This window comes from Balaenoptera acutorostrata, chromosome 5 (assembly GCF_949987535.1).
Source record: "Balaenoptera acutorostrata chromosome 5, mBalAcu1.1, whole genome shotgun sequence".
Classification (NCBI taxonomy): Eukaryota; Metazoa; Chordata; class Mammalia; order Artiodactyla; family Balaenopteridae; genus Balaenoptera; species Balaenoptera acutorostrata.
This window is the reverse complement of record NC_080068.1, coordinates 103,631,181-103,775,359: the sequence shown is the minus strand read 5'-3', so window position 1 is coordinate 103,775,359 and position 144,179 is coordinate 103,631,181.

The following is a 144,179-nucleotide window of genomic DNA, read 5'->3' as shown; positions in this document are numbered from 1 at the left end:
GTCTCAGCCGAGCCATCCTTTATATTTTGCACTTGGTGAAACTAATATTGTGAGTGATGATGATGGTGACTTTATTTGCAGTTGCTGATGAATTTGGCTTTTAGGAATGTAAATATAACTAAAAGGAATATCAAAACAAAATGGCAGGGCTTCCCTGGTGGCACAGTGGTTAAGAATCTGCCTGCCAATGCAGGGGACACAGTTCGAGCCCTGGTCTGGGAAGATGCCACATGCTGTGGAGCAACTAAGCACATGCACCACAACTACTGAGCCTGTGTACTACAACTACTGAAGCCCGCGAGCCTAGAGCCTGTGCTCCACAACAAAGGGAAGCCACCACAATGAGAAGTCTGCAGGCTGCAACGAAGAGTAGCCCCCGCTCTCCGCACTAGAGAAAGCCTGCATGCAGCAACAAAGACCCAACAGAGCCAAAAAATAAATAAATGAAAAAATATATATAAATAAATAAATTTTAAAAAAATGGCATAGTTATAAAAAAGATGTCTGCTAAACACAGAATGGACTTTCACCAGAGGAAAGGCAATCAGTGAAGCATTCTCTCCTTTTTATATAATTTGGAATAAAGAAAATAAATTCAAAATTCAATCAGCAAGAACAGGTGCCCCACTCCCCACCTTCCACCTTCTAGAAATAGATTGAAAAATACCCAAAGCTTTGAACTTTAAATCATCTACTTGTTTTATGAAAAGAAATATGACGTATGGAGAAGGGAATGGAACTGTTCATCATGTATCCTGATCTGGAGTCTTCTTGGATGCTCTGTATCTCGAGGTAAATTACTTAACCTCTTTAACCCTCAATTTCTTAAGTATTTTAATCACTGCTTCAAGAATCAAATAACATACAAACCTAAAAATATTTTAAAATATAAAGAGCTCTTCAAATATAATCACTCATTATATTCCCTAGAGAAAAAGAGTTTTCATAGTACTAAAATAAAGTTAAAATTAAAATCATGTATTATTCATGTATATAAGCTATAAAACTATATAAACACAAATGCACTAATATAGTTTATAGAGTAAAAAACCTACATATAAATTACTAGATATATGAAATTAATTAACAGCAATTGTATATCTTCACGTATCACCATTATAAGCAATATGCTCTAACTAACAACTGCAATTTGAGGTATTCAACAACAGCATAAAATTCATCCTCACATTTTCCATCCTGCTGTGTTTCTGTGATGCTTCCAGCAGCTTTTCTGGCATTCTCACCTACAAGCCACTTTAAGTTGAAGATTCTCTATCTCCCCCAGATATGACCACATCAGTCTTAAAGTGATCTCAGTACCTTTTTCAACAGAGAAGAACAAGAACTTTTTGATTAGAATCTAAGCCTTCCAAGCTTACAGAAGGGCATGTGTTCCCAGGGAGGTGGATGGGGAAGATGGCACATTAAAAACCTTATGAAAGGGAAAATATAGTCATAGGCCATAGTGTGCAAATGGGGAATGTTGGAGGACCAGCTAGACTAGAGTGGATGGTTGATATAAGTATCATGGGAGATAATGCTGGGACGGGTATGAGGTCAGACCAGAGCAAGAGGATACTGAACACTATGCTGAGGAACTTACACTATCCTCTTAGTAGTGGAGACATTTTAGAGCAAGGTAGTGAGCTCACACTTTTGCTTCAGGAAGTTGACTCAGGCCTGAGGGGCAAGTTAGAATGAAGCAAGGAGAAACACAAAGCGAAAACAGGAAAAAAAAAGCTATGTAAGAAAGCATGTTGTTCTGTAATACCTTCTTGGTTTACTTGCTGGTTCCCTTTACCTATATCCTTTAGCTGAGTAATATAACCTCTTCTTTCCTGCTTCCCCGTGCTGAGAGTCTCCTATTAAGTCCCATGGTCTAAAAGAAGAAACTTGATTTTTAGGACCTGATAAAATCATGTGCAAATCCCAGCTCTACAGAATACTATCTGTGCAAACCTAGAAATATTCCTATTTTTTCTGAGCCTGTCTCTTGTCTTATAAAAAAGGAATAACAATAGCTATTCTGCATGGGCTGTTGTGAGAATTAAAGGCAAAATAGGAAACTTGCATGGAACTTAGTAGGCTCTCAGAAAATGTTAGTTCCTATCGTTTTTATTTCTTTACCTTAATTTAGGGTGGTCTTTTGCTACAGATGTGGAAATAGATCCATTGAAGGAAAGTGGCTTGCCCTAGATGCCTTAATGAGTTAAGGAAGTAGAATCCATAGTTTCCAAATTAGGCTGAGGCTGCCATCTTTATGCTTCATAACCTCTCTCCTTTCTTCTCAATATGTTACACTATCGTTCTGATATGAAAATGTCCAGGTAAGCCACTCTCTGGTGCTTCTCTTCTGCCAGCACTGCCAACAAAACCTTCAGGCCATATGTCTTTACCCTAAACATCATCATGACTTGTATCAGCCATGTTTATATGTGTGGATAATTTATTTATATGTCACTAACTTCATATTACATATTAAATCTTATTTTCTGTTTCAATTACTTAACTTTGAAGCAAAACTACATTTAAATTCTATTTCAAAGTATTTATGAACATCATTTTAATACTGAAATGTGTCTCATCATATATATGATTCATTCTAATGTTGCTCATTTGGATTGTTATTTACTATGTAATTTTATAAATAACACAGTGATAAATAATATTTGGGTATAGACATTTTAATAGGTATAGTAAGATTTTCTTAGTGTAGATTTTCTAAATGATAATGGCAATAATAAAAACAGCCAGTATTAATTGGGTTTTTATTCTAAGTCTGTACTGAGCACTTCACATGCATTATTTGACTGAATACATGTGGCAATCCTGTGAGATTATATTAATATTGTCATTTTTTTATTGAAGTATAGTTGCTTTACCATGTTGTGTTAGTTTCAGGTGCACAGCAAAGTGATTCAGTTATAACAAACACACACACATATATATAATATATATATATTCTTTTTCAGATTAATTTCCAATATAGGTTATTTCAAAATATTGAGTATAGTTCCCTGTGCTATACAGTAGATCCTTTTTGTTTATTTTATATATAGTAGTATGGATATGTCACTCCCAAACTCCTAACTTATCTCTCCCCCAGCCTTTCCCCTTTAGTAACCATATTTGTTTTCTATGTCTGTGAGTCTGTTTCTGTTTTGTAAATAATTTCATTTGTATCATTTTTTTAGATTCCATATACAAGTGATATCATATGATATTTGTCTTTCCCTGTCTGACTTACTTCATTTAGTATGATTATCTTTAGGTCCATCCATGTTGCTGCAAATGGCATTATTTCATTCCTTTTTATGGCTGTATAACATTCCACTCATCTTCTTTATCCATTCATCTGTCAATGGACATTTAGGTTGCTTCCATGTCTTGACTATTGTAAATAGTGCTACAATGAACATTGGAGTGCATGTATCTTTTCGAGTAATGGTTTTCTCCAGATATATGCCCAAGAGTGGGATTGCAGGATCATATGGTGGCTCTAATTTTAGTGTTTTAAGGAACCTCCATATTGTTCTCTATAGTGGCTGTACCCATTTACATTCCCACCAACAGTGTGGGAGAGTTCCCTTTTCTCCACACCCTCTCCAGCATTTATTATTTGTAGACATGTTGATGATGGCCATTCTGATTGATGAGGTGATACCTCATTGTACCTCTGATTTGCATTTCTCTAATAATTAATGATGCTGAGCATCGTTTCATGTGCCTTTTGGCCATCTGTATGTCTTCTCTGGAGAAATGTCTATTTAGGTTTTCTGCCCATTTTTTGATTGGGTTGTTTGGTTTTTTTGATATTGAGCTGTATGTGCTGTTTGTATATTTTGGAGATTAATCTCTTGTTGTTTGCATTGCATGCAAATATTTTCCCCCACTCTGTAGGTTGTGTTTTTGTTTTGTTTATGGCTTCTTTTAAGCTTTTCAGATTAGAAAAATGATTCTCAGAGAGGCCAACTGTCCCATTAGCCAGTAAATGGAAGAGCCAGAATTGAGCTCAGCTCTGCCAGAGTTCAGAGTGCATGTATAAATAGTATCACAAACGTGCCTCCTGCATGCATATCAAAAGCAAGAAAATACAACCATCCTCAGAAAAATAGAAAAAAGGTTTAAAGTTTATATGAAACTTGCCCTTGTTGTTATCATGATAGTCTCAATGGCATTCCCTCCCAGAACTCTTGCTATGTGGAAGGGACCTCCTAGGTTTAATTTTTAACTGGACGTATATAATAATGAGGATACAAAGCTCTGTGGCAAAACACTAGGGTGAAATTCTTAGAAATGTAAAAATTTTGCCACCTCCCTAGCAGTGATTAGATGTTTAAATAAACCACTGTATGGGTGTCACCAGCTGGAGGAGAGTTCTAGTGAGACCTGTAAGTACTCTGGGGACAAAAACAGATTTCACAAAAATCACAAGTTAACAGATGACAGAAAAATTGAACAATGCAGCTGGAACCATTTACCCAAGTGCTGCTGACAAAGACAGTTGGCTTAATAGGAGACTAATAACATTTTTGCTTGAAAATTCACTTTATAAATGGAAGTCATATACAAGTGCTTATATTTGGTCAGTGAAGATAATATCTAGGGCTTAAAAAGACAAAATCCCTGGCCATCCAGAGGAAGAGACAGGAATCACACCTATAAAGCAACAATAAATGATTGAATAAAATATAGAATTAAGTATGTAGAGTAATAACCCATGTGCTGAACCATCAGTGAAGGCTCAGTAGAGGGGAAATTTTATAGAAGAAGCAGAAATTAGTCACAGTATTTTGCAGAATGGAAATGCAAGAAATGTGAATTGGATTCACCTAGTCTAGTCCACTCCCTGGACCTGTGGCATCAGTAGGTGCTTCCGTGCTTAGAGAATAGTGGATAGGCAATTGCTACACACATAGCCTGAGAAGGCAAAGCACCCAAAGACTCAGGGATTCAGGAATGAGGGTCTGGCTTACTCTACCTGACAAGCGACCCAGACCACCTGAAGTGCTGAGCAAGGGGAGACAATTCAATAAATGGATAGTGGAGGAATATGAAAATTTATTTTTTAAGGAAATTATAGAAAATAATACAGAATAGAAAGAACATAATGGATCATTTTACCTGTGAATAAATTGACTAGAGGAGAGTAAGTTGGCATTAGAGAGAAGGGAAAGTCCATATATTTGAACAGGATAGAAGAATGAGAATAAAAGTACAGATGCAAGCAGGCCAGAATCTTAGTGATGGGAAGATAAAATCATACTTAAATGACTGGCTTCATGCAATATTAGCTACGGTCATTGGTTACACTTGCATGTGGGCACAGTGAATGCTGACATTTTTAGGAGAGAGACAAATATGTGAAATAGTTTTCTCAGAAAGGAGAAAATAGGCTTATTTAGAAAGTGTGGGCCTTACTTAGAAAAAAAATTGTTGTTACAGATTGGGACACTTAAAATAGATATCTTAGAGGTTGAGCAGTCATGGATGAGACAAGATCTAGAGTAAGTCTATGGGAGTGGGAACTAGAAATGGGAGCAGGAAATGACAAGGTCATTGGAGCTGGAATGTCAAGAACATGGCAGTCCAAGCTATTGGATATTATCATCACAGTAGCCGTGAAGACCATAAATGATGTTAATAGGAGTTAGTGATAAAGAAAAAGACTGTAAGCCAGATGGTAAAGACATCAATGTACAAGGGTTACTAACTGGTGAGTAGTTGATGACAGCAATAAAGAAGGGAGTAGTGGGTGATAAAATTTAATGACACATACTTAAAAGAAGCTTTTTTATATAGCTAGTGGAATACATAGTTTGGAAATTGCAATGAGGAGCAAGCAGAAATCTTGTCCCACTGCAAGAGCTAACTAAAGCTGATGGCAAATAAAAGAGTATTTTTTTCTGTCTCTCACAAACCACATACACATGCATGTGTTTGTTCATGTGTATATTTTAATATACGTTACAGATATTTACTCTAATACACATTAAACAAATACATATACCCTCACACAAGTAAATAGATTTATATAATTTCAACAGTTCTTTGTAAAGTATTTCTTCTGTAATATGAGATGTTCATTTACCACATCTAGTATGTAAAAGTATATGATTTCAATATTTATATTGAATAAGTAAATTGTTTATACATGCTTAATTAATACATGCATCTATACACATCTATATGCATTGGATGTGTGCATCTGTTCACATATATGTTGAATTTGCTCTGCTGATTTATTCTTTTCCAAAACTATGTTTGGATAGTTCAAGCAGATGTGTTGTGACTCTATTAAAACTTTGCTTTTAGCAATGGACTGGCAATGACCTGGAGAAGATGGGTAGAAGGATGGACTGGGAGACCAGTGGGCATGAGAGAGTACTGCTGACACCATTGACTGCCTTCTCCACACACCTCCTTTCCTTTTACTTAGTCCCAGTGTTCAAATATCAGAAAGGTTTGGCTTCAGGGGAGTTTGGTCTGCTAGCCATACCGATCTTGTGTGAATCCTGACTGGGTTAGAATAATCTTGATATTTCCCCACCAAAGCCATTGACTAGTGTCACACGACTTTGGCATGCAAAAACACAAGAGAAATACTGCTGAGAACACTTTTGAGAAACATTCTCTCTCTTGAAAATAGTGACCCATTTGAGAGGATGCAGATGTTACTATACTGTCCAGTTTTTGCTTTTGGATGTGATGACTGGAAGCATGATAGCCACATTGGAACCATGGATGGATTCTGCCTGAGGGAATAAGCAACAATATAAAGATTAAAGACAGAGGACTGAGTTATGACGTCAAAATGAGGTTCAAACATGGAATAATAACAACCAAAAAAAACCCCAAACTTTTAAGTACCATATTTATCACAATTATTTCCAATTGGTTGGACTTTCTCTTCTCTCAAATGCCAGAAGGTAATGTCTATTATCTATTAGTACTGGACACAATAAGTTGTCCATAATTAAGAGGTAATATTTTTTGTAGCAAACAGACATCTTTAGGCTGGATATCAGGTTGGTGATAGTATTTAATTAAAACCCATCATTTTCCAAGAGAGTAAACTTAGGGGTGAAATGGCAATCTCAAACATTTACACTAGTTATGGCAAATAAAAACAGAAACAAACAAAATCAAACCACCCAGAATAATAAGGATGCCTGATGTGTAGACAGCATTTTCCACTCATGAAGCACTTGTCCTTAAATCATTTCCTTTAACCTAGAAACCAGTCTTCTATCTTCTTATCTAGTGTTCCTTCTACTACTGCCTTCTGTCCTCGCAAATCTCACCATCTCAGGAGACAGAAAGATTGATAGAGCATGCAAATTTTTGTTATCCTTCTGTTTGACTACAAACCATTTTCTTTTTTCAGAAGCAGGTGGGAAGAAAATAAATGTAAATAATAGCAATGCTTTCATTCTGTGAAACCAGTGAGGATTGTTAATCTGTCTCCAGGAGACGATGAAGGATGAAACAGTGATATAGAATACAGGGTCTTGGCAAAGAGTCTCATCTGTTGCCTTTTAGACAGGTAACACATCATCTCTGGATTTAGGACAATGGCTGATGTGCCAGATCAAATTTACATTGACAGTGGCTTCAGAGTAGTGCAAAAAAAGAGAAGGAGGGAAGGAGGGGGGGAGGAAGAAAGGATTTTTTTTTTTTAATTAAAGCTTACCACATGCCAGGCAATACACTGTTAAATATAAACACTAACATATTAATTACATATATAATTCCAATTAATATCTTTCATGTTATATCTTAAACTCAACATCATTAGTGTTGGTCCAGAAGACTAACAGAGAGATCCAGAGAGATATTTCTTGAAATAATGAGTGAACATTAGATTTGCAAAGTGCTTTAAAGACCATTAAACCACCTACTTCACAGATGAAAATTTAAGAGGTATGTATATATTGTCACTTGCCCAGAGTGACATAGTAGCAGAGTTGGGGCTAGAATCACACAGAGTTCAGAACATAAGCTGAAAATGTAAACCTTCATTCAATTTGTTCATATTTACTAAGGTTCTTCTATACTCAGATGTGCCAGATCTCTAACAATGGTCACATGTAAACATAGTGCAGAATGTAAGAGACTCAGGAGTCTGAAGAAAAAAAAATTGACAGATGAAATTTAAGTTATAAGGTCATAAAATTTTCATGAAACTTTGGCTCCTTGTGTTGGTTTTTTGGAAGGTTTCAGGTAGGCAGAGAGAGTGGAGAGTCTTCCTATATATGGGAAGTGATATGGACAAATGAATGCCAGTTTAAGTGGAACAGGGCCAATTTCCCAACTATCTGATGAACATCTTATTCTCCTTTCCTCTTTCCTCACCTGTTCTCTGAATCTTTACCAAAAACAGTTAAAAATGTTCTTTGGAGTCACAAAGACTTGAATTTAAGTCTCGGTTCCTGTTCTCTTGTGAAATGTGGGAAAATGCTATCAAGTTTCTGGCCTTCAATTTCCTCCTCAAAATTGTCAATTGCACAGATCATGAGATGGCTGTGTGTTAAATGGGATCAACTATAAAGACACTAAAACCTTAGTCTAGTTCATGGAACATAAAAAATATTCAAAAATGTCACTTTTCTCACTTTCCTTTTCCCTACTCCTCATTTTTGTGTCGTTTATTATTGCTGTCTTTATCTTGTAGTTGTTTTGGTGACATTATGTTACCATCTTACATTAGAAACTCCTTAAAGGTAGGAATCAAATTATATAGACCATTGTGTCATCAGCCATTTTAAGAAAAAAATCAAATCCTCTGTGTTTGGGGGCTGTTCAAGTCTGAAATCCATAGGGCAAGCCATTAGGGAATTCTCCAGTGCTAGCTGAAACTATAGTCCATAGGTGGAATTTCTTATTAAGGCCTTTCAACTGATTGAATCAGGCACACAGAATATCAAGAATAATATTTACTTAATGTTTACTGATTATAGATTTTAATCACATCTACAAAATATCTTCACAGCACACCTAGATAAGTGTTTGATTGAATAACTGGGGACTATACCCTAGCCATGTTGACACATACAAATGACCATCACAAAAACCTTATCTTAATAGCGGATATCTTGATCACCTAACAATAATTCATTTTTGTGTTGCATTATATAATGTTCAAAGAGCTTTCAATGCATTATCTCATTGAATGCAAAGAAAATATAGCTGTTCCCATTTACTAAAGAGAATACTGGAGCTAATGACACCCAAATAGTGCTCAAATCCCACTGTTGTTAAGTGGGATTTGAGTACATAACCCAGTTCCTTAAACTCTGATCAATGAAAGGATGCCACCAAGCTTCATACAAAGCACCTTTCATTTGCGGTAGCATTCGATTTCTAATGGAAAAAGTTGTTCTGACTCTCTTCTTTACGTCCAGAATAGAGTCCACATGTTGAGATAATAGAGTTATAATACAGAAAGAGTCTGGGTCAATGAGTCACCTGGAATTTCAATAAGTAAGAAGTTGAGTCCTCAAGAAGTTAATTTATTTCATTAAGCCACTGACTTTTGGAGGTTGTTGGTTAGCAGAGCATAACCTAGTTTATGTCAAATAATTAACTCCATTAACTTCTTAGGGAGTTGATTTAAGGATTTTATTGGATAAAAGATGTGAAAATGTTGGAAAAGGCTAAGCATTACTGTGTTTTTAATCCTGCAGCTATGTTTCAATTAAGTCACTGTCTGATGTAAACAAGCCTAGACATCATGGCTGACTTCTCTCAGTGGATAGTATTTATTCCTCCAAGAAGTTTTACCAGCTGAATATGTCAAATTGCTGTCTCAATTTTAATTAGTCAGAAAAGTCAAGATCTCACACCAGAGAAACACAGCTGAGATGGGATTTTCAGGCAGTAAATTAAGCTTTTAAACATTTTTTGTCCTCTCTACCCCATTGTCCAGCCCAGGGTCAGACACAAGATGACCATCAATGTATTTTTGTTTCTAAGATGACAAACTGTTCTTTGTTCATGTCCTAAACATCATATTAAAATTAGTCATACATACCAATGTGTCCTAAACTGCATACAGTGGGCTTAAAACAGTTAAAAATTTTTTCCAGCTCAGGTAGAAAGTTGTAAAAAAAACCTTTTTTTTAGCCAAGGCTACCCATATTCAACACGATAATTTGAACTAGTTGAACTAGTGATGTCCACTGGGGTGGTGGGTAGTGTCTTCAAAAAGTATTTGGTTTGTCTAAAGTTCAAAAGGACTATATGTTTTTCCACATCCACCATTATAGAAAGTATTCTGTTCAGAGCACATGGATATCAGAATAATCCAAATTGAGTCTGTACAACTTTGAAGAGAACAAAATCGATCAAAATTTCATGTTAAAAAGTGATAACTAAAATTAAAAGAAACAGGTAACTCAGACTAGATCAGAATAGATAAAATCTAAGAACTATTATGTGCAGTTCTTATCAATAAATGATGAGATAATCTTGGCATTTAACATCAAAATTATTGTATTTTTTACCAATATATTTTTGTAAATAATTGAATAATAATAATGATGATATAAAACTTCATTTTTGAGATCCTACTATCATTCAGAAAATGTGCAGGGAAAGTTTCATATATTGTTCCACTTAATTTTCACAATAACTATGCGAGATAAGCAAATATCTTTATCCCTATTTTATAAACAGGGACACTGAGATTCCCAATAGCTGTATGACTTGCTTAAGGTCTCCTAACTACTAAGGCTTTGTAAAGGAAAATATATTTCCAGTTCTTTCCATTTTCTATGAGAAGTCAGAAGTCCAAAATTTATATGCGATCACAATTTCTAACTTTCAGAAGCTAATTTAAAACAAATGTTTAAAATATATATGCAGGTCAGTTTTTTCCCAGAGGCTGTCAGATTATGGTCTTTATTCTGTATGAGGATAGGTAACTGTTATCTAAGGCCACTTTAGAAGTGGTTGGGAAGATTTTATAACCTGTGCCCTACCTCCTTGTTCACTGATGATTCTAAATCTATCACCATTGTGTATTTCCTTACTCAACCCAGAAAGAATTAAAGTTTCAGAATGCCTATCCATTTGGTGGTACTCCTCTATCTAACCCCCACACAGAGAAATATTCTATTCGAGGTTAGATAAGATGTAAATGACTACTCTTGGACACCAAGACAAGGGTATGAAGAAAGGAACAGTGAGTGTGGAAGAAGCTCCAGAAGTGCTGGAGGAATAATGCTGGGAAGATCAACAGAATTCTAGCTTCTTCCTGTTTATAACTCTAATTGACCCTTATTATCAGGTAGAAGAACTAAAGAATATTTTTATTTCAGTGTGTGTCCACCACACTGGACTCTGTCTGAGTCCAGGCTTATGATTTTCCTGTAATACCACATGGGATTTCAGATATGACCTAATGGTTTGTTGACATTTAAAAGGAGCAAAATAAAGTACTGGTTTTCATTCCTATGTGTCCAGAAGTAATTAAAATATACAGAGTGAAATCATTAAGATAAAAATCAAAATACTGATTTTATTGCTGGTATATACAAATTTGGATTTGTAACTTAGATCTGTGTCTAAAATAGACTTTTAAATATTTTGCTCCTGGACTTTAACATAGAGCCATTCAATCCTTCCTTCACATTCATGTGAGGAGCTTCTGAAAATACTAATGCTCAGGTCCCACCCAACAGATTCTGATTTAATTGGTCTTGGATGGAAACTGGGCTTTAATTTACCTTGTAAAACTTCCTCATACGATTTTATCATACAGTCAGGATGGAGAAAGATACACTGACCTGCATGAGTGCTTCTCAAAAACTTTAATGTGCATGTGTATCACATGAGAACTTTGTGAAAATGAACATTCTGATTCACTGGTCCTGGGGTGGTTCCAGAAGAATCTGCATTTCTGGTCTCTGGTTGAAATTTTGAGTGGCAGGATCTAAACCACCAAGATGCTCTGCCTTAAGGAGAGAATGACTAACAGACCATATCCTGCTCAGCTGCTCCAAGGGAATTTGCTACCTCCTAGCTGAGGCCAGTGAGATACAGACCTCCATACATGTTTTTAAAGATGAACTTGACCTTGACACTAGTATGCTTTTGATGTGGAACCAGAGACAAAGCATAACCACTTCGTTCTATAAGCAGAAAGATCCATAAGAGGCTAAGAAAGACTTACACTACAGAGGAGCAGCAGTTCTTTCTTCCAATTGTGCTAATCCTGTAAGTCACAACTTTGTGACATGGTTAAGGAAGCAGGGGGAAGGGCAGAAGCCATGTCACCAATGTTTCAAGAGGTTTGGCCTGGGGAAGAGTGTGGAGAGGAGATAAGAATGTCTCCTCCTAACTGAGCTCATTATAAATTGTTTGATGTTAACCTTGTCTTTGATGAAAAGGTGGTATCCTGGTCCTTCAATCTCTGAATCCCAAAATTAGCTCTCAGTACTACAGGTCCCCAAAGAAGACTTGTGGAGGTGTCATTCTATGTTAATGTATAAATTGTAATAAGCTTTATAATATGACTAGACTTTATTTTGTCTTCTGCCATTCTGTTCTAGGTTAATTCACACTGAGTCTCAATGTGGATTCCATCTAGCCTAAGAACTCAGCTAACTTCCGATCAAATAGCAGAATCTTTGGGGTTCCTGGGCATTGAGGTTTTAAGAAAACTCTCCTAGATGGCCTTAATGTGACACCAAAGTTGAGAGTCATGGATCTTTAAGACTTTGCAAGTAAAATGTTAAAACACTTATTTGGCCACAGATCTAAGTGATATGTCTTAATTCAGGTAGAGTAGCCTTCTTGGCTTATTTTTAGTTCTGACTGTGAGTGTAGATGTCAGTGTTCTGAAGACAGAGGGAAGGACAATGCTCCTTACTCAGTGTACAAATGGTCTAAACAGCCTCTTTCCCCTGGGCTGCCCCTTCAGGGTACCCCATGTAGTAGGCAACTTTGGGCTTGACTTGGTTCACCAGTTCCATAGGGCATGAAATATTGAGAAATCTCCAAAGCACCATAGACCAAGAGAGACAATTCAAGGAGGAAAAAAACACACAGTCACCAAAAGAGGTCCTAACATATTTCATAGATTTGCTAACCAAACTGGAACTTTATTCTCTGATGACTTGGAATAGTAATGTCCTCAAGAGAGAGGAGGGTGTTTTGATCTTCTTGTAGAAGTTTAAACATCCCACTAGCACTATGATTATAGACAGTGAGATATCTCTTCCAAGTAATGTTCCCATTCAAAGCCATACCTTTATTTTTGGGATAAACTGTTTCACCACTTCTAAAGGTACTTGCATTTTTGGTTTGCCATATGCAGATTTGGTTATTTTGGGAAATGCATGCTTAAAATCATTTTTAATTATTCACCCTAACTATATCACTAGCTCTAAATCTGTTTCTTTATATATAGAGTAAGTTAGTAATTTGTGTATACCACACAAGTATTTTTGCAAACTATAAAATATAGTTTACATTGTCATGTATGTTATAAATTTGCATTTGCACCCTTATCATGAATGGCACAAATATAAACATATATCAAATGAATTTACTTATAGCATTAATTGATAAAAAATAATGTTCAGTTAAATTCTGCATTATGGGTAAGAAGGGAATTAAAAGTATCATCTGGTAAAAAAGTATTTTATATGCTATACCAATGTTTCAAATTACCAGTGGGGAGAGAAGAGTATTTGTGTGTTTGGATTTCAGATGAAAGGATTTGCACAGGAATGAGGAAAAGAAATGATGGGCCATGAATCTTGTCCTATAAGCATTCTTCCTTGCCTTCCCCGATGAAACCAGCAGTTGTCAATCCCCCGGTTTGTTTGAATACTTTTTTTTTAATACACACTAATTGATAGCAAAAAAGAAAGTAAAAAAATATTAGAAGGAAATAAAAGCCTGAATTCTGCAAACAGTTCTCACAGTTCATTGATTTGTATTATAATCTGAAGTCTGCCTCTTACATCAGAGGAGTAATCTTTCCACTTCAGGCCTCAGTTTCCTCAAATCTAAACAAAGGACGGTATCATCCAGTTCTAGAATCCTACTCTTTGGCGGAAAAAAAAAAAAGCCCTGAAGTGGTTAACAGATACTCAGAGTCTGGGAAAATGCAAGGAGAAGCTGTCACTGCTGGAGCTTAGCTGGCAGCCCTCTTACCCAATTCTCTGTCTCCCCTCCAGTCCCATCCTCACCCTGCTAACCTACCCCAGATGAGTTACAGATAGACCTGTCAAACTGGCCTCTACATGAAGTATCACCAAAAATGTAATCCTTTATTTCTTCCCCTAAAAATATCTGTTTTCAATCACCTTGTAAAATCAGGACAGCTTCTGGGTGTCTGGACTTGTTTGGAAATTTCACTTTAACACTTGAGTGCCAGACCCAACAGACACAGCTTTGACATCAATTAACAGCACGACAAATTGACAGCAGCCATTTCTGGAAACAGCTTCTACACTGACAGTGAAGCATGACGGTTGAGAAACAGTCCCTCCAGTAACATTTTGTCATTATCCGACATTGCCGCCAGACCCCATACCTTCCCCGAGACTTACACAACACAAACATGCTTGCACGTGTTCTTACAAATATGAATATACAGCTGGGCTTGCACATGCAGGCTTACATAGGAATCAAGGAGCTTTAACATAGGGGTACTCATATTCCACTCCACAAAGGTGTTCACACATACACACACCCTTAAGCATTTAAATTTGCTCACACATGCAACCCTTCACAATTGCATGCACATAGACACACACATCCACAAACAAACACACAGGATCAGTCACCTATGCATGTACACAAATCCAAGTGTGTCCCTCTGATTATCCACAGGATCATACATGTGCCTGCAAACCCAGCACTCACAAAAACATGCACACAGAGAACAGAGAGACATAATTTCTCAGATGCTGTATCATTCGAATACATGAACTCACACAAATACAGGCACATATAAATACCCACCCAGTGCAAGAGACCAAAGACCAGTTTCTGAAGTAAAGTTGGAAAATGCAGCTGTTTTGGCTCTGAACAAAGACTATAAAATCCAGAGTAAACAAAGGAATGCTCTTCATACATTCTGGTTTTAATATATTTAGCTATGAACAGCTTTATCTGCCACATGTCTCTCTCTCTCGCTCTCTCTCTTTTTTTTTTTTTGCCATTCAGAGTGTTGGAGTTATGTTTACATAACAAGGTCTTGGAACGTTTGGTCAAATTAATATTTCTTTTATGTGAAAAGATACTGCCTTCAATGGCTGGTTTTAGCTGTTGTTTAGCACCGTTTACTTGATGGAGAAACTCTTCATGGTTGTTCAGTCTTGACATGTTTTGTCACAAATTGCTCCTATTTACGTCTTCCAGCACCTACAATCACCTTTAAGAGTTTTCAGATCACTGGCTAGAAAAGAAGAAAGGCTGTTCTTTCAAGTCTTCATATTTTTTAATGCCTTTCAGATGTTTAGAAAACTAAACAGCTTTATTAATTAACACTTACTTTGGGACATGTGAGCAGAAAAAAAAGGGAAGAAGAAGAGTGCTGTTGTCCTCACCATAAGTGAGAACAGCTGGAGCTGGAGAACAGAAACAGAACAACAGAGTGTCTTTATTTATGGAGGATAAAGCCACAGTCCTGGAATCTCGATGGGCAATAATTTAGCAGGCAATTGAGTGAGGTGCAGCAGGTTACAGAAGCCTGGGCCAGAACTTAGGTCCCTCCTCTGGGCACCTGTGTGACTCAGGGCAAAGTATTTTAAGCTCTGAGATTTGGGTACCTTCAATGTACAATGAGGATGATAGTCCCTTGTTGAATTTTTGTAACAGAGAGTGGTCAGTATAGTCTTTTTGGTACTCAAAAATCATGATATGCTTTTATCTTTCCTTCAATTATTGTCTGCAACATGATCTATTTAGTCTTTGTACTAAACCCTAGACCAGTGATTCTTAACCTATAAAATATTCTTATGGTTTGCTGTCTCAAAAAAGGATCATCTTATATTTGTAAGTGCTTTTATTTCCCCCTAGAGGAGTTTTGTGGGTTCCTGGACTCAATGCCAGCATATGTGAGGGAGGCTTCCCAACACCCATAAGCAATTCTCTGACACCAACTGGGTGCCTACAATTCAACTCTATTCTGACACTATCTACTCAGAGACAGCAACAGATTTCACAAGATTAAAGTCCAGTCCTCCAAGGCTGCCCACCTCCCATTTTAGATGCCAGTTGTAAGCCCTGGTGATCAGCTGTGCTTCTCACCAACCAGCTATGGATTAGAGGTTCCAACAATCCCCTCCTTGGACTTCAGACTCCAGGTTGTTATCTGTTCTTCTCACCCAATGGCTATAAATCAGAGGTTCCCACAACCTCCTTATCAGGTTCAGTTAATTTGCTAGAGATGCTCACAGAAGTCAGAGAAACATTTTACTTACTAGATCACTGGTTTACTTTAAAAGTTATATCTCAGGAGCTGCCAGATGGAAGAGATGCATAGGACAAGTTGTGTGGGAAGGGACACGAGCTCCCATGCCCTCTCCAGGCTCTTCACTCTCCCCAAATTACCATGTGCTTACCAACTCAAAAGCTTTCTGAACCCTGTCCTTTCGAGTTTTATAGAGGCTCCATTACATAGACATAGTTGATTAAATCACTGACCATTGGCAACTGATTCAACTTGCAGCCTCTCACTTCTCCCCAGAGGTTGGGGGCGGTGGGACTGAAAGTTTCAACCCTCCATGGTTGGCTCCACTGGCAACCAGCCCCCATGCTTAGGTGCTTTACAGAAGTAGCCTCATTAACATAAGAGGCATCTTTAAACTTTTATCACTTAGGAAATTCCATTGAGAGCTGTGAGCCAGGAATTATGGAGGAAAACCAAATATATATGAGAAATATGAATCTGATCGTCTGAATGACCAAATTCACTGTTGTATCTCCAGTGCCCAAATAAGTGTCTGGCACCTAATAGATTCTCAATAGTATTTGCTGAAATGACAAATAAGGTTCTCAGCTATTCCCATTTGGGTCCCCTATCCCAAGCCAAAAAAAAAAAAAAAAAAAAGAATATTCACTCTATTCTTTCCATGAAGAATCATAATTGCCATGGGCTGAATGTGTCCCCCCAAAATTTATATGTTGAACTCCTAGCCCCCAATGAGATGGTATCAGATGATGAGTCCTTTGGAAGGTGACTAGGTCATGGAGGGTGGAGCCCTCATGAATGAGATTAGTGTCCTTATAAAAGATACCTCAGAGAATTCTCTTGCCCTCCTACTGCCATGTGAGGGGACAGAAAGAACCAGGAAGCATAACACCAAATCTGTCACACACAAAAGACACCAAATCTGCCAGCACCTTGGACTTGGACATGCCAACCTCCAGAACTGTGAGAAATAAATGTTTGTTTATTTAAGTCATGCAGTCTATGGGATTCCTGTTATAGCATTATGAACTGATTAAGACAATAATCAAAGACTACGGCTCCCCATCACTCTGTTCCCAGGACCTGTAATGATATATAAAAGAGGCTTAATAAGTGTGTGTTACATGAATCAATAAAATAACAGTAAGAATTTTTTGTAGGAACAACAACGGAAATATAATACCATTAAAATATCATCATTAAAATAATCCAGTTCCACATTTCTTGCAGAGAAGCAAAGTTCTTCTTGTCCTTCACTTATTCTTACTTATCTGCTTCCAAATGGGGCTCCTCTCCTTAGACCCAGAGCATACAAATTATGCTGATATACCACCCTCTGTTTTTCTGATAATACATAATTTATCTCAATAATTTCATCTATACTTTTTTCTAATTGCCATATACATTAGAAAATTCCCATCTCAAACTCATCCTCTTCATAAACTTTACCTATCAATATTCAGTGAGCTGGAGCACTCTATCAGGAGAGCCTGCAAATGCCTTAAACCAAAATGATCACCAGCATTCACCCAGTAGACCTCCTGAGTCCCCCTCTACCTGTCTGCCCCCTGTTGGGTCTCCTTTTCATCCTCTCAACACTTTTTCTCCTCCTGCATTAACTATTGTTGCAGTTTAAGTATCCATGTCTTGCTCCCTTTTCTTCCTGCACAAATCTGTGCACAAAAAGTCTCTGAGAGGCAGTGTGATGCAGCAAAAGTTCACAGGACTTAAATTTACCTTTAAAAGACTTAAAGATACTTATGACCTTAAATAACAGTAGAGGAGAAAGAACTGCCAAATGCAGTGAAAAGCAGAGACACTTGTTGAAAAAGGCAAATCTATAAAATAAAGTTAGCAAAAATAGCTCCCAAAAGGAAGTGCAATACATAAAGAGCAAACCAACACTCATTTCTTTGAGCAACTAGAATAGGGTATGCAGACTAGCATCCTTGACACTCCTTCCACAACGCTGAGATGTAAGCAAAGTAAGTGGTTTCAGGAAAGCTTGAAGCAGTTTCCCAGGAAGGAGGAACCTTGACTTGGGACCAACCTGGCTGCAATTGATCTCTGCTTTCTGGGAAGAAGCAAAGGCACAAAAATTCACAGTCATATAACCCTGCCAAATAAGTAACCCTATGCTGTTACATGGGAAAACTTGTTGATACAGAAACCCATTCTGGCCCCAGCTTAACCCAAATTCTCCTGAAAATAGCTGTCCTGTAAGAACCCACCCCACTCAAAGATGAGAAACCATTAAAAAGGAAGCAGTAAAGGATCTCTACAAAGATACTACAAGAAATAAGAATAAAAGGAACAGCAAAATGTGAAGGATGACTAAGCCTCACCAGAAAAATATTGCCGTAGAACAGATGTAATGTATGAGCAAACACAGAATCATAAATAAAATTTTAAAAATACCTTTTAAAAAACTGTACTAGTAAGATGCAACAAGTTAACCAAAAGAGATGAAACATGAGCTGACAGAATGTGGGAGATAAGTGGAAAGGAAAAATATCATCTACAAAACATGTCTGCATTGGAAAGAGCACAGAGGAAAATTGAAACTGCTCAAAGTGCAGTAAGGCCATGAAAGACAGAAAGAGAAAAAATGAGAGAAAAATGACAAAGAATTTTAAACGATTGCAGATGGCAGATATGAAACAAAGGAAAGAAAAAAATGACTTCACACATGCACTGTGAAAGGTAGCTTCAAAAATTGAATAAATATGTTTTTAAAGCTATGATTTAGTAAATATTTTCAGATGTAAAAGAAGACCTAACTATATATGTTGAAAGGGAACCCTATAATGTAAGACTTTTTGAAAAGAGAAATATTCAAGTTACTGGTCTTCTAAGATGGAGAAAGAATACTTTGGACATCTAGGCATAATGATTAGATCATCTACATGAGAAAATAATTAGGCTAGATTCAAAATGATTCATAGCAACATTTACTGTTAGAAGACTGAGGAACATGTTGTTCCAACATCCTCAGGGAAACAAGAATTTTAGCCCGAAGAAATTTGGTCTAATTATAAAGTCAACATTCATTCCTTTGTTCTGAAATATTTATTGAGCACCTATTATTGTCAAACATTCTAGGTACAAGGAATACAATATCAGCAATAATAATAACTAGCAGATAAAAATCCCTCTCTTATAAAGCTTACATTCCAATTGGAGGTAAAAATTGAGCAATATATGTGTAATGGGAGGAGGTGATAAGTGATAAATGCTCAATAAATAAATAAATAAGCATAGAAAGTAAATAAAGATTATCAAAAGCACTGCATTTAAGTGATAAATGCTCAATAAATAAAATAAATAAATAAATAAATAAGCATAGAAAGTAAATAGAGATTATCAAAATCACTGCTGTTTTAGAGAGGGTGCCCAGGAAAGCCTTAATGAGACATGACATATGAGCAAAAATAGGAATGAGTAAAGGAGTAAGCCTTGCATATATCCAGGGAAAGAACATTCTAAGCAAAGAGAATAGCTACTACCAAGGCGCTAAAGCATAAGTGTGCCTGGAATGTTTAGGAAACAAGAAGAAGGTCAGTATGGATGGAACAGAGTGAGGAGGAGGCAGTAGGAAGATGAGGTCAGGAAGGTAGTGTGGAAAGGCTATTTTTATGTTGGCTATTTTAAGGCTTTGAGATTTTACTCTGAGATGGGAAGTCATTGGAGAGTTTTAAGATGAGTGACATGATCTCTTGCATATTTTAATTCCCTTGTTCTATCTTCTGTATTACAAAATGACCAAAGGCAAATATAAGGAGTCTATTTAGGAGGCTATTAAATAATATGTTAAAGTTGATGGTGGCTTGACCCTAAGTGGTAGTCATGTAAGCAGTGAAAACCAAAAATATTTGTTTATGAATTGACTGTAGGATTCAAAAATAAGAGAGAAGCTCTAATTCATTGTTGGTGGAATACAAAATGATACACCCACTTTGGAAGCTGTTTGGTAGTTTCTTACAAAACTAAATATACTCTTACCATAAGATGCAGCAATTGTGCTCTGATATTTGCCTAAAGGTATTAAAAACTTATGTCCACACAAAAACTTGCAGATGGGTGTTTAGAACAGTTTTATTCACAATTGCCAAAACCTGGAAGCAACCAAGATGTCCTTCAGTAGGTGAATGGATAAATAAACTGTGGTGCGTACAGACAATGGAATATTATTTAGAGCCAAAAAAATGAGCTTCCAAGCCATGAAAAGACATGTGGAAACCTTAAATGTATATTACATAGTGAAAGAAGCCAATCTGAATAGGCTACATACTGTGTGATTTCAATTATATGACATTCTGTAAAAGGCAAAACTATTGAATAGTTAAAAAAATCAATGACTGTCAAAGATTAAGGGAGAGAGAGGGATGAATAGGCAGAGCATAGAGGAGTTTTAGGGCAGACAAACTACTCTGTATGATGTTATAATGGTGGATACATGGCAATATGCATTTACCCAAACTCACTGAATATACACCACCAATAGTGAGCCCTAATGTAAACTACAGGCTTTGAGTGATAATGTTGTGCCAATGTAGGTTCATCAGTTATAACAAATACACCATTCTGGTGGGGGATGTTGATATTGGGGGAGGCTATGCATGACTGGAGGCAGGGATATCTATGTACGTTCTGCTCAATTACGCTTTGAATCTAAAACTACTCTAAAAAATAAATTCTATTTAAAAAGTAAATAAAAAGAGAAGAGTTAAAAATGACTCCATGTGTTTTTGTTCTAAACCACTGGGTAAAAAATGGACTTGCCATTTACTGGGAAAATTATGGGAGGAATATATTTGGGATTTGGTAGGGGGGAAGATTAGAAGGCCACTTTTGAAACTGTAACATTGGCAGTCCAAGTAGGGAAGCTGAATAGGTAGTTAGATTTATAACAAAATATTTTTGAGCATACAAGAAATCACAAATTTTGAATAAGCCTTTTTTAAGTATTAGAAGACAAACTTTAGCAAAACTTAAGATCAATAGAAAATCATTGGGAAAGGAGCCCATGGTGGACTTTGAACTCATACATCTATAGGGCTAAGATTAAGAAACCAGTATTACTAAATAATTAATGAAAAGAATAAAAATGTTATAAACCTAGAAAGAGAGAAATGGCAAATAACAAATGAAAAAGTAAAGGGAAAAAGAGTGTGAGAGCATTTAAGAAGACATGTCCTCATCTCTTATAATGAAGCTCTCAAAATTATATAATTTAAAGTGGGTAAATCAAGTTACAAGGATGCAAGTACATTTAAATGTAAAAAGTTAAATAGGAGAATAATAAGAAAAAGCAATCATTTTATTAAGAAAAAATAATTAATTACAGCAGACACTTCAACCTCCCACCTACTTCCCTTCTTTCTTACTACTTCAATGGTCAGCAGAAATTACAATTACCAGCATCTGTTTTTTGTTTTCTTTTGTTTTTGCTTGAGGACTTGGCTTTCTATTGCAAGGAAAACATTTTGCCCATCCAAGTGGCATCAAGAAGTGCCAGGAAATTAACACACCTTTAGATCAGCCCTCAACCAAGACTCTTTGCATCAGGTGAATAACCCTGAAATACAAACGCATGTTCTACCCTGGCTGCTCAAGATTTTTCACTCATAGCAATAGTAGGCCCTTTTGAGGTCTGCCTTCCTTTCCTAGCTATATCCCTACTTTTTCTTCTCAGAAAAATCCTTGAATCTGGTCCTGATTCTGATGGAAAACAAACTAAGACAGTTGGTATGAGAAATGGTTCTACAAAGCAGATAATCAGGATGGATTCTGAAATCGGATCACTTACCAACCGGAAGACAATAATGATGCTACTTTTGGGGTAAGAGGTGCTAATACTTGGTGTGTTTTAACTAGCATGGGTCTCACGATTTCACTCACCTGTGGTGCACTCACCTGTGGATGTGATACAAATAGAGGGGAATGCCCCAACTAATGCAGTATTTCTATCATTTGAGAGATAAAATACGGTGGTTCCTAGAAATACTGTGGAATTGGTTACTGTTAAGTGCAATGGAAACACTAAGGAAGAAATAATAGCACACATCAGCTAATTAACAAATGAGGGCATGATTTAAAAGCCAATATATATATGTAGAAATATCAGCTCCTCCTTAAGGTCACCTACTTTCCCTTTCAGTCAATGGTTTATTTTCTGGATATTCCAGAACATCATGCTGATCCATTGTATTGAAGAATCATGGTAAACAGACTTGAAGAGCAGGAAATGGCAAGTGCACTGGATGTTCTGGTTGAATATATGCATACTAGACGGTGTGTGATAAATCCTATAATGAATGATTTATGTACCAGCTCCACTGATAAAATTTGTAGGTGCCCATTGATCTGGGGAATGCTAGAACATCATTTTCAAGGAAAAAGGACAAGCGATTATATACCTCCTACCACTAAAAAGGAGAAACAGTACCTGATAGGTTCTTCACATTTTGAAGACAGGATACCACGCTTGGGAATCCTGGTGTGGCTTGTATATTGGGTGACAAAGAAAGCTGTCAGACTGTGGTACAAAAGTCTTCCCAAGTGGCCTATATGGCAGGTACAAGTGTCTGTCCTAGATATAAAAACTGTGTGAAGTCTGGCAAACCTTAATAGAGTCAGAGCACAAATCTCTAAGGTTCTGAAACAAAGGCATACTCTCTGCAACACAGAACTTCACTATTTTTAAAGCAATGCCTGACATGTTGTTGGGCCCTGGTAAAACTGAGTTCATGATTATAGGACACCAAGTTATTATACAAAATTGGCCAGAGCTACTATTGTCAGACTCACCAAGTCAGAGTCAGGTGGGCACAGCAACAATTCATTGTGACCCATTTATATCCAGAGGGCACAGGCCATTTATATAAACAGGTGGCATAGACTTATATGTCACCTATTTTTGTCATAATTACCTCTTCCACTAAGCTCACTCTTATGGCCTTGCGGGAGTCACCCGCTTACTCTATGAATGAGCTATCTTGATATGTACATATAAGCTCAGAATGGACCTCTGTTGCACTACAGCTTCATTCAAAAGTGGCTTTGAAAGATACCGATGAGTAAAATCCTCCTACATGGCAGAGCTATAAACATTAAACCTCTATTCATCAACTTGATGTATAGAGAGAAGTGGCATGGGTGAAGAATATATATGGACTTATAGACAGTGATCAATGTCTTGTTTTGTTGGCCAGTGTCCTTAAAGGAGCAAGATTAAAAGATGGAAGAAAAAGATTTTAGAGCAAGAGGCATATGGATGGTACTTCAAGGGTGAATGCTAAGTGTGCAGATCTTTATGCCCTCCAACCTGAGAGGTCACAGCAATGGAGGCACTGAATAACCAGGGAGACAGCTGGCCTCATCTGTCATCTGTGAGGATTAGCCAGCCTCTCTCCTCAGCTACCCCTTGCACGGAGAAGCTATGGTGGCATGGGTGGAGATAGTGCATGGATTAAACAGCTGATTTAGTTACTGCCACTACTAAATGCCCAACTCATCAGCAGCAGAGACAAACACTGACGCTGTTATATGGTATTATCTTTTCCAGAAGACTAACTAACCAGCCACTGAGCAGCAAGTTGATTTCACTGGATGCTTTTTGCCTGTAGGGAGTCTATTTCATAATTACTGAGATTGACAACTATTCTGAGAATGGATTTTTACTCCTTATTCTGAATGCTTTGACCAGCATCAGTATGTGAAAGGTCACTAGGTTATTGTCACGGGATTTTGCATAACACTATCTCAGACCGAGGGACTGACTTAAAGCAACAAGGAAGGGTAACACTTGGCACATGAGCACAGGATCCACCGGTTCTTCCATTCACTCTATCACCAGCATGCTGCCATCCATCGGGAACACTGGGATAGACTCTTCAGGATATAACTAAGATGCCAGCTCAGGTATGGTACCCTATGGGTCTGAAGTGATGCCCTTCAATATTTGATGTATATTTTAACCAACAGCATGATATGATGTTGGTCCTGCAGTAGGTAAGTAAGGTCTGGAATCCAAGAGGTAGATGGTAGGAGTGACCTCACACGTCATCACTCTCAGTGACCTTCTTGGGGAATGTGTGCTTTCTGTGCCTACTACTTCCAGTTTTAGGTTTTGCTGGACTTTAGAGGTCTAGTTTCACAGGCAGTAGGATGCTTTTTTCCAGAGGTACAGTGAGAATTCTACTATGTCTCTCACCATGTGATCTTCATGCTAGTAGACTAACAGGCAAAAAAAAAAAAAAAGAGGAGTTATTATAACTGGTAAAGTTAATTGACCTCAATAATCATGAGAAGATAATGTTGCTGTTATATAGGGTTATAGGGATCAGTAAGTATGGGATTCAAGGAATTGCTGTGGGCACCTCTTGATGCCTCCATGTTCTGTCCTGTGATAGTAGTAAAGGAGCAGTTGTAGCAACCACAACCTAATAAGGTCATCAAAGCCAGAGAGGAGTAGAAATGCCGATAAAGGAAATCTAGGACAGGTGGTAGAGGCAGGAGGAGATGTACAACAATCAAGGCTCTAGCACCAGCTTTTAGCAGTTGGGACTAGAGCTTGTCCTATCAAGTCTTCTTTTGTAAGACTTCCTTTTTCAAAAAAACTTGGGACAGGCCACCATCTCAAATAACTGTTGACAGGAATTTGACATGGGACCTGAGTAAAGCCGTGTGGTGACAGGGTGGTGGGGCTGTAGTAGATGCTATGAGTGTTCCATCATTATCTCTAATCCCTTTCAATTTTAGGAGAGAAAATTCCAACTTTGAGTACCTGTACTTCTTTGTCCTATTTTCTCAGTTATTGATGTTACTTCCTCTGTGAGAAAAGCCAGAAGTGCAGGGAAATTATCAACCCTCGGAGAAGCCCTCAAAAAATCACCAGTGTGGATTGGCTTATAGTCACCACAGTTCCCTCACTTTCGGATGAGATGATTCTGAGAAGTGTTTTGCGCTGGTCCTAAGAATTTCACAGCAAGATTTCACTCCAGTCACCCGTGGTGGGAGCTGGTTTGATAATACCACCTTAGTGTCTTTCTTCCCTCCCCACTTTCCTACCATTACCTTCCAAATGATCGACCTTACACTTGAAATCTTTGCTTCAAGATCTGCTTCTGAGAGAAACTAAATGAAGACACTAGTGTTGTAATCTTATAATTGCTCATTGTGAAAATTCAATAGTTGCTGCGTAAATCAGTGAAAGAGCAAGAATTTATATAAAGTTGTAGTTATAAAAGTAACATTAAGAAGAGCAATTAATGGAACATAATTCTAAATTATCAAGGGACACACACACAAATAACAAAAAAATACACTTCACGTAGTAAAGGATTGTAAAAAGGAGCAGTAAAAGCAGAAAGTGTCACATAAATTATGAGATACAATTAAGACCAATTGCTTATTTATATACAAAGAATATCACAACAGATTACAAAGGAAAAGGATATGACTATAACTTGACTTAGAGAAGTTGAAAAATAAAAGGATGGGCAATTTTATACTGAGAAAATATAGATGAAAGGGTGGACTAAAATCTAAATATCATTCAAAAATGAGCTAAACAAGAAATAAAGAAAAACTAGGGTTATTTATGGATAAAGCTTACAGTTCTAATACAGATCAAGACATTTAAAATATATATTTAATAGTTTAAGATATCATCATTAACATAGGAAAACTATAGGAAGTGACAGGAAAGTAAATAGAAATATATTATTCGTTTAATTCACTTTCTTCAGTGCTTGACATAGGAACAATATTAAAAAATAAACCTATATAGTTATTTTGATGTCGTTAAATTCTAATCCCTGAAAGGAGAGACTATACCTTCCTTTCTCAAGTTTCTGGTGTAAAGTTAAATGCATAAGATGTTTTATATAGAAGTAAAAAGGAAAAATATCCAGAATGAGTCAGGAATTTAAGTGATCTAAAAAAGATAAGAACTTAAGGAAGATTTTTTTCATAAGTATCTTTTGGAAAATATATTTTTTATAATGATGAAAGCTAGCAGCCATAACATTTTAAAAATGACAATACACATAATATAAGCATTGTGCAAGGCAAAAATAAAGTAAAAATGCAAACATGACTTGGATAAAAAGTTTACAGCACATATTACAAGTGAAGGTCTTGTTCTCTTAATGTACAGTTAATAAAAGTTAATAAGAAAATCCCAACAGTTCATTAGAATAATCAGCAAAACAAATTTCACACAAGAGCAAACACAGCTATGCATAAGACATAAAAAGATTAAACAATAAATAAAAAATAAAGCTACAGGGATACATCATTTTTCACTTCTCAGATTGCAAAGGAGCAAAAACACTTGATAACAGTATAATAGCAAGGAGTTGAACACTCCCCTTTATTGCTAATGAGAGTTTATTACAATCTTCATTGGATGGCAAAATGACAATTATCAAATACCCATACTTTTTACCCAGAAATTCATTTTTTAAACATTTTTTCTACAAATAGACTCACATGTAATTACAAAATGCTTAAAAATGAGATTCATTGCAACTTTCTTTTTCCTAATGATAAAAGATTAGAAGATCTACCCAGGGCTTCTCTGGTGTCACAGTGGTTAAGAATCTGCCCACCAATGCAGGGGACACAGGTTCGAGCCCTTGTCTGGCAAGATCCCACATGCCACAGAACAACTAAGCCTGTGCACCACAGCTACTGAGCTTGCACTCTAGAGCCTGCAAGCCACAACTACTGAACCCGCGCACCACAACTACTGAAGCCCGTGCACCTAGAGCCCATGCTCCTCAACAAGAGAAGCCACAGCAATGAGAAGCCCACATACCACAACGAAGAGTAGCCCCCACTCGTCACAACTAGAGAAAGCCCGCATGCAGCAATGAAAACCCAACTCAGCCAAAAATAAATAAATAAAATAAATAAATTTATAAAAAAAAGAAAAAAAAAGATCTACCCAAAGGGAAGTTGTTAAATATATTATGTTATATTTATGTAATGGAATACTCTTCATTGCAATGAATGAGAAATCCCTATCAAAGCTAATAGTAAGAAATCTCCAATTATTATCAGGAGAAAACACAAGTAGCAGATCAGAACAAAATACTCTACCACTTAAAAATTAATGCTAATTCATTGTTATTCAAAAATATTTATTGACATATACTCATTTTAGGTTCTGGAGATATAGTAGTAAATAAGACTACTGAGTTCTGAGTTCATATTCTAGCGGTGGGAGGGGTCAACATATGTTAAAGGAAAAAAACAGATTGATGACATTATTTAAGTTCAAGCAGAGGTAAGTGTTCTGAAATAATACCAAAGGGTAAATAAAAAGAAAGTCACAGAGATGGGGATTAGAGAGTGCTATTTTTTCCCTCTTCCCAGGCTATTCTTTTTTTTTTTAATTGAAGTATGATTGATTTACGATATTGTATTAGTTTTAGGTGTACAGCATAGTGACTAAATATTTTTCATAGATTATATTCCATTTAAACTTATTGTAAAATAATAGCTATATTTCTCTGTGCTCTACAGTATATCCTTTCACTTATTTATTTTATACATAGTAGTTTGTATCTCTTAATCCCTTATTTTGCCCTTCTCCCCTTCCCTCTGGTAACTGCTAGTTTGCTCTCTATATCTGTGAGTCCTTTTCTGTTTTGTTATATACATTCCTTTGTGAGCTATTTTAAATAAGGATGACCAGTGATGTCTACTCTGAAGAGCAGACATTTCAGCAGATTTTTCTATAAAGTAGAGGAGCTGACCACGTGAGCAGCTGAGGTGGTACCTAAAAATATATAAAAAAGGGAAAAGGTGTGACTTTTCAATGTTATACTGTACTTATAAGTACACTTCACTTATAAGTGAAATAAGTTGTGATCAGTAAGACCGTTTCATATCTTTACATTAGATGACTATGTGTTCCTCCTGTTTGTTGCTTTACATGTTTATTTATTTACTTTTTTTTTCTGAGGCATGGACTAGATAATATGATGCTTTGTAATGTCAGGACATCCTGAAAAATACTAGTATATAGAAAATAGTAATGTGCTTTTATTAACAACATTTTACTTCTCCCTTCATGCATCTTACCTATTTTCCCTGCTGTTCCCACCCTAAAATTGTCATGAACTCATCTTCTAAGGCTAAGAGTGAATCACGGTCTTCTCTCCCTAGTTAGGCCCTTTTGAATAAGTTCTTCTTTAGGAAGCACTATTAAGTAGAATTTACCCCTCACTGGCTTTCTTAATAAAACCCCAGATTCCCATGACACCCACTATATTCAGCCATTTACCTAAACAATTGTAATTTTCTCTACCTTCTTAACACTAATGTAGAGGAGATATGGATTTCACCTTAATTGGCCTTTTGCCTTAATGAAATTTTCCAGAGTTTCTTCTTAAGTGCCATTCAAGCACTCTTTCTTCAATACCTCTAATGTCAAACTGTCCGTGTTTTAAAATTTATTTTCATTTGTTTGTTTTCTCATCAGTATCACATGGAGTTGAAAGAATCTTGAAGTTTGGGTGCAAACCAAATACCAAGAATTGAAAACCAAGTACAGTTTCTCCTTTGCTGGTTAAATCCTCTCCCTCTGACTCTGAGCATGCTATTCCCTTCTCTAAGGTGAAGTTTCCTCATAAGAGGATCAGAAAAATAATTATGAAAGTCCCATCCAATTGCAGACTCTTAAGAAGTTAGTTTTTCATCTCTTTTATTCTGCTACTTTCTCCCACAGTAGAGTAAGAAAAAGGTGTGGCCCCGAGACACACTTGGTTTCATTCATCAGCTGTGTAAGTTTGGGCATTTAGTCATTCACTGAAAAATAAGCCTTAGTTTTCTCATCTGGACCAATGCAGTGATAATAATACCTACTGGCTCAGGTAAAAACCTCACATAAACTCTGACTTGAACTGGCTTAAGCCAAAAAGGGAACTTATTAGCTTAGGTAAATGAAATGGCCAGATCTAGGGGAGGCTGCATGGCTAGATTCAAGACTTGATGACAAGAAGGCTCTGCATCTCTCTACCTCCTGGCTCTATGTCAGATCCACTTGGTGGCCTCTGTCACATCCAGGATCTACCCAGGCAAGCATAAGAACACTATATAACTAGATATCACAAACACCACCAAAGACTCACTCCAGCAGTAGAAGAACATTTCTCCTACAGTAGGTAACCCAAAAATGGGAACCTAACTCTCAGTGGTTTGCTCCCTAATCATTGGACTGGAAAAGTGAAATATATTGATTAGCTTAACCACTGCTCTCCAGTTCTTTTGGTAAATTGACCCTGCTTGCATCTCCATCAGCAAGAGACAAAAGAGAACAAGGCAGTTTCAAGTGTAAATTCTAGATAAGGCCACCCTGCTTTACTCTCTAGGTAAAGCTTCCCCTTTTCCAGGGTTGGCCATTTTTGAGGATAGCTTTGAATATATAGTATCAAACTCTGAATATACCTGGAAAAGCCCCAAAGATTTCTTCTCAATTAACAGGCTCACTCTAAAATTGGCCCTGATGTCACTTCTTCCCTATTATTTCTCTGGGACCAACTAAGAAGCTTTCTTACCCTCCAGCCATTGAAATGATTCTTGTAAATATTAACAATAACTGCCACATTGCTAGATCCATTGTTCAGTTCTTAGACCTTATTCAACCTGACCTCCGAGATCCATTTTAAATAATTGGTCCCCTTTCTGCCTTGACAGGCTTGATTTCCAGGATCTTGCACTTTCCTGGTTTTTAATCCTACCTCGCTGATCATTGTTTTTCAGTCTTTCATGCAGAATCCTCTACTTAGCCCTTATTCATTTAGTAATTCTTTCCAGATACTTGGGTTTTTAATCATCTATATGCAGAATACTCCAAATATTTATCTTTAGCCCAGGCCTCTCTCCCAAACTCCAGACTCATATATCCACTGCTTACTTTATATCCGCCATGGGTGCTAAAAACATCTCAAATTCGACATGTCTAAAACTCATGTCCTGGTCCTGCCCCATTGCCCACCCCCACACTTTGCCACCACAAAATTTTCCCCATCCCATTTGATGACAACTACATGTTTCCTTTCATTCAGGCCAAAAATCTTAGACTCATTATTATCCTCACTTTTTCCTTCACAGGATACTTTTAACCTATCAGGAAACCCTGTTGGCTCTCCTGTCTACTGGTATTCTGAATCCAGCTACTACTTATCACCATCTCCACCGTTACCATCCTGGTCTGAACCACTTGAATGAATCCTAACTGTTTTTTTTTTTTTTTTTTTTTGCCTTTACTTTATTCTCAGCCTAGCAACAAGAATGATTCTTTAAGAGTCATGACAGACCATGACTTTTAAGCACTCTGTGCACAAAACTCTAAAATGGCTCCCAATTTAACTGAGAATAAGATCTAACGTCCATTTCTATGGTCGATAAGGCTACATATGATCTGAATACCTGCCTCATCTAATATCTCCCCTTCACTCATTCTATTCCAGGCATAATGATTTGCAGGCTGTCCCTCAACACAAGCCAAAAATGTGTGCCCATTTTAGAACCTGTACTCTAGGTGTCCTCATGCCTGGAAAACTCTTGCCCCCTACATCTTATTGTCCATGTCTCTAACCTTCTTAAAATCTTTGCTGAAATGGCATCTTATAAGTGAGGTCAATCTCAGCCTTCTTATTTACCACTGTATTCTCCTCCCCCCACCACTTCAGCTTTCTGATTTCCTTTTATACTGCTAGGCTTTCTTTTATTTACCAGCACATGTCATCATCTAATGCATATGTTAACTTACCATTTAGTACATTTATATTTACATGATTGAATATAAGATATATGCAGTGGTATGCTTGAGTCTGTTCTTACTTTCATTCAAGATCTAATTGTGTACATTTCTTTCCTACTCTGTATGTAAGTGGTAGCTTGCAATTGGTCATGGCAGGTTGGCTAAATCAGAGAAGTTCACAAAGCTCCAAATTAGGTCTTCCTTTAATTTTTCTGAAGAGCCAGTTCTCAAACATTTTCCAACACAACACTCTATCCATGAGATCAGAGATCTTTGTTTTGTTAATTACCATATCTGCAACATCTAAACTGTGCCTGGCATATGGTAGCCGCTCGATAAATGTTTACTGAATGGATACCTCAGAACCAATCTTATTATTTTAACCCTATTTATTTTGGGTACCACAATAAGCTTAGAACTCTGATTATCCCTTTTCCTCTCCATAAATTACTATGGGTAATGAAGCAACATGTCCAACCTCTACCATTCAATTCCCACCCTCCTGCTTTATTTTTTCTCTGTTTCATTTGTCACCATTTGATATTTTCTATATTTCACTTCTACATTTGTTTGTCTGTACAGTCTATCACTGCAATGTTTTTATTTGTTTTGTTTGAAGCTGTATCTCAAGCACCTTATTCAATCACATATGTCCTGCCCCTGAAGTTGATGTTGGCAGTAGGAAGGAGTGTTTTTTTTTACCCCCAAAGGAAATTCAATGTATTATTTTGCCAATAAAAAGGTTTTGCTTAGCAAAAATAACAGCTATCCCCTACAGTAACCCATGGATATGTTTTAAGAGTAAATTAGAAATTTTATACAAAGTGTCTAATTTAACATTTCTAAAAGTAGGAACAGTAGAATACTCCTTCTGCAAGAACATAATGTGGTTACGCATGCCCATGGAAAAATAGCTCTGAGTTAAAAAATTTTGAATAATTCCCACTTCAGATTAAATAACACTAAAAGACTTTCTTTACTGCAGGATACCTCAGAACATTTGATACACTAATGTAAATATAAATTCCCTAGGCATGTTAAAGCAAGAAACAATTCACAAATATATATGTACATACATATTAATATATATGTATTATAATACAAATTATATATGCCTATAATATATATGATACATATATAGAGAGATAGACATATACATGCAATATAATATATATACCTTTGTATACATACACACACTATGTATATGCATATTACATGTGTGTACATATATACACACACTATATATATGTATGTATACATATATATATATCTTTCATGTAATTTTCCTGTACTAAGAATATTTTGAGATTGCTTAACCATGCAGACATTCATTTTCTTACATCTTTGTACTTGTAAATTCTATCAGACTTGGTGATAATTAGATGTAAAATGCAAAGAAACCAAGCTTTCAAGTTAGGAGTCTTAGATAAATTATATTCTTCCTAAGAACTTTATACATGCACACATATATAAAAGCATACACAACTACACAAATGTATATGGATAAAAGATTATAATACTGTTAACACATACATGGGGGAGAATATTGAAACATTAAATAATGATTGAAATAGCTCAATATTCACAGTGATTTTGTTTTTCAAAACACACTTGAAATTTATTTTATTTAATGGATTTTTTAAAAAAGAAAGTACACTTTTATTTGGGGATCCAGTTATTTATCTATAGTAATTAAACCAGATTCATGTCAGAGCTCTTTATATTTTTGCATTTAACTCTTTATCTCAAAGAGCCTATCAAAATCTCAATAGTATAAGATGATTTCTAGTTGATTCTGACATAAATACTGTCATAGGTATTGACAGTATTCATGTTGATTCTGACATAAATACTGTCAAGATTCCTCAGGTAGGGCCTTAAAGCTGGTGTTCCTAGCTGTTTTATGGATGACTGATGTTCCTCTGCACAGTCCCTGGGGTGGGGACTGATCACAGTGCACTGAGAAGTGGTATGTGAACAGGGGATATGATATGGTGGTGATTCTCAGTGGGTACACTGTCTTATTAAAAGAAATCACTTAAGAGAAAGGAATTTCATGTGATAAAGTTATTTGAGATGGTTCATTTAGAATGAAAGTAGCAGTGTGATTACTGGACCATTGACTGAGGTCTCCAACACAGTTCAAATAATTTCCTTCACTAGCCAAGCATACTTTAGAGTGATGGCAATCCACTGGAGGGTGACAGCTCAGAAACTAAAGAGTGTAAATTGATCTTTGGCATAGGCATTCCATGCAAGCCAACTGTAATACTAACCCATTTTCCCTAACCATCACAAGCCCTTCAACTTGCCAAAATCTGTGAAGAGTCAATAAAAAATGCAAATGTTGAAAATAAATGTGTGCATGCTCGCATACACACACACACATAATGAGGAGGGCACTAAGGCATCTGTGCAAAATCCTGCCAAATTGCAGATTATTTATAGAGAGAGTAATTTTAGTTCAGGGATAGTAGATCATCCGTGTAATTGCTATATATATTAAGGCATGATATATCTGAAAATGTGTACTTCCATATCAAACCCCAGTATGGAACATTTATCTCATCAGTGTAATCTCTATACTGTGTCAAATATATAGGTCTCCCTGTCAAAGATACTGTGAGGATGTTGTAAGATAATGAGTTTGAGGAAGCACTCAAATGAACTCAATACGATGTAAAAATAACTAAGTATTGCCTTTTTGTACAACCTTCCTCTCTGCTTTATCTCTCCTGGCCCTCTCTCCCAAATGTCAAAATATTCCAATCTTGCACAACAAAATTTAAAAAGTAACACTAATTAGAAGCAAAGAGTTGAAAAATGTTTCAGAGTTTATCTAATTTCCCTGTAAACACACATACTCCCAGCTGTTCTTGAATTTCATTTATAGTACCTATTCATTCATTAGACAAACATCCCTTGAGCTCGAACTGTAAGTCTGGCACTGTGTTCCTACAAAGTAAGCATTGTAATTCTCATTTTATACATGAGTCTGGTGAGGCTTAAAGACATTAAGTAAAATGCAGACCATACACTATGCAGTTGTGAAATGTTTCACACAAAACCCAGGCATAAGTCTTCTTACCACTATAATTTGTTATCATGAGTTAAGAGAGCATTTCAGAAGTTAGCTGACTAATATAAAGGCAAGGAAGATCACATTTGGGCAAGGAACCATCATACACTGCCAAATATCTTCTTCAGCATAAGTGGATTTGGGCCAACATGATTTTGCACTCCCTTCCCATTCAAACCTTCAACCCGACAGTATTCCATCATATAATATAACCTTTTTTATAAAACTGTGTTTGATTCATCTCTTCCTTCAAAAAATTTTATAACTTTTTTGAATTTTTATTCATAGTAATCCACATTTCCCTCAAAACTCATCTGTATTTATATTTTGGATTATATATTTTTCTGTGCTAGGGATTATATTTTTTGAGCAAGACCCTTGTTGCATACATCTATCATGATGGTTATCCTGAGCTGAGCAATCAACATTTTCTAATGAAGGAAGGAAGGAAGGAAGGAAAGATGGAAGGAAGGGAGAAAGGGAGAAAGGGAGGAAGGGAGGAACCATGGACTCAGCTTCTGTGTATGAACCACTCCTAATGTCATCCAACAAGCCAGCCAAACATTCTTCAAACTTTCTAGCCACTTATACATATCTATATTAATTCGTTCAAAACTTGAGAATCAATAAAACTTGAGAATATGCCAGAGAAATTCTGGCAACTGGAGTACAAACCACAACCAATCACTCAGACTTTAGAGGTATTTCAGTCAGATTTGTGTTTAAAGATTACCCTCTGAAACCAGAAATGAAAGATAACTCTATGGACAAGTGCAAATGGAAGGAATAGCTCAGAGGGAGCAAGGTTTCTCCTTGGTTTTAATATTGTCATATCACAACGTAGATCACTATTTCCTCTTTTTGGAAAAGCTAACATAGTGTAAACAATGAGGTAATTCCATATCACTTACAAATCAGTGCTGAATTGTTAATCACATCAAATCATTATCAACGCTACGAGACCAGATATCAATTACAGGAAAAAAACTGTAAAAAGTATAAACACATGGAGGCTAAACAATACACAACTAAATAACCAAGAGATCACTGAAGAAATCAAAGAGGAAATCAAAAATACCTAGAAACAAATGACAATGAAAACATGATGATCCAAAACCTATGGGATGGAGCCAAAGCAGTTCTAAGAGGGAAGTTTATAGCAATACAATTCTACCTCAAGAAATAAGAAAAAACTCAAATAGACAATCTAACCTTACACCTAAAGAACCTAGAGAAAGAAGAACAAACAAAACCCAAAATTAGTGGAAGGAAAGAAATCATAAAATCAGAGCAGAAATAAATGAAATAGAAACAAAGAAAACAATAGCAAAGATCAATAAAACTAAAAACTGGTTCTTAGGGAAGATAAACAAAATTGATAGACCTTTAGCAAGACTCATCAAGAAGAAGAGGGAGAGGACTCAATTCAATAAATTTAGAAATGAAAAAGGAGAAGTTACAACAGACACCTCAGAAATAGAGAGCATCCTAAGGGACTATGACAAGCAACTCTATGCCAATAAAATGGACAACCTGGAAGAAATGGACAAATTCTTAAAAATGTATAGCCTTCCAAGACTGAACCAGGAAGAAATAGAAAATGTGAATAGACCAATCACAAGCACTGAGATTGAAACTGTGATTAAAAATCTTCCAACAGGGCTTCCCTGGTGGCTCAGTGGTTGAGAATCTGCCTGCCAATGCAGGGGACATGGGTTCAAGCCCTGGTCTGGGAAGATCCCACATGCCGCGGAGCAACTAAGCCCGTAAGCCACAACTACTGAGCCTGCGTGTCTGGAGCCTGTTCTCTGCAACAAGAGAGGCCGCGATAGTGAGAAGGCCTGTGCACTGTGATGAAGAGTGACTCCCGCTTGCCGCAACTAGAGAAAGCCCTCACACAGAAATGAAGACCCAACACAGCCAAAAATAAATAAATAAATAAATAAATAAATAAACTCCAATCTCTTAAAAAAAAATCTTCCAACAAACAAACGTCCAGGACCAGATGGCTTCAAAGGTGAAATCTATCAAGCATTTAGAGAAGAGCTAACACCCATCCTCTTAAGACTCTTCAAAAAAATTGCAGGGGAAGGAACACTCCCAAACTCATTCTATGAGGTCACGATCACCCTGATACAAAAACCAGACAAAGATACTACAAAAAAAGAAAATTACAGACCAATATCACTGATGAATAAATATGCAAAACTCCTCAACAAACTACTAGCAAACAGAATCCAACAACACATTAAAAGGGTCATACACCATGATCAGGTGGGATTTATTTCAGGGATGCAAGAATTCTTCAATATATGCAAATCAATCAATGTGATACACCATATTAACAAACTGAAGAATAAAACCCAAATGCTCATCTAAAGAGATGCAGAAAAAGCTTTTGACAAAATTCAACACAATTTATGATAAAAACTCTCCAGAAAGTGAGAATAGAGGGAACATACCTCAACATAACAAAGGTCATATATGACAAACCCACAGGAAACATCATTCTCAGTGGTGAAAAACTGAAAGCATTTCCTATAAGACCAGGAAAAGACAAGAATGTTCACTCTTGCCACTATATTCAACAATGTTTTGGAAGTCCTAGCCACGGCAATCAGAGAAGAAAAAGAAATAAAAGGAATACAAATCAGAAAAGAAGAATTAAAACTGTCACTGTTTGCAGACGACATGATATTATACATAAAAAATCCTAAAGATACACAAGAAAGCTACTAGAGCTAATCAATGAATTTGGTAAAGTTGCAGGATATAAAATTAACACACAGAAAACTCTTGCATTCCTAGAAACTAATGATGAAATATCTGAAAGAGAAATTGAGGAAACACTCCCTTTACCATTGCAACAAAAAGAATAAAATACCTAGGAATAAACCTACCTAAGGAGACAAAAGACTGGTATTCAGAAAACTATAAGACACTGATGAAAGACATTAAAGATAATACAGACAGATGGAGAGATATACCATGTTCTTGGGTTAGAAGAATGAACATTGTGAAAATGACTATACTACTCAAAGCAATCTACAGATTCAATGCAATCCTAATCAAACTACCAATGGCATTTTTCACAGAACTAGAACAAAAAATCTTAAAATTTGTATGGAAACACAAAAGACCCTGAATAGCCAAAACAATCTTGAGAAAGAAAAATGGAGCTGGAGGAATCAGGCTCCCTGACTTCAGAAGACACTACAAAGCTACAGTAATCAAGAAAGAATGGTACTGGCACAAAAACAGAAATATAGATCAATGGTACAAGATAGAAAGCCCAGAGATAAACTCACACACATATGGTCACCTTGTCTTTGATAAAGGAGGCAAGAATATACAATGGAGAATAGATAGCCTCTTCAACAAGTGGTGCTGGGAAAACTGGACAGCTACATGTAAAAGAATGAAATTAGAACACTTCCTAACACCATACACGAAAATAAACTCAAAATGGATTAAAGACCACATGTAAGTCCAGACACTATAAAACTCTTAGAGGAAAACATAGGCAGAACACTCTATGACATAAATCACAGAAAGATCCTTATTGACCCACCTCCTAGAGAAATGGGAATAAAAACAAAAATAAACAAATGGGACCTAAGGAAACTTAAAAGCTTTTGCACAGCTAAGGAAACCTTAAACAAGATGGAAAGACAGCCCTAAGAATGGGAGAAAATATTTGCCAACGAAGCAAGTGACAAAGGATTAATCTCCAAAATATACAACCAGCTCATGCAGGTCAATATCACAAAAACAAGAAACCCAATCCAAAAATGGGCAGAAGACCTAAACAGACATTTCTCCAAAGAAGATATACAGATTGTGAACAAACACATGGTAGGATGTTCAACATCATTAATCATTAGAGAAATGCAAATCTAAACTACAATGAGGTATTACCTTACACAGGTTAGAATGGCTATCATCCAAAAATTTACAAACAATAAATTTGGGAGAGTGTGTGGAAAAAAGGGAACCATCTTGCACTGTTGGTGGGAATTTAAATTGATACAGCCACTATGGAGAACAGTATGGAGCTTCCTTAAAAATCTAAAAATAAAACTACCATATGACCCAGCAATCCCACTACTGGGCATATACCCTGAGAAAACCATAGTTCAAAAAGAGACATGTGCCACAGTGTTCATTGCAGCACTATTTGCAATAGCCAGGACATGGAAGGAACTTAAGTGTCTATCGACGATGAATAGCTAAAGAAGACGTGGCACATATATTCAATGGAATATTACTCAGCTGTAAAAAGAAACAAAGTTGAGTTGTTTGTAGTGAGGTGGATGGACTTAGAGTCTTTCATACAGAGTGAACTGAGAAAGAGTAAAACAAATAACATATGTTAACCCATATATATGGAATCTAAAAAAAAAAAAAAGTTTCTGATGAACTTAGGAGCAGGACAGGAATAAAGATGCAGACGTAGAGAATGGATTTGAGGACATGGGGAAAGGGGAAGTGTAAGCTGGGACAAAGTGATAGAATAGCACTGATGTATATACACTACCAAATGTAAAATAGATAGCTTGTGGGAAGTAGCTGCATAGCACAGGGAAATCAGCTCAGTGTTTTGTGACCACCTAGAGGGGTGGGATAGGGAGGGTAGGAGGGAGACACAAGAGGGTGGGGATATGGGGATATATGTATACATATAGCTGACTCACTTTGTTATACAGCAGAAACTAACACAACATTGTAAAGCAACTATACTCCAATAAAGATGTTTTAAAAAAAATCATTATCAAGTCAAATTGTTAATACTTAACAATCAAATTGTTAAGACTCTGCACTGCAGTTTAAGCATTTCCAGTTTTCACATCTATTATCTCATCTAGTCTATGTAATAGATAGAGTGAACATTATTACTTCTGGTTTACAAACAAGGAAGCACAAGCTCAGACGACATAAAAAGCTTGCATAAGGTTGAACAACAGATAAATGAGAAGAAAAAAAAAGAAAAAATGAATTTTTCCTGAATCTAGCATAGTCGCAGTATAGATGTCTGATTCACCTCAGTGATGGGACCACTTATGGTAAGATTAATAAAATCCTCATAAAGTCTGTACAGCAAATTCCAAATCATTGTGATCTCTCTGGTCTCTTTAGACATATGAACAAACAATATCATTTACTATTTTTAGTACATGCTTGTCAATCACAAACTGGATTGTGATGCCTCCAGTATCATTGAATTAAATTATTCTTTAATATTTCACTTTTTTTAAAAAAAATTATTTATTTATTTATTTATGGCTGTGTTGGGTCTTCGTTTCTGTGCGAGGGCTTTCTCCAGTTGTGGCAAGTGGGGGCCACTCTTCATCGCAGTGCACGGGTCTCTCACTATCGCGGCCTCTCTTGTTGCAGAGCACAGGCTCCAGACACACAGGCTCAGTAATTGTGGCTCATGGGCCCAGCTGCTCCGCGGCATGTGGGATCTTCCGGGACCAGGGCTCGAACCTGTGTCCCCCACACCAGCAGGTGGACTTTCAACCACTGCGCCACCAGGGAAGCCCTAATATTTCACTTTTTAATCTTAATGTATTAATGCCTGTTCTTAGGTTTGAAATATCAGTCCCCAAGCTTTGCCCTTTGCATAGAATCTGGATTTAAGAACTGATTTCCAGCCTCTGCCATGTAATAATATGTGACATGGAGCAAATTTATTTAGCAATCCAAACGTATCCTCATAGGCTAAAAAAAAAAAAGAGAGGGTGATATATTCTTATCAGTCACTGTGAAGGTTAATTGATACAGAGAGTAAAATTGCTTAATATCATTTAGAATAAATAATAGGTGCCTGAAAATAGCACCTGCATTTAATATTATAACTAATCCCATTATATACTTGATTTATCCAAAAGACCAAGGGATGCCTGTTTGCACTTACACTCTTCTCAGGGACTAGCCAGTGTATGCATGGAGCAGGTATCCAACATGTATGTGTTGATTGATTTAAGATAACGTCCAGTAAGTTATGAGAGGTTGACTACTTGTGTATATTTACAAGATAAGTTGTGAATCAAAAAGAAGAACATGTCACAAAGCTGTAACAGAAAAAATACAGTAAAACTTATAGGGGTTGTCTAAAAATTGTGGTCATTTACAAAGAGAAAACAAAATGAAAAGTGGAGAAAGCTACTCAGGCTATCCCAAAAAAGTACAAATCTGGTTAATGGAAACAGCAGGCATCAGAAAAATGACATATGGGCAGGCTGCATGAAAATGTAGATTACAACTAGAGAATTTCAAAGAATTTATTGTCTCTCTCTCTCTCTGTTTCTCTGTCTTGCTCCTAACTCTTAGACTTAGACTTCTGGAAAATCTAATTCATAACCTGGGTGGGGGGTGGGGTTCAGTGTGGTAATACCATATCCCTTTAAGAACAGCATACTTTCCGACTACTCAACTGAGGAAGTGAAATTCAAATGGCTTTTGAATTTGCTCAGCATCTTGTATCATTTATAACCACAGGAAAATCAACTATTACAAAGTCTTAACCTCTGTTTGTTACTTATTCCTCATTTTCTATGTGAGCTTCACATTAACATATGTGAGAAAATGTGTACAAGTAGAAAGTAAAAATTGCAAAGTGAAACAAATGATAAAATGCCAGCTGTTATAGTCAACATTATGAAACTCTCATGATGGAAAAATTAATAGGAAAATGTAGTCACAGTTGTTGGTCCTAATTAATCAGAGGGATGGGAGTATGAACATGACTTACTGTTAAGTGCACAAAGTGGGAAAGAAAGTTTATAGGTATCACAATAAAAATATAAGACCACAAGTATATAAGGTACGTTGTTCTTAACATTTTTTTCAGCCCACAAAATATTCCAACTTTTCAGTAAATGAAATCTAATCCAGAGTCCCACATTTTTCTAATTTTTTAATAATTATATTTATTATATCATTACTATATCTTATGTTTAATAATACTTTATAATTTGCAAAATCTTTTCATATAGTTATCTCCTCTGATCCTCACAATGTCCAGTGAAGATGGTAGAGCAGGGGTGACAGTTAAGAGGGTTCCTCATAAGTAATTCTCTCTCTTTCCTTCTGGACATGCATTTCCTTGCCTACTTGAAATTTGGTGAGGACTTTGGATTAGTTTTTGGTCAATAAACCAAGGAGAGAAGTAACATATGTCATTTTGGTGTCATGTCATGCTTCTCTGTAGTCTTCTTTCCTTCTGGCAAGTGACTACTAATGTTCAGGACAGTTGCTGCTTCATCAGTGTGGGGCTCTGAAAAACTGCAATGATCAGCTCCATCACTACACGTCCTGGGATCAAAATGCAAAGCAAGCAAGAAATACATATTTGTCATTACAAGTCACTAAGACTTTGGGGTCATTTGTTGCCGTAACACAACCAATCTTTTCTGACTAATAGAGCAAGTATAATTTTCCCTTCCTTTAAAATGATTGTCTAATGCTTAGAGAAGCTAAGTGGCTTACTAGAGCTAGAATCATTTAAATTAAAAGTATTATTTTTCTTTTAGAACAAGCAAAATATGGAGAAAACAGAAAAAATAATTAAATAATAATATTTTTACCAAAATAACATGAATTTTCATTTAATGCTATCATCTTGTGTGTGCGCACACATGTGTGTGTGTGTTCTAATGTTTTGTGTTAAAAGTGGTTTTAGGTAGAGAAGGAATTTGTGCAGCATGGAAATCCTTGTGTTGATATTTAATTTTCTTCTCTATGGTCAGAGTGTAAATATTTCTGTGACCTTGTTAATTCTGCTATCTTTGTACAGAAGCTGGAAGTGGGCTTCTTACTTTCTGACTGCAAGTTGATAATACATACATTGGGTCAGCATATACGCTGAATGTCTCCAATTTTGCCTTCTTAAGTTTCTTTAGAACACAAATTCAAGATAATCAAAATTAGTCCCCTGCATCAACGTATTACATTAATCAATACTAGAAATCTACTCCAACCTTTAAGACAGTGGAGGAGTAAGACATGGAAATCACCTTCCCCATAAATACATCAAAAATACATCTACATGTGGAACAGCTCCTACAGAACACCTACTGAATGCTGAATGCTAGAAAACCTCAGACTTCCCCAAAGGAAAAAAAAAATCCCCACGTGCCTGGATAGGGCCGAAGAAAAAAGAAAAAAACAGAGACAAAAGAATAGGGATGGGACCTGCACCTCTGGGAGGGAGCTGTGAAGGAGGAAGTTTCCACACACTAAGAAGCCCCTTCACTGGTGGGGATGGGGGTGGGAGGGAGGGAAACTTCAGAGCCACAGAGGGGAGCACAGCAACAGGGGTGCAGAAGGTAAAGTGGAGAGATTCCTGCACAGAGGATTGGTGCTGACCATCACTCACCAGCCTGAGATGCTGTCTGCTACTGACACACCCGTGGCAGCCTGCACAGCATGCCACTGCCAGGGTCCTGTCATCCAGGGACAACTTCCCCGGGAGAATACACAGTGAGCCTCAGGCTGTTGCAATGTCATGTCAGACTCTGCTGCCCCAGGCATGCCCTGCATTCCAATTATGACTACTGTGCCCTTTCCTATCCCCAGGCTGAGTGAGCAAGGGAGCCCTAATCAGCTGCTGTTTTAACCCCCTCCTGTCTGGGCAGGGAACAGATGCCTGAGGGCAGCCTCCAGCCAGAGGTGGAGCCAAAATCAAAGCTGAAGCCCAGGGGCTGTGAAAACAAAGAAAGGAAAGGGAAATTTCTCTTTGCAGCCTCAGGAGCAGCAGATCAAACCCCCACATCAACTTCATAAACACTACATCTGTGGAATACCTGAATAGAAAACGAAAGTTCCCAAAATTGAGGTGGTGGACTTTGGGAGCAATTGTAGAATTGGGGTTTGCTTTTTGCGTCTGATTTGTTTTTGCTTTTATGTTTATGTTTATGTTTATATTAGTTTATTTTTCAGTGCTTGTTATCATTGGTGGATTTGTTTATTGGTTTGGTTGCTCTTTTCCCTTTTTTAATTTATTATTTTTAAAATTTTAAAATTTTATTTCTTTTTTTCTCTTTTTGTGAGTGTGTGTGTGTATATTGCTTTGTATGATTTTGTCTGTTTAGGTTTGCTTTTACCATTTGTCCTATGGTTCTGTCTGGTTTTTTTTTTTTCTTTTTTAGATTTTGTTGTTGTTGTTGTTTTTTGCTTGTTTGTTTTCTTTTTATGAGTGTGTGTGTGTGTATGTATCTTTGTATGATTTTGTCTGTTTAGTTTTTCTTTTACCATTTGGTTTGGGGTACTATCTGTTCACTTTTTTTTTTTTTTTTCTTCCTTTTCTTCCAAGCCTTGAGGCTGGCAGAGTCTTGGTGCTCCGGCTAGGTGTCGGGCCTGAACCTCCGATGTGGGAGAGCCGAGTCCAGGACATTGGACCACCAGAGACCTCCTGGGCCCATGTAATATCAATTGGCAAGAGCTTTCCCAGAGATCTCCATCTCAACACTAACACCCAGGTCCACCCAATGGCCACCAAGCTCCAGTGCTGGATGCCCCATGTCAAAAAACTAGCGAGACAGGAACACAACACCACCGATTAGCAGACAGGTGCCTAAAGTCATACTAAGTTCACAGACACCCCAAAACACATCAACAGATGCAGCCCTGCCCACCAGAAGGACAAGATCCAGCCCCACCATCAGAAAACAGGCACCAGTCTCCTCCAGCAGGAAGCCTGCACAAGACACTGAACCAACATCACCCACTGGGGGCAGACACCAAAACAAACGAGAACTATGAACCTGCAGCCTGCGAAAAGGAGACACAGTAAGTTAAACACAGTAAGTTAAACAAAATGAGAAGACAGGAAAATATCCAGCAGATGAAGGAGCAAGATAAAAACACACCAGACCAAACAAATGAAGAGGAAATAGGTAGTCTACCTGAAAAAGACTTCAGAGTAATGATACTAAAGATGAACCAAAATCTTGGAAATAGAAGGGAGAAAATACAAGAAACGTTTAACGAGGACCTAGAAGAATTAAACAGAACACAATAAATAAAATTAAAAATACTCCAGAAGGAATCAAAGGCAGAATAACTGAGGCAGAAGAATGGATAAGTGACCTGGAAGATAGAATACTGGAAATAACTGCCACAGAGCAGAATAAAGAAAAAAGAATGAAAAGAAATGAGGACAGTTTCAGAGACCTCTGGAACAACACTAAATGCACCAACATTCTAATTAAAGGAGTCCCAGAAGAAGAACAGAAAAACAAAGGGACTGAGAAAATATTTAAAGAGATTATAGCTGAAAACTTCCCTAATATGGGAAAGGAAATAGTCAAACAAGTCCAGGAAGCACAGAAAGTCCCATAAAGGATAAAACCAAGGAGAAACACACCAAATCACATACTACTCAAATGAACAAAAATTAAATACAAACAAACAATATTAAAAGCAGCAAGAGAAAAGCAACAAATAACATACAAGGGGATCCCCGTAAGGTTAACAGCTGATCTTTCAGCAGAAACTCTGCAAGCCAGAAGGGAGAGGCAGGACATATTTAACTAGATGAAAAGGAAAAAACTACAACCAAGATTACTCTACCCAGCAAGGATCTCATTCAGATTCGATGGAGAAATTAAAATCTTTACAGACAAGCAAGAGCTAATTGAATTCAGCACCACCAAACCAGCTTTACAACAAATGCTAAAGGAACTTCTCTAGGCAGGAAACACAAGAAAAGGAAAAGACCTACAAAAACACCCAAAACAATTAAGAAAATGGTAATAGGAATATACATATCAATAATTACTTTAAACGTAAATGAATTAAATGCCCCAACCAAAAGACACAGACTGGATGAATGGTTACAAAAACAAGATACGTATATATACTGTCTAGAAGAGTCCCACTTCTGACCTAGGAACACATACAGACTGAAAGTGAGGGGACGGAAAAAGATATTCTATGGAAATGGAAATCAAAAGAAAGCTGGAGTAGCAATTCTCATATCTGACAAAGTAGACTTTAATATAAAGACTATTACAAGAGACAAAGAGGGATACTACATAATGATCAGGGATCAACCCATGAAGAAGATATAATAATTGTATATATTTATGTACGCAACATAGGAGCACCTCAATACAGAAGACAAATGCTAACATTCATGAAAAGGGAAATAGACAGTAACACAGTAATACTAGGGGACTTTAGCACTCCACTTTCACCAATGGGCAGGTCATCCAAACTGAAAATAAATAAGGAAACACAAGCTTTAATTGACACATTAGACCAGATGGACTTAATTGATATCTATAGGACATTCCATCCAAAAACAACAGAATACACTTTCTTCTCAAGTGCACATGGAACATTATCCAGGATAGACCATATCTTGGGTAAAAAATCAAGCCTTGGTAAATTTAAGAAATTTGAAATTGCAGCAAGTATCATTTCCGAATACAACCCTGTGAGATTAGATATCAATTACAGGAAAAAAAAAGTGTAAAAAGTACAAACACATGGAGACTAAACAATATGCTACAAAATAACCAAGAGATCAATGAAGAAATCAAAGAGGAAATCAAAAAATACCTAGAAACAATGAAAACACGATGACCCAAAGCCAATGGGATGCAGCCATAGCAGTTCTAAGAGGGAAGTTTATAGCAATACAATCCTACCTCAAGAAACAAGAAAAATCTCAAGTAAATAACCTAAACTTACACGTAAAGCAATTAGAGAAAGAAGACAAAAAAACCCCCAAAGTTAGCAGAAGGAAAGAAATCATAAATATCAGATAAGAAATAAAAGAAAAAGAAGTGAAGAAAACAATAGCAAAGATCAATAAAACTAAAGCTGGTTCTTTGAGAAGATAAACAAAACTGATAAACCAGTAGCCACACACATTAAGAAAAAAAGGGAGAAGTCTCAAATCAACAGAATTAGAAATGAAAAGGGAGACGTAACAACTGACACTGCAGAAATACAAAGGATCATGAGAAATTACTACAAGCAACTATACGCCAATAAAATGGAAAACCTGAAAGAAGTGGACAAATTCTTAGAAAAGCACAACCTTCTGAGACTGAACCAGAAAAAAATAGAAAATATGAACATACCAATCTCAAGCACTGAAATTGAAACTCTGATTAAAAATCTTCCAAAGCCCCAGGACCAGATGACTTCACAGGTGAATTCTATCATTTAGAGAAGAGCTAACACCTATCCTTCTCAAACTCTGAAAATATAGCAGAAGGAGGAACACTCCCAATCTCCTTCTATGAGGCCACTGTCACCCCGATAGCAAAACCAGACAAAGATGTCACAAAAAAAGAAAACTACAGGCAAATATCACTGATGAACACAGATGCAAAAATCCTCCACAAAATACTAGCAAACAGAATCCAACAGCACATTAAAAGGATCATACACCATGATCAAGAGGCATTTATCCCAAGAATACAAAGATTCCTCAATATATGCAAATCAATCAATGTGATACACCATATTAACATATTGAAGGATAAAAACTGAATGATCATCCTAATAGATGCAGGAAAAGCTTTTGACAAAATTCAACACCATTTATGATAAAAAGTATCCAGAAAGTGGGCATAGAAGGAAGCTACCTCAACAAAATAGAGCCCATATATGACAAACCCACAGCTAACATCATTCTCAATGGTGAAAAATTGAAACCATTTCCACTATGATCAGGAGCAAGACAAGGTTGCCCACTCTCACCACTATTATTCAACATAGTTTTGGAATTCCTAGCCACAGCAATCAGAGAAGAAAAAAATAAATAAAAGGAATCCATACTGGAAAAGAAGTAAAACTGTCACTGTTTGCAGAGGACATGATACTATACATAGAGAATCCTAAAGATGCTACCAGAAAACTACCAGAGCTAATCAATGAATTTGGTAAAGTAGCAGGATACAAAATTAATGCACAGAAATCTCTTGCATTCCTATACACTAATGATGGAAAATCAGAAAGAGGAATTAAGGAAACACTGACATTTACCTTTGCAGCATAAATAATAAAATACCTAGGAATAAACCTTCTTAAGGAGACAAAAGACCTGTATGCAGAAAACTATAAGACACTGATTAAAGAAATTAAAGACAATACAAACAGATGGAGAGATATACCATGTTCTTGGATTGGAAGAATCAACATTGTGAAAATGACTATACTACCCAAAGCAATCTACAGATTCAATGCAATCCCTATCAAACTACCAATGGCATTTTTCAAAGAACTAGAACAAAATTTGCACAATGAGTATGGAAACACAAAAGACCCCAAATAGCCAAAGCAATCTTGAGAAAGAAAAACCAAACTGGAGGAATAAGGCTCCCTGACTTCAGACTATACTACAAAGCTACAGTAATCAAGACAGTATGGTACTGGCACAAAAACAGAAATATAGGTCAATGGAACAGGATAGAAAGCCCAGAGATAAACCCACACACATATGGTCACCTTATTTTTGATAAAGGAGACAAGAATATACAATGGAGAATAGACAGCCTCTTCAACAAGTGGTGCTGGGAAAACTGGACAGTTGCATGTTAAAGAATGAAATTAGAACACTCCCTAACATCATACACAAAAATAAACTCAAATTGGATTAAAGACCACATGTGTGTCCAGACACTATTAAACTCGAGGAAAACATAGGCAGAACACTCTATGACATAAATCACAGCAAGATCCTTTTTGACCCACCTCCTAGAGAAATGGAAATAAAAACAAAAATAAACAAATGGGACCTAATGCTTTTCACAGCAAAGGAGACCATAAACAAGAATAAAAGACAACCCTCAGAATGGGAGACAATATTTGCAAATGAAGCAACTGACAAATGATTAATCTCCAAAATATACACGCAGCTCATACAGCTGAATATCAAAAAAACAAACAACCCAATCCAAAAATGGGCAGAAGGGACTTCCCTGGTGGTCCAGTGGTAAAGTATCTGTCTTCCAATGCAGGGGACGTGGGTTTGATCCCTGGTTGGGAAACTAAGATCCCGCATGCCACAGGGCAAATAAGCCCATGTGCCAGAACTAGTGAGCCCATGTGTTAAAGTGAAAGATCCCACAACGAAGATCCCACGTGTCGCAACTAAGACCTGACACAGCCAAAAATAAATAAATAAAATAAAAAAATATTGTAAAAAAAAAAAAATAGGTGGAAGACCTAAATAGACATTTCTCTAAAGAATATATACAGATTGCCAACAAACACATGAAAGGATGCTCAACATCACTAATCATTAGAGAAATGCAAATCAAAACCACAATGAGGTATCACCTCACACTGGTCAGAATGGTCATCGTCAAAAAATCTACAACGATAAATGCTGGAGAGGGTGTGGAGAAAAGTGAACCCTCTTGCACTGTTGGTGGGAATGTAAATTGATACAGCCACTATGGAGAACAGTATGGAGCTTCCTTAAAAAACTAAAAATAGAACTACCATATGACCCAACGATTCCTCTACTGGGCATATACCCTGAGAAAACCATAATTCAAAAAGAGACGTATCACAATATTCATTGCAGCACTATTTACAATAGCCAGGACATGGGAGCAACCTAAGTGCCCATTGACAGATGAATGGATAAAGAAGATGTGGCACATAGATACAATGGAATATTACTCAGCCATAAAAAGAAACAAAATTGAGTTGTTTGTTGTGAGGTGGATGGACCTAGAGTCTGTCATACAGAGTGAAGTAAGTCAGAAGAGAAAAACATATACTGTATGCTAACACATATATCTGGAGTCAAAAAAAAACAAAAGGTTCTGATGAACCTAGTGGTAGGATAGGAATAAAGATGCAGACCTTGAGAATGGACTTGAGGACATTGTGAGGGGGAAGGGTAAGCTGGGATGAAATGAGAGAGTAACATTGACATATATACACTACCAATTGTAGAATAGATAGCTAGTGGGAAGCAGCTGCATAGCACAGGGAGATCAGTTCAGTGCTCTGTGACCACCTAGAGGGGTGGAATAGGGAGGGTGGGAGGGAGGGAGATGCAAGAGGGAGGAGATATGGGGATATATGTATATGTATAGCTGACTCACTTTGTTATACAGCAGAAACTGACACAACATTGTAAAGCAATTGTACTCCAATAGAGATGTTTAAAAAAAAAGAAATCTATTCTGAATAATATTACATAGACCATCATTTTGATTCAATATAGTTCAGTTCACCTATTTCTCCCACCTCTTGAAGGACAAAATATTCCATATGAGTTAACGTTTCCAGATAACTGAAAAATACTCCTTTAATTGCAAATTGGTGTTTATTTTACCATTGAAATATTTTTTCTTAAATGTATCATGTATCTTCTCGGCCTTGTAAAATACAGTAAGAATAGATGGCATTACACAGTTATTGGATGTTTGCTAAATATCAGTCACTGAACTTATTCACCATTGTTATAAATAAGAAATACTTATGACCCTTTTACAGATGAACGCATGGGGCCTCCATGAATTTGAGAAACTTGTTTCAAGGTCACACAACTAGTCAAGGAAGGAGCATAAATGCAGGGATTCTTATGCCAAGGTCCCCACTTCTCTCTGCTGCTATGTTATCGGGGATCCCACTCTGAACACAGTTTAGTTCATAATCACAGATATGGTAATATTAGAATTAGGACTGAATTTAGAGACTGTCATATTCAACTGTCTCAATTTAGAGGTTAGAAAACAAGTTAAAATAGGTAAAGTGAGTGATCATAAGCTTAATATATGATATAATTCTGGTAATGTACTAAGGCTATCAGAATTTGGTCAGGGAAACAGATTTCAGTTTGCAAGGCAATTAATGCAAGTAGTTAGAGGCTCACACACAGCTGTTAGGGCTGGAGGAAGAAAAGTCAGGGAATCCATTGCTGGCAATCTCAGCCTGTTGCTCTAAAGGTTGGGACTGGGTGATTCCTCAGTCTCACCCAGGAGCCACTGAGAATTTCAAGAACTTGGAAGAAGCACTAAAGGATCTAGTAAGCCGGTAGCTTTTCTTCTGTGATATCAAGTTGGCAACAGACTGACCAGCACCATGAGGTCTCTGACCTTAAGCCTGGTACTCCTTCGACGATGTTGCACTGTGTCCAGAATGTCTGGGTAGGCTCAGAGGGGGTCAGCTATACATAAGATTAGTAATACAAAACGATTCCACTTATAAATGTAGAAAAACAGGCAAAATGCATCCATTCTGCTGTAAGTCAGAATGTGGGTGGTCCTTAATGGGGGCGAGGGAAGGTAACTGGAAAACCAAGGAAGTTTCTGTGGTCCATCCTGGTAATGCTCTATTTATTCAACCAAATGTGTTCAATTTGGGAAAATGTGTCAGGTTGTGCAGTTACTGAGTATATACATAGTTTTCAGTATGAATGTGATGCATCAATAATATATTCATACAAATAAGACAAGCATCAATTAGTATTAGGTATTATACATGTTGGCATTTGCAAATATTTGCAGAAGAGGTGGCCAGCCTGTGGCTAGCTTGGGTTGCCCAGAACCACTGAAGAATACTCCACAGTATTGGACATAGAGTTTGGTCCCTGGATTGAATGACTTGATTCACACGTGTTACCTGAGTATGAGGCAGAGCAGCATACTGGCTACAACAGTGGGCTCTGGTAACGAGACTGGCCAGGACTGACTCAAAGTTCTGAATGTGTGTTCTTGGGCTATGATCCTGTAGACTCTCTATTGCTCAAGTCTTTGATTAGGCCATAGAAGAACCAAATAGGTTAATGCATCAGAGGAGGAGTTTGACAGAGTGACCAACACTTAACAAGTGCTCTGTAAATGATGGTTCTTTATACGGTTAAGAGAAAGATCCCAGACTCAGTTTACTCATCTGAAAATTTTAAATATTACCTCGCTGGGTCCATGTGAGAAATTAAAAGTCACATAAGAGAACATATGGCACTTTGCTACAGAAGCAGCATTCTAAACATCAATTCAGAATATTTATGTATATGTTTTCTTTTTTTTTTTTTTCTTATTAGAACTCCAGAAGAATATCATCACTTGGATCTTTAAATGTGTAATTTGGGGAGATCAATATGTCGAAGATGTAGATATAGTTTTTTAAATTTATTTTTTACTTTTTATTTTTTTAACATCTTTATTGGAGTATAATTGCTTTACAATGGTGTGTTAGTTTCTGCTTTATAACAAAGTGAATCAGCTGTACATATACATATATCCCCATATCTCCTCCCTCTTGCATCTCCCTCCCACCCTCCCTATCCCACCCCTCTAGGTGGACACAAAGCACGGAGCTGAAGATATTTCTTATCTCAACATTATCTGTTCTAAATATGTAATATTATATTCAGGGAAACATCAGTGTAGGTGTTTAAACTAATATAGTCCAAGTGTGTTACTGTCTGCCAAGGACAAACTCACAAAACCAAGAAACAGGAAGTTCTTATATTCCTTAGATAGTTTATCTCAACTCATTTTCCTTTGAATCTATTTCAACAGGTATTTTTTGAGCTTCCCTGATATCCTAGATCCCACACTGGCCGCTGGGAATTGAGAAGGGAAGAAAAACAAGGCCTTTCCCTCCTAACCCTTGCAGAGTCTTGCAGACAGCTTGTCACAAGCAAATAATCAAAAGGCAATGTGATCCTGCCTGAGCTACAGCGATGTTGGGAAATCCTTGAGAGGAGCGAACTATCACCCTCCCGTGGAGTCACGGATGGTTTCTCAGAGATAATACTTGACCCGGGTCTTAAATGGTAAGCTGGCATTTCCTGGGTAGAAACAACAGAAAGCTTTCCAGAGAGAAAGAATTGATTCAAAAAAGGATTCAGGTTCTGTATGGTCATAGACGTGAGAAATGAAACTAGAAAGATACTATTTTAATTAGGTGATGAAGGAGTTCTGACTCACCGCTACTTTCAATCATGTGGAAAATATTTACACAATTTCAAAAACTTTTGTCCCTGTTTTATTTTTTAATCCTTAGTAATTATTCCCAACTAACCAACTATGTATTTTACTGTTGTTTTTTTTTTTAATCTCACTTCCTGTCTTTTCTTCTCCAATGATATTAAAATTCCTTGAGAGGAGGGATTTTTGTTAGTATTGCCCATCATTACATTTCTAGTGTCTAGAACGGATCCTGCCTCATGGCAGGTCTTAATACATATATATTGTGTCCAAATAAGTTTACTGAGGTCTTTATATGCGTCAAGCATGGTGCTAGTTGCTGGGAATATATGTACGCTTATGATCCTGTGGCATCCCTCCAGGAAGACAAAGTTTAGCCAGTAGACAGTCATGTAAACAGAAAATTAGTGATAAATATGATAGGGGCTGTAAATGGTGAATTAAATAAAATGCTATGTGAAACAACCTCTCTGAGAATTTTAAAACACCTTTTAAACCTATTTAACCTATTAGGGAAAGGGAGCCAATGGATATATCTAAGCAGGTGAGTAGAGGCTTGAGTTTTAATTCCAATATGGTTCATAGGCCGATATCTGTCCACGAGGAGTTAAGTAGAGAAATTGAGAAGTATAGAAACTACCATGACAATTTAGCATTATCAAGACCACCAGACTTGACCAGTAAACCTAGGAATGACCAACAGATTTGCTTATAGCAAAGCAGGCATGGAACTCACTTGTGGTATTAGCTACATACTGGTTATACACCATAGGATTGGATATTAAAGAATTTCTTTCAAGGGCCATTCACCACAGCTAGTTTGAGGTGCACTGTTCTAAAAATGATGAGCTTGGCAGCCTTTTGGCATTGCTTGATTAGAGTCATCTTATGGCTGAATTCTTGGACACGTGCTTGAAGTTCTATGCTGTGTAGTTGATTAAAGATAGATCCATATGCTTCCAATGCAGATGTGCTGGCGTTAGAACTGACATTCTGCTGCGAAGGCACTTCTAATTTGGGACTTTACAGAACTTACCCCAGTATGCACTGTGAGTCATTGATGGTGCAAGAGGCAGAGCCAGGGGAACCCTGAGCACATGAAGCTGAGAGATAAAAATCTAAGAGTGGGTAGCCCCTGCTGTGCTCACTGTCACTGGACTAAAGCTAAAGTCACTGGACTCAGCAGCCCTCTGTGTCCAGAAAGAGCCACCTCTGTACAAGGCACATCTTGAAACTTCAGCAAGTACTGCTTTGTGGGTGCTGAAATAAACATATGATCCACAAGATTAAAAAGATGTTTCGGGGGCTTCCCTGGTGGTGCAGTGGTTGAGAATCTGCTTGCCAATGCAGGGGACACGGGTTCGAGCCCTGGTCTGGGAAGATCCCACATGCCGCGGAGCAACTGGGCCCGTGAGCCACAACTACTGAGCCTGCGCGTCTGGAGCCTGTGCTCCGCAACTAGAGAGGCCACGATAGTGAGAGGCCCGCGCACCGTGATGAAGAGTGGCCCCCGCTTGCCGCAACTAGAGAAAGCCCTCGCATAGAAACGAAGACCCAACACAGACAAAAATATAAATAAAATAAAATAAATTAAAATAAATAAATAAATAAATAAAATAAGTCATGTATTAAAAAAAAGAAAAAGATGTTTTGGATTTATTTATTACACGGATAAAACGTTACCAGATGTCAAGCTTTTTACAGAAATAATCTCTATGCATTCACACACAAATATTAGTATTATTATATTAATACAGAAAAATATCATTGAGCTTCAGAGAAATGAGTAGATTTCTCAAAGTCAAAGACCTGGAACATTATGTATCTGTGTATTGAACCAGATCTTCTAGAACTCCCTGCCTAGCCTGTTATTGCTTGTGTTGGTAAAAGTGAAAACTGGGGCTTTTCCCTTTTGTGTTAACAAAGATAATCCTTGTTTTCTTCCTAGCAAACACATCTAATTTCTTACTGTCTAGTCCAAAATAGCCAAGATGGCAAAGAGAGAGAGAGAAAGAGAGAGATGGAATAAATACCTTCCATAATAAATGCCTACATTTACTTAAATGAACCAACAAAAAATCAATTTGGTCCTGGTCTCAGACCCTCAACATCAATGATGTTTTGGGAATTAATTCCTTTTTTTTTCTTTTTTTCTCTTGGCTTTCAGAATGTCACAACTTGCCAGTTTTACCTATCCCACTGATAGGTTTTTCTCAGTTTCCTTTGCTTCCTTCTCTTGCTCTGCTGAAACTCTACATGTCACTGTACCCTGGGATTTCATTTGGGGTTATGATTGCTAGATTTAGAAAATAATTTGAGTTTTTAAATTTTGTAAATTATGTAAATTTAATTATCATTTGGCACGTATTTATACTGAAAAGAAAACTTATCCTGAGTTCTCTTCTCTTCCCTTTCCACATGCTTTCTTTAGTCAATCTCATTGAGTCTTGTGGCTTGATTCATTTTTTGAGCAGATAATTCTCAATTTTCCCTTTACAACTCTTCTCTTCTCTGTGTTCAACTGCCTTCTTTATATCTTCACTTGGATATCTCAGACTTCATATATCCAAAATCAAACTCTTACAATCAAATCCTTTCCATGTATGAACCTATTTCTTTAAATCAATCTTTTAACCAACCAATAAATGGTTCCATCATTCACTTGGATTTTAAGGTAAAAACCAATCGATCATTCTTGAGTCTTCTCTTCCTATCATCTTCCAATACCTAACTCATAATTAAGTCTTATAATTTAGCATCAAATTATGTTCTAAATATTTCCATTTCTCTGACCCTAGCTTCAGTTATCATTCTCTCTTGCCCACATGACTGCAATGACTTACTAACCAGCCTTCTTCATTCCTACACTTGTCCTACAATAACCCATTCTCCACAAGGTAGTGAGAGTGATTTTCTAAAATTTTTAACCAGCAAAGTTCTCATATCAAAAGTGTACCGCTCAATCAATCTTCAAAAACTAAATACACTTATTACTATATGCCATGGCAGAGGTATAGTTTCTTCAGCTTTGTATTTTCACAATGTACCTTAGAATCATTTAGGAATATACGTGGTGGCAAGATTTTTTATTAAGCTATACCCATAAAATTATGTATATACTGCTATATTTAGTGAAGAGTGTTATTTTTTAGTGCGATGCCATGTATTCATACCATGATAAATTATAACATGTTTTCACTCACCCCTTCTCTCTCCTTACACATTCTGAAACATCAACCATGGCTGTAAGTATAGTAGAGAAGATTAGATGCCTGTAAATAAACATCTTTGTGAAAATTAAGAAAAGTAAAAACAAGGACCTTTCCATTTCTCAATGTTTGTCAGCAAGAAAAATCATGTTATAAGTATTTATAAAAAAGTATTGTAGATACCCTTTCCTGGCATGGAAGTCTGTTCTCATTAATTGAGTTCATGAATGTTCTCAGTGAATGTTCTCATTCATTCATTTGAACACATGCACATCAGTGTTTCTCTATGTGAGAAAGTTACCAGTATTGAAAACCCATATTTATCATACTTGAAACACACAAAAAACTCAACCATCATCACATGATTGCACAGGTTTGGTATATTCAAGCTTGTATCGATACAACAATAGAAATAATTTAGGAAAGACTCAAGGGTAGAAGCCAGGAAGACCAGAAGTCTCTCCTCTACCAAATAGAACTACTATTGAAGATTATAGTTATTCAAGATAAACAGGAGTGTCACATAATAGGTCTTTGTCTCCATCTCAAACAGAAAAGAATCATTGCATTTACACACAAATGTCTCATGACATATAAATTGGAACTTGGAAGTCATCAAAAAATAATCCACAATTAATTTTAAATTATTTTATATAAATATTCATTCTTCTCTTATTTTTTGCCTAACTTCAATAGTCCAGAAGTCTCTTTTGACATATACATTACTTATGCCAGAATTCATATCAAATAAAGCTATTAGTTCTTTCTCTTTTAAAATTTTTAATCCTTTAAAAACTGAGGTGACCATGTTGACTCTTACCAAACTTTGTTTATTTGGTCTTGAATTAAGGTGACCTAGAAGCTCTGGTTGCTTGCAAAGTTTTAAAATACTTGTGTGTTCCTGGACAGCATGACCCATACCTGGGGCCAGTTTGAGACAACACATGTTAAACGGCTCTGTGAGAAGTCATTCTTGAAGCTCAGCAGGTGGTTTGCTAATGGGACCAAGGGAAGCTTAAGACCTGACCCCTTTGCTCCGCTACTGCCCTTCATTCATGGCTCCCTCGAGTTGGAGAGTTAAGTGAGCTAAGAAAGAGCCCACTATTAAAGAGGCACTAAACTGTTGCTAGGTTCTCCTTAATAATGTCAGAAATTGTCTTCACTCAGGGGCTTTACTATGTAAGTTATGTTGAATAAGTTTGGAACACCTGCCTTCATTATAGGAAAGGAAAGCAACTCAAAGTATAGTGTCCAAAAGACCAGGAGAGCTCATACTTTCTCTGATTTGGCCCTTATATCAGAGTGTAGGTTCTAGGGAATAGGAGCAAGGCAATGGGAGTACACAGGTGGTGACAACACTTGTAGCCAAATGGTGAAGTTTGGGAGAATTTTCCACTGGAACTCCACTCAGCCAATCCTTAGAAATTCTGATCAGAGTTCAATCCTCTGAGAAATTAGAGATCTAGCACAGGCCAAGTGAGTGAGATGATCTCCAGGAAATCAGACTCAGTTTTAGTCAGGAAGGCTTCCAGTCCCAGCTGAACAGTAAAGTAAAGCTGTAATTCTGTTGGGCAGCAAATCACGGTGAGGTACATAGTAAAGATTATTCCATAAATATATCATGTTCTAGGATTCAAACAGCAAGATAGAATATTTCCAGATATCTCTTACTTGATGTCTGGGAAAACCTACTATAATTTCTGTTCTGTTCAATATTTGTTATAAAACAGAATGGATGTTATAAGTTTTCGGGATAAGCTTTATTTTGTATGGCAACTGGGAACAAAGATCCAGCAGGAATTCCTATGGTTAAGGGTAGTGGGGCTAATTGAAATTTTCCAATAGAAAAGATAGGCCTTTCCGAAATCCAAATCTGAATTAAGGAGTGGCTGAAAGAATAAAAATGGTGCCAAGCATTGTGTATAGTAGGAAAATTGATCTGAAAGGGGCAGATAGGAGACATTTACTGAAACGATAAAATAGAGAATGGAAATACAATAACCAGATGGTGTCTTGGAAGGAGAGGAGAGAAATAACAGTACCTGTAGACATCTCATCAGACCAGAATGTCGCTGTTTGATGATGGCCAAACATTGTAGCTATGTAGGCATGATACCCCCCGACATACATTCTGCAATCTCCTGACTGCATTCTGGACAAACTCAGATGGGGCAACTGTTATTTAAACAAAAACTAAATAATTATAAAAGTAAAATATACAGCTATGTTCTACTTGGGATGGATTTGTCAGTATCTCATTATAACAAACCAAATTGGAATGCATGCCGTTAAATTCGTTTCCTGCTTTTTGCTGTTCCCATAAGTCTGAGAACGTGAGGAGTGCTTCTGACTTAATAAGTGGCTAGACCAAGTGAATGCATACATATGGGTAAAAACTAAAGTGTCTCTAATCATGTCTATGCTGGGAAAATCCTAATTAAAGAATGCTTTCCAAACTTTTGTTAGAAGCAAAGTTCAAAGATATCTCATGACTCCAACAGGTGAAACTTGATCATGTTTGCTTTATACTTCCTTAACAATCACTGAGGTGAAAATCAAAATCTTCTCCTTTGCTTGGCTTTAATGACCTGGGCACAATTTACATCACAGCTAGAATTTCAAGACGTCATAATGTGTAGAAATCATCTTAATCTTCTTTTACTGCCTGGCAAGGTGCTGTCATCCCTTGCTTTCTCTACCTGTCTGGCATCCCTTCAAATGTCTATCTAGAAGCAGGCTTAGTCTCTTTATTTTATGAGCTAGTCTTCCCCAGAGCAGAAAGCATATTGTTATCTTCAGACCTCAGTTGGATGGATCTGAAATAAATTTTGCTACCCTATACATAATACCTCCTGTATCCAAAAGTCATTCCTACCTCTTGACCCCCAATCTTATTCCAGATACCACATGGAAGTTCTGAATAAGTTATACATATTTTCCTCTAGCTTTGTTTTCCACATATCTCTTAATTATTTTGGTCTATGATCTCATCGCATTTTCATATGTTTTGCATATTACTTTCTCATTAGGAGAATCCTAACTCCCTGTAGATCGAAACTCAGGCTTCTCGTTTGATAATTCAGTACTAGGATCTCTTGGGACCTTCTATCTTTATGCAAGCTCAAGCTCTTCTATCTTGGGAAAGTCCTTCTGGGGGCACTTTTACTCACTTCTATTTGGGGCTAAATAGTGAATGAGATCTGGGCTGAGCCTTGCAGCCAAAAAGTGCTGGCCACCTGCATACCCACTAAACAGTACCTAGTCCCTGTCTGAATTGGGTAAGATCAAGCTCCTAGCTATCACTGGGATCATCTTCAGTTTCCAAGGCTAGCACTTTACCTATTAAAACTAGAGACCTACTACAAAATCACATTTTAACTGTTCAGGACACTGACATCTTATATATGTCTTATTGTCTTCTGTCAGGAGATTAAATCTGGGTACTGATTAAATCACCCATTGACTTCTGGAATATTACAAAACTGCTACATGGTTCCTTAGTCAACATGACTTAATACTACCCACTTTATACAAATATATGCCACAAGTCCATCTAAAAATACCATCACTTTTGTATTGTCTTTTTTGAGTGAAAAATTGGCTGCAGTTTAGCACAAGACTGAAGTAACATGGTGTCCTTTATAGTAAAATTGAGCCTTCTTTCTCTGAATTCGTGAACCTGATTTCACATGAAAGAATCCAACGTGCCCATGTGGACAGTGCCTAGAACAGCTGAGGGATCCATGAGTCCATCTTGAAGAAAAAGTTTTCCAGGACCTCTCATTCAAACTGCCTTGTCCACTTTTTCACTAATTTATAGCAGGCTAACTAGTAGGAATCACTGAGAATTGCATCACTATTCCCTTATACTAGAGACCATCTCATTTAGGCAGGGAAGTCTTTCCAAAGTGTTAAGCAATGAAATTGTGTCCCCATGAGTAGATAGGAGAAGGGAAAGACACAGCCAAAGAGTGTGTTCTGCCAGAGAAAGGGGCAAGTTAGGATACGTGGGTTGAAGCCTTCCTCTTCTATTTTCAAGTGCTGTGACATTGTGTCAGAAACTCAACTCTCTCTGAAATTAGCTTATTCAACACTAAAGCAGGGAAATTTATAAAAGAGATAATGGATTTAAATGCTTTTATAACTACAGAACACTAGATAAAGAGGAAATTATTACTGTCACATAGTCATTGTAAAGGTGCTGTGATAGATTCAAAGGTTAAGATATATCCCTTGAGAGAGGACTTTATATCTAATAGGAAAAAGTGTAAATTTAGGGCACACAGAGTACTAGGTTAAAAGCCTGGCTTTAGCCCTTCGGGCTAATGTCATCTAACTCCAAGCTTTCTGTGAAAATGAAATAATATATGTAACAAAATTAGTGCAGGAACATAGAACACGTTAGGAAAGCTCAACAGGTTATAAATAAATTAAACAGATATAAAATGTGTAATTTTTTATCATCAAATTTTTAAAAAATCAAATAAAAATAAGTATATTTTAACCCCCTAAAAGAATATATGACATGGTCTCTTTCCATGTATTGGCAGTTCTTTTGTTTTTTTTTTTCTTAACATTATTATTGGAGTATACATGCTTTACAATGGTGTGTTAGTTTCTGCTGTATACATATACATATATTCCCATATCTCCTCCCTCTTGTGTCTCGCTCCCATCCTCCCTATCCCATCCGTCTAGTTGAACACAAAGCACTGAGCTGATCTCCCTGTGCTATGTGCCTGCTTCCCACTAGCCATCTATTTTGCAATTGGTAGTGTATATATGTCCATGCCATTCTCTCACTTCGTCCCAGCTTACCCTTCCCCCTCCCCGTGTTCTCAAGTCCATTCTCTACGTCTGTGTTTTTATTCCTGTCTTGCCCTTAGGTTCTTCAGAATCTTTTTTTTTTTTTTTTTAAGATTCTATATACAGGTGTTAACGTATGGTATTTTTTTCTCTTTCTGACTTACTTCACTCTGTATGACAGACTCTAGGTCCATCCACCTCACTACAAATAACTCAATTTTGTTTATTTTTATGGCTGAGTAATACTCCATTGTATATAGGTGCCACATCTTCTGTATCCATTCATCTGTAAATGGACACTTAGGTTATTTCCATGTCCTGTCTATAGTAAATACAGCTGCAATGAACATTGTGGTACATGACTCTTTTTGAATTATGGTTTTCTCACGATATATGCCCAGTAGTGGGATTGCTGGGTTATATGGTAGTTCTATTCTTAGTTTTTTAAGGAAACTCCATACTGTTCTCCATAGTGGCTGTATCAATTTATATTCCCACAAACAGTGAAAGGTGGTTCCCTTTTCTACACACCCACTCCAGCATTTATTTTTTGTAGATTTTTTGACAATGGCCATTCTGACCAGTGTGAGATGATATCTCATTGTAGTTTTGATTTGCATTTCTCTAATGATTAGTGATATTGAGCATCCTTTCACACGTTTGCTGGCAATCTGTATATCTTCTTTGGAGAAATGTCTATTTAGGTCTTCTGTCCATTTTTGGATTGGGTTTTTTGTTTTTGTGATATTGACCTGCTTGAGCTGCTTGTATACTTTGGAGATTAATCCTTTGTCACTTGCTTCATTTGCAAATATTTTCTCCCATTCTGAGGGTTGTCTTTTCATCTTGTTTAAGGTTTCCTTAGCTGTGCAAAAGCTTTTAAGCTTCCTTAGGTCCCATTTGTTTATTTTTGTTTTTATTCCCATTTCTCTAGGAGGTGGGTCAATAAGGATCTTGCTGTGATTTATCTCATAGTGTGTTCTGCCAATGTTTTCCTCTAAGAGTTTTATAGTGTCTGGCTTTACATTTAGGTCTTTAATCCATTTTGAATTCATTTTTGTGCATGGTGTTAGGAAGTGTTCTAATTTCATTCTTTTACATGTAGCTGTCCAGTTTTCCCAGCACCACCTATTGAAGAGGCTTTCTTTTCTCCATTGTATATTCTTGCCTCCCTTATCAAAGATAAGTTGACCATATGTGTGTGGGTTTATCTCTAGGCTTTCTATCCTGTTCCATTGATCTATATTTCTGTTTTTGTGCCAGTACCAAACTGTCTTGATTACTGTAGCTTTGTAGTAGAGTCTGAAGTCAGGGAGCCTGATTCCTCCAGCTCCATTTTTCTTTCTCAAGATTGCTTTGGCTGTTCAGGGACATCTCTCCATCTGTTTGTATCATCTTTAATTTCTTTCATCAGTGTCTTATAGTTTTCTGCATACAGGTCTTTTGTCTCCTTAGGTAGGTTTATTCCTAGGTATTTTATTCTTTTTGTTGCAATGGTAAATGGGAGTGTTTCCTAAATTTCTCTTTCAGATTTTTCATCACTAGTGTATAGGAATGCAAGAGATTTCTGTGCATTAATTTTGTATCCTGCTACTTTACCAAATTCATTGATTAGCTCTAGTAGTTTTCTGGTAACATCTTTAGGATTCTCTATGTATAGTATCATGTCATCTGCAAACAGTGACAGTTTTACTTCTTCTTTTCCAATTTGGATTCCTTTTATTTCTTTTTCTTCTCTGATTGCTGTGGCTAAAACTTCCAAAACTATGTTGAATAATAGTGGTGAGAGTGGGCAACCTTGTCTTGTTCCTGATCTTAGTGGAAATGGTTTCAGTTTTTCATCATTGAGAACGATGTTGGCTGTGGGTTTGTCATATATGGCCTTTATTATTTTGAGGGAAGTTCCCTCTCTGCCCAATTTCTGGGAAGTTTTTATCATAAATGGGTGTTGAATTTTGTCAAAAGCTTTTTCTGCATCTATTGGGTTTATCATATGGTTTTTCTACTTCAATTTGTTAATATGGTATATTACATTGATTGACTTGCATATATTGAAGAATCTTTGCTTTCCTGGGATAAACACCACTTGATCATGGTGTATGATCCTTTTAATGTGCTGTTGGGTTCTGTTGGCTAATATTTCATTGAGGATATTTGCATCTATGTTCATCAGTGATATTGGCCTCTAGTTTTCTTTTTTTTGTGTGACATTTTTGCCTGGTTTTGGTATCAGGGCGATGGTGGCCTCGTAGAGTGAGTTTGGGAGTATTCCTCTCTCTGCTATATTTTGGAAGAGTTTGAGAAGGATAGGTGTTAGCTCTTCTCTAAGTGTTTGATAGAATTCACCTCTGAAACCATCTGGTCCTGGTCTTTTTTTTGTTGGAAGGTTTTTAAACACAGTTTCAATTTCAGTGCTTGTGGTTGGTCTGTTTATATTTTCTATTTCTTCCTGGTTCAGTCTCAGAAGGTTGTGCTTTTCTAAGAATTTCTCCATTTCTTCCAGGTTGTCAGTTTTATTGGCATATAGTTGCTTGTAGTAATCTCTCATGATCCTTTGTATTTCTGCAGTGTCAGCTGTTACTTCTCCTTTTCCATTTCTAATTCTATTGATTTGAATCTTCTCCCTTTTTTTCTTGATGAGTCTGGCTAATGGTTTACCAATTTTGTTTATCTTCTCAAAGAATCAGCATTTCATTTTATTGATCTTTGCTTTCACTTCCTTCACTTCTTTTTAATTTAATTCTGATCTGATGTTTATGATTTCTTTCCTTCTACTAAATTTGGAGATTTTTTGTTCTTCTTTCTCTAATTGCTTTAGGTGTAAGGTTAGGTTGTTTATTTGAGATTTTTCTTGTTTCTTGAGGTAAGATTTATTGCTATATACTTCCCTCTTAGAACAGCTGTTGTGGCATCCCATAGATTTTGGGTTATTTTTATTTGTTTCTAGATTTTTTTTTAACTCCTCTTTGATTTCTTCAGTGATATCTTGGTTATTTCATAGTGTACTGTTTAACCTCCATGTGTCGGTATTTTTTACATCTTTTTTCCAGCTTTTTTCCTGTAATTGATATCTAGTCTCATAGCGTTATGGTCAGAAAAGATACTTGATATGATTTCAATTTTCTTAAATTTCCCAAGGCTTGATTTTTGACCCAAGATATTTTCTATCCTGGAGAATGTTCCACAAACACTAGAGAACAAATTGTATTCTGTTGTTTTTTAATGGAATATCCTATAAGTATTAATTAAGTCCATCTTGTTTAATGTGTCATTTAAAGCTTGTGTTTTATTTATTTTCATTTTGGATGATCTGTCTATTGGTGAAAGTGGGGTGTTAAAGTCCCCTACTATTATTGTGTTGCTGTCAATTTCCCCTTTTATGGCTGTTAGCATTTGCCTTATGTATGAGGTGCTCCTATGCTGGGTGCATAAATATTTACAATTGTTACATCTTCTTCTTGGATTGATCCCTTGATCATTATGTAGTGTCTTTCTTTATCTCTTTTAATAATCTTGATTTTAAAGTCTATTTTGTCTGATATGAGAATTGCTACTCCAGTTTTCTTTTGATTTCCATTTGCATAGAATATCTTTTTCCATCCCCTCACTTTCAGTCTGTATGTGTCCCTAGGTTTGAGGTAGGTCTCTTGTAGACAGCATATGTACAAGTCTTGTTTTTGTAGCCATTCAGCCAGTCTATGTCCTTTGTTTGGAGCATTTAATCCATTTACCTTTAAGGTAATTATTGATATGTATGTTCCTATTACCATTTTCTTTGTTGTTTTGGGTTTGTTATTGTCAGTCTTTTCCTTTTCTTGTGTTTCCTGCCTAGAGAAGTTCCTTTAACATTTTTTGTAAAGCTGGTTTGGTGGTGCTGAATTCTCTTAAATTTTGCTTCTCTTTAAAGATTTTAATTTCTCTGTCAAATCTGAATGAGATCCTTGCTGGGTAGAGTAATCTTGGTTGTAGGTTTTTCCCTTTCATCACTTTAAATATGTCCTGCCACTTCCTTCTGGCTTGCAGTTTCTGCTGAAAGATCATCTGTTAACCTTATGGGGATTCCTTTGTATGTTATTTGTTGCTTTTCCCTTGATGCTTTTGATATCCTTTCTTTGTATTTAATTTTTATAGTTTGATTAATATGTGTCTTGGCATGTTTCTCCTTGGATTTATCCTGTATGGGACTCTCTGCACTTCCTGGACTTGATTGACTAGTTCCTTTCCCATATTAGGGAAGTTTTCAACAATAATCTCTTCAAATGTTTTCTCCATCACTTTCTTTTTCTCTTCTTCTTCTGGGACCCCTATAATTTGAATGCTGGTGTGTTTAATGTTGTCCCAGAGGTCTCTGAGACTGTCCTCAATTCTTTTCATCCTTTTCTCTTTATTCTCCTCTGCAGTAGTTATTTCCACTATTTTATCTTCCAGGTCACTTATCCATTCTCTACCTCAGTTATTCTGCTATTGATTCCTTCTAGAGAATTTTTAATTTCATTTATTGTGTTGTTCATCATTGCTTGTTTGCTCTTTAGTTCTTCTAGGTCCTTGTTAAACACTTCTTGTATTTTCTCCATTGTATTTCCAAGATTTTGGATCATCTTTACTATCATTACTCTGAATTCTTTTTCAGGTAGACTGCTTATTTCTTCTTAATTTGTTTGGTCTGTTGGGTTTTTACTTTGCTCCTTCATCTGCTGTGTATTTCTCTGTCTTCTCATTTTGCTTAACTTACTGAGTTTGGGGTCTCCTTTTTGCAGGTTGCAGGATAGTAGTTCCTGTTGTTTTTGGTGTCTGCCCCCTAGTTGGTGAGGTTGGTTCAGTGGGTTGTGTAAGCTTCCTGGTGGATGGGATTGTATCTTGGGTGCCTGCTTCCAAGCACCCTGTGTTCTGGTGAATGAGGCTGTATCTTATCTTTCTGGTGGGCAGGACTGTGTTCAGTGTTGTGTTTTGGGGTGTCCTGTGAACTTATGATTTTAGGCAGCCTCTCTGCTAGTGGGTGGGGTTGTGTTCTTGTCTTGCTAGTTTTTTGGCATGGGGTGTCCAGTACTGGAGCTTGCTGGTCACAGAGTGAAGCCAGGTCTTATCGTTGAGACGGAGATCTCTGGGTGAGCTCTCGCCGACTGATATTACGCGTGGCCGGGATGTTTCTCGTGGAGCAATGTTCTGAATTCGGCTCTCCCAACTAATCGGCTCAGGCCTGACTCCCGGCCAGAGCACCAAGACCCTGTCAGCCACACGGATTACTGTATGGAGCCTGTCAGCTCCCAAGTACCAATTCCTTGCTCCAACTACCAAGCTCTGTGGCATCTGGTGACTCTTCAAGGAACTCTGAGGGGCAGCTCCTCAGGACAAGTGGTCCCAGGAACGGCTAAGTCCTTACCTATAAATTCTTCAACTAAAATGGGAGAGACTCTGCAGTTCTTAAGTAATGCTTTAAAGTAAGAAAAGTAAATAAATTATTTATAATATAATTGATCTACAATAAGTAATACATCTTTAGTGCTTACAGTGTATACACAGTTCTAAAGTTTTTTCATGTATTAATTGATTTAATCTTCACAGTAACTCTATGATAGGGAATATTACTATCCCCATTACAGATGAGGAAACTTAGAGAATTGTGAGTAGTAAGTTGCCTAAGACTCTAAAGTAACTAACAGGTAGTTAGCCCTCAGAGCTCAAGGGGAGTGTCTCTCTGGGAGACAGTCATTATCTAGGTGTTTCTGTCAGACCTGCAAGTGAGGCATTAATGATCCTTTTTTCCAGACTATGTTTTTAAGGACGTTAGTATAGTGAACATCTTGGAAGATAGACATAGTGTTTCTCTCCAGAGCAAAGGACTTGTTTGCATGCAGTTTTGAAAAGTAGGCGTAGTGTCTCCATCTGTAACAACGGGAATGCATGCTTTCTCTAACCTCAGGATTTCCCTCCTGTAATGCAACTTACTGTACACACAGGTGTCATCTGGCCCCTTCACATCACCTTATAGGAATTGGGTCTCAGGGAAGAGGTACAAAATTGCTGATGCTCGGACTACTGTTATTGCCATCTGTAATTAATACTTCTTCACCTTTGAAACAGGAGTCTTATGTCTTCTACTTGCATCCGTGAAATGCTGGCTGGCGACTCAGATGCTTCACGGTTCTTAACATTCTCATGGTGATAATAATTACAATATTACTGCTATTAAATATCCTTATTTTACATTTCTTTATTTTGCAGTATATGTTGGTACATATTTTTCAAAAGGGGTTTTAAATGTTAGGATTTTGTTTGAAACATCATCCAGTAATTGCTTGGTATGTCATCTTCAAAATAGCTATATATGTTAGCTTAGCTAAGACACTTTTAGAGTTACTTTGCAATTATTTTGTCACAGGCTACTGTAGTCTTTATGCCTTGTCTTAATTAATCATCTAGTTGTACTTAATTGAAGGTCACCACAAGTTATTTTAGATTGGGAGAGATGTCAGAAAGTTCCTTACAAAGGATGTGAAGGAAGCATATTTTAACACTATGTCAAAAAATAACATCAAGAACACTTTATTGCAAGTCCTCCCTGTCTTTCTCCAGGCATATTTAAAGAGTATCGCCTGCCCTCCACCCAATCAAACAAGGGTTGGGTGCAGGTTAAAGTTTAACTTGATTTGACAAGGCTATTGACTTTGGTACTCTGTAGAATATAAATAGCCAAAAGTAACATGAAGAAATGACTCCAACTATTTGATTTTTTTACTGAAATTTTAAAATATGTAAACATACTTCCTTCAAATACAAACACATTCCCTTCATATGTTAAAAAAAAAGCACTTTGTAACAAATCAGGTTACTAAGTTTATGCAAATATTGTTGAAGTTTGAGTAATATCCTAGAAACCTCTACCAGATTAAATAAATGCAATCTCCATATAAGTAGTACATTCCCTAGAAGCAAGACAAAATTAAACTTATTATGTAGAAACCTGTTACAACACTCCGATAATAAGAAAAGTGATATCTCCCATTTGTAGAGCTTCTTATAATTTTCAAAATGGATTTGCACGTGTTCATCATTTGCATCTTATGATAGCAATTATACAGCCTCACTTGGTGGTTAAGAGATCAAAGAATCACACAACTAATAAACTTGACATTAGAGCAGACAGCCAGGAATTCTGCCTCACCCTCTTTTAAATAGCTTATGCTACAATTTATATACTGATTTACACTTTCGAAGTCATCACTGACTGAAATTATGCCATTCATATATGGTCTAAATATTTCACATATATAGCGATCAGCATATGTGGACCTACGGATCAAGGAAGAAGCAGAAGGAGGAGGAAAAAGTTGGAGTTGCAAGAAAATTGACAACAGCACAAAACCAAGTTCTCCTTCTTTATACCCAAGTGAAAGCATTATCTTTGACATAGCTCTTAGCCTCCATTACCCATGATATATTTTTAGTTCAACCTCCAAATTCTGTTAGAAATGACTGTTTCATTTCCATTGTCTTTATTGTATTTCATGATTAACCTCCTGACAAGTTACCCTGCATCTAGCGTCTCCTTTTCCATTCATACATTTCTCCTCCTGTCAGTGTTACCTTTTTTTTTTTTTTTTTTTTTCATTCATGATCATGTCACTCTTCTCTCAGCCCTGTGTTTGCTGCTGGGAAACAAAGCAGAATAAAATCCAAGTTCAGTTCTGGAGGGAGTTTGATGTGATTGGTTGACACTTAACAGAGTTTACAATGCAGTGTTATAAATACTATAATCACAGTCTCAACAAACTGTTCTGGGAAAGCTGAGAAGGAAACTATTGATCTTGTGTAGGGGTAACAAGGAAGGAATCAGGGCATAAAAGATATTGGCACTGAGTTACTCAAGAATAAGAAGAGCTTGCCAGATAGAAAAGGATAAAGACATGTCAGAGAACGAGTATTGTATGCCTGGGCTCTGCTGTATCCCTAGCAAGTAGATTTGTGATGGGGTGAAAATAATATGATAGCAAACACTTAGTAGTAATTGTTGGCACTAATCTAAGCATTTCACATGTATTAACTCATTTAATCCATACAACAATTCTATTAGATATATATCATTATCATCTTTTCAGACGTGAGAAAACAGACACTAAGAGGTTAAATGAATTGTCCAAGGTTACACAGCTAAAGTGTCAGAGCCATGAGTGAAGCACCTGCACACCTGCAACCTGATTGTGGAATCTTGACCCTTCACTGTCATGCTATAAGGTAACCAGGGAACTAGTAGCAAAGGATTTTGCATGATGTAATTAATAAAAATTCAATGATTTAACCACAAAGGTAAGAATCAGGTTTCTTTTAACAAGACAACTTGGCAGGGGTGTAGCTGACAAACAAGAGGAAGAAATGTAAATGGGCAGAAGTCTTATTATAAGGACTTTATAGACAAGACAAGTAACATTACGGGCTTGATGGGCTCACTTTGGTGGGAAGGAAGCAGAGGGGGCTGATTTCAATACGTATTTAGGAAATAAAATCAATACCATTTGGGCAAAAAGTGGATGTGGGTAATGAGTGAAAGGAAAATTCAAAGAACATCTTCCAGGTTTTGGTGTCTGTGACAACAAGGATGATGGCACAGTTTAAGTATCATGAAGAAGGATTCAGTCAGTTAAGTTTGAGGAATATAAATGTTGAAGGATCAGCAGGACATTCACATGGAAATTCTCAGTGTGAATCAAGCTTTTTTCTTTCATTCCTTCCTTCCTTCCTTCCTTCCTTCCTTCCTTCCTCCCTTCCTTCCTTCCCTCATTCCTTTCTTCCTTGCTCACTCTCTCTTTCTGTCTCTCTCTCCCTTTCTTTCATGTAGGTTGGGAATTTTGAAAATTATTCCTATACAGATATTTTCCTGCCTTAGGGGCTGTACTTTCCAGCTAAAATCTGTATCTCCCCATGCCTTACCAACATTGTAGCATCCTACCGTAAGGAGGAAAGACCAAATTCTTTGCAACTGGACTGTCTTTGGGGTGGGGATCTGTCCTCTGTCACTTACTCATTTCCTCATTTAGATAGTAGAGTTACTCTCAGGAGAGCACAGTCTTCAAATAAGCAGAACTGGGCCTGAAAACCAGACATGTCACTTTTAGATGTCATTGAATATTTTTGAACTTCAGTTTCCTCTATTGTAAAATGGCATAATAACACACACCTCGTAATCTTCATTTAAGGATGAAAAAAAATATAAGATATATAAAATTCTTAGTTGATGTCATATAGTAATCACTCAATAAGTATTAGCCAGCAACCACAGCCATGCTAACAAGTAGTAGTGTACGCAAAATGTGTGCTGTAATGTGGTTATTAAATTGCTTTTACCAATTAACAATCATAATGTGGATTAAAATGCAATAAAAATATTTGTATAGAGATTCCTTCTGTCTCTATCACTCTGATATTATGTAACCTTCAAAGAGAAGTCCCAATGGAACATTTGCAAGTCTTTTTTCCAATCTTTCTAGTTAGAATGACTTGCTTTCTCTCCTGCAGTCCCAGAGCAATTTTATAACACTTCTGTTACCATAATAGGCTAATTTATAATTATGCATGTGCTTAAAAGAGTCTTCTAATCAATTCTGAGCTCCAAAAATATAACAGTTATGCTTTATTCATCTTTTAATTCTCCAACAACACTAAGGATAGGGCTCAGTAAATGTTAACTTGATCTTACTGAGAAAACTGCTCACGACATGTTAAAAAACAATAGGAATATTGCAGTGGCTTGATTGAGATCACCGTAACAGATGTATGAGTGAGTCTCAGGATCTCTTAACTATGTGCATGGGAGGGAGGTTTTATTTTTCTCAATGCATGCATTTGCATAGAGAATATTTGAGTTCCTTTTGTTTAATTCCATCTGAAACAAATGCCTTTTGTTTTGCTAAACTGGCAATATGTTGATGTTTTTCAAGCCTGCATTTATCATTAAACTATCCCAAGGAAATTAAAGATCAATGCCAGCTCTTGGATATAAACACTTATAAAATCTAGAATGTTAAGTAGCTACTGTGTTGGGAAATTTTGTCATACACCTATAGGAAGAAAAATGCTGTTATATATTGTAGTTTATGCTTTTATTCATAGCTTGTGTGTGTAAGAGTACTAATTGCACTAATTATTTAAGGAGGTACATAGAATACATGTTTTATAATATTAGTCATCCAGTGTTTATATTCCACCATGTTTTCTTTTTTTTATTTTTTAAAAGATAAACTAAAACATTAGAGTTTGCATTACAGTCTCTTTAGAAGAACAGTTCCAGTCCAATTTTCCTTTCTTAATCAAAGTTGTCATTAACATTTCATAATTTACATGTGCATCTGCACACGTATACACACACACACACACTTATGACCATCTTGCTATTGTTTGTAGAATATTGGAAGAGTGCAAAACAAGACTCATTTTTATTCCAGCTATGGGAACTTGGAAATATTTTTTATCCTCGGAACTTGTTTTTCTCATCTATGAAGTGGGGAAATTGTGCTACCTACTCAAAGGATATAAGGATATCATAAGAATTATGAACATCTGAAGTCCTGTGAAGAGTGCATGTATTAAGCACTCAGTAAATATAGGTTCTCCTTAGTATAGTTTTATGTATATTTATATTCATAAACACATCATTAATCAATTGATTTTTTAATATTCAACTTTAGTTTTGGAATCCTTTTAATGTTAACATCAAGGGGATAAAATAATTAATGTGTTATTTTTAAAATATATACTGTTCTCTCACATGAATACATTGCATTTTACTTACTCATACTCTTTAATGGATGTTTAGAATTTTTTATTTAAAAAATCATTTTAGAAACAATGTTGCAATGAGCATAGATTTATAGGTTTCCTTGAGCAAATATGTAAGTTTCTCTCAGCTATTTATAAAGATGAGAAATCATCAGGACATAGGGAATGCACATTTTATTTTTTTAATTAATTTTTATTAGAGTATAGTTGATTTACAATGTTGTTAGTTTCTGCTGTACAGCAAAGTGAATCAGTTATACATATACATATATCCACTCTTTTTTAGATTCTTTTCTGATATAGTTCATTACAGAGTATTGAGTAGAGTTCCCTGTGCTATACAGTAGTCCTTATTAGTTATCTATTTTATATACAGTAGTGTGTATATGTCAATCTCAATCTCCCAATTTATCCTTCCCCCACCCTTCCCCCCTTGGTAACCATAAGTTTGTTTTCTACAACTCTGACTCTACTTCTGTTTTGTAAATAAGTTAATTTGTACCATTTTTTAGATTTCACATATAAGCAATATTATATATTTGTCTTTCTCTGTCTGACTTACTTCACTCAGTATGACAATCTCTAGGTCTATCCATGTTGCTGCAAATGGCATTATTTTTTCTTTTATATGGATGAGTAATATTCCATTGTATACATGTACCACATCTTTATCCATTCACCCAGACATTTAGGTGGGCCAAATTGCTCCCCAAAGTAGCTCTAATTAGACTACTCCCAATCGTGAATGAAAGTTTCTATTTCCCTACATATTGTCACTGTATGATATTATCAGACTTCTTAACTTTTGCCAGTCTGAAGGTATATCAATATACCAATAAGTATATCAGTACATAAATAGTATTTAATTGTTTTAATTTGAATGCAACATGTGGGGTTTGCCAGATGTCCCCCCCCCCCATTGGCCTGGATGAAGAGAAATCTGCATACACTTCTGAGACAGTGTTGAGTTTGGATGCTTTGTAAGACCATGAAGGGGTTGTTTAGAAAGATTGTCACCAAAAGAGTCTTTGGGAACCACCACCCCAGAATGTTACTCTCATACTTGTGCAGTATAACTGTTGTGGATCCAGCAACTCTGCCTGGTTTTCAGAAAACTAGGAAGCTGGGGTGGGAACATCTAATAAACTAAAAACAATAAAAATTATGACCATTCTGACATTTCCTTACATTCTCTGAGCCCCATTATACTTATCCCCATTTATTCTTCTAAAAATTGAAGAGAATAATCTTTGTGAAGAGTAAATGAAGTAAAGTGAAAGTGTTTTGAAGCAGTAACATTCAATATATATGTCGGGTGGCAAACTGAATTCTCCTGAATTCCTCTGAATGATCAAGGCATCAAATCAGTTTTGATATTCCAGACCTCTTGAAAGAACATATTCTTTGAAATAAATTAATATGATTTTGTAGCCTACATGATATCTCACCAAAGGCTTATGGAGTTAGTTGGTTTTATCACCCATTAACATTTCAGTGCAATTAGCTTCCAGAGGGAAAGCTCATATTTTCTATAAAAATGTACAATGAAGTTAAAAGAGACTTGAATTAAAAAAGGAGAAGGTCCAATTCTCCAAGTTAAAGTCCAATTTAACTTAAGTTCATTTTTTTAAGTGAAAACAAACTCTTTTCAACACCATTTAAAGCTATAATTTCCTGAATGCCTCTGGCTTATTTGGGAATGTCTGGCTTGTGAGTCTAACTGATATTGAGATTGTTCATATCCAGCCAACAGACCACCCAACCAGTCTTTAACAGACCTGGCCAGGGCATTAATATGGCCTCTAATTACTCTGTCAGCTGGGAACTTAGTTCATTCAAACAGATGGGATGGTCATCAGGTTAACCCGGCCATCTGTTCCATGGCCCAAAAGAGCTATTAGAAGAAACTGGACCAGATCACAGGGTAGGTCAAGGGTTCTTGAACACCTAACCTCATAGCTCTTGGAGATTATGTCTAAATTCCCAGAGTGGGGAAAAATGTATTTAAAATGACTCTTGTAATTCAGCTTAAAATAGTAGTCATTCTCAAGTGGACTTCAAGATTTTAGAATATGTGTTTTAAAAATAAGAAGAAATATAAAGGAGAGAATATTTCTAAATAGGTGAGTTAAACTTTTAGAAGGCCTCAATTTAGCCTCTTCGGCTATAAACTGTCTTCATTGAGATACTTTTTTATGTCACCTCTACATACTTATAAATATGCTCTGATACGAGTTCTCTGTGGTAGGACCCAGTAGCACGGCTACTTAGTTAAGAAATTAGGAGACTGGGTTCATCTCTGCCTAAATTAGCTGTGAAGGCATTTAGGTCACTCAAAGACTGCGTTTCTTGTTATCTGAAAGAGGGGTAATTGGTACATTAACTCTACGCAATGGTTTTCTTTTATTTAATTTGATAATTATAAATGATGATACAGTACCTTCAAAACATGTTTATGATATAATAATTCAAACCATTTGTATAATAAATGATGAAGGGCAAAATACAAAATTGGTTATGCTTTAATTTCAAATGTGCAAAACTACATATTCCCCCTGCTAATGAAACTATTTATATAACATGTCAACAGTTATATATCAATCAATTTCAGCTAGATTCTGGAACTAGAGTTAGCACACTGGGTAAGCAAGGGAATTGCTTAAAAAGCTGTTAGTATTTGCAGTGGCAGAAGTAGTAATCAGAAATCCCTATCTAAGGGTATTACAAAAGCATATTTATAAATGTGTAAACTAAATAACAAAGATGAGCTGGATTATTAATATTTAGAGTAAAAATAAGACTATAATATTTTAATGTATAGTTTTCAGGAAGAAAGGATAAAGGAAAAGCAAATCCACTGTCCTGATTTACTTATAACTTTACATTTTTGCCAATCAAATTAGACTGATTACATTACAACCCTGATGATTTGACATCATGGAATAAAATGCATTATTGCATCCATCATTTCTCTCCCTGTAAATAACACTCTAAAACATATAGACACAACATTAATTACACTTGATATTGAAGGCAATTTGTATTCAGATATGCCTGAGTACACCACAAAGAATTTATCTTTCATCTGGTAACATGGATCAAACTGCAGCCCTGGTCCACAACCTTGAAGGTCTAAAAGTCACCATTCAGATACCAGGATATGCAGAAGTCACAGAAACATTTTACTGAACTTGTCTCAGTAAGAAATCACTTCTCACCACCTGTATCCCTCCTACCTTGGTCCAGATTATTGCCTGCATTATTTAAAAAAAGGTTATGCTGTCTTCCTACTCTCATCCTTGGCCTCCACTCATCCTCACACAACTTCCAAAAATGATCTTATAAAAACATAGTCCAAAAGGCTGTGAGTGAGGCTGTACATATAACCCCATTGACTCTTCCACTAAATACCTATCAATATTATCAGGTAAAACATTTGTTAATCACCATAAAGGCTTGGAAGAGTTGAAGAAGTAGTGCAAAAATGCCAGGCAGAATTTTGGAGAATTGATTGAACCCAGGGAACTAATCAGACTATTGTAACATCAAACATACATAATGGGTGTTTACACATACCACACGCTTGAACTGAAGGTTGTATGATTTACTGGAGTGATGAGGACAGAATTTCAGTCACAATGGCTACTCAACAAAAACAATCTTGGAGCCACTCTTCCCATATTAAACTGAGAACAGGCCCATCAGGTACCACTGCACAGGTTGTATACTGCAAAACTCCAAGATGGGAGGCAGCATCCCACTACACTACAGTGTAAATTGTGTGCCCTGAAATTGTGCAGTATACAATATGCAAAAAACATTAGAAACAGCTTTATTGGGATTCCAAAACTCTTCACCCACAGGATAAGGATAAACCTGAGATAAACAATATTATTGTAAATTCAGGCTACTGTAGATATGGCTGCCATGATGTTGAACAAAGGGAAAAAAAAGAAATGAAGAGAAGAGTTGTTGTTTCTGAAAAATTGAGTCCACAGACTCAACTTTATGTGTATTGCATCAGTATCCCACGTGCATCATCTGGGTGGGTCTAGAAACATGTCATGACCTCGGTTTGTGGTAGTCTCCAAATGGTGGCATCCCCAGGCACCTAATAGAGCAAACATAGAGCCTCTGGAGGAGGGCAAGTTTACCCCTGCTTCATGAAAATCCCCAAAATATTTTCTCAAGAGCAATGATCAATAATTAGTCAGTGGTAGCCAGGCATATGAAGAAGAAAACAACACTTAAGCAAGAAAAGTGGGCTGGAACAGAACAATCAGACTTCAGACACTAGAATTTAGAGATATGCACAATAAAGCAATAATGATGTGGTAGATTAATTGGATCAATGGCCCAAATCTTCCTCTGAGTTTTTTCCCCTTTACAGTTCCTGTCAAAAAAGGAAGAGTCTATTTCCCTATTCCTTGAATCTGGGTTGGTCTTGTGAACTTACTTTGGCTAACAGAATGCATTAGAAATAATGGTGTGCCAATTTCAAAACTAAACTCAAAACTCGGTGTTTATCTGCTTTCTTTCTTGTTCTCTATGATAACTTCTAGAATAGACATTCGTGAGTCTGCTGGAAAATGAGTCACATGGAGAGAACCTAACAACCATAGTCAGGGCCATCTTAGATCATCCAAAAACTAGCCAAACCACAAATACAAGAGCAAGCCCACATTTGACCAGAAAAACCACCAAACTGAGCCCAGCCTAAAACACCAACACACAGACATGAGAGCTAAATAAATACTATTCTAGTTATATATTTCTTGTCTCTCAGTTCTGAATGTACTCCTTTAAAACTGCACAGAATTCTTTTAAGCATTTTAAGCGTTTCTCCTTTATGTTGAAAGTTCTGACTGTAAAGGGCGTTCTACCGTGAAAAGTGTAGCCCACAATGTTAAGCTTTCCCAGTAGAGGCGCTAGAGGGACATTTCAGGAGGAAGAGGCCATTCTTCTGATTCTGGTGGCTGCATGATGGGTCAAGAGTGCAAGTGAAGGTGTGAGGATGTGTCCAGAACACAGCCCCTCTGCACCCACGCAGCCCTGGGTTGGCCCTCCCAACCGGGACAGGGGGTACTCCTGGCCTTCCACACTCAATGGTGTCTCCACTCTCTGTCTTAGGAAATCTTTCCCTTTTCTGTTATCTTAAAGATGTTCTATAATTTTTCATATATGTGTAGAGAGGTGTGTGTGTGTGTGTGTGTTTAATTCATATATAATTTATTTTGGTGTGTAACATGAGTTGATTATGTTATTATTCCATATGGAAAAGAACCTTTATCAAAATACTATATATTAAATAAATGACAGTCTGTCCTTTCCCCACAGGTATTTCTAGCAGATTTCAAATTACCATAAATACTTGAGTTCCCATTTCTAAGCTCTGTATCTCTCCATGTATCTTGCTTTGCAAATATCACACCGCCTTGAACAATACAGCTTTAAAATTCTGTGTTTGGTAATGTAAGTCTACTTCTCCAGTATTCTCTCCTCTCCTCTAGAAATATCATAGCTAATTTGAACCTTGATTTTTAATACAAATTTTAAACTCACTTGATAAATCAGGCATCAAAGTATATTGAGACTTTTATTGTAACTGTTTAAATGTATTGATTAATAGAGGGAGATGTCATATCTTGGGAAAATTGAGTATTTCAACAACATTCTGTGTCACTTCCTTCAAGGGTTAAGTTCCCACAAGTGTGTGTGTTTGGTGTAATTCAGATCCTGTGCCCATCTCTGGGGTACAGCAGGCAAGACATGTGGTTGGTGTAGCCCCACGTGAATCCAATTGCTGGTGGATGGATTGTGCTTCTTCAAGAATTTGTTGTAAGAAAAGCAAAAAGAATTGTTTCTAAAAATCCATCTCCACCATCCCCTCATGTTTTCTTCCTTATGTTCTAAAGCTTGTATTTCATTATAGTCTCCTTAAAGTGATTTATGTAGCAGGATTTACTAAACTTACCAATACTACTATTATTGTTTATCAAATTCTTACTAAGGTACAAGCACAATGTAAAATGTTTCAAATGTATTTGCTCATGCAATTCTCACACACACACACACACAAATTGTGATATAGGACCGAAGATCAGGCACACACACAAGAGCAGACCTCCTGATTGTCAAAATATTGAAATGCTTCCATTACAAATCATAAATAGCTACTTCTCGAGTGCCCTGGTTCTTTCCTGGTCAGATATCTCAACATTCTTCTGAGCTCCCCACAATCCAGCAAATAAGAAGGTACACTTGCCCAGCTGGGGTTCCAATTACCTGCACCAGTGCTGTAATCAGCATCCTTTCTGGGTAGTCAGTGCATCTACTGTACCAGTCATTAATATTTTGAACATCATCCCTGGAAATGGGTATTTCCCCCTGTTATGTGCCAGTCTTGGCCTATCAATAATCAATGTTGCGGTTGGACTAGCTCTTGTGGTTCTTGTTATGACTGAAAAATACCCTCAGCAATAACCATCAGGAAACTGTGAAAAAATAAAGGTTTATTACTTACAAGACCTGGAAATTCCATAGCACACCTGGGGCCACAGAGCAAGGTCACAGGTAGAGAGACAATGCACGGGTTTGAGGATTTGGGACTCTGCTTTTATTGGGGTCAAGGGTGGTGACCCAGGTTTTCATGGGCTCATCCTTTATTAGCAAATTTCAAACATAAGAGTAGGAACTTAAAGCAGGGGAAGAGAAAAGAAAACAAGCAACTCAATTGGTCAGTTATTAAAATTAACCAAGATCTCTAAAACAAAGAAGCCTCAGTGTGGGAAGGTTGGCAGTGTGTTTCTTTGAGATAGCTTGATCTTTGAAGTGGATGCCCCTTTGAAATAGATGCCTGGACAATCAAAACTTAAATCAGGCACTTGCATTACAAAAAACAAACAAAAAAGCAAAGCAACAACAAAAATCCTGTTGGGGTTTACACTACACTTCATTTTACAAATGAGAAAATTCAAGTTGAGAAAAATAAATGGTACACTTAGAGTCATGCAACTTTTAGTTGTCAGACATAGAATTCAACCCAACTCTGTAGAACGAAATACGACAGATCATTAGATTAAAAATTGCGATCAGTTTCTACAAGCAGGTTTGGCAGTCTCACTGTCCTCTGAAAAAAAAAAAAAGCCCCCTCACCTCAGGCCACAAACATTGGGAAAGATCTTAGATTATTGCTTCTGGAGTTTCAAGCATTTATTTCTTAGACCCTCTATTTTTCAATGTGTTTAGATACAGACATAAAATGTAATACACAGTCAAATTATTCATATATTTCAGCAGCTTTCAGATCCATGCTTACTGATATCCTTTAACTCTATAAATCATTTTGTCCAAGCTAGGAAAAACAGGATTCATCAGCTCTGTGTCAAAATTTCTTTATGTTGCCATATTTTCTTCCTTGGATGAAATACATCACCTTTAAAGTCAAAGCTGGCTACATGGAGATGAGGAAACATTGTCACTGCATCTCAGAACACCACTGTCGAATAATAGAAATTTTTTGTTAAACAAAAAAGGTCAGACAGAGAAAGACAAATATCATATGATATCACTTATATGTGAAATATAAAAAAGTGGTACAAATGGGGCTTCCCTGGTGGCGCAGTGGTTGAGAATCTGCCTGCTAATGCAGGAGACACGGGTTCGAGCCCTGGTCTGGGAAGATCCCACATGCCACGGAGCAGTTGGGCCCGTGAGCCACAGCTGCTGAGCCTGCGCGTCTGGAGCCTGTGCCCCGCAACGGGAGGGGCCGCGATAGTGAAAGGCCCGCGCACCGCGATGAAGAGCGGTCCCCGCACCGCGATGAAGAGTGGCCCCCACTTGCCGCAACTAGAGAAAGCCCTCGTACGAACCGAAGACCCAGCACAGCCAAAAGTAAATAAATAAATAAATAAATAAATAAAATAAAATAAAAAAAGGCAATTGACTGTTTAAAAAAAAAAAAAAAAGAGAATGTAACCAATGAATAATGCAAGGATTTAAAAAAAAAAAAAAAAAAAAAAAGTGGTACAAATGAACTAATTTACAAAACAGAAATAGAATCACGGATGTAGAGAACAAACTTATGGTTACCGGGGGGAAAGGGAGGGAAGGATAAATTAGGAAATTGGAATTGACATAGACATACTACTATATATAAAATAGATAACTACTAAGGACCTACTGTATAACAAAGTGAACTCTTCTCGGTACTCTGTAATGACCTATATGGGAAAAGAATCTAAAAAAGAGTGGATGTATGTTTATGTATAACTGATTCACTTTGCTGTACAGCAGAAACTAACACAACAATGTAAATCAACTATACTCCAATAAAATTAATTTAAAAATCACCAATTTAAGGCAAAAAAAGAACACAACACTTAAAAGTATTTGAAACAATTATTTCTGACTATATTTTACTTCAGTGAATGCTTAAGGTTTTCTATAATCAATATGCACAAAAATGGTTATAGCAGGATAGTTTATATTTATGTCCCAATGTCCTTTACTTCTATAAGTAATTCTGTATTAATTTTGGTAAAAGATTATATGTGTGTCATTTGGAAGCTGCAATTGGTGATGGTTCTTATCACATATGAGGATAGTTGATCTACAATGAAAAGAAATAGAGACACGTGTAGAGAGAAATTGAGATTCTCTTGTAGCAATTGTGTTCTACGCTCAAATTTGTCGCTAAGTCCTAGGTAAGTCTTTATCCTTATGAAAGTTTGCCTAATTAGATTCCATGAACTAAAATTATGACCTTTATTATGGAAGGCACTGTAGCCAGAGAAGACTAAATGAGTATAGAAGTAATAGAGTATGGGGCCAGAGAGATAAAGGGCCATCACATCTGGAGAAGCCTTCAGATCATGGTAATCAAATAAATACAAATTTGAACACATCCCTTTTTTTATTATTATAAAGAGTACATTATATTACTGGTAATCAGGAAATAATGTTTGTGCCCTTACAAATTGTTATTTCTAATTTAGAAATCAACTAACAGAATATATATAAAACTTAGGGACATATGTTTATACACTTTGAAAGATTATCTGCTATTTCTGGATAAAGCTTTTCCATATATTAGATTATTTTCTTAGGTAAAATATCCTAAACAGAAAATTGCAGCAATCCAAGCCAGAAATCAAAGTAGATCAGATCAAAAGGGGAAGTGCAAGGGTGAGAAGTGTTTAATAGTGGACATATTTGGTTGATAGAGCTTCCAGAATGTGTTGAGAGGTTGAATGTAGTGCATAAGACAAAGACAAGAGTCAAAAAGGACGTCAAGATGTTTGGTCTTGAAAACCAGAAGAATGCAGTTGCCCTTAACTGAGATGGAGGGATGGCAGAGGAGCCGGTTTGGGCAAAAATACAAGTAGATCAGTTTTATACATGTTAGTTTCAGATGCCAGCAAACCTATACACCTGTTCTTATCTACACTACATTTATCTTTCCCTCCTGTCATAAAAAAGAGATGGCTTAAATCTCCTACTTGTCATCCACATTTATATTAGTATCCAAATCAACTTCATATGAGGAGGAAATTGAAAGTGAATGAAAACCCAGAATAGCATGTTGACTCTTTTCAGGTGGAAGCTCCACCCCCCACCCCAAGGAAGGGTTGGATTCCCTTTTTTTACCATTAAAATATAAAAGAGTAGGGATTTCCCTGGTGGCACAGTGGTTAAGAATACGTCTACCAGTGCAGGGGACACGGGTTCCATCCCTGGTCTGGGAAGATACCACATGAGGTGGAGCAACTAAGCCCATGCACCACAATCACGGAGACTTCGTGCCTGCAGCCCATGCTCTGCAACAAGAGAAGCCACTGCAATGAGAAGCCCACGCACTGCAAGGAAGAGTAGCTCCCACTTGGAAGGTGGCGGGGGGGGGGGGTGTTGGTGGTGATGGGATGAATTGGGAGATTGGAATTCACATATATACACTAATATGTATAAAATAGATAACTAATAAGAACCTGCTGTATAAAAAAATAAATTAAATAAAATTCAAAAATTCAAAAAAAATATAAAAGAGTAAAGAGATGGATCATATCTTCTATGTTTGTCTCATCTGAACATACATTATATAGACTTGATGCTGGACATCATGAGTCACTCTATGAAGTTATATTCATAAACTTCATATCACAGCTGGAGTCAGACTACGTATGAATAGACATTTTCAGGGAAAAGAGAAAAGTAAAATCATTTGAGTACTTACTTCATTTGCCCTGTCATTGCATCTCATATCAGTAATGCGAAATGAGAACGAGCTTTCCTTTTTTACATATGAGGAAACGGAGGTGCAAAATTGTTAAGCAAATTGCCGCAAATCACACATTTAGAAAGTTATAAAATTAGGTTAAAATGTACTTCCTCTAAAATCTCTTAAGTTCTGCTATATATTTTGATATATTTATATTTTTGTTCATAAATTGCTTTTTATTTCAAACCGGTAATGAATAGTTTCATTTGATGTTATTGTATTATATATATTATGTAAGTAGAGAATGGTTAAACTGGGTTGGCAGCTGGTGAGCATTAGGTATTATACTCTGCTTCATATAAGTATTTTATCAATTTATTCATTCATCATGATAATTTTATTATTGCCATCACATTTTACAAACTATGTTATAAACACAGAGATTGTCTGGAATCCTTGTTTACCGAAAGTCAGAAACAAAACTGAAATAATTTAAATAAAAAGATAATTTCCTGGCTTATGTAATTAAATAAAATATAGATGACATAGGTAGATAAAGAAGCAAATAATGTAAGGAGCAGGCATTTAGCTAGGCTTGAGGAACAACTGGACCCACTAGAACTAGTTTTCTCTCTCTCATCCCTATACATTGTTATACATAGGCATTATTCTTTTAAACAAAGCAGCAATTTCTTAACCTAACAAGTGGTTTTGCCATCAGAGAGACCAATTTTTTTCTCTCACTCTAGTTCAAAAATGTTTGGAAAGGAATTCTAATTGCATATCTTGGTCACTTGCTCACCCTTCGGTGAATCAGTTGCAGGCAAGAGCCAGGTATGCACAGAGAGGGTCACTCTTATTCTAACTAACTCCAATACACAAATTCTGTGATGTAAGATGTCATAATTCATAATTCATTTTAAGCAAATAAATTTGGGATCTGCATGCTTGACATAATAAGCCAATAATGTGACTGAAAAAGACATTCAAGAGTCCTAGGTAGAGAACTTGTTTTATTCTTTAAAGACAAACATTAATGGAAAACCTGGAGATAAGGTAGAAAAACATTCCCTACAACAGAAGGAGGTAGGGTTTCACCACAGGGATTCACATCAGGTGTTGAGGCTATTCCTAAGAGCTTTTAACACCCTCACACCCTCCCCTCACAGTTCTGGGCATGTTAGCTTTATGCTCTCTGAGGACTTCCTGCAGCTAACACTTTCCAGAGTACTTAGCATGAACCTGGGTAAAGCAAAGGTCAAATTCCCATGAGCTGCAAACATGCCCAGGATTTAGATTGGTTTGAAGCCCTGTTTGAGGCTCAGAAAAGCAGCAGGATTTGATTTCCATCTCAAGGCATAAACATATGAACTAGAATTAAACTTGGAATTTCTGACTCTAAAATAATACCATTTCACTATATCATTTTATCCTATTTTATATAAGAAAAGATCTAACTCTGACAACATTATTCTAATATTATTATAACAGGAACTGAGAAGAATATGTTTCTATCATAATTTCTCAGAGAATTAGTGGTATATTGATGTTACTTGCTCTTCAGTAAGGTTGTTCTTTCCATAACTTACTTTGTATTGTAGATCTCTCAATATGTTCTTTAAAAATGAAGTACTGTGAACTGCTTATCAACAATAAGTAATAACCCAGTCTGTGCTCCTGGGACAATCCTGATGCATCTTAGATTTTATGTATGATTCTCCTGGAGGTGCTAAGAACAGAGTTTAAACTGCCTTTGACTTCAAGGATAATGGTCATGTATATGATTACCAGGACAGATTATCTTGCGTCTGTGTTGCTTCTATTCTTTAGATGAGTTCTCTATCTTATTTTTCAATGAGCTGGAATAGAAGAAAGATTTATTGAGACAAATAGTGAAAAGAAATAAAAGTAATGAAAAAGGAACAAATTATTAAGAACAGCTGTCCAAATCTCATTTTTCATTCTTTCCGTCATCATTTTGCTTATAAAATAAAAATAAGCATTACCACAAAACTTAACAAAATGTGCTGGGAGGCAAAAACTCATGGACTTTGGTGTCACATCAACCTGTGTTTTAATTCTGTTTTGCTACTTATCAGCTATGTGATATCTAATAACTTATCTGTATCTTAGTTTTTTCATCTTTAGGCAGCTGCAGTATCATAAATGCAAAAAAAAATAAAAGAGAATTAAACAAGATAAGGTAACTATAACAGTGAATGGCAAATAGCAAGGATACAATGAATAGTAATGTATCTTCTTCACTTCCACTTCTTTTCATGAAAGACTCGCAAACACATCTTTCATTACATTATGGTACAAAAGATCAGTGAAATTCAGGAATGATAAAGAAGTAACCAAAACCTTTGTTTGTTGTTGGTCTGGACATCTGACTGAACTTCCTTTTCAGCAGTATTAAACCAGTTAATGTGCTTAAGAAATGTCACAGAAGTACTACCTTACGCAGCTTGGGTTGAAATAATTCATTCCTCTTCTGCTGTAGTATAAGCCACCCATTCCTAGTAGAGCAGTGCTAAGAACTGGAAATATCCCATATCCTTCTTCTCAGCCTATTTTGGTTTTCACAATGTCAACTATATTCAGAAGGCATTGCTGCTCTGTCAACCACTCTGATTCTTTTCTCTTATAAACCAAGCTGCACTCCTATCCTAAGGGGAAATGCTTACGATAAAATAAGACCTATGTTGAATCTATCTCTCAAATTAACGAGCCGAGCATATATTAGTTTTGCATTTGCTTGAATTCTAGCCTAAAGGAAAGATCAGGAATCTTTCCCACATTCCATTCAGGTAAGTAAAATTTTGCGAGAAGGGTCAAGAGCAAAGTTAATTTCTTAAGATTCTACAGGTCGATGATCTTCTAGATTTATTTTAAGAGAAAAGAGAGAAGGGAATATATGTATGTCTGAGGAGAGAAGTTTTTCTGTATCCTCTCCCTTTCATGTCCCATTTTCATGGTGAGCAGATAGACCTGGAGCTTTGTCCATTTTGGAAGGCAGCTTCACAGCAATGCAATTAGCAGGACTTAGCAAGTAGGTCCAAGTAGACATCCATGGGAAAGAGGACATGGGTCAGCTGTTCCAGCCAAGGTCAATACTAAGCAGATGCTAAAATAGGTCTTACTTCTAAAGAGCATAGTTCCACTGGATCTCCAAGAAAAGACCAAAATAGATCTGGGCTAAATGTTGAGCTCATAATAAAGAGTTCAATTTTTTTCTTAAATTTCCCCATGCTTATATCCTTAGAAAACAAAAATTCATGGTAAGTACTTGGTCAGGGATTTAGCTCTTGGCCATAAAAAAGAAACCATGAACCATTAGTCCTTTTATTTCTCCTTCTACTAGAAAACCTGTTCCCCACGTTTATAAATAGAGCTAATTATGGATTTTTGAGGACCTTTCCTCTATTTTGATCCCAATTCCTCTTAAAGCTTGTAAATAGAAGAATAAAAAGGGCTATCAGCTATTCTTCATAAACTGGGACAGGTGATGTGGATCAAACTTTTGTTTAACAATGGCAGATTCAATGTATGAATGATCTCCTCTAAAACCTCACTAAAATAACACGAAAAAGCTTTCAAAAGGAATAAACCAAAAGGACAAAGAAATTAGAATGGAGATGTGTTCTAAGTTCATGTTCCTTGGGAAAACGAGACTCTAAGATGGAGATCTGTGTGATAAAAAGTTTATTAGGGAGTGTCCTTGGGATCAAGACCTATGAGGAAGTAAGTATCGGGCATAGGGAGAGATTGAACTGTGATTCTAATTGTAAATAAGAAACTCATTTGATCCTATAGGAATCTCTGGAGCTAGGAAGGCCCCATAAATTGTCCCTAATGAGGCATGGTTACAGGTTTTGGCAACCACACTTTTTTTTTTAAACATATTTATTGTAGTATAATTGCTTTACAATGTTGTGTTAGTTTCTGCTGTATAACAAAGTGAATCAGCTATATGTCAACATATATCCCCATATCCCCTTATTCTTGCGTCAACCTCCCACCCCTCTAGGTGGTCACAAAGCACCGAGCTGATCTCCCTGTGCTATGCAGCTGCTTCCCGCTAGCTATCTATTTTGCATTTGGTAGTGTATATATATCCATGCCAAACTTTCACTTCGTCCCACCTTACCCTTCCCCCTCCCCATGTCCTCAAGTCTATTCTCTGTGTCTGCATCTTTATTCCTGTCCTGTCACTAGGTTCTTCAGAATCTCTTTTTTTTTTTTTTTAGATTCTACACATATGTGTTAGCATACGGTATTTGTTTTTCTCTTTCTGACTTACTTCACTTTGTATGACAGACTCTAGGTCCATCCACCTCACTACAAATAACTCAATTTCATTTCTTTTTATGGCTGAGTAATATTCCATTGAACATATATGCCACATCTTCTTTATCCATTTACCTGTGGACAGACACTTAGGTTACTTCCATGTCCTGGCTATCGTAACTAGTGCTGTAATGAGCATTGTGGTACACAATTCTTTTTGAATTATGGTTTTCTCAGGGTATATGCCCAGTAGTGGGATTGCTGAGTCATATGGTAGTTCTACTTTTAGTTTTTTAAGAACCTCCATATTGTTCTCCATAATGGCTGTATCAATTTATATTCCCAACAATAGGGCAAGAGGGTTCCCTTTTCTCCACACCCTCTCCAGCATTTAAAGTTTGTAGAATTTTTCATGATGGCCATTCTCACCTGTGTGAGGTGATACATCATTGCAGTTTTGATTTGTATTTCTCTAACGATTAGTGATGTTGAGCATCCTTTCATGTGTTTGTTGGCAATCTGTACATCTTCTGTGGAGAAATGCCTGTTTAGGTCTTCTGCCCAATTTTGGATTAGGTTGTTTGTTTTTTGATATTGAGCTGCATGTGCTGCTTGTATATTTTGGAGATTAATCCTTTGTCAGTTGCTTCATTTACAAATATTTTCTCCCATTCTGAGGGCTGTCTTGTTGATGGTTTCCTTTGTTGTGCAAAAGATTTAAGTTTCATTAGGTCCCATTATTTTATTTTTGTTTTTATTTCAATTTCTCTAGGAGATCGGTCAAAAAGGATCTTGCTATGATTTATGTCATAGAGTATTCTGCCTATGTTTTCCTCTAAGAGTTTTATAATGTCTGGCCTTACATTTAGGTCTTTAATCCACTTTGAATTTATGTTTGTGCAAGGCATTAAGGACTGTGCTAATTTCATTCTTTTACAGGTAGCTGTCCAGTTTTCCCAGCACCATTTATGGAAGAGGCTACCTTTTCTCCATTATATATTCTTACCTCCTTTATCAAAGATAAGGTGACCATATGTGCGTGGGTTTATCTCTGGGCTCTCTATCCTGTTCCATTGTTCTATATTTCTGTTTTTGTGCAAGTACCAGATGGTCTTGATTACTGTAGCTTTGTAGTATAGTCTGAAATCAGGGAGCCTGCTTCCTCCAGCTCAGTTTTCCTTTCTCAAGATTGCTTTGGCTCTTCAGGGCCTTCTGTGTTTCCATACAAATTGTGAAATTTTTTGTTCTAGTTCTGTGAAAAATGCCATTGGTAGTTTGATAGGGATTGCACTGAATCTGTAGATTGATTTGGGTAGTATAGTTATTTTCACAATGTTGATTCTTCCAATCCAAGAACGTGGTTTATCTCTCCATCTGTTTGTATCATCTTTATTTCTTTCATCAGTGTCTTATACTTTTCTGCATACAGGTCTTTTGTCTCCTTAGGTAGGTTAATTCCTAAATATTTTATTCTTTTTGTTGCAATGGTAAATGGGAGTGTTTTCTTAATTTCACTTTCAGATTTTTCATCATTAGTGTATAGGAATGCAAGAGATTTCTGTGCATTAATTTTGTATCCTGCTACTTTACTAAATTCATTGATTAGCTCCAGTAGCTTTCTTATAGCATCTTTAGAATTCTCTATGTATTGTATCATGTCATCTGCAAACAGGGACAGTTTTACTTCTTCTTTTCTGATTTGGATTCTTTTTATTTCTTTTTTCTTCTCTGATTGCTGTGGCTACAACTTCCAAAAACATGTTGAAAAATAGTAGTGAGAGTGGGCAACCTTGTCTTGTTCCTCATCTTAGAGGAAATGGTTTCAGTTTTTCACCATTGAGAATGATGTTGGCTGTGGATTTGCCATATATGGCCTTTATTACATTGAAGAAAGTTCCCTCTATGCCTACTTTCTGGATTGTTTTTCTCTTAAATGGGTGTTGAATTTTGTCAGAAGCTTTTTCTCCATCTATTGAGTTTATCCTATTGTTTTTATCCCTCAGTTTGTTAATATGGTGGATCACAATGTCTGATTGGTGTATATTGAAGAATCCTTGCATTCCTGGGATAAACCCCACTTGATCATGGTGTATTATCCTTTTAATGTTCTACTGGATTCTGTTTGCTACTATTTTGTTGAGAATTTTTGCACCTGTATTCATCAGTGATATTGGCCTGTAGTTTTCTTTTTCTGTGACAACTTTGTCTGGTTTTGGTATCTGGGTGATGGTGGCCTCATAGAATGAGTTTGTGAGTGTTCCTCCCTCTGCTATATTTTGGAAGAGTTTGAGAAGGATAGGTGCTAGCTCGTCTCTAAAAGTTTGATAGAATTAGCCTGTGAAGCCATCTGGTTTGGGGCTCTTGTTTATTGGAAAGTTTTTAATTACAGTTTCAATTTCAGTGCTTGTGATTGGTCTCCTTATATATTCTATTTCTTCCTGGTTCAGTCTCATAAGGTTGTGCTCTTCTAAGAATTTGTCCATTTCTTCCAGGTTGTCCATTTTATTGGCATAGAGTTGACTGTAGTAATCGCTCATGATTGTTTGTATTTCTGCAGTGTCAGTTGTTACTTCTCCTTTTTCATTTCTAATTCTGTTGATTTCAGTCTTCTCCTTTTTTTTCTTGATGAGTCTGGCTAATGGTTTATCAATTTTGTTTATCTTCTCAAAGAACCAGCTTTCAGTTTTATTTATCTTTGTGAGCAATTCCTTCATTTTTTTTTCATTTATTTCTGATATAATCTTTATGATTTCTTTCCTTCTGCTAATTTTCTGTTTTATTTGCTGTTGTTGTTCTCCTTTCTCTAACTGCTTTAGGTTTCAGGTGAGGTTGTTTATTTGAGATTTTTCTTGTTTTGTCAGGTAGGATTGTATTGCTATAAACTCCCCTCTTAAAACTGCTTTTGCTGTGTCCCATAGGTTTTGGGTCATCGTGTTTTCATTGTCATTTGTTTCTAGGTATTTTTGTTTGTTTGTTTTCCTCTTTGATTTTTTTCAGTTATCTCTTGGTTATTTAGTAATACATTGTCTAGCCTCCATGTGTTTGTATATTTTACTTTTTTTTTCCTCTGTAATTGATATCTAGTCTTATAGCATTTTGGTTGGAAAAGGTGCTTGATAGAATTTCAATTTTCTTAAATTTACCAATGTTTGATTTGTTACCCAAGATATGATCTATTCTGGAGAATGTTCCATGAGCACTTGAGAAGAAAGTATATTCTGTTCTTTTTGAATGGAATGTCCTATAAATATCAATTAAGTCCATCTTGTTTAATGTGTCATTTAAAGCTTGTGTTTCCTTATTTACTTTCATTTTGGAAGATCTGTCCATTGGTGAAAGTGAGATGTTAAAGTCAACTACTGTTATTGTGTTACTGTTGATTTCCCCTTTTATGGCTGTTAGCATTTGCCTTATGTATTCAGGTGCTCCTATGTTGGGTGCATAAATATTTACAATTGTTATATCTTCATTCTGGATTGATCCCTTGATCATTAGGTAGTGTCCTTCTTTGTCTCTTGTAGTAGACTTTATTTTAAAGTCTATTTTGTCAGATATGAGAATTGGTACTCCAGTTTTCTTTTGATTTCTATTTGCAAGGAATATCTTTTTTCATCTCCTACCTTCAGTCTGTATGTGTCCCTACATCTGAAGTGGGTTTCTTGTAGACAGCCTATATACGGGCCTTGTTTTTGTATCCATTCAGCCAGTCTATGTCTTTTGGTTGCAGCATTTAGTCCATATACATTTAAGGTAATTATCAATATGTATGTTCCCACTACCATTTTCATAATTGTTTTGTTTGTTTTGCATTGTTTTTTTGGTAGGTCTTTTCCTTCTCTTGTGTTTCCTGCCTAGAGCACTTCCTTTAGCATTTGCTGTAAAGCTGGTGGTTCTGAATTCTCTTAGCTTTTGCTTGTCTGTAGAGGTTTTAATTTCTCCAGCAAATCTGAATGAGATCCTTGCTGGGTAGAGTAATCTTAGTTGTAGGTTTTTCCCTTTCATCACTTTAAATATGTCCTGCCACTTTCTTCTGGCTTGCAGAGTTTCTGCTGAAAAATCAGCTGTTAACCTTATGGGGATTCCCTTGTATGTTATTTGTTGCTTTTCTCTTGCTGCTTTTAATATTTTTTGTTTGTATTTAATTTTTGATAGGTTGATTAATATGTGTTTTGGCATGTTTCTCCTTGGATTTATCCTTTATGGGACTCTCTGTGCTTCCTGGACTTGATTAACTATTTCCCTTCCCATATTAAGGAAGTTTTCAACTATAATATCTTTAATATTTTCTCAGTCCCTTTCTTTTTCTCTTCTTCTTCTGGGACCCCTATAATTCAAATGTTCGTGTGTTTAATGTTGTCCCAGAGGTCTCTGAGACTGTTTTTAATCCTTTTCATTCTTTTTTCTTTATTCTCCTCTGTGGTAATTATTTCCACTCTTGTGTCTACCAGGTCACTTATCCATTCTTCTGCCTCAGTTATTCTGCAATTGCTTCCTTCTAGAGAATTGTTAATTTCATTTATTGTGTTGTTCATCACTGTTTGTTTGCTCTTTAGTTCTACTAGGTCCTTGTTAAATGTTTCTTGTATTTTCTCCCTTCTGTTTCCAAGATTTTGGATCATCTTTACTATCATTACTCTGAATTATTTTTCGGGTAGATTGCCTATTTCCTCTTCCTTTGTTTGATCTTGTGGGTTTTTACTTTGCTCCTTCATCTGCTAAGTATTTCTCTGTCTTCTCATTTTGCTTAACTTACTGTGTTTGGTGTCTCCTTTTCGCAGTTTGCAATTTCATAGTTCCCGTTGTTCTTTGTGTCTGCCTCCAGTGGGTAAGGGTGGTTCAGTGGCTTGTGGAGGCTTCCTGGTGGATGGGACTGGTGCCTGTGTTCTGGTGGATGAGGCTTATCCTGTCTTTGTGGTGGGCAGGACTCTCTCTAATGGTGTGTTTTGTGGTGTCTGTGACCTTATTATGATTTTAGGCTGCCTCTCTGCTAATGGGTGAGGTTGTGTTCCTGTCTTGCTAGTTGTTTGGTATGGGGTGTCCACCACTGGAGCTTGCTCGTCATTGAGTGGAACTGGGTCTTAGTGTTGAGATGGAGATCTCTGGGTGAGTTCTTGCTGATTGATATTACGTGTGGCTGGGAAGTCTCTGGTGGTCCAATATCCTGAACTTGGCTCTCCCACCTCAGAGTCTAAGGCCTGACACCTGGCTGAAGCACCAAGACCCTGGCAGCCACGTGGCTAGGTACATGGGGAGTTTCTTGCCTTTTGGTAAGTGAGGTCTTCTTCCATCATTCAGTAGGTGTTCTGTAGGAGTTGTTCCACATGTAGATGTATTTTTGATGTATTTGTGGAGAGGAAGGTGATCTCCACGTCTTACTCCTCTGCCATCTTGAAGCATAATCACAACCACACATTAATCAGTGATTGGATGCATGCTGCCACCAGAAAGAGACATGAACTCCAGTGAAACTAGTTGCCCCTGTTAGGCTGAGTGCAACTACTAGAGAAGGGCTCAGTTGTGAGCCTTCTGCATGATAGGCAGCACTCCTGAGAGCTGGAATAAAAATGAATGTCTAGGTCCCCATTATAATGATTCAGCAGACAAGAGTTGTGAACAATATTAAAAATATGTTGGATACATTGTAGCTGACTTAGAAGAGTAGAATGGGCAATGCTGAGTCTTAACTGCCTACTAACTTAAGTACAACAGGCAAAGTGGAGGGTATTGTAAGGCAAGGGGCTAAAAATGAGGTCTTAAAAAAAGTCTCCACATAGATAAGACCACGGTGAAAATTTGACACCTGTGAAAGGAAGAGGGGAAGAAGTGGAGATGGGTAGGAAGAACCTCATATCGCAATATAGGTCTGACAAAGTTTCAGGGGACCCAAAGCGGAACTCCCCAGAAAAGACTGCCCATTCAAGGACCCCTTCTCTTGGGGAGAAATGGACAGTCCCTATCATTTCACCAAGCTCACTCATTGGCTGTAGATGCCCAGGGAAATGTTGTCTATCCCCAATGTCACAGTAATCACAACATCACTGCAATCCCAGGCAAATTCAAGTTCCTTCTTTCAGGAAGGTCAGAGTTGTACATCTCCATGGCACCACATGTCAGAAGCTTGATTACAAGGGAGAAATGCTTTCATATTCTGAGTGGAAGGAGTTTCCAAACTAGAATTCTATTATTTGTTAAACTATCAAACAAGAATGAGGGTAAGAATAAAGAAATTCTTAAGTCATGGATATCTTAACAACATAATAATTTTTTGTATATCCTAGGAAAGTAATCTGGGAAGAAAATTCCCTGAACAAGGAAGTAAACCAAGAAAGAGGAAGTCATGTAATCCAGGAAACAAGACATTCCACATAAGACTACTCAGAAGGAAATTTCCATTTAAAGTAGGGCTAAAAAGAAATCAATGAAAACTGGAAAAAGAAGCCATATCCCCTCCAAACCCCACAAAAGACAAAGAAAAAATCAAAAGGTCTTATGTGTTTGTCCTTATTTAAAACAGTTTCACACTTCCATTATCTATTTGTGGAGAGGATAATTAAGGATATATACATAGAAACCCAAGCTAAAATAATCAAGGCAATTTGTAAGATGAGTAAATTAATAGTATCATACAAGGAAGGAAATGATTTGTCATAATACACGACAGTACACAACAAGGCTCACCTTTGAACAATATTTATGTAGTCATAATTTATATACACTATATAATGACTTAGGAGATAACTGTTACATAATCACTTTTGGTGCATAAGAGTGGCAAAATGTAATGGGGAGTGATGGAGAAAGAGGGTTATAATTGTATCTTTCATAACAAGAAGTCGATAGATAAGATCTCAAAGCAAAAAAGAAACAAGCTCAGTCTAGATATATTATTTACAAATACCAAAGAGAATAGCTATAATAACTGGAAGTGATTTGGGAGGAATGGGAGTTGGGAGTAGAGTGTTTTCAGACTTGTAGTGCTACTTGAATTTTTCAAATTCGGTGCATATATGAACTTTCATAAGTAAAGAATTTAGCAGAACCACACAAGAAGAGAAGTCATGAATACCAGACCAGTAACTATGCCATGGGCATGGGAGGAAAGAGAGATGAGTTTTGCTCTCAAACAACTTCATTGTGGCTTTGATAATAATGCCACCTTATACTTGTATACCACTTGGCAGAGCACTTGCATGCATGTCATGATATGCACACATTTTCCTCACATACCTCTCCTCTGTGCAGTTTCTTTATTGATTGCTCTTTACTCTGTGCAATGTCCTTCAACTCTTCTCTAACTGGCAAACTCCTACTCATTTCTCAAGATGATGCTACAAAATCATCCTTTCTTTAAAGACTTTCCTCATACTCCCTGTCTCACAGCAGAACTAATTATTCCCTCTTTTAAGCCTCCCATAGCATATATCCTATAGCTTCATCATGGCATCCCCACCCTCTAGCACCATTAGCTACCTTTTTGTCTCTCCTGATGAACTGTGAGCTTCTTCTCTTAGAGTAGGGACATGTTTTATTCATGTTGTGTCCTTGCTTTCGTTTAGTGAATCTGGCACACACAAACCCAAACCTCGATTCACAGCTTCTAAATTAATTACATAGAGTGTCACTGCACATCAGAGAAGGTAGGGCAGCTATCATTAGCTTCCTTTGGCTGGTGAGGAAATTGAGTCTCAGGTTGACTGAGCACCTTGCCCGAGGTCACAGAGTTACCTCTGTGAGGTACTTTTGTTCAGCTGTGAGGTACTTTTGATCTTTGACAAAGCACATCTCTCATGCCCACATAATACAGAAGAGGGTTATTTATTACAAAGATAACCATGATCTTCCCTCCAAGTCCCTTGGTACACCCATTAGGCACAGTATCAAGGTTCAGTTAAGCAAAGGGACTGGCCCAGAGTGGCCTTTGGTTTATTCCTGGTCGTTAAGTAGCATAGTGCTCCACTGTAGAATTGGCCCTGAGGAGCCTTGAGGCTCTTCAAAGTTAGTGATTCTTACTTCCTAATACCAGGTCCCAGTGGGCTCCCAGCCTAGAACAAACTCTGCCTACTTTCAGAGGCCGTGGGCTCAAGGCTGACAAGTGAATGGTAATGTGATTCTCTAGCGCTGAGTTTTCTTGGGAAGGGAAAACCACACGGGCACAGAGTACAGAAATGCTAAGGAAAAAAATTACGGGTGTTAATATGGAACACATTATACATCATTACATGGCAACAATAACTCCACTCACAGACTATCTGGGTTTTGCATGCTCTCTCTTTAAGTGCATAAAGCTTATTTATAAAATTCAGAGCTTTAAGCAGAGCAAATACTTGGAAAAATAAAGTTTTTTTCAGAGCAGGTGTGATTTCAGCTGCTCAAGGGCTGGCACTAAATAAATGTTAATGGAATGATTAGAGGCTTAATAAGAGTAACAATAAAAAGATTTTTCCAAATACCCATTTAAGTTTTAAACTAGGTAAAATGTCCATGCCAAATATTTCATACCAATTAATTCCAAATGGCTTTGACTTGATTTTTATCAATAGCACTTTTTCTCTTCAACAACAGAAACTCAAGCAATGTATTCTCACAACAATACTGTCCAAAGAGAAATTGATTTTAAGGCATTTTCTTCATTATCTGTCATCCTGACAAGACTGCAAAATCCTTGAGATTCCATTCATGTTGTTTTCACCCTTTCCATTAGCAGTAAAAGTGCTCAGTACCATTTTCTTCATACATTAACCACCAGGGGGTTCCCAGGATGGTTTAATTGCAGAATAGAGTACTGATGTAGTGAACAATATGCAAAAAGTGCCTTATTAGGTTACTTGTAAAATAAACCTGATTTAAGAGATCTGTCCCTAGATTATTTTGCAAGGGTGTATGTGTATATGTGTGTGCGCATGTGCGTGCAGGTATTATATGGCAATTTGTCTATAAATTATTTAAAGTAATTTATTATTTAAATCTGAATAACAGTTACATCTTTTCATGAAGTGTGCATACATCTGGAACTAATGGAGAGGTCAAGACTAGCGGTAGTAATGCGGAAGTCCTCAGCATATACAAAAGTATTAGCATATTATGGATATTATGTACAAATACATTCATATTGTTAAGTAGCTAAACATACATACATAGAGAGAGAGAGAGAGAGAGAGTGAAACATCGAAGTCCACCTTCCAAATATCCTCTCCTATTCCTCCCAATGTTCAGTGCCCTCCCTTGATTTAAGAGCGTCATGCATGTTTGTCATTTATCCTTCCAGTCCCATCTCTAAGCATTAATGGACGTAACTAACTTTTTATAGTATACCATGTTTTCCTTTATTTTTTAGTACATATTTTTTATACTGCAAGTAATTATTCCATTTATATTTATCCATCTTTTCCACTGAACATATATAACCATACAATTTCTCATATTATTCAATATTCTGCAAAAATATTATTTTAAGCATTTTGGCATAAGTTGTATCCAATTTTGGACATTTATGTTTTAATAAAATCCTTGCTATTATAAAAATGTTGAGAAGATGTTGGAATCAATAGGTATCTACATTTCAGATTAGCTTTTAGGCAACGATTTGAAAAAAAAAATTAGGGCTTTACATGGAGACAAATTGTTCTTCAGACAGAATGCAACAATTTATATATTTATTGATAATTATGTGAGTGGCCATCTCCTTTATTCTTGTTACCATGGAGTATCATTATTTTTAATCTTTGATCAATTGACTAATAAAAATATTCCCTATGATAAAGCACTTCACTTTAATTTATTAGTGCCAAGGCCGAACATTTTGGTTAATTAGGCATCTGAATTTTTTTAATTTTCCAAATTAAAATTGCTCATGTAATTTACCCATTTTTCTTTAGTACTCTGCAATCCTTCTGACCAGCTCCTTCCTACCACACATCCACCCCCAACCAGGGAACTGGTGCTCAGCTTTCTGTCACTCTAGATTGGCTTTAATTTTCTTTGAATTGTCGAAATGGAATCATACAATACATTTTCATTTTTTGTATGGCATCTGTTACCCAGAATTGTTTTGAGATTCCTTCATGTTATAGCATATATCAATGTCATTCCTATTTGTTACTGAATAGTTTTCTATTATATGGATACTAAGGAACACTGTTCACTCATTCACCTCTTAATAGACGTTTTGGGTTGTTTCCAGTTTCGGGTTATTATGAATAAAGTTTTTGTAAACACTCATAAGTTTCCTTGGCATGCTCAATCATTTTTTAAAAATTTTAACCATTCTGATATGTGTGTAATGGTATCCCATTGTAAGTTTAACTTTGCATTTCCTAATGACTGGTGACACTGGGCATCTTTTCATATGCTTAATTGTCATCTGTATATCTTTTTAGTGAAAAATAATGTTCAAATCTTTTGCCCATTTTTAATGGATTGTTTACAAAGTTTTGAGAATTATGTCTTATGAATATAAGTCCTTTAACAGACATATGATTAACAAATATTTTCTCCCAATCTGTTGCTTGTCCTCTTATTCTCTTCAGTGTGTTTTAAAGAGCAGAACTTCATGGTTTTTATTAAGTCTAATTTATTAATTTGTTCTTTTATGGATCATGCTTTTGATGTTGTAGCTAAGAAATGTTTGCCTAACTCAAGGTCACAATAGTTTTCTCCTAGAATATTTATAGCTCAAGGTTTTGCACTTAGGCATATGATACATTATACTTAATTTTTGTACATGATATAAAGTACATATTGACATTCATTTTGTTGCATATGAATATACAACTATTCTAGCACTATTTGATGAAAAGCTACCCTTTCTCCACTGAATTACTTTTTTATTTTATCAAAAATCAGTAGTCCATATATTTATATTCTATTTCTAGACTCTCTAACCTGCTCCACTGAAAATACCATGTTGACAATACCACATTATCTTGATTGCTATAATTTCATAGTACTATGTGAAATAGTGTAGTCAAACTCCCAACTGTGATCTTTCTCAAAACTGTTTTGATCCTTCTAGAACTTTTGTATTTCCATCTATATTTTAGTTTTGACTCATCAGTTCATTGAAAAACCAATTCTGCTGGTTGCATTGAATCTATAGATCTATTTGGGGAAAACTGATATTTTAACAACATTGAGTCTATTGACTAATGAGCAGGGCATACCTTTCCATTTATTTAAATCTTCTTTAATTTATCTTAATAATAGTCTGCTGTCATTGTGTGTTCTATAAATGTTATGTCAAGTTGGTTGATCATACTCTTCAAATCTTTGATATAATTACTGATTTCCTGTCTAATTATTCCATCAATTATTGAGAAAGAGATGTTGAAATCTCCAACTTTAACTATGGATTTAACTATTTCTTCTTCAATTTCATTACTGTTAATTTCATGTGTATTATGGTTCTATTATTAGGTACATAAACATTTAGGATTGTTATGGTCTCTTGTTGAACTAATCTCATTAACATTATGAAATGACTTTGTTTAACCCAGCATTATTCTTTGCTCTGAAATCCCCCTCCAGCAAAGAATATAATTTTTCATCCTTTAACTTTTAACTTGTTTGATCCTTTATACTTAAAAGGTGTTTTCTTAGGTAGCATGTAGTTGGGCTGTCCTTTTATATCCCAACTGAGATAAGTTGAGTCAAATTGAGATAACTGTGTCATTTAGACTATTTACATGTAATGTGATTATTGATCTGATTAGTTTTCAATATATTTTTTTGTTACTTGCTTTCTGTTTATCCCATTGTTTCTCTGTTCATTTTCTCCTATTTTTCTACTTTATTTTTATTAATTCAATAACTTGTATAATTCAATTTACTTATATTGATTTATTAACTATAATCTTTTTAAAAATTTTAGTGGTTTATTTAGTTTTGCATCTTTTACTTATTACTCTCTACCTTCAAGTGATATTATATGACTTCACAAATAGTTTAAGAACCTTACAATACAATACTTGAACTCTCCCCAATGTTTGTGTCACAGCTGCTATATAGTTTACTTTTATATATGGTGTAAAACCTGCATTACAGGATTATTTAAACAATTATTTTTAGATTGATTTAAATAAAAATAACACTATATTATGTATTTATCTATGTAGCTATTATTTTCTTTGCTCTCTATTCTTTTATGTACATCTGAATTTCCTTCTGATGTCATTGTCTTTCATCCTGTAGAGCTTTAAAATATTCCTTGCAGTGTGGTTCTGCTGGTGATTTTTTAACCATCATTTGTCTAAAACTAATTTATTTTTATTTTTAAAGATAACTTATCTGGATATAAAATTCTAAGTTGACAGGTTTTTTTTTTCTTTCAGAACTTAAAAGATTGCTCCACTGTCTTCTGACTTGCATTGTTTTGAGCAAGAAATATTCTATCACCTTTATCAATGTTCCTCTGTAATTTCCTTCTTTACTTTCCTTTTATGGTTTTGAGATTTATTTATTATTAATTTTGAGTGATTTGATTATGTTGTGCATGCTGCAGTTTTATTCATATTGTGTGTCTGTGTACATGCATGCAGCAAACACACTTAGATTCATTGAACTCCTTGGATCTTTGAGTTTATAGAGGTCATCAAATTTAGAAATTTTCCATCATTATATTTTCAAAAATTTTTTTCTTTCTTTCTTTTGCTTTTGAGACTCCAATAACATCATTTTAGGTTGTTTTCATTTTTCTCACAGTTCACTAATGCTCAGCTGATTTTTTTACTGTTGTTTTCACTTTTATCTCTGCACTTTATTTGAGTTTCTACTGTTCTATCTTCAAGTCCACTAATCTTTTCCTCTGCAATGTTTATTATAGCAATAATCTCATCTAATATATCATTTATCTCAAATTTTTACTTCTAGAAGTTCAGTTTGTGTTTTTAATATATCTTCTCTACCTGTACTTATATTTTTAAACACATAGAATACGTTTAAAATAATTATTTTCATGTCCTTGTCTGCTAATAACTGGTTTCCATCTGTCACAACTGGATCAGGTTTTGATCGATTTTTCTTCTCATTATGGTTTGTACTTTCCTACTTATTTTTATGTCTGGTAATCTTTGAATAGATGCCAAACATTATAAATTTTACCTTGTGTGGTTCTATTTTTGATAAAAACACTTGAGCATTCTTGTTGGACACAGCAGTTTCTTGGAAATAGTTGGATCCTTTCCAATTATTTTCAAATTTGTTAGGTATGGTCAGAATAGTTGTTAATCTAGGGCTAATTATTACCAACTACTGAGGCAAGACCCTTTTGTGTAAAATTCTTCTTGGAGATAAGACCCAATGCCCCAAGAATCATGAGGATTTTCTGGTTTGGCTTGTGGGAATAGGCACTAATTTTGGCCTTCAAACTCTGTTTGATGTTCTTCTTTCCCCTGGTCTCAGATAGTTTCTTCACCTTCATGTGCTGGTCTGCTGAATACTCAAAGATAACTATGTTCAGATGTTCAGAGATTTTTGTCTGTGCTGTCCTCTCCTCTAGGTATTCCAGAATTTGAACTCTAGATGTCTGTGTCTCTGAAGCTCTCAACCCTATTTCCTTAATTCACAGATACTGCAAGAATTCTTGGGGTCCTTCATCCCTGCACTGCATCCAGGAAACACTCAAGGCAATGAAACTGGGAAATAGTAGGACTCACCTCCCTTGTTTCCCAGCTCTCAGGATCACTGTCCCTTGTTGCCTGATATTCAGTATCTTGTAAACCATACTTGAATGGAATTTAGAAAATACATACATATATACATCGGTACTTAAAATTCATTATGAATGTTGATAGGTCAATATGTTAGGAAGTTCTAAAAAAAAAGCTCCATTTTCCTCAAGTTATTTACTATAGTCACTCACTACCTTGTAATTTGGAGGTAGAAGTAACCTAGACATCCTTCAATTCAATGACCTTCTATCAAAATTGACCTCAGTGAATCTCAGAACGTGAATTGTTTTGCCTTAAGTCACTTCATTTATGGAATTGCTGAAAACAAACTATTATTTTGTATTTGACTCCAGGGCCTCACAGTGTTCTTTGCAAGGAATAAATATTCTGTAATACTTTGACCAACCTTCAGTACCTTCTAAACTGAATCCAACAGAAGGAAATTAAATTGTGTGTGTGCCAAGACATAGGTTATGGCTTTTCCCTCCTTCTGAGAGATTTTCTCTCAAGTATTCCTTTTATTTCTATGTTCTTTCTCTTTGGTTAAGTGCAGACATTCAACAACCAGAGGTTAATTCAACAGGAAAAAAATACAAGACAAGTGCCAAATATTATTTTATTATATCTGCCAATTTCTGTGATTATTTCTGTTTTGACTTATTCCTTGGCAAGTCTGAATTGAAAACAAAATGATAGATATTCTTTCTGAATGAGGATCAACATCCACTCAGAAGATTAAGTGAAATGAAGGTTTTTATGTATTGTTTCCACTGCTTTATGACTTACAGTGATGTTTTCAGATTGGAAACTCTCTTCCCAAAATATATTGAGATTTCAACACTTTCACTGCAGTAAATAGATAGTATAACCTGAAGACTTATACTTTTAACACTGATTTGGAAATGCTTGGTCTTAAAAGGAATGGAAGAAGACTGAAGGAACAGCCTCAGTGATAAGTTTTAGAGAAGATAAAAATTGGTAAAAGTAAAAGAATACTGAAGAAGTAAAAAATCAGTGAAATAATAACAGCAGTAAGAGTAAGAGCAATAGCATGACTGCATCAATAGATGTTTCACAAAACATCTATATATACCATATTTAATTTGATTCTCATGTCTACTCTAAAATTAAATATCATTCTCACCTACATTTTGTGGACAAGGAACTTGGGTGGGGTTGAGGGAAATACATGAAACTCACTGTTGAATTACCACACATATACTAGCCAAGTTACTTTCACTAACTACTTTTAGAAGCCTCAATTTCTTCATTGAAAAATGACAATAACATGTGATTTACAAATTTGTTTTCCAAACAATGATACTACATATATGAAACTTCCAAGCAACATATTTTATGCATAATATATTACCAAAACATGGTTTAAAGGTGGTTTTCCTATTGTCACTGACCTAGTAAACGCTGTTAATCAAAAATTTAGGATTTAAGAAATTATTCAATTTTTATTTAGCCACATTATCTCACACAAAATAATATCATTATAATCAACTTCAACTTCCCTTACATTTGTATGGTATTTTTCAGTTAGAAAAATAGTAAATAAATAACAGAAGGCAGAAAATAAAGTTAAAAGGTATACATGGGTCTAGCAAGGAATAAGCATCACTCTATAAATTCCAGAAAGCAAGTATCTTAGTATGGTTCACTAAATAGAATATAGAAGCTCACCTTACTTAAAAACATGAGTTAGTAAAACAAAAATCAACATTTTTTGAGTGCCGTTTATAACCAGGCACTATTTTAAGCCATTTGCTTTCCTTGTGCCATTTATTATTTACCATAAATTTATGCAGTTAAACATTATTACTACTGAGTAGAGAATTTATGACTTGAATACAAATTTGGAGGACTGCAACAAGCATTGAACATTACTATCGTGTTGAGTGCACACTAATCATTTTATGTTTTCTGTAAATATTTTATATCTGCATGGACACAAAGCCTCAAAACCATCAGAATTATGGACCATGTTTCTCTGGTATGCTTTGAGATCAACTTCCAAATTGAACAGTTATTAAAAATAATGTATACATTCTTCCAATAGGAAACATTGAACTCAATGACATGTTGAATTGTGCTCATGTCATGAACTGAGGAGCTTCCTTTGTGTTTTTCTGTTAAATCTTTTTCTAATATCTCCTCTTCTTCTCTGAGTATGAACACAAAGAATCACAGGAGTAAAAACAGAGGAGTGGTTTATACTTTTAAGATGAATCATGGAAGGCATCATAGAAGGACTTACTGTTGAGATGGGCCTTAAAATAAGACTAATGTTTTCCAAATCAAGTGCAGGAAATATCTTATTCATTGTTATGTTCTAAGGGCTGGTACAATGCAGGGTCGAGTGATCGGCTTTTTGCACAAAAGATGAAATGAAAGGAGGCACTAAATATATTGCATAATGTATGCAAAAGAGCCTATTATAGGCTATAACAGATTATTGAACAGTTTTGGTAAAATTTGGATCTGAATAATATAAATTACATTGAAGTATGGTATTAAATTTGGGGTATTATTTGCAATTTGAGTGTCACAATGAGTTGTGATGAAATCTAATTATTATTTTTTTTAACAGCAGACCAAAGATTTTATCTAGGAAGTTAAGTTATTATTGCCACCTAGAGCTAGCATTCATAGATGATCTTTGCTGTCAAGTAGGTTTTGTTTTTGGCATCTGTTAATTTCAAGGCATTTAGAGATGTGAGTCCCTTGGGAGCAAAGATCATGTTTTAGTCAACACAGTATACTCAGTGCCTAGCAGTTTTCTTGGCATAAAGTAAGAATTCAGTACATGTCCCATGGATAAATGAATGTATCTGAGCTTGCATCCCACAATGCACATATAATTTGCTTTTGAGTCATTAATTTAGTCTTAGGAACAAAAATCAATAAAGTTCTATGGAAAGGGTGCTATGCCAGGGATTGGAATCCACCAAAAAATATGAAGGGTATATGAAAGACCTAGGTGTAAGAAAAACAATCACAAGTAAAATGAAAAATAATTCAAGGTACAATAAATGAGATTCCATACAGATATTGGCTAAATTTCCTCTCCCACTTGATGTGCATTATTCTAGAATTTACTGTAACTTTTTGTATTTAGAGATACAAATAATATATAATTGAATTCCAAAATAATATTCTATATAATATACATAATATAATTGCCTACTGAAAGTTTAACAGCAATGATTGAATATCCTTAGAAATTCAACAGTTAGTGATTTATGGCATGAACACTCCATAAATAAAAATGTATTTCATCACAGATCATGACAGAAAACTTAGCAAAAGAGAACACAAAACTCCAAATTTTTCTGTTGATACTTCCAGGATTGGTATGTACTATTCTCTTACAAATCTCAGTAAACATATAATTAGTGCAGCAATTTAGAACTGAAGATGAAAACCAAGATGTGTTTCTTCTTTACCATGTAAAATTGTCATAACCATACTGAGTGAAAATCAGCACCTATATCTCAGTTTCTTTAACTATAAAAGTCAATTAATCTTTTTTTCACCTAACAGACTCATCACTTCCCAAGTCAAGTTGTATAGTGAGTTGATCTAAATCATTGGTCCGATGGCCAGGTAAGAAAGTAGGGGGAAATCCTGAAGAAGTTGCATGCTGTTCTATAACGTAGATCTCTCTGCATTGTCTGTAAGCAAGTGGAGAGCACTAGCCATTAACGGAAGAAGTGGGCTACTTCTGCAGCTCAGAGGGTTCAGAAGAATATTGGGTTTAAACGTACTTCACTGTATTAACTCAGAATTGTCCACTCTGGGTCTCAATCTGTCCCTGGTATTGGTGTAGTAGACTTTCAGTGGTTACCCTTATAATTAACCTCAGCTATTGTCCATTTGTGTTTCCTCTTTTAGAAATTTTATGTTTGATTATTATATTGATATGTTTGATTTGTCTGTTTTACTGGTTTTATATACTAAGAATTTTTATATACTATACATACTTACATATATTCTATTATTATGTAATAGAATCTTAATATTATAACGTCATATGAGTAAATATTCTTAATATAAATAATGTTATGTAATATATTAAGAATACTTACTTTTTATTATTTTAAAATGTTTTTAATATTAAAAATATTAACAAAATTAATATCTATGTTCCGTGTCCCACCTCCAGTTTGAACTTTGACTTTTAGTTTTATTTATAATGTTTTTTAAAATAAGAAATTGTCCTTTTCAATGTTTAGAAAGTAAATGTATTAGCCTTTTATTTTACAGTTTCTTTCCTTGATTTTACTATTTTAGGAAGTCAAGTTATTAAGTCAGAGATTTTATTTTAATAATAATGCTACTCATATTGATAATAAATTTGGAAAATACATAGTGATAAGAAAGTCCTCATATTCCTAAAACCTTTAAACCATTACTGGACATATTTTAGCATATTTATGTCCTATATTCATGCTCTGTATATTTTTCTGCATGTTTGAAATAATACCAAGGGTCCAAATTTCTCTTTCACTTTTTTCTCTTAGCATTTTCTCAGGGCATTAATACTGGCTGTGTACTACCCAAATCAGGATATTCACCATGACTATTGCTGGAAAGTTAGCTTGCTTTTTTTTTTTTTTTTTTTTTAAAGGATTTTCTTATTTATTTATTTATTTATTTATTTATTTATTTTTGGCTGTGTTGGGTCCTCGGTCCGTGCGAGGGCTTTCTCCAGTTGCGGCAAGCGGGGGCCACTCTTCATCGCGGTGCGGGGACCGCTCTTCATCGCGGTGCGCGGGCCTTTCTCTATCGCGGCCCCTCCCGTCACGGGGCACAGGCTCCAGACGCGCAGGCTCAGCAATTGTGGCTCACGGGCCCAGCTGCTCCGTGGCATGTGGGATCTTCCCAGACCAGGGCTCAAACCCGTGTCCCCTGCATTAGCAGGCAGACTCTCAACCACTGCGCCACCAGGGAAGCCCTAGCTTGCTTTTATTTTCCCCTATTATAAATATGCTGCAATCAACATCTTTGTATATAGTTTTCCATTTCCCAAGACAATGGGTTATTTCCATAGGATAGATTCAAGTAAAATGGAATTCTGATTCAAAGGACATGAGGTACTTAAGAAACATAATGCATATTGTCAAATTTCTCTAGCAGTATGTCGTCCCTCCACAATTATAAGTCCTCACACAGTTCCCAACAGAAGAATCTACTGCTTTTATTGGTCACAGTTTGTCCTTTGGGCCATGCACACATATATATGCACACACACAATCAACTCTTACCCATGTTTTAAGTGGAAATTATAGTGATGTTTGTCTCCTTTTGGTTATAGTTCAAGGTAAAGAAAAAGTAAATTGTGGCTTATGAGTTATTGATTGGAAGCAGGGTGTCATTTGTCAAAGCAGTCATTGGCCTGAAATATCAGCAACTGTATAAACACATATGCCCCCATCACAGATTTTCTACTCATGTTCTGTTATGGAAACACAAAACCTTATTGATTGCATTCTGGAATTAAAGCTCAGCTCGATGGTTGAAAATATACCATTGCCTATACTACATTTATTTTTGAGACTTGTTTTACTGTAGTAACTCAAAAAATCAATTTGTGGCGCCCAGCTAGACTGACTTTTAAGGAACAAAATAACCTTTTATTTTTTTTCTCCCCTCTGGTCCTCATGTAATTTTAGTCCTACTCTTCTATGATCTTATGACCTCATGGTACTTAGAAAATTCCATAAAACCAGTATTAGATAGTTTGTGATGAAAATGACCTGATTAAGATAGAGAAAGAAAGGGGCATTTGTACAGGTCTTGATTTGTTCAGTTTCTTCTTTTTTTCAACAGTTTTGTTGACACCACATTATGGTGGTAATAGTATGAAGGGTGTCTGTGTATGTCTAAACTCAATTTGCACAGGTCATAATTAATGGTTCAGTGCAGAGAACCTCTGTGAGCTATCAGCTGATGCATCTTGATTCATATTTATTTTTCTTCATTTTACTCTGCTCCCTTATTCTGGGAGTTTGTGTTGATGGAATTAAATATGGCACATCAGGATCTAAGGTCAAATAAAAAAGTGAGAAGACTCTCAGGTGACATAGAAATAGATGTATACAGAGTTCATCAAAGATGCTCACATTTCTTCTAAAGAAACACATTCTGTATTGGTAGTGTAAAGAGCTTTTTCAAATTTAACGTCTATAAAAATTATTTCATTGGCTGAGTCTCCCTAGTCAAGGCTGTTGAGAAGGAAGGTAGATGAAAAAAAAAGGAGAGGGAGCCTGGAGAAGCATGCCATGTTGAGGTTTAAGAACATCAGTGTCATGGGGTTAGGGAACATGATGGCTGAAAATACCTAAATATCTCTCAGAGTTTCCTCTGTCCTTCTGTTTTTTCATTTGTATGTGTTTGTGTGTGTGGTAATAGCACTGAACATGAGATCTACCCTCTCAAATTTTGAAGTGAACAATAGCATATTGAGAATTATAGGAACCATGTTGTACAGATATTTCTAGAACCTATTCATCCATTCTTTCTTTTAATTATTTAGTCATTTATTTACTGCACATACACCGAGCACAGGCTCCAAGCTGCAGACTGGTTGTCTACATGCTCAGAGTCCAGCTGCAGAAGCAGACACATGAATGGATAAGAACCATTCACTGAGCCAAGTCTTGGGTTGAGGCATGCCCACAATGCTGCCGTATCCCCAGAGAAAAGGGACAAAGCTAACACAGCTGAAAAAGGTATTCTAGCAGCTGAGTCAAAATTCATTGAGTTGGATCTTGAAAACTACATAGACTTTTTTTTTTTTTTTTTTTTTTTTTGCTGAGAAGATGGAGAAATAAGAACAGGCAGAAAGAGCACCATTTTGCCAGCAGGATCTTGGGCAAGTTTGAAGGTAATCTGACTGGAGGAAAGGTCACATGGAGTGAGTGTATCAATAGAACGAGATTATGGAAAGTCTTTTATACCAGGTAGGAACTTTGAACTTTTTTTCTTTTCCTGTAGCAGAACAACATGTTTTATATTTTTCTCTTTAAATCTATTCTCAAACAGCAGCCAATTTTAGTCAGACCACTTAACACTTCTGCAAACATTTAATGACTTCCATTTCACTCAAAATTAAGTCCAACTAAAAATGGCTTATAGAACAATGCAGACTTCCCCATTCATTCTTCTCAGCTTTTCTTGGGCTGCCCTCTCATTCACTTGAATCCAGCCACTAGGCCCTCTCTCTGATGCTCCTATAGCCTGGAAATCTCGTTCCCCAAATTCCACACCACCTGCTGACTCCCTCCCCCTAGTCCTTTGCTGAGCATCTCCCAGCTTTAGTGAACCATTCTACTTAATGGTGACTGATATCTTTAACCCAGCAACCCCTTCCCCTTCTCAGCTTTACGTATTATCATAGAACTTATCACCGTTAGAGTACTGTACATCTTATTCATTTATAGTCCTCCTTTGGCATCCATAGGGGATTGGTTCCAGGAGCTGCTGTGGAAATCTGCAGGTGCTCAAGTCCCATAGTTGGCCCTCCTTAACAGCGGGTTCCGCATCTGCGCATTCAACCAACCAAAGATGGTAAACATAGTATGCTCATAGTATGTAACCCATGGATATGGAAAGCCAACTGTCTAATTTTCTGGCTCCTCTCTTTAAAATGTAAGTTCCATAAGGCAGGTACTCTCATCTGCTTTATTTATTCATGTATCTCTGGCACCTGGTTATCAGTCAATAAATATCTCTGGAATGAATAAATATCATTCTTCTCTAAACATTGGTGCATAAAAAAATAATTTTAAGGCCTTATTGGATACTATTTTATTCATAAAAAATTTACCCCAAATGCAGCGTATTGATGAACTTTTATATAAAACATAGTATGATGATATATTTTCTAACCATTTATAAAGAAGGCAACTTGAGATTTGTAGGGTACCTGACACCTCTGCGTTCCCTACCGCATGGCTTAAGGCAAGCTGGTGACTCACTGGACTTCAGTTCCCAAGTCTGTGGCATAAGGGGGGTTAGATTTCCAAATCTGAAGGCTTTTTCCTCAGCTCTTATTTGCTGTGTACTTCCTCAGTGTTAGCTCTCAGGTAGATCAAGTTCACCCTATCTCAGAATTCCATCGTTGGGTAGGAGAAAGTATGGGCCAAGAACATACTAGAGTCTTAGAGAATATTCAGTAGTGTCTTCAAGTAAATGACTGGAAATTTTGATACATAAAGTAATGGAAAGATGTGAAAGAGATAGAAAATTATAAATATTGTCAAACATTTCTTCCTTCTTGTGCTTCTCACTTAATACTTTCTTATCCTGATACAGTCAAACTACTAATATTTCAAGAAAAAAACTAATATGTGGCAAGAAGATTGGGACATGAAGCTTCCTCTTAGGTTTTACTCATTCTAATACATTAGTAAGAATCACACCCGCTTTTGGCTTCACCATATAGCAGGCATAGTACCATATTGCCTGGGAGTGCTACCTTTCGGGGAGATGCTTAGAGTTTGGGAAGACTGAGGAGAACCAGAGTGAGACCCTTGAGAAATGAGGTATAGAGTGTATGATTCTTGCTCTAATTGATCAGAAGGGAAATGCCAATGCTTCATTTTCCTTTGAACACAGCTGGAGAGAAAAGTTCTAAAGAACAAGGTAAGAAATAGAAAAAAGGCTTTTTTTTTTTAAACTGACCTCAAATCTAGACTTTGTGCTGAAGGAAGAAATGCTATTCTTAATGACAACACATAGTTTAGAACTGCTTCTCATTGTGGGAAACTAATAAACACTAGCAGTTGCATTTTAGATTGTCATAAAGAACATTATTATTCCATATGCTTAAACTGTGCATGAATTAAGCACAAAGGTAGAAAGCTAATCAAGTTTTCTGAGACTGTGGATTTAGAATTTAAGTCACAGTTAACACAATTACAATTGCTTTCATCAGCTGGGTAGAGTATTCATGGGTAATAACAGGAATAACAAAATTAACACTAGTTGCTCAAAAGTGTTTACTACTTTTGTGCCCAGATCATGGGTATTTTACTTAGTTTAGTTTTATTTACATAGTTTAGTTCAAGTGAAAGCAATTTTTTTCTGTAAAGAGTCAGATAGTAAATATTTTAGTAGTTGTAGGCAAATAGGGTCAGTGTCCATCACAACTACCCAACTCTGCAGTTGTAGCCATGTAAAAAAGTGGGCCTGGCTGTGTTCCAATACAACTTCATTAATAAAAGAAGGCAGTGGCAAGATTTGGCCATGGGTTGAAGTTCAAGACCTCTGGTTTAGTTCATTTGACAGCTATGACAACTCTAATGTATTATTCTTAACCCCAATTTATTGGTTAGGAAAATGGTGCTCAAGTAGGACCAATAAGTTACCTGGGATGTGGAAGGAGTAGTGTTCTAATATTTGTCAATCTGATCCCAGCATCAACGGCCTTTTCCCTGCATTGCATTTTTTACTCGTTTGTGACAGATAAAGGTGTCCTTTCTGCCTTCAATGTACCCTTCCATTCCAGGAACCACTGGATTTAGAAGACATGTTGGTTCCATCAGTTCTTGTTCAGCTCCAAACATCAGTGGGGAATCTGTGTTCTCTGTTTCTCAAGTACAGGTGCTGCTCTGGTCCTCAAGGATGTTTGCTGACTTTACCTCTTCATCCTGTCTCTCTTGTTCTGTCTACACTGAAAACCTGATATATGAGCTTTATTTTAGTGTCAAATTCAATTTGTCAGTGCTACCATCTTTCCTTGTGTAGTTCTGAAAAACAAGGGAGTTGGTTTGAAACCAAGGGCTTACACATTGAACACTACTTAACTCTAATGAAATTCCTTTTTGTTGGGAAGAAAATAATCAGGCTGGAAAGTTGAACTCTGACCAAGTGGAGCAAATGAAATAATAAGAAAGGCACTATTTTTTGGAGGGAGTAGTGCTGGGCCAAGAAATCAAGATTCACTGATTCAGTAGCTTTCACCTAAGCTTCATGGGCTTGGATTTGTCACTTGGTGTCATTATGATAGGATATAAATGACATAATTTGAAAGAATGACCTTTTCAAGTTTCCAGAGTTAACTTGTACATATTGATAGAGATATCATAGGCATCATGAACCCTGATTGTTACACATATTGAAGGGCCGATTCTCAATCCCCCTGCCTTTCCACATCATTAGTTTTATCCCAACACCTATCTTCATTTTCCTTCTCCTGGTCATCAGGACCCCTCCTCTTCAAGACCAAGAATATTACCCCCACCTAGAGTTCTTTCTTCGTTCTGGTTTCCAGTATGAGAAGGAAAAATCTCCTCAACAGGAAATGAGGATGATGAGAAGGACAACTTACCCTTCTTGGAAAATCTGTTTCCAACCTAGAGGAAAATAGCATTCTCCCTTCTGCAAACCTAGTGGCATATAATATAGTATTCATAGCATCTTATAGCCATAATCAGATATAAGTAGCAACTGTTCCCTCAGAGAATATCAGGGTCTACTCTCAACTTACACTTATAAAACAATGTCCTGAAAAACTACAAGAAACACTCACATCAGGTACTGCCTTAAATAGAAGAGCAATTTTCTAATATTAATCCCAAAGAATTACATTAACATGCAAGCTTCAACTCACCCAATTTTAACATCTTGTTTTCTTTAAAACCAAGCAATCAGAGCACATTCTCAGGTTGGAACTAATACAAAACAAGCAAATCCACAGCTCCACTGAGATTAATGTGTTTATTTGTACAACTAAAGGTGTGTGGTCTAATGTCAACCTTCAGCTTGGAACGCCATGGTTTTAAAAATAAAATATAAATTTCATTTTTAATGGCAGCAGTTAAAAAAAAGCAAACACTTTGCTTTCCTCCCCACCAAGGATTCTTTTGTAAATTTGGGGAATGAATTGTTCCACTGTCTCTTTCCACTTTACTGTTTTAGTTTCCTGGAACTGCCTTGAGCCTGTTTTTCCACTGGTAGTCAGAACTGCTCAGGCTTGGTGCTTCCTGGAGTATGTAAAAGTTTTAGCTTTGCAGGAGGCTTAGAATGTTGGCTCAGGTAATGTGACCGCATACACAAGAGCTTGATTTTTAAGACCGGTTAATGTGAAATGCTTTATAAAGAATGTCATTAACTGCCTCTAATGAAGGAACTTCACCTTCTGGAGAAACTCCTTCAGAGCACAGAGATTTTTAAAAATGGTTCATTTTTTACATTCCTCCTACATGTATCATCAGGTCCTTCAGATGCAGAGGGAAGAAGAAAGAAGCACGAGACTATCCTAACTGAAATTTCAATTTACATAATATTGGAAGCTATACTGGGTAACAACATGCTTTTTCCAAATACAAAGAGTTAATTTATCCTTTTTAATGAGGAAACTGACATTTGTTCTGTACCTACCATGTGTTCAGTGCTTTACTTTTGTTATCTTTCACAGTCCCTGTAAAATACATACTGCTAACCTGTCCCTCTTGATGAAAAATCAGAGAAGCTAAGCTAGTTGCCTAGAGTCACATAGTATTATAACATGGGAAATAAGATAAAAAATTCCAGAATCAGAACACTTGGGTTCATATTTCACCTCCATCACTTGCTGATAGCACTTAAATCTGTCTTAGAAGCTACACAACTGGGTTGATTTTTATATTTCAACATAAAAATATTGATGTTATGATAAGTTATCATAAAATGAAAATGTTGTGCACAAAATGATTTAAAATATTTTAACATATGATAGAAAAAGTTTGATAAATAAGATACAGGACAGCTTAAAATCTAAAACAAAAATATAAAACAATGTAAAATCTTAATATAAAATAGGCAAAGTGTATGATTAGTAAATGGAGCAATAATAATAACCAATAAGCATAATCATTTTTATTCCATTAGTTACTAATCAGAACTTTATAAATGAGGTAAGAAGTTATCATGTTATTTTAATATATTGGCAAAAAATAGTAAATGATATTTAGCATTGGAGAAACAGGCACTTTCATAAGCAAATATAACAGAGTCACAGGGCAATTTTCTCAGAGGGTAGGTTTCTAATATTTTAAAAAATATTTTCTTATATAGTCAAACTACCAAAATATGCAATATCTGAATTTTTATCCTGAAGAAATAATTGATGCTGTGGGCTGAACTGCACCTCCCCACCAAATTCATAGGTGGAAGCACTAACCACCAATGTGGTTGTATTTGGAGATGGGGCCTTTGGAAGATAATCAGGTTTAGATAAATTCATGATGGTAGGACTCTCACAATGGAATTAGTGTCCTTATAAGAAAAGGAAGAGATGTTACAGCTCTCTCTGACACCTGACAACACAGCGAGAAGGTGGTCATCTGCCAAAAAAAGGGTCCTCACTTTATATTGTGCTACAGGTCACAATTTATATATATATATATATATATATATATATATATATATATATATATATATATAAACAGACACACTCTGGAGTATATTTAAAATCATCTCAATATACATATAGTATTAGTGTATTAGTTTATGCAGGGTTCGCCAGAGAGCTAGATATATATATATATATATATATATATATATAGACAGAGAGAGAGAGAGAAAGAGAGGGTGAGATTAATTATAAGGAAGTGGCTCAAGTAACTACAGAGGCTAAGAAGTCCCAAGATCTGGAGTCAGCAAACTGGGACGCAGAAGAACCGATGATGTAAGTTCCAAAATGAAAGCTGGCAGGCTGGGGACCCAAGAAGAGCTGATATTTTGGTTTGTATACCAAGGCAGAAAAAACTGATATTCCAGGTCAAACAGTCAGGCAGAAGCAGTTGTCTCTTACTCAAGGGAGGATCAGCTGTTTTGTTCTATTCAGACTTTCAACTGATTGGATGAGGGTCACCTACATTAGGGAGGATAATCTGCTTTATTCAGTCTACTGATTCAAGGGCTGACATCAAGAAACACCCTCACAGATGCACCTGGAATAATGTGTGACCAAATATCTGGGCCCCCATGGACCATTTAAGTGGACTAATAAAATTAACAATCATATATAGTATATAGGCTAAACTAAATTCACTATACATGGTGCTTATTTTCTCAGTTTAATTTGGATAATTCTTATTGCTGTGTCTTCAAGTTTGTTGATTTTTTTTCATGTGTGTCCAAATTGCTATTAATCCTATTCCATGTATTTTTCATTCCAGTGTTGTATTTTTCATCTCTACAGGTTCCCTTGGATCTTTTTATATATTCCATTCTAAAATTGTAATCATATTTTCCGATACTTATTTAAATATCTGGAGCATAGTATACTATCTGTTTTAATGTCCTTTTCTGTTAATTCTATCATCTCTGTTATTTCGAGATCTGTTTCTACTGAAAATGCTTTCTTCAATAGGCCACATTTCTCTGCTTTTTTATAATCTAGTGATATTTATTTGAATAATGAAGTCTGTGAATGTTATGTTCTTAATTGATAGATTTTACTTCACTATTTTAAAGAACAGTGGCTTTATCTGGCAGGTAGTTTTGTTACTTTTGTCTTAGTTTAATAATTTTGAGGATTTTTTAAGTGAAAGGCAAGTGACTACTCTTTATTTTACAGAAAGGTTTCCAAGTTTTAAAAAATACAAGCTTTTTTTTTTTAAAGGTTTTCATTTGACATTTCAAGACCACTGTAGGTTTGTTTTTTCTTTTTTTAATAGTAATCTTTTGTTTATTTATTTATTTTTATATTTTTATTTTTGGCTGTGTTGGGTCTTCGTTTCTGTGCGAGGGCTTTCTCTAGTTGCGGCAAGAGGGGGCCACTGTTACCCGCGGTGCGCGGGCCTCTCACTATCGCGGCCTCTCTTGTTGCGGAGCACAGGCTCCAGACGCGCAGGCTCAGTAGTTGTGGCTCACGGGCCTAGTTGCTCCGCGGCACGTGGGATCTTCCCCGACCAGGGCTCGAACCCGTGTTCCCTGCATTAGCAGGCAGACTCTCAACCACTGTGCCACCAGGGAAGCCCCAAGCTTCTTTAAATTATCTGATTCTCTTGTTTTTAAATCGACTTGATTTATTGCATTTATTTTTCTAAAGGAAGGTATCACTGTGATTTACTGAAAAATGGCTTATTATTACATCCAATTGAAGATAATTTTATCATAGTCCTTGCCAGAGTTTTATAGAATAATGTAAATGAAGATTTAATTTAATACTTAGTAAACTGCCTTGTTACACAAACAGACATTTTAATATGTCATACAGTTCCTAGAAAATGAAAATTACCGTTATGCCTCTGCCATAGAGGGTGATTCTATGATAAAATAAATGATGAACATAGTACTAAGTCAAAATAAGCATTGGGTTTTAAGAACCATGAAGATTGTTTTTTTAAAGGTTTATTTTTGAGGAGGAGCAGAATTTAATATGGAAAAATTATCTTTTATGGCATAGCTCCTCTCTTATCTCTACTGATTGTTCTGTGTATTCAACAAGGTGTCTCCCATAGGGGTCTATAGTAATATCCAACTCTGTGTGATCTCTGAGAATTATTTGGCTTACAGGTCCACAGTAATGCTTTTTTCCTTGAGTTTTTATTATCTGCTTTGTGGGATTTCACTCTATACATGAACAGGTTGGTATTCAGCTAAAGACTCAAGAAGACCACTTATAAAAACATTTCAGAGTTTTTTCTAGACATCTCCTTTCTGTTGGACACTCAGTTCCACATATTATAGCTGCCTTGGCCTTCCTTACTCTTATCCCTGCCTTTTCTACTCAGCAAGATTGCTGGTCAATCTGGCATCACCTGACAGACTCTCATTCTGTAATTTCCTCCAGTCAGAAAGCTGGGACAATCATAGGGCTCACCTTGTTTGTTTTGTGTTTCTCAGGCATCAATAAAAATGCTGACTGTTGTCCAACATGTTAAAATAGTTACTTTCTATATTTTGTCCATTTCTTTTTTGTTTATATTACAGGAGGGTAATTCTGCACTATTTCATTTAATCACGGTCAGAACCTAAAGTTTAAAATGCATTCTATATTTACTTTCCCTCTCAAATTATGTCTAGCCATGTTGTACAATGTATCTTATTAGTGATGCTACAATAAGAGTAAATGCAGTTAAGACACTCAAAATGTCAACAGTATGAAAATGGTCCCAAATTTAATTTAAACTGTGTCCCATAATTTTAGGAAGTATTTAAATCCAAAAATTAAAAACTGAATAATTTTACAAGTTAAAGTCTACAATGAATTAATGCCTAAAATGAAATTCTTCTTCCTTGTCAATTAAAGTTCAAGAAAATTCAAATTTAAAATTCATCCTTCCCCATTTCTTATTCGGCTCAGTTTCAGCAAGACACTCTTGATGGTTAGTTGGGTCAAAATTCCTTTTGTAGTAGCCAGAAGCCTCTCGTTCTGTCTCTGTCTCTGTCTATCTATGTCTCTGTCTGTCTTTCTCTTTCTCCATCTCTGTCTCTCTCCTTCCCCTTATGTTTTAGTTCCACGGTAAATTCTATCTTTATCTTATTTCTCAAGGAGTCTAAATAGAATTCACATTATAAGCACTGACCATCAGAGAATGTCATACATGTTATTACTAACTTCTTGCAAGTTTTAGAAATGTTCAGTAGTGGTAGCCCAGGTCACCAGGTATTTTAAATAACTTTTTCTCCCATCTAGGATATATTTATAAATATATCTATATCCATATTTATAACTGTGTCAATATATGTCTCTCATTTCCCATTTCTCCTTTTATCCTTGAAAATAATTGCTAATGCATGAATTCTTTCTAGTGACATAATGTGCACTCTTCCCTGTTTAGTCCTTTGACCCAGTTCCTGCTTCTACTACTTCTCACTGTGAAATTTGTCATAGCTATTCTTTTTGCCTCACAGGGAATTATTTAATCTAGAGCTAACTTGAGACCATCTGGAAGAGGTGAACCTGTGGACAAGGTCAGATTCAGGTTTTGTGGGGTCTGAAGTTTATACAATTTGCAACATCCTCTTATTAACAAAAAATAACATGGAATTTCAATTACTAAACCAACTATGACCTCTGATACTGCTCCCGTGTGTAATGTCTTTCGGTGGGTTAGCACAGAGATGGAAGGGATATTCTTGGAATCACGGCCTGTATCTGGATGCCTAAAAATACTATGACCCTTCATGAAAGTGATCGTGAGCCACATGCATATATCCCACTCAGCCCAAACTACGTGTCTGTGTTTTAACTTCCTTTTAGTTGGATCTCCAAAAATGTCCATGGCAACTTCCATCTCATCCATAAGCTGGGGAAGACAGATGAGGGAAATTCAGAGTCTAAATAACTAATGGTCATAACTGATTATGGCTCAGATAGCTTAATTTTGCCAATTTTATAAAACATACGGCCTTATGAACACATTGCTAGGAAATTTCAGAGAGCTTTGGAGGGAAACTACATAAGAGGGACCCTGAAGCCTATGCTTCGTTACTTGCACCATAAAGCAACTTATGCAGAAGCGTTTCCATGCATCCAAGGTTAGCCTCTGGTCCTAAAAGAAGGATACAATTTGGATCCCCTAGTCTACCACTACATGACTTTTCCTGGGACTAACAATTGGAAGTTGGGGCCCTAGTACCTTTGTCTAGTTCATGGGCAACTCATGTGCCAAACATTTGAAAGGAAAAATATACTCCTCTCCTTTACTATCTAAAAGGCTAAGAAGATTCTTTCTCTATGATGAAATGTTTGCCTTGCCCAACCCTGCTCAAGAAAAGATGTATTTTCATAGCTCAATATCAAGGCACAGAAAGTTGGCCCACTCCTCTGCTGAGGCCAGTTGGAGCCTCACCTGAGTTTGTGGCTAGGGTCCACAGAGCTAGCATGTGCTGTGGCCACTCTGGAGGATAGTGCATGACTTTAACTTCCACAGCAACCTATGTGCTAAGGCCAAAGCTTTTGTAAGTGTAAGGTCAAGGTTTAACAGCTACCCCATGCCTTCTATCATTGAGCCTGCAATCCATAACTACGGAAATCTTCTCCTTGCAGAAGCTAGTGTGTCCAATGTTTGCTTGCCAGACCAGTCTCCATGGTTTTGCTGAAGAGTCAGAACTTCTATGCTATTACTACATCCAGAGGCTGCTATACCAAACTCCATGGTCCACATCTTTCCTGAGGTTCACTTTTGCAGAAAACAAACAAAGCCTAAGCCCTACTGCATGGGGATTTATATATCTGGTGGTGCTTCTATAAAGCATACTGTTTGCCTTTACAAAAAATTGTCTTAAATGGTAGAGATCAATTAAGTTCAAAAGCCCACATGCTCTAAGGCCTAAATCAGGTAGTCAGGTGACAGTGGTTAAAATTCAACTAAAAAAAAATGGCCTTGTATCCCAGCATATGCCTGTAAAAATCATGAAGCTTAACATGTCATATCCACATAATAGGCTCAACACTAGGTTGGTTGAACACAACAAAAATATTTCCAAGTATTGTTTTTTAACCTAATATCTGTTGTATAGACAAAGTTTAGTGCTAAGAATATTAATATTGGGGACATAATGCGAGGATTGGAATCCTTGCTCTGCCATTTACTAAGTATGTAACTTTGGGAAATTTACTTCCCTTCTCCGTGTTTTAATGATGCTTTCCTCATCACTTAAACTAGGATAACACTATGATACAGTAACACTATATGGTAATGTATGATAATGCTATGATATAGTATTGTTACAAAGATTAAATGACTTCATATTTGTAAAACACATAACAAGCACTTTATAAGTGTTTATCAAGCATACATACATACACACATACATACATTAATTAATAATCAATTACATCCTGTTTCTCAAAGTTCACAGCCTAATGCACCCAAATGAAATGAACTCGACCAAACTCCAGCTCCTTCACTGCCGTAACCATTACCTTGAAGGAAGAGCCTTTTCCACCAAGCTTACTGCATGGAACATCTATCCCAATCCTTCAGGCCCAACCTTCATATCTTGGGGTTTGAAGAGACTCAAAGATTGGCATTCTCCTTTCTTTCCTTAGTTCTGAACAAATTGAGAAATAAGGTAACATATGGCAGATGGGGCTAAAACACAAATTTTATTACTGATAAAGCTAATGTTAATGAATATGGCTTATATTTGTAGTCTTGTAAGCTTTCTGATACTGAACCTCAAAATTAAGCAACTTACCCGCTCAGTCTGACTGTCCCAAATGGAACAGGTCTCCATACATGTGTCATATGTATTTGTGTGTGTGTGTGTTTGTATTCCACTCTGTAAAACTTAGATGAGAAGTGGAGTAAAATACATATCCCTGCAGGTACCATGTACAGTAGTTAGTTCATAACCTCAGTAGCCTCCTGGGTGTAATCTGAAACCAGCCCCCATATGTGTAGGGCAAGAAGAGACCAAAGAAAGAGGCAGAGGCAGACAGTTCCAGATTGATCAGTGGCAAGTTTAATAAAAAAGGGAACTTACCTACAAAGCTTGCCTTGGGTGGCCAATAGGCTTCGAACTTGCCCACCAAAATCTTAAAGTTTATGTACAGGCGTTAAGTGGGCTCAGTCGTGTATACATCCAGATGGTTCCAACAACATATTATTATTTCAAGGCATTGTCCATAGATAGCTTTTAGTGAGGGGAAGGCAAGCAAAGTGCATATGCTAAGGTCAGGAGAGAGGGTGGAGAGCCACCCTTTGGCCGGGTCCAGCTTGAGGGTCAACCAGTGGTCACATTCTCTCAAAGACTTCCTCCAACATGTGCACCCATAATAATGGAATAAAGGAAGAAGAAATTACTTGACTATATGTCTCCAAATTATTTTTCCAAACTCACCAATCAGGAAATTGGAGAAGTGAGGGGATAGGAAGAGGTCAGCAGAATTAAGCTAACAGATGGGAAATCAGCCATTGCCATTAGAACATTTGATCACAAAACACATCCAAATGCAGTGGCTAAAAGCAACAATCATTTGCTCTTAACCGTCTGAAGCTCAGATGAGTATTGAATGATCTAGGCTGGGCTCAGCTGGGTGGCTCTGTCTTAGCCTATAGGTTTGCTTGCTGACTGGGGTGACTCTAATCTTTGTGCATTTATTCTGGGGTCCAGGCTGAAGGGGAAGCAGAGACATATTCTGTTCAATGTGATGGCAAAAGCACAAATGAGAAAGAGAATGGAAACACACAAGATGTCTTAAGACCTAGGCTCAGATCTGACACACTGTCACCTCCAGCCACATGCCATTTGACAAAGCAAGTCACATGGCTAAGCCCAGAATCAAGAGGTGGGAATATAATCTACCCACAATGAGGTAACAGAACTGGAGAGAGGCAGAGAAAAGTGAAGAATTAGGGTCTGTTATTCAATCCACTCAAGTCCCTAATCTAACCATCTGGAATGCTAAGCAAGATTCCTGGTGTTAATCTCTATACTAAATACTTCCTTTGGCACACACACTCATTTGGAGACCCTTGCTCTAAACAAACAAAAGAAGAAAAAGTAAACACCACATCCTTGCCTGAATTAATGATGCTTAGCATTTGGTACATTCTCAAAAATTTTTTTAATGAATGAATGATGAATAATTGTATGCCTTGAATATTACCTACACTCACTGAGTATCATAATTATAATACAATTGTGAATAATTTAGCTATTAAAATGGTCATGAATAATTTTTTGTTATTATTAATTCATAGATTTGTGCATTGATTTTCATAGATGCTTTTGAAAATTTGTTTTTGTTTTTATTTCTCTAGTATCTCAAACTTTGCCTTTGTTTTCAAGGTTTTTTAATGCTAAATTTATCCAATTTGTCAATTTTAAAAATATCTCCAGCCTTTTGTAACTTTAAAGCTTTCTCCTTACTCCTTAATCTTTTGTTTTGGACTCTGACATTGAATGATGGCTTTGAGATGAGAATAAATGACCAAAAACAGAAGGTCTTAGAGCTATAGGGCCTGCTTTCAAATAGATGGAGATTATATCTCGATTTCATGTTATTGCAGTTTATTTTTAAAATAAAAAATTGAAAAATCTACTGTAACCTAAAAGAACAAGATAAATATTGTGACAACATAAATGTCAACTGTGACTGAAGATTGACTTAGAAGCCCCACATTTTTAATAAATTTGAATATATGTGGTAAGACTACAAAGCAATTTTGAGCAAACCTCAGAATATATGAATGCATATGAATGTAAGTGTAAATGACATCGAAATACTTTTCGATGTCATTTACACTTACATTTACGAAATACTATGTTGACATCGAAGATCAGCATAGTTTTAAATAGTTGGATTTCCTAAGCGTTTATTGAGCACATACTACACTCAGAACATAGGGTGAATCCTTGTGGGTATATAAAGATCAAAATGTCATAATGCAAAGGATTTTGTAGAGCTCTATCACTTACTTGCTGGCCTGCATCATTCAGTTCAATCTGTTGAGCTTCAGTTACCTCATGTGTATAAGAGTAGGCATTAGTTTTGTTTGTTTGCATTAATCTAGAGCCAAGTCACTAACAAGCTTCTTTAATTTGCACAAAATTTCTCATTTCCCCAGTTTACATTTGAGGAAAGTGAGAAACTAAGTATAAAACATATCAGGTTAACATAAAAGTAAAACCTTGGAAGAAGGAAAGCAGATATGTAAACAAAAGCTCTAGAGTTGGCCCAGGTTTAAATCAAGCCTCTGTCACTTATCTGAGCTGAAAAATAATTATTTGTTGTGCTTCTGAATTTTCTCAGGAAAATGGTGCAATGACATTTTTCTACCTCATGGAAATGATGTGAGGAATGAAAAGGAAACACAAGTAAAGTGCTAAGAGCAGTGACCGGCAGATATTAGGTGCTCAGTACATTTCACCAGATTAAGGATGAAATTCCCACTTGGTTTCCCAGATCCCATAGTCCATGCTGTTTCCAGACATGATCAGGACTTGTAGGATGATTAAATAAAATTACCCTTGGCATTTACTTTCAGTGCCTGACAAGCAGTAAGTACTCAACAAACTTTCATATATTTATTAAATAAATAGATGCAACTCTTACACTTTAGGAACTTAGTGGAAAAGTACAAACACCTATTTGCATCCACTCTAAATTTTAATTCCTTCAAGTCACAATGAAATTCAGATTCAGTTTGTGAGCAAATCAGGAAGTGCTGCCCTACTGTTTTAGTTCATCATTATCTACTTCCAATCAGTATTTCCTAACCAGATCACAACTCTTGTTCACTAACCTTGGCTCTGACTTTAACCATTTTTAAATTGACTGAAAGAAAGATCAGGAAGCCTTCTCTGAAAAAAAAAAATCTAATAACAAGTAGGAAATGATTGACTTAACAAATCGGAAGGCCAATGCCCAAATCGGTTTAAAGCAATAACTCTTATCAGACCTTACTTTGCACTAGGCAGTATGGTAGGTGTTGGACTGTTGTAAAATTAAGGCGGACTGTTTTCTTTTTCTTTTTCTTTTTCTTTTGAGGCAGACTGGGGTGGTGTGTTGGGTGAGAAAGAGACATGGGAAAAAAAGGGTGATACATTTCAAAATGAAAAACTCGAGGTGTTCGTTACCCAAAAATTTGGCAGTACTGATAAAGACAGACCTTCTTAATCTGATAAGAACAAGTATTTGGTAAATTCATAAAAAATGTTTTATTAATGTATAAAATATTAATTTATATTAATGATATAAATGATACACACATAACTTGTACATGAATTTTATTTTAACCTGAAACTACTAATGTATATAGATTCACTAGTCTTATGTCATAGACTGAACACTTTTCCCTGGAGTCCAGATTCCTGCTGGAGTCCTGCTTCCCATTTCCTTTATAAGCCACGCCCACAGTGAATCATCTATGATCTCCAGCCTAAGTGTCTTTAAAGTGGGTCAGAATGTAAAGATACTTTCAAAACAATACGTGATTAGAATCTAATTAAACTTTTAAAATATTTTTCTGCAGTTTACAGTTGTCTCATTAATACATAATTTGACATTTATATTTTTAATCAACTCTCTTTTTGTAAGTTATTCTAAGATATTCAGGTTAGTTTTCAAACAAATGATGACTCTCAAGAGTCTGTTGTTATAGTTCTCTGTTTTCTATTTTGTTAGTTAGCAGGTTGGTTAGTTGGTTTATTGATTAGTTCATTCATTTTCTAGAATTCTGTACAATAAACCCAAAGACCAAGACCTTGTTAGCTTGACTTTTAGAAGCTCTGGGGAATCTAACATAAAAGCTTCAGAGAAACTGACCTAAAGAATGTAAAGGTGCCCCTGATCCAAATGATAGAATCCTGATGCACGTCTAGCCCCTATCATAAGCAGAATTGCTGTAAGTTTATGTGTATAAGACTGGACCTAGGAGAAGGTCACTGTTTTTCTCAGATAACCTACTCATTTATTCTTAAGCTATAATCAACAACTATCTGTCTCCTTGTGGGAATCTTGAAGCCCCAAATCTTGAGCCTCCATCTGTCATTTGTTGACCTATTCTTTATTGCTCTAATCTTCTCCTGATTACACTGGGCTCCTTCTTTTATCCCTTCAGAAAACCCAGTGTGATTTGCCCACATGATGTTTTTGTATGAGTTTTAAGTCTATTTGTAACTCTGCTCATCCTCTTATACAAGTAGTTATGCATATTTACATCCCATTAATTTACATAACGCTGAATTGTATCATTAAATAATTGTATAAACAAGTAGAACTGGTATAAACAAGTTGGAGATAAATATAACTGCCCCTTGGTATGCATCCATTCCAAGTGCTCTTGGGAGCCCAAGCTGCTTGAAGGCAACAAAGAGAAGCCAGTGGTAAAACAAAGTTAAGGTTAATCTTCAGAGTGAGTTATATGAAGGTTTCATGGAAGTTGTACTAGCTTCCTGAGGCTGCTATAACAAATTACCCCAAACTGGGTGGCATAAAATACCAGAAATGTTCTCACAGTTCTGGAGGCCAGAAGTCTGAAATCAAGGTTTCAGTAGAGTCATGATTCCTCTGGAGGATCTTGAGGAGGATCACTCCTTCCTTGCTTCCTCCAGCTTCTGGTGGCTGTGGGCAATCCTTGGCTTCCATGTCTTGTGGCACATCATTCCAATCTCTACTTCCATATTTACATCCTCCTTCTCCTCCATATGTCTCAGATCTCCCTCTGCCTTTCTCTTACAAAGACACTTGTCATTGTATTTAGGGCACACCTGGATAATCTAGGAAAATCTCATCTCGAGATCTTTAATGTAATTACATCTGCAAAGACTCTTTTCCAAATTACCAAAAGGTAATAGTCACAGGTTTCAGGGGATCGATGTGGACATATTTTGGGGAGGTCCTCACACTCAGCCCACTACAGAGGTCTTCTACTATAAAAAGAATCATTCATATGGCTCTACTCCTCTGTTTGAAACACTTCAGAGGCTTTAATCTTGTTTACTCCAGCCAATGTATATGTCATTACCTACTATTCTGATCTCTACCCACATTCTCTTTGTCACTCAACACACCAGCCACATTGACCTTCTTCCTATCTTCAGACATCATATTTGTCTCTATCTCCAGGACCTCTGTTCTTGCTCTTCTTTCTACCTGGAATATTCTTCCAAATATTTTCACACAGCTAGCTGCTTCTCAGCATGTTGGCCTCAGCTTAAGATCATCCCCCATGAGACCTTCTGTGATGGTTTTATATCTGTCAGATACCAACAGGACACAGACAACACATGCAAAACAGGAAAATTTGAGGATTTACTTTTAAGGAGACTATTTATAAACATGAGTATGGGGAAACCCAAGTGATAGTGCAGAGTAGTAATAGTTACCAGAAGCCAGAATGAAGGACAGCTGTGTAGAGTCCTAGGAACAGTAACCTATAGACAAAGGACAAAGCCAAGCCAAGGTCACCTTACAGGAAAGCAGCAAAAATAAATAAATATTCAGACTTCATTTTCTTCCAATCTCTATAGGAAGCCAAATCCTCAAGAAACCTTAGGTTACCAATCAATGTAGTCTTCCTGAGTCAGTCTCCTTCCAAAGCAGAGAGAAGGGTAGGGACAGGGGGAGAGTGGATGTGAAGGGGCAGACAAAAGATATCAGTTTCAGTCTGTTTTAGTGTTCCATCACTAGGCACGCTTGGTCATTCCTCCCTGTTTCTTTTCTTTCATAACACTTATTACTACATGAAATTATGCAGTCTTGCTGTTTGTCTGTCTATCCCACACCAATATGTAAGCTGCATGGGGTCAAGAATTTCTCTATATCATTCATCGCTCTATCCCTATTGCTTAGAACTGTGTATGGTATACATTAAATATTTGATAAATATTGTATGGGAGTTTAAATAAATCAATCCATATAGGTATTAGTCAGTGTTATCCAGTGAAGCAGAACCAATAAGATGTGTATACAGAGAGATTTATTTTAAGGAATTAGTTCACATGATTATGGAACCTAGCAAGTCCAAAATCTGTAGTTCAAGTTCAAAGGTCCTCTACTAGCAGAATTCTCTCTTGCTGGGGGGGTGGGGAAAGGGGAGATCAGTCTTTTGTTCTATTCAAGCTCTCAACTGATTGGATGAGGACCACACACATTATGGAGGGCAATCTGTTTTACTCAAAGTCCACTGATTAAAATGTTAATCTCATTAAAAACACTCTCACCAGAACATCCTGAATAATGTTTGACCACATATCTTAGCACTGTGCCCAGCCAAGTTTACATATATAATTAACCATCAGAATACCACATGACATTAACAAACAGCTAGGTTACTTTATTTTCAGATCCCTGAGAAATATGTATATCATATCTTCTAACTCCAATTTTACACATACTGACTGAAACTCAGATAAATAAATGGTATATCCAGTGGTAACCAATTTAGTAATTTCAGAACCAGAATTCTTTGTACATTATCAGTATTAAAAGGAACATTTTTGAGTATTTACTATGCTTACTACATGTATTATCTCATATATTGCTTCATCTCTTCCCAAGGTATTATAAGTATCTTTGCTTTCCAGATGTGGAAAATTAAGCTTAGCATGATTAAGTAACCTGTGCAAGATATACTGGTTATTTACCTCTTCTGCCTAGAAATCTGCATTGTATCCACCCACCAGTTATGGAGAGAGTTATCTCAAGAAGTAGACCTCCTAAATTTTTTTTTTTTATTAATTTTGTAAGTGAAACAGGGAGCATTTTATTTTTTCTTTTTTTTAAATTTTTCTTTATTTTTATTTTATTTATGGCTGTGTTGAGTCTTCGTTTCTGTGCGAGGGCTTTCTCTAGTTGTGGCAAGCGGGGGTCACTCTTCATCGCGGTGCACGGGCCTCTCACTATTGCGTCCTCTCTTGTTGCAGAGCACAGGCTCTAGATGCGCAGGCTCAGTAATTGTGGCTCACAGGCCCAGTTGCTCCGCAGCATGTGGGATCTTCCCAGACCAGGGCTCGAACCTGTGTCCCCTGCATTGGCAGGCAGATTCTCAACCTCTGCACCACCAGGGAAGCCCCCTAAATTTTTAAAAAAATTTTAAAATTTAAAAATGCATTGAAGAAATGACAGACAAAATTTATGGAAACTTACTTTTTCCTCTGTTACCATACCACTGGTTGAACTTGTTACTGAACTGAACTTGCGTCTGCTCACCCACAACACAGCAAAGCCAATTTACAGACACCAGGTTGTGGTGAAGGAAAGTATAGCATTTATTGAAAGACCCAGAAAGGAGTACAGGCAGCTCGTGCTCAAAAGACCCAAACTCCCCAATGGCTTTCAGGAGAACATTTTTAAAGGCAACATTTGGAGGTGAGGGCTGCAGGATTCATGATTTTCTTCTCGTTGGTTGGTGGTGAGCTAGCAGGGTGATGTTTCATGAACCTCAGTCATCAACATTCTGATTCCAACCAGCCAGGGGTCTCTGTGCTTGTGTTCAGCACGTGTTCAGCACGTGGTCACCATCCTCCACCTAAGGAGGGAAGGGTCTTAGTTCCTGAAGAACAACTCAGATATCCATCAGATTGCCATGTATATCCCTTCAGGAGGAACTAGGACTCTGTTTTATTGCTGAACTATTGTCATTACTTTTCTTGTTTAACTGCTTGTCCCTAATTAGTAAGTGCTTGAGTCTGCTCTTTGGAACTCAGGGAAGGCCTAGGACACTAAAGTCTTTTTCTGTAAACAAGAAACGGGGGACATGGTGGGTGTTTTGTACCTGGCAGGGCCCTCCCTCCTTTGTTTCACCCCCCCTTTTCTTTGATACCACTGGATTCTGAGGGGACAAGAAAGAGAGTGAAGTTTTGGATAGAGAAGTTAACTATAAACTCAGCTGAGGAACTCAGTTTTAGGGGGACTTGGTTTCAAACTAAATTTCTGACCAGATGAGAAATTTTCAGCTTTCTCTATGTAAGTGACTTTTACCAGATAAATTTCTCAATACAATGATGTTTTTGAAGCACACACTGAGGAATATTGCCCTTTTACCTACTGATTATGCCACTGAAAAGGAGACTTCTCACCTCTCACTTGGGAAATCTGGCACTGTCTGATAAACCTCTGGGTATTTGTGAACTATAATTTAGATTTAGAAGCCAAACAATGCTAATAGTAATTGTTAAGCAGCCATAAAGAAGAGGTGTACTACAAAGAGGTGAATTAGTCACAACCTCAGCTGCACTGCTCTTACAATTAAAATAAATTTGCATTATAGCATGTCTAGAGATATAGGTTTAATATTGCCAGATGCAGGAAGAAAGCTAAAAACAAAAAAGGAGCAATTAATGAATAATCTTCTCCTTTGACTCAGAATGCTTACTAAATAAATAAATAGATAAACAAATAAATAAATAAATTGCTGACTATTAGTGTTTAGGGTGAGGAAAACTTTACCATTATTTACTTATTGATAAATCACCTAATTGTTTCCCAATGACATTTGAAGCAAGTTATAGTGCAAGGATATATGGGAAAGATGATTAAAATCTCAGGAGCGAGGAATAAAGAGAGAGAAAGTTAAAAGAAGTGGATGAAAAGGAATCTTGTTCAGGCTCAGCAGAGATTAAGAAATTTTAATGAAGAAATTTTAATTAAGAAATCTCTTCTGTTTATACTTGTACTAGTCAGCTCGGACTGCCATATCAAAATGCCACAGGCTGGGTGGCTTAAACAACAGAAATTTATTTCTCACAGTTCTGGAAGGTGGAAGTCCCAGATCAAGGTCTGAAAGGGTTGGTTGATGGTGAGAGCTCTCTTCCTGATTTGCAGAGAGTACCTTGTCCTCACATGGCTTTTCCTCTGAGCTAGCAGAGAGACATCTCTCTCCTCTTTTTCTTATAAGGTAACCAATTCTATTGGAATAAGGCCCTACCCTTATACCCTCATTTAACCTTAATTACCTCCTAAAAGACTTCATTTCAAATACCACCACATTGGAGGTTAGGACTTTAACTTATGAATTTTGAGAGGACACAATTCAGTATGTAGCAATGCATTTAACATTAAACTGTAAAATATATCGTTACCCCTTAGTCCTGCACTTCTTGAAAATTCAAGATTAGGCTTTTCAGGTCAGCTTTGCACTCTTAGCCCTAACTTCCTACCTCTGGGTTCTGGTACCCTCCACTGGGCATCCATGGATCTCTGGCTTATACCTTATAGCTTATTTCATTGTGTCTCCTTCTCTAGAACCTTAGTCTGCAATAAATGATAAGATTCTGATAGTAGGGACTGTCTTACTTGTCTTGAATTCATTCACTCAGGTAGTCACTTCATTATCAAATATGCATTGACTTCCACTATGTGCCAGAGACTATCTTCAAATAAACTTCTCACCAAGTCTTATATTCCTGCCCTCATGGTGGTTACATTTTGCAGAATAGGGATGGTGAGAGTGAATGACAGTCAAAAACAATTAAACTGACAGATAAGAGAAATATTTTTGCTCAGTAAGTTCAAAGAAGTTATTAAATTAGTGACTGTGATAAAGAGTAATGGGAATTCTTGACAATATTCATGGAAGAACTCTTTGATGTTAAATTACATTTAAGCTGAAGTCAAAAATGATAAAGCAACCACCCCTGCAAGGAGCTGTTCGCTTATGTTCCAAGAAGAAGAAACAGCATGTACAACACCTTAACATGGGAAATAATTTGGTATATTGGAAAAGATGACCAAAGGTCTGGGTGGCCAATTAAGTTTAAATAGGATAAAACGACAGAGTAAATTTGGAGAAGTAATCAAGGACCAGGTCACAAAAAACACGTAACACAGTTTGGTATACAACAGGAGCTTATAAACATAGAGTAAATGAACGAAAATATCCAAAGTGAGTGGTCAGTGTGACCAAAAAAGGGTGATTTGGAGAGGTAATAAAACAACAGGCCCTTACCAAATATCCTAGAGCAGATCTCAATGTCTACACAAGGAAGGATGGAGACATAGTACTAAGCCCAGCATCATCCAGGGCCCATGACATTGGAGGCACTCAACAATGTCAGTCATTCTTCCTTCCTTCCATACTCCATCCATATATACTCTACTCTGCCCATTTTTACCCTTCACAGTTAGATGGTATATTTCTCTATAGACATAGTTCTTAGTAGAAGACAAAAAAACAATTATTGTTTTTCTATGAAAGCACACTATCCTTAAAGAAAAAGACTAAACTAACACTTAAGCCTTATCAGATCCTCCCTGTTAATTTAAACTAATAAGCACTGAATCCCTATTAGGTGCAAAAGATGTTGCTGTCTTCTACAGGAGTTGTAAAGGTGCACAAGCCACTGTCTCTGTTTTCAAGGAATTGATCATATAACCCACCTCCCTGCCAGGCCAAAATTCTACTTCCAATAAATATACAAATGCATGGGGTCCAATAAAGACTTGTCAAATGGCAACTGAATGGATGGGTATATAAAGCAATTTGGAGATATAATGAAACCACAGGCCCCTGCCAAATATCTCAGAGCAAACCTCAATGTCTGACCAAAGGAAGGTTTCTACTAAATGTTAGATGATAGAATAATATATAAACTATGCCTCCCCTCCCCAAACACACACACCATTCATAAGGTAATGTTAGTATAGTATGTGTGCTCATAACTTCTGACAATTTAATTTTCAAATTATGTGTCCTAGTCAATTTTCTTTTTTAAAAATTGCATATAAGAAGAATTTAGGTGGAGTAATGGTACTAATTATTGAATGATAGCTCTGTGAGGCTAATAACAATTGATGTCATTTAATTTATCAAACAAGTGATAAATCAAAACACACTGACCGGAAGCACAATGTATCTGATTTCTTCACTGAGACTCAATAATTTTATTTACACGTGAAAAATAATACATAAAGAAAATTGGAATTTTAAGATTTCCCTCTACAAGGTCTCTTTAAAAGACAATTCTGTTCACATAGCTGTAATTTTGCCAATATCAACAATTCCAATAGCATTTTTTGGAAGGGTGATTTTGGCACAGCTTGGTTTAGACTAAGTAAGTACTGTATGATGTTTATACATTATAAAATAGTCATGTTTCTCAGGGACGTAAACCTGGGCTGTGAGATGTCATTATGTATTTGTTGATAGAGAAATCAACACCGTAATTAATTAGATCTGGTAGAGCCATCAGCTGGCTCACCTGCCCCCACAAAACTGGTTCCAAGAATCTCTCTCTTAGTCAAATCCTGTTCTTGTTCATTATTTCCTTTCAGCTGAGCAGAGATAGGAGTCAGGAGCCCTTACCTTAAACCAGTGTGCATGTCAATGTGCTGGCTATGCTTTGGGTGGATAGTTTAGAACTAAAATATCTATCCCCTTCCTTTTGAAGTCCGTAAGAGATGGCAGCTTTGCATTAAATACTTTATCTTCTTCCATCCTCACAACAGCCATGAGACTTAGACTGAACACAAAATCATGTGCTATTTTTCAGATGAGGATGCAGGTCTGAGTGGCCTGGTAACTAGTAGCTAGCAGATTGGTCTAGAGGGCTTACAGAATAGATTTTGAGAATCTTTATTTTCACACACTTCACCCTTGGAGTCATCAGTTCTTTATTTTCCCAATTGCACAGCTTCAAGCAGAGATCTGTTTTTATTCCTTCTGAGGGAGGACCTCTCTGCCATCACTTAATTATAAATCCTGCACGTGATCTCATTTCAAAAGACTGGCAAACTGCAGTCATTTTTAAACCCAGTGGCAGACATTATCATAGAAATCTTTATGAGTGATGAAGAAAGAAACTATTAAAAAGGGAAAGTGGAGAGAAAAACTGAAGTGAAAAAAGGCTCTTATATCATCCCCAAGAAAAATGCTTCAGTTATTACATAAAAAAGAGGCAGTTTGATGCTGGCACAAAAGAATATGGGAGGGATACTAAGGCAATCAGTGAAAAGAAATATTAGAATTTCCAGGACAGGTGGCTACACATACCTTTAAAATAGTAAGGGAAAAATTCTTCTTTCACTTTTGTTAGAGGGAATATCACTGAAATATCTTTATAGCATGTATATATATTTTATTTGTTAATTTTTCAATTTTAAAAACAGTATCCCAAAATGATTTAAATTACTTGAAATAAAGGGAAGAAAGTCACTTATATTTTCATCTCCTAAACGTAGCTGTTTTCATGTCCATATGTCTTTCTTGTCTTTATATATAAATGTACACTGTTTAATATAACACTCTTCAAAAAGGTCATAGAATACTTGTATGGTCTATGCTTCAGAAAGTTCAGTTAAATAATGAATTGTTCATTAAGTTGTTCATCTTGTCTCCATTAGATTCACTTACTTTACAACTCATCCAATATTTTATCCATGGTGGGAAAAAAATGAAGTTCCTTATATTGAATAGGAAGGAGGGGGTAATGAGTACCAACTGGCATTCTATCAGGGTGGCTGTTGGGTGATTGTCCACTGAGCCTAGGAGGAAGCTAACCAATTCTGAGTACTTATCATGAGTCAGGAATTGAGCTAAGAAAAATGTTCAAGTAAGTATACATGTATGCATAATTTCACATACTTCTGGACATATATGTACTATTAATCCTACTTAGTCATAGTAAACTATATTTTTGAATGATACATGATAATGATAAATATTTCCTTTATGAAAATAAAGTCTCAAAACTAACTTATTTTAGGACAAAGAATTTGATTTGAGGAAGCATAAGACTCTGTCTTGGGAGGATATCTCCTCTACTAAAACAAACCCAATTTTTTAAAAAAAGAAACACCAATAATAACCTCATCACTGATGTTCTGTCTCGTACATGATTCTTAACCTCTCTATAGTTCTGTCCTTAAACAGAACAAGTCTTGCCTCTTAAGGCATTATCTGCCCCATACAGTGCCAAGGGCTTCCTCAAAATTTTCTGAGTCCCCTTTGACATTATAGAGATGGGAGTGCCTTGCCTGCCATGAGCCTACACCAGATCTGTGTGATTTCTCCCACTTGGGAGCTCTTTGACCTTCTATTCTTCCCAAGGATATAACCAATGCACCTGGGAACACTAGTACTTTGCCTCCAGGTTTGCTTGAAGTTGGGATTCTTGTTCTACGAGGACGGCTGGTGAGGGCCCTTTAAGGTACCAATGCTGAATTTGTCTCATGGAATCACAAGACATTGGACCATCATAAGAGTACTGACCTGCTGATAATCTTCTCACAATATACCTGTAAATAAATCCCAAAGAATTCAACGAAAAGAAAAAAATCACACGCAAAGTACCTGGAAGATTAAATAACTTAATGTCTATCAAATGTTTGGATCTGCATACAAGCTAAGAATAAATGTAATGAAATAAGCAGAAGTGTTCTAAAAAGTTAAGTACAAAAAGAAAAATGCTTTTTAGAAAGCTAAATGAATGAAATTCAAAGAAAAAAATAGCAAATACGTGTAATAGCTATGTTAAAGAGTTATTTTTCGTAATGAATAAATAGCTATGTAGATCAAATTTTAAGGGGAAAATCAGCAAGTTCAGTAGACAAATGGTAAGGATCACAGAGGCTTCATAAAATAGGAAATATCAATGATAATAATATTGAGCACTACACATTGATTTAAGGATGCCAAGGTAAAAGTAATAGAAGTTTGTCTCTCAAATTGCATCTATTGGAAAAATGGCAATTCTCAGTGCTGGCAAGTATGAAGTAACAAGGGCATTTTAATACACTATAAGTAGACTAAGAGTCAACAGAGTTGATAAATAGAGTTTAATGTGAGAAATACATGTTTAAAGAGATCCACATCAATATTTTTTATAGAACAAAAACCTGAAATGTTGAAAAAATATGAAAATAACTAGAGTACTTTCACATATTAATATTATGCAGCCTTTAAAATGGTGTTTACAGTGACCTGTCAGTCACTTGATTTTACTTTTTTATGCAATGTTAGGTGATAGACACAGAATATAGTTGTGAATAACATGCATAAAATTTAGACAGAAATGCCTTAGAATATATTTTGAAATGGATATTTTTACATCATGTGTTCTTAAACTTGAGTGCAGCTAAGAAACTTGTCTAAAGTGCCTATTCCTGGTCTACAGTCCTAAAATTTCTGATTCAATGAATCTGAAGAAGAGGCACAGAAAGAATTTGCGGTTTTTTTCTTTTGGCACTGAGATATCATTTTTCCAGTTTTATTGGCATATAATTGACATACAACACTGTGTAAGCTTATGGTGTACAGCATAATGACTTGACTTACATATATTGTGAAATAATTACCAAAATAACTTTAGTTTACATCCATCATCTCATATAGACACACAAAAAGTTAAAAACAAATTTTTCCTTATGATGAGAACTGTTAGGATCTACTCTGTTAACAATTTTCAAATATTTCATACAGCAGTGCTAACTATATTTCATCATGTTGTACAGTAAATCTCTAGTACTTATCTATCTTATAACTGGAAGTTTGTACCTTCTGACCACACTCATGCAATTTCCCCTCCCCCCATTCCTTGCCTATTGTAACCACAAATCTGATTACTTTTTCTAGGAATTTTGTTTGTTTTTTAGTTTTCACATATAAATGAGATTATAGAGTATTGTCTTTATCTATGTGATTTATTTCACTTAGCATAATGCCCTCAAGTTTCACCCATGTTGTTGCAAATAGCAGGATTTCCTTCTTTTTATGTTTTAATAATATTCCATTCTATATATATTCACTACAACTTTATCCTTTCATCTGTTGGTGGACACTTAGGTTGTGAACATGGTGGTGAAGATATCTCTTTGACATGGTGTTTATGTCTCCTTTGGATACATTCCCTGAAGTAGAATTGCTAAATCATATGGCAGTTCTATTTTTTTTTTTTTTTTTTAACTTTTTGAGGAACCTCCATACTGTTTTCCATAGTGGCTATACCAATTTACAACTCCACCAACAGTTCTCAAGAGTTTCCTTTTTTCCATATCCCCGCCAGCATTTGTATCGCTTGTCTTTTTGATAATGGGCATTGAAACAAGTGTGAGGTTATGTCTCATGGTTTTAATTTGCATTTTCCTAATGATTTGCTGTGTTGAGCATTTTTTCATGTATCTTTTGGCCATCCCTATATCTTCTTTGGAAAAATGTCTATTCAGCTCCTTTGCCCATTTTTAATTATTATTATTTATTTATTTAATTTTATGTTTTGGCTATTGAGTTGTATGAGTTCTTTGTATATTTTGGATATTAACTCCTTATCTGATATATGGTTTGCAAATATATTTTTTCTCATTTGGTAGGTTGTCTTTTCATTTTGTTGATTGCTTCTTTTGCTGTGAAGAATCTTTCAGTTTGATGTAGTCCCACTTATTTATTTTTAATTTTGCTGCTTGTGCTTTATGTGTGATATCCAAAAACTCATTGCCAAGACTCATGTCAAGGAGCATTTTTTTCTATATTTTCTTCTAAGAGTTTTATGGTTTCTGGTCTTACATTTAAGTCTTTAATCGATTTTGAGTTAATTTTTGTGAGTGATGTAAAATGGAACTCTAGTTTCATCTTTTAATAAGTGAATATTCAATTTTTCAACACCATTTACTAAAAGACTATCTTTTCTCCATGGAGTATTCTTGGCTCCCATGTCAAATATTAGTTGCCTGTATATGCATGGGTTTATTACTGGACTCTCAATTCTGTTCCATTGGTTTACAGTGATTTGTCAGTCATGTGATAATGTTTTTTATGCAATGTTAGAAGATAGACACAGGATTTAGTTTTGAAAAAGCATGCCTAAAAGAGCTTAGATGGAAATGCTCCAAAATGTTTTTAAATGTATAATTTAACATCATATGTTCTTAAACTTGAGTTCAGCTAAGGAACTTGTCTCAAGTGTAGATTCCTGGTCTATAGTCCTAAAGTATCTGAATCAATGGATTTGAAGCAGGGCTCAGGATGAATGTACATTTTTAAGCAAGACCCCAGTTGCCTGGGAAGCAGGTGATCTGCTGAGTATGCATGGAGAACATTGTTCTAGTTAGTAAGATTATGGATGCAAATATACACAAATACATACAAAAACACGTAATATATATATATATATATATATATATATATATGCATAATTAGAACTATTAATAAATAATGCCTATATGTATATAAAATATATATAGTTACATATATACAGTCCTGATTTGACTTGCTTTTATTTTAAACTCTATTTTCCAATATGTATGAGCAGTTTTTATAATCTGTATTTCTTTAATTTTGAAAGCATTTATAGGACACAATAGTCACTAAAGGTAATTCTTGGTATCTTCAGTTTACTTCTTCCTGAAGTTTCCTCTTTAACTAAGAAAACAAATTCTCCTTTGCTCATTTCAAATCTTTGTCCTCAAAAGAAATGAAATGCCATCCGAGGGGCAGATTCTTGTTCTGTGATCTTCACATTAAATGGATAAGAAAACAGAATGGCACTGACATTTGTAAAGTGGCCTGAAAGTCCATTCCACAGACATTGAGGGTCTGACTTGGAAGAATATGAGGAAGGGTATAAAGTTAAGAGCCCTTAAGGACAGGAGCTATTGTCTTTCAACTCCATGGGAAGGTTTGTACAGAGGCATCACCCTGCACAGAAACCAAAAAACACCCAGTGACCCTGGTTCTGCTGAGAAAGGCAAGGATCAATGTGATTTAAGGGAGCAGCTCAACATCAAGATGGGCTTAAATATCACATCTAAACTAATTTCTTCTGCTCCACAGACCAATCAGGAAGTCACCAGTCCTACAAGGCAATAAAATTGAAAGAGCATGCTTTAGATTCACAAAGCCTAGTTGGAATTCCTTGCCTTGCTCGTTACAGTTGTCTGCCCTTGAGCAGTTAACATGCACTCTGACCCTTGATTTCCCCAACTGTAAAATAGTTGAAAAGAGACTGAAACTTCTTAGGTATGGAATTGCCTCATGTAGTATTTGGCACAAGACTGTTGGTGGTTCTAACATGTAAAATGATATTTCTCTTACTATTGAAGACTAAGACTTTGACTGAGATGAATGAGGGAAGCATATCATGGGCAGAGCAAGCACACAGTGGAAGCAAATCACAATAGAAGAGAAAGAGCAGCCTTCCAGGAAACGATTGTGAACATTACAGTCTGCAAAGGGAGAGCATCATGGAGGCAAAACTGGGGAGTTTAAAATACAAGTCAGGAAGGATAGCAGCCATGTTGCAGAACTGAAAACCACCTTGGCAAAGTTGCTGATGAAAAAATTGGGCATGTTTACCTTAGAGAAAAGATGAAGAGGGAATAGCCTAGTGATTTGTTTTTCCAAATAGAATCTGGAAGTCAAATATGTGGAAGTATTTAAACTGATTACTTCAGTGGTTCTGAGTTTTGGAATTGTGATTCATTAATGTGAGACAAACTTCAGAGACTGAAAAAGTGCTGAAATTGTTCAGTTTTGCCATAACTTTATACTCACACACACACACACACACACACACACAACCCTGGTGTTGTGTTATAAATTAAAAGTTATTTTAATATAAGAATAATAGCACTTACCTAATTACCAATTACATACCCTTGGAATAAAAGGCAGTCCTTTAAGTTTAACACATTTTGCTTCATAAGAAACACTTAAATGGCCTTAACTTTTCAACTTTTTAGTGACCAATGACAACTTTATCACAGACCTGCACCAGAACTTTAATGACAGTTGGGAACATATTTATAAGTACTGAAGACATGTAGAACTCATGGAAACAGGTGAAAGGTAGATAAAATAAGGCTAAATTTGACTCTAAAGGAGAAAAATATTTTTTTTAAATAATTGATGTTTCTCTTTGGGAAGATTGCTGATTATTAAAAAAGTGCTGCTTTGTCAGATAGTAGTCTCCATTTCAATGGAAGTTTCCACCAAAGGCTGTATAATGGACTCTGAGGAGTGTGAGAGAAAAGCAACATTTACTAACTGCCCAGTAGATCAGACACAGTACTAGGTCCTATATATTTATAATCTCTATTAATGCTAAGAGAAGCTGAAGAACTTGCCCGAGGTAACACAACATGTATGAGGAAGACATGGCCATTTTAAACACAGGCCCACCTGCCATTGTCATTGCTTTATTTGCCTCCATTTGTTACAGTGGAAATATGGCTGGGAAGTTGAACATGATCCTCACAAAGGTACTAAATAATAGTGATTAACTAATTAATTAATAAATTAATCTTTAATAGATTAAAGATACATATAGAAGTATTTCTTCTCCTGAATAGCATATTTTTTTGTCTTATCAGTTTATCTCTACATATAGTTCAACACAATACCTTGAACACAGTAGATGTCCTTATGTGCAAAAGTAACTGAATTGTTCCTTTATCTAAATAATGCACCCTAATTAGCTAACACATTTTCATAAAGTACCCATGTAGGCTCAAAAGGGTTTTGTTTTTGTTAGATTGATATGATGCTGAGAATTTTTTCAATCTCTCTAGTGCTGATAACTCTAATTGTATCTAAATTTTACTAAATTTTTCTGAGGTAAAATCAAATCTTACACCAAAATAGGAATTAAAGAATCTAACAAAAGGAGGCAAAATCAAGTTTCCTAAGTTATCACATTCCCCAAATCACCTAAAGATGAGGAGACCTAACATTTCATACAGGTGAGATGATTTGAAGTAATCTTTGGGAAAGTACTCAAATGGAGTCTTTTACCTCTCACCATATAACGATTATACCTTTTCAGACGGTCACATAAGACATACAGATCATACACTTTGGTCTTTTGGAATGAATGGCAGAGTTGCAGAAACTTTTCCAAACATACATTGAAGTAGAAAATTTGTGATCTGAAAATTTCTGGTCTAACTTTCATTTATTTTGCAATCTTGCTTATTCCTTTATATGTGCATGAACTATGGAATAATGCATTCTTTCATATCCCAAGTAAGGTAAAATAAATGTATGCATTCATCAGACTCAAAGTTTCTGTATGAGTAAAATCTTTTTTTTTAAACACCTTTATTGGAGTATACTTGCTTTACATTGTTGTGTTAGTTCCTGCTGTATAACAAAGTGAATCAGCTATACGTATACACATATCCCCATATCACCTACCTCTTGCGTCTCCTCCCACCCTCCCTATCCCACCCCTCTGGTGGTCACAAAGCACCAAGCTGAACTCCTTGTGCTATGCAGCTGCTTCCCGTTAGCTATCTATTTGACAATTCGTAGTGTGTATCTGTCCATGCCACTCTCTCACTTCCTCCCAGCTTCCCCTTCTCCTTCCCTGGGTCAAGTCCATTCTCTACATCTGCATCTTTATTCCTGACCAGCCCCTAGGTTCTTCAGAACCATTTTTTTTTTTTTTTTAGATTCCATATATATGTGTTAGCATACGGTATTTGATTTTTTCTCTTTCTGACTTATTTCACTCTGTATGGCTCAAGGTCCATACACCTCACTACAAATAACTCAATTTCATTTCTTTTTATGGCTGAGTAATATTCCATTGTGTGTATGTGCCACATATTCTTTATCCATTCATCTGTCGATGGACACTTAGGTTGCTTCCATGTCCTGGCTATTGTAAATAGTGCTGAAATGAAAATTATGGTACATGACTCTTTTTGAATTATGGTTTTCTCAGGGTATATGCCCAGTAGTGGTATTGCTGGGTTATATGGTGGTTTTATTTTTAGTGTTTTAAGGAACCTCCAATGTTCTCCATAGTGGCTGCGTCAATTTACATTCCCACCAACAACGCAAGATGGTTCCCTTTTCTCCACACCCTCTCCAGGATTTACTGTTTGTAGTTGTTTTGATGATGGCCGTTCTGATCAGTGTGAGGTGATAGCTCACTGTAGTTTTGATTTGCATTTCTCTAATGATTAGTGATGTTGAGCATCCTTTCATGTGTTTGTTGTCAATCTGTATATCTTCTTTGGAGAAACATCTATTTAGGTCTTCTGACCATTTTTGGATTGGGTTGTTTGTTTTTTTGATATTGAGCTGCATGTGCTGCTTGTATATTTTGGAGATTAATCTTTTGTCAGTTGCTTGGTTTGCAAATATTTTCTCCCATTCTGAGGGTTGTCTTTTCATCTTGTTTATGGTTCCCTTTGCTCTGCAAATGTTTTTAAGTTCCTTAGATGCCATTTGTTTATTTTTGTTTTTATTTCCATTTCTCTAGGAGGTGGGTCAAAAAGGATCTTGCTGTGATTTATGTCATAGAGTGTTCTGTCTACGTTTTCCTCTAAGAGTTTTATAGTGTCTGACCTCACATTTAGGTCTTTAATCCATTTTGAGTTTATTTTTGTGTGTGGTGTTAGTGAGTGTTCTAATTTCATTCTTTTACATATAGCTGTCCAGTTTTCCCAGCACCATTTATTGAAGAGCCTGTCTTTTCTCCATTGTATATTCTTGCCTCCTTTGTCCAAGATAAGGTGTTCATATGTGCTTAGGTTTATCTCTGAGCTTTCTATCTGGTTCCATTGATCTATATTTCTGTTTTTGTGCCAGTACCATACTGTTTTGATTACAGTAGCTTTGTTTGAAGTCAGGGAGCCTGATTTTTCTAGCTCTGTTTTTCTTTCTCAAGCTTGCTTTTGCTATTTGGGGTCTTTTGTGTTTCCATACAAATTGTGAAATTTTTTTTTCTGGTTTTGTGAAAAATGCCATGCGTAGTTTGATAGGGATTACATTGAATCTGTAGATTGCTTTGGGTAGTATAGTCATTTTCACAATATAGAGTCTTCCAATCCAAGAACATGGTATATCTCTCCATCTGTTTGTATCATCTTTAATTTCTTTCATCAGGGTCTTATAGTTTTCTGCATACAGGTCTTTTGCCTCCTTAGGTAGGTTTATTCCTAAGTATTTTATTCTTTTTGTTGCAGTGATACATGGGAGTGTTTCCTTAATTTCTCTTTCAGATTTTTCATCACTAGTGTATAGGAATGGAAGAGATTTCTGTGCATTAATTTTGTATCCTGCTACTTTACCTAATTCATTGATTAGCTCTAGTAGTTTTCTGGTAGCATCTTTAGGATTCTCTATGTATAGTATCATGTCACATGCAAACAGTGACAGTTTTACTTCTTTTCCGGTTTGGATTCCTTTTATTTCTTTTTCCTCTCTGATTGCCGTGGTTAAAATTTCCAAAATTATGTTGAATAATAGTCGTGAGAATGGGCAACCTTGTCTTGTTTCTGATCTTAATGGAAGTGGTTTCAGTTTTTCACCATTGAGAATGATGTTGGCTGTTGGTTTGTCATATATTGCCTTTATTACGAGAGGTAAGTTCTCTCTGTGCCTACTTTCTGGACAGTATTTTTCATAAATGGGTGTTGAATTTTGTCAAAAGCTTTTTCTGAATCTATTGAGATTATCATACGGTTTATATCCTTCAATTTCTTAATATGGTGGATCACAATGACTGATTTGTGTATATTGAAGAATCCTTGCATTTCTGGGATAAACCCCACTTGATCATGGTGTATGATCCTTTTAATGTGCTGCTGGATTCTGTTTGCTAGTATTTTGTTGAGGATTTTTGCATCTATGTTCATCAGTGATATTGGTTTCTAGTTTTCTTTTTTTGTGACTTCTTTGTCTGGTTTTGGTTTCAGGGTGATTTTCATCCTGTATAATGAGTTAGGGAGTGTTCCTCCTTCTGTTATATTTTGGAAAAGTTTGGAACAGATTGGTGTTAGCTCTTTTCTAAGTGTTTGATAGAATTCACCTGTGAAGCCATCTTGTCCAGGACTTTTGTTTGTTGGAAGATTCTTAATCACAGTTTCAATTTCAGTGCTTGTGATTGGTCTGTTTATATTTTCTCTTCCTTCCTGGCTCAGTCTCGTAAGGTTGTGCTTTTCTAAGAATTTGTCCATTTCTTCCAGGTTGTTTATTTTATTGGCATATAGTTGCTTGTAGTAATCTCTCATGATCCTTTGTATTTCTGCAGTGTCAGTTGTTACTTCTTTTACATTTCAAATTCTGTTTATTTGAGTCTTCTCCTTTTTTTTCTTGATGAGTCTGGCTAATGCTTTATCAAGTTGTTTATCTTCTCAAAGAACAAGCTTTCAGTTCTATTGATCTTTGTGATCATTTTCTTCATTTCTTTTTCACTTATTTCTGATCTTACCCTTATTATTTATTTCCTTCTGCTAACTTTGGAGGTTTTTTTGTTGTTCTTCTTCTTTCTCTAATTGTTTTAGGTGTAAGGTTAAGTTATTTATTGGAGATTTTTCTTGTTTCTTGAGGTAGGATTGTATTTCTGTAAACTTCTTTCTTAAAACTGCCTTTGCTGTATCCCATAGGTTTTAGGCCATCATGTTTTCATTCTCGTTTTTTTTTTGGTATTTTTTGAATTCCTCTTTGATTTGTTCAGTGATCTCTTGATCTCTTAGTAGCGTATTGTTTAGCCCCCATGTGTTTTTAGTTTTTACAGTTTTTTTTCCTGTAATTGATATCTAGTTTTATAGCGTTGTGGTCAGAAAAGATACTTGATATGATTTCAATTTTCTTAAATTTACCAAGGTTTGATTTTTGACCTAAGATATATTCTATCCTGGAGACTATTCCATAAGCACTTGGGAAGAAAGTGTATTCTGTTGTTTTTGGATGGAATGTCCTATAAATATGAATTGTGCATCTTGTTTTATGTGTCTTTTAAAGCTTGTGTTTCCTTATTTATTTTCATTTTGGTTGAACTGTCCATTGGTGAAAGTGCGGTGTTAAAGTCCCTTACTATTATTGTGTTACTGTCGATTTCCCCTTTCAAGGCTGTTAGCATTTGTCTTCTGTATTGAAGTGCTCCTATGTTGAGTGCATAAATATTTACAATTGTTATATCTTCTTCCTCAACTGATCCCTTGATCATTATGTAGTGTCCTTCTTTGTCTCTTGAAATAGACTTTATTTTAAAGTCTATTTTGTGAGATATGAGAATTGGTACTCCAGTTTTCTTTTGATTTCCATTTGCACGGAATATCTTTTTCCATCTCCTCACTTTCAGTCTGTACGTGTCCCTAGGTCTGAAGTGAGTCTCTTGTAGACATTGTATGTACAGGTCTTGTTTTTGTATTCATTCAGCCAGTCTATGTCTTTTGGTTGGAGCATTTAGTCCATGTACATTTAAGGTAATTATCAATATGTATGTTCCTATTACCATTTTCTTTGTTGTTTGGGGTTTTTTTTGTAGGTCTTTTCCTTCTCTTTTATTTCCTGCCTAGAGACTTTCCTTTATCATTTGTTGTAAAGCTGGTTTGGTGGTGATAAATTCTTTTAGCTTTTGCTTGTCTGTAAAGGTTTTAATTTCTCTGTCGAATCTGAATGAGATCCTTGCTGGGTAGAGTAATCTTGGTTGTAGGTTTTTCCCTTTTATCACTTTAAATATGTCCTCACACTCCCTTCTGGCTTGCAGAGTTTCTGCTGAAAGATCAGCTGTTAACCTTATGGGGATTCCCTTGTATGTTATTTGTTGCTTTTCTCTTGTGGCTTTTAATATTTTTTCTTTCTATTTGATTAATATGTGTCTCGATGTGTTTCTCCTTGGATTTATCCTGTATGGGACTCTCTGCCTTTCCTGAATTGATTGACTATTTCCTGTCCCATATTAGGGAAGTTTTCAACTATAATTTCTTCAAATGTTTTCTCAGTCCCTTTCTTTTTCTCTTCTTTTCTGGGACCCCTATAATTCGAATGTTGGTGCATTTAATGTTTTCCCAGAAGTCTCTGAGACTGTCCTCAGTTCTTTTCATTCTTTTTTCTTTATTCTGCTCTGTAGTAGTTATTTCCACTCTTTTATCTTCCAGGTCACTTATCCGTTCTTCTGCCTCAGTTATTCTGCTAATAATTCCTTCTAGAGAATTTTTAACTTCATTTATTGTGCTGTTCATCATTGTTTCTTTGCTCTTTAGTTCTTCTAGGTCCTTGTTAAATGTTTCTTGTATTTTCCCCATTCTGTTTCCAAGATTTTGGATCGTCTTTACTATCATTACTCTGAATTCTTTTTCAGGTAAACTGCCTATTTCCTCTTCATTTGTTTGGTCTGGTGAGTTTTTACCTTGCTCCTTCATCTGCTTTGTATTTCTCTGTCTTCTCATTTTGCTTAACTTACTGTGTTTTGGTCTCTTTTTCACAGGCTGCAGGTTCTTAGTTCCCATTGTTTTTGGTGTCTACTCCCAGTGGCTAAGCTTGGTTCAGTGGGTTGTGTCAGCTTCCTGGTGGAGGGGACTGGTGCCTGTGTTCTGGTGGATGGAACTTTTCTTTCTGGTGGGCAGGACCATGTCTGGTGGTGTGTTTTGGGATGTCTGTGAGCTTAGTATGATTTTAGGCAGCCTCTCTGTTAATGGGTAGGGTTATGTTCCTGTCTTGCTAGTGGGGTGTCCAGCGCTGCAACTTGCTCATCATTGAGTGGAGCTGGGTCTTAACATTGTGATGGAGATCTCTGTGAGAGCCCTTGACAGTTGATATTACGTGGGGCCTGAAGGTCTCTCATGATCCAATGTCCTGAACTTGGCTCTCCCACCTCAGTGGCTCAGGCCTGACACCCGGCTGGAGCACCAAGACCTTGTCAGCCACATAGTTTTTGGGAAGTCTGAGGTCTTCTATCACTGTTCACTAGGTGTTCTGTAGGATTTGTTCCACATATAGATTTTTTTTTTTTAAGATTCCATATATATGTGTTAGCATACGGTATTTGTTTTTCTCTTTCTGACTTACTTCCCTCTGTATGACAGACTTTACGTCCATCCACCTCACTACAAATAACTCAATTTCATTTCTTTTTATGGCTGAGTAATATTCCATTTTATATATGTGTCACATTTCCTTTATCCATTCATCTGTTGATGGGCATTTAGGTTGCTTCCATGTTCTGGCTATTGTAAATAGAGCTGCAATGAACATTTTTGTACATGACTCTTTTTGAAGTATGGTTTTCTCAGGGTATATGCTCAGTAGTGGGATTCCTGGGTCGTATGGTCATTCTATTTTTAGTTTTTAAAGGAACCTCCATACTGTTCTCCATAGTGGCTGTATCATTTACATTCCCACCAACAGTGCAAGAGGGTTCCCTTTTCTCCACATCCTTCCCAGCATTTACTGTTTATAGATTTTTTGATGAGGCCATTCTGACTGGTGTGAGATGATGTCTCATTGTAGTTTTGATTTTCATTTTTCTAGTGATTAATGATGTTGAGCATACTTTCATGTGTTTGTTGGCAGTCTGTATATCTTCTTTGGAGAAATGTCTATTTAGGTTTTCTGCCCATTTTTGGATTGGATCGTTTGTTTGTTTGTTTTTTTGATATTGTGCTCCATGAGCTGCTTGTAAATTTTGGGTGTATTTTTAATGTGTTTGTGGAGAGGAAGGTGATCTCCATGTCTTACTCCTCTGCCAGCTTGAAAGTCCTCTCCTACTGAGTCTTTGCAGTCTTTTCTTTATTTCTTTTTTTTTTTTTCTTTCTGTGTTTCATTCCATTTGAATAGTCCAGAAGGTCTCTATTTTAACAGAGAGATCCAAGTACCTGACAGGCTTCCTAGGGAAAAGCTGCACATCCCAGCATTAGATGTGGTGCACAGTGAGTGCATTAGAGTCTCAGGAGAATTGCAGTCAAGGATTCAGGGTTCTCTGTGTATATGTTCATACAGTCATCCCTTATAGTTGGCACTGCAAGCCTGCACAGGTTCTGCCTTTGTGGGTTCCCTGTACGAATAAAATCTTTAAAAGAGTAGGGACACCCCCTCCTTTTACTGAAATAGTGGAATAGTATCCCAAGTGTCTGTCCACAGACCTAGTATGTCTTTTAAGAAATACCTTCATTTATTGTCTCCCAGACACTGCTGATCAATGGCATTTTGAGGCTCCAGAACCTATTAAGGATTTCTACCTTCTGATGCTTGTTCAATTGGATCAAAATCTAGGAAAAGAATATTGAAGCATTGTTTCTTGGCAGCCGCCTAATTCCCAACAATATCATGTAACAAACAGTACTAAAATGTTCAGTACACTTGAAGATCTAAGTAATACTGATGATGAGGCAATCGTCAAGTCTCTGTGGTCAGAGTGTTTGAAGTTTTGTACAGTTGTTTGAGGTCAAAGCAATAAGTAATCCAGAATATTAAGTATTTCAAAGAAGAAGCACCAAAACAAGTCAGTAACATCCTAATGAGCTTTAACCTCATAGTTGGAACTGTCTACTGTCTATTCTATTTTCTATTTTCTAAATGGATTTTTCCCAATGCCTTGATTCTCTTAAGTGCATGGGCATGGGAGACTTGAGGTAGAAGGATAAACAAACAAGTTATTTATAAGTGATTTAATAGAAAAAGTTGTATAAGGAATCAAAATAGGTTATTTTGGTTTCGATTTTGACAACTTTTCATCTTTTAACCATTTAGTTAGGTCTTCCTAAGAAGAAGTATTTTGCAGAAATATAGATGCATTGCCTCTTTAGAAATTGACAACAATTTGAATATGGGTTACTATAAATTAGATATATAGAGAGATCAAGTTTAATAAAAAAGTTATTAATGTGAGTAGAAAGGTGCTAATGTTTACTCTTATGGTATTGGTTTACATTAGAGATGTATTACAAACAATA